This window comes from Ochotona princeps, chromosome 2, assembly GCF_030435755.1.
Source record: "Ochotona princeps isolate mOchPri1 chromosome 2, mOchPri1.hap1, whole genome shotgun sequence".
NCBI classification, from domain to species: domain Eukaryota; kingdom Metazoa; phylum Chordata; class Mammalia; order Lagomorpha; family Ochotonidae; genus Ochotona; species Ochotona princeps.
The window spans coordinates 82,213,713-82,357,891 of NC_080833.1; the positions used below are offsets into that span (position 1 = coordinate 82,213,713).

Consider the following 144,179-nt stretch of genomic DNA (forward strand, 5'->3'; position numbering starts at 1 on the left):
TTCAACATTATTTGGAAGCCTAAAGTTGGGAGAATCAAGATGGCAGAATAGGACAAGGACACATTTAAACAGATGGAGAATGATTAGCCAGGGTGAAGCAGAGAGGGCACATTCTAGAAAACAGGAGAGGACCAGCATATGGCAAAGGGGAACCTGGAGACTGATGACATGGGGCGGGGGGCAGAAGCAGATTTCAGGAGGGGGCAAGGGAAATCCCAGAGCATATGGAACTGCATCATAAAATATTAATAATAAAAGAATAAAAAAACGTAAGAGTGTAATCACTTTATTTATTTATTTATTTATTTATTTGGGTTGTAATCACTTTAGGTCAAGTCCTCATGATCTCTTTATATGGACCATCATAAAATCAGGCTCCTCTTCAGGAAATTAAATTTTATGATTCAAAAGATTAATTTTATATGCATGTTTGTGTTATAGACCTTTTAACATAATTTTTTTTAAAGATTTATTTATTTTTATTGGAAAGTCAGATATACAGAGAGGAGGAGAGACAGTGAGAAAGATCTTCCCTCCAATGATTCACTCCCCAAGTGAGCCACAACGGCCGGTGCTGCCGATCCGAAGCCAGGAGCCAGGAACTTCCTCCAGGTCTCCCACACGGGTGCAAGGGCCCAAGGCTCTGGGCCGTTCTTGACTGCTTTCCCAGGCCACAAGCAGGGAGCTGGATGGGAAGTGGAGCTGCCTGCATTAGAACCGGTGCCCATATGAGATGCTGGTGCATTCAAGGCGAGGACTTATGTTGCTAGGCCACGCGCTGGGCCGCAGTATACTTCTTGAAGTAGCCTCATAAGTTGACATAAAATTTAATATTTTATTTGCAAATCACTTGTCTTTGATTTTCACAAATCTAGCCATTTGCACAAAACTATATATATATATATATATAGTGATATGGGTTTTATAATAATTTATAAAATTATGAAGCACCCCTGCAATCACCCTGTTTTTACACATTCATTAAAGACTTCCATGAGGAAAAAAATGATGAAGCAAATGATGTTGTTTTGTATGTGGTCAACCTTTCCTTCACTTTTTAAAAAGTTTTCTGTGTATTTTTCTCTACTTTTCTTATAGCTGCTCCTACTTTAGGGCTTTATGTATGATCACTATAAAAATTGCTGATCCACTTAAACTATTGTGTTCTCCTCCAAGAATAATCTTTATTATGTGCACAGTATAAGAAGGAGAGCCAGCTATGCTGAGCTTTCTTCAGTAAACATGTAGATAAGCAGTCGCTATTGCTGAATACAAAGAAGCAATGTTTCATCTAAAACAGTCCTTTGCCCACTGCCATCTAATCCTTTTCATTTTCTTAATGTAAAATGTACTTTTATCAAAGGAAAACATGCACAAGGTTTATAAAATAAATAGCTTAAGAAGATTTATTGGGAAATAAGCAAAACCTAAAACTCTATTGTGCATCTTACTCTTTCTCATCCCTAAATACCAGGTCCTAGAAGCAAATGTTTTCAATTTTTCTCACTGAATCTCCTAGTATTTACCTCCGCACATCTGAATAATATGCTCATCTGCTATTTTGTCACCTGTCAACCCCATGTGTTATCTATTGACGGCCATTTTGGCAGATGAAAGAATTTTACAAGCCTACCATAGACACTTATGCGTACATTTGTACTTCTCTTTCACCCTCCTACAATGTTGTTTCATAATCTTAAATTTTCTTTTAAAGATTTGGCTACATATTTGAAAGCCGGAGTGAGTGGGGGAGAGGGAGAAGAGAAGGGAAGAGGGAGGAGGGGAGGGGAGGACAGGAGAGGAGAGTGGAGGGAAGGGGAGTAGAGGGGAATGAAGGAGAGATGAGAAAAAGGAGAGGGGATGGGAAGGGAAGGGAGGGGAGAAGAGGGGAGAGGAAGAGAGGGAAAGGAAGGAAAGAGGAGATGAAAACAAAGAGGAGAGAGGAAGGGAGGAGAGGACAGAAGATGAGAGAAGATTAGAGAAAGGAAAGGGGAACAGAGCAGAGCAGAGCAGAGGAGGGGGAGAAAGGAGGGGGAGAGGAGGGGAGGGGGGAGAGGATGCAGAGAAGGGGAGAGGAGTGGAGGGGGAGAGGATGCAGAACGAGAAGGGAAGGGGAGATGAGGCAAAGGAGAGGGGAGTGGAGGGAAGAGGAAGGAGGGGGAGGGTCAGAAGAGCTCCTGATACTTGGGCTATCATCTGCAGCCTTGCCAACCACATTAACAGAAAGCTGAATTGGAAGCAAAATAATGAGTACTTAAACCAGCACTCTGATATGGGTACTGGTAATACAGTGACAGCTTAGCCAAGAGTACAGCAATGCTCGTCCCCATAATCTTAATTTTATCAGTATTTGCATTACTATGACACTATGATCTTTTAAATTATTTTTCATGATATGGTTCCATAGGCACAGGGTTTCCCCCTCCAACTGTCTATCCCCTCCTCCACTGTTTTGCCCCATAGTATTAAGATTGTACAGTATTGGGCCCAGCGTGGTAGCCTAGTGGCTAAAGTCCTCACCTTGCACATGCCTGGATCCCATTTGGGCGCTGGTTCTAATCTCAGCAACCCCGCTTCCCATACAGCTTCCTGCTTGTTGCCTAGGAAAGCAGTTGAGGACGGCCCAAAGCATTGGGATGCTGTGCCCATGTGGGAGACCCTGAAGAGACTCATGGCTTCTGGCTTTGGATCAGCTCAGTTCTAGCCATTGTGGCCACTTGGGGAGTTAATCATCAGACAGAAGATCTTCCTCTCTGTCTCTCCTCCTCTCTGTATATCTGACTTTCCAATAAAAAAAACAAAAAAATTTTTAAAAATTTTTCAGTCCTTTTGAAGATGTAATTTTTTTTTTACAACCAAGCTACAGAGTGTACCATGATTATATTTCCTTCCTGATTGATTTGGAGTTAAATTAAAAAAAAAAATGTTTCCATGTGCTTTTTTTTCAAAGATTCATTTATTTCCATTAGAAAGTCAGATTTACAGAGTGAAGAAAAGACAGAAAAATCTTCTATCTGCTGGTTCACTCCCCAATTGGCCACAATGATCGGTGTTGAGCCAATCCAAAGCCAGAAGCCAGGAGTAGGGCCCCAAAGCTTTGGGCCGTCCTTCACTGCTTTCCCAGGCCACAGGCAGGGAGCTGGAAGGGAAGTAGAGCAGCCAGGATACAAACCGGCGCCCATATGGGATCCCAGGCATGCAAAGCAAGGACTTTAGCTACTAGGCTACCACATCAGGGCTCATGTATTTTTTTCTCTTTAAGACATTTATTTTATTGGAAAGGCAGATCAGATTTATGGAGAGGAGAGACAAAGAGAAAGATTTTTCAATCATTGGTTCTCTCCCAAGTAGTCACGATGGCTAGGGCTGAGCCAATCTGAAGCCAAGAGCCAGGAACTTTTTCCATGTCTCCCAAGCGGATGCGGAGTTGCCAGGTTTTGGGCCATCTGCTGCTACTGCTTTCCCAGGCTGTAAGCAAAATGCTGGATGGGAAGTGGAGCAGCTGGAACATGGACCAGTGCTTATATGCAATCTTAGCACTTGCAAGATGAGGATCTAACCATTAAGATATTGCATCAGACTCTTCCAAGTACTTTTGAGAAATCCTTCCTTGAGCTTGCTAACAGTGCTAATGGCTCTGTTCTAAATATTCAGACATTTTTCCACTCTAAGTTTATTGTTTTTCTTGCAGATATCATTTATGAATCCCTCTGATTTCAAATGTCACTAGACTCAATACTGGCTAACTAAATATTGGCTTAGGGTTTCTTTCACCAACATTGAATTGCTGTCTCCTCTTTTATATATTGGACCTCTGGTTTCCTCATGCATTCTGTCATTGGCAAATACATCTAGAAGAATCCAAAGAAAAAAATACATGGGGAACAAATGTTTGAGAATGTAGTTGGAAGCGTGTTCTATTTTCACAGCATTACTGATGGTTTGTGAAGGACTCTTTCTTCTCACTACCCAGAAGCTCTGTGCTATAGCTGCTGCACGGTGGTGACAGGCGCCACGACTGCATCTCAGCACTGTCTGACCTGCTTTTAAGAGAGTTGGGCAATTTGTACGTTTCTAATATGCTTATATCCTATTAAGATTCTGCTTACATAATTTATCCATTTTTCCATTTTTTATTGGTTTATGGGGATCTTCCACATTAGAGCAATCAGTTCCCTACCTTTTTTTCAAGATATGAATGGTATTTTTCCCTAGTGAGGGTGATTTGATAGTATTTTTTAAAATAAAAAAGACATTATATCCAGCAGTTTTACTTATAGCATTTATCCAGTATATATAAACATATATGTAGAAAATAATTTAGAAACACAGATTTTAGAACTACTCACTAAAGCTAGATTAGAGGAAATTTAAATGTTCATTAGTAAATTAAATCAGTTAAGATTTACTTAAAAGAATATTATGCAGGGTCCAGGACGATAGTGTAGTGGTTAAGGTCCTCGCCTTGAACATGCCGGGATCCCGTGTGGGCGCCGGTTCTACTCTCGGCGCTCTACTTCCCATCCAGCTCCCTGCTTGTGGCCTGGGAAAGCAGTCGAGGACAGCCCAAGGCATTTGGACCCTGGACCTGCGTGGCAGACCCGGAAAGCAGCTCCTGGCTCCTGGCTTCAGATTGGCACAGTACCAGCCGTTGCGGTTACTTGGGGAGTGAACCATTGGACAGAAGATCTTCCTCTCTGTCTCTCCTTTCTGTACATCTGCCTTTCCAATTAAAAATAAATAAATCTTTTTTTTAAAAAAGTATTATGCAGCTCTATGTAAAGAGACCATTCTAAACATACTGATAAGGAAAGATCTCTAAGATACATATTTTTAAAAATATATTTGTTTATTTTTATTTGAAAGGTAAAGTTTGCAGAGAGAGGAAAGAGACACAAGAAGGCCTTCCATCCACTGATTCACTCCCCAAATGGTTGCAATGAGCCGAAGCTCAGGACCAGGAGCCCCTTCCAGGTCTCTCATGTGGGTCCACAGACTTGGCCATCCTCTGTTAAGTAGGATGGCTTTCCCATGCCATGAGCAGGGAGCTGGACCAGGACAGGAACCAGTACCCATATAGGAAGTTGGAAACACAAGGTGGAGAATTAACTTGCTTAGCAACCATTCTAACCCCAAGATATATAATTTACGTTTTAAAAAATAATGACAACTTGAAGGACAGCCTGCATAGTAGAATAGAAAAAAAAAAGGAGTTGGGTATGTAATAATCATTATATGTACTTGGACATCTCTGAAAGAATACAAAATAAGCTAGCAAGGTGAACACAGAATTCAGTAGCTGGAAAACAGGAGTAGAAGAGTTGTGCGTCTTTTTTTTTCCATTACAGTTTCCTCCCCCCCCTTTTTTTCTTTTATTTTAATAATCTTTACACAGTTGATTAGGGCACAAAGGGTAAGGGTTACAGGAAAGTGGGCAAGACCATTGTTTCCACATTTTTGTGTGCTTGTATCTGGCATAAGGAGGGAGATAAAAGGAGAAGCCCCACCTGACCTCCCACCCGACCTCCCACCCCATCTCAGGGACCCTGACGTGGGACATGCTCTGAGGGCACTGTTCAAGTGGTTTCGACAGTTCAGCAATTCTGAATTGCTGCCAATCTTGCCATTACAAGCACGATGAAATCTCTCCAGAATTCACTGGCTGACACAGTCCACCTCAGAGTCTCCGTTTGTCCAGATCTGCACTGCCAACACATAGCTGGGACTGATGATCATTTTGTTCTGTCCTCTGTCCTCTGTTGTGGTACCAGGTGTCCTCTGCAGGCTCCAATGGACCACATTTCCTCTATGTGCACCTGGATATGCTGTCCACTGTTCCATCTGAGCCTCTGAGGAGGCTCAGCTTTGACACATGCACTCCGTGGTCAGACCATGGAACTTACAATTCTCTTCATGACTGGGGTTCTGGGATCAGCAGTTCAGTTGGAGGTACCCCCAAAGAAACTTCATCTGACGTGATCCAAGACCTGATTCTTGAATGGGAATCCCAGTACAGGGTCCAGCACAGTCTGTTGCTCCAATCAGCTTATGCACATGCTGGTGGTTGCAATTGCTGGGTCAGTTCTGTTTCCAAACCTGTCTTCCACATGAACTAGTGGGTGTTGCAGTCAAGCCTGATTCTTTCCAGCACACAATCAGCCCTCACACAAACCAGTGGGAGCTGCAGCCTAGTCAGGGTGACTCCCAATAATCCCCACCAGGCCTACCTCCTACCCTGGTTCCCATGATTGCCAGTATGTACAGCAGACTGCTCCAGTCTGTTCCCATATCCCATTCAGCTCTTATACATGTCAATGAGCATTGAAGCCTAGTTTGACATAACCAGTCCTACTTTCCAGCCCACACATGTGCTGGTGGGTGCAGTTCTGTCTAGCCAGGCCTGCCCTAGTCCTGACTTTCACGCTTTCCAGTGGGAGTGGTAACCCAAGAGGGAGGTGCCCACTTTTTCCCTACTAGGCCACTCCCACTCCCAGATCTTTCACTCTCCAGGTGGTTCTGCAGTTGAACTTGACAAAATTAGGCCCCAGTGCCAGCATCTGTGTGCTGATGCTGTGGCAAAGCCCAACCAACCCTCACCCACTCTGATTCATGCTTGCACCAGCAGGAACAGTCAGCCTAGCCTGTTTCTTTTCCTGATCCAGCTCACATGAGGTCCACAGATATTGTAGCCTCGCCAGGTCTGGTCTGCCCCTATCCCAACTCACTCTCCTGTTCCCAGCCATAGATTATGCGTGTGGCAGTGGTTGCTCTGACCCAGCTTGGCACAGCCCCTCACCTGTCTTGGTCTTTGCCTTCGATGCTGTGGCCTGGCATCCCTAGCTCATGCAAACCAGTTGGTGTAAGAGTCTAGCTTGGTATGACCTCTGCTCCATTCTGATTTCTGTTCTTGCTTGTGAGCTATGGTTTGCTCAGTCATGCCCAATCTTCCCCCTTATATGTTATGATAGTCAGCCCTTAGAACTACCATGCGCAGCTTGCCTGACTCCCAGGCCTGGATCATGTGATTATCAGTGAGAGTTGTGACCCACTAGGGCAGTTTCCCAAGTTCCCCCAGTTGACCCACTCCCAGATCCAGTTCTCATACATGCCAGTGGGTGCTAGGCTGGTGCCTGGCATAGTCTGCCCTTCCATTTTGGCCTTGTATGAGCTGGTGAACGTTGCAGCTCGGCCCACCCCACACCGTTTTAGGATGCACATTCGGGTGCTGCTGCTTTGACCTGTCCAGACTGTTGTTGGGTCCTTTACCCATGGGTGATAGTCACACCTAGCTCAGCCTATCACAATCCCAACTCTTCAGCTAACTGGCAGGACTTGTATTTCCACAGGGCTGGGCTCATACATCCCTCACAGAATCTACTCCTGGACCTGGTTCTCTTGCATGCTAGTTAGTGTCATGACCATGCCTAATGTGACCCAGCCTCTGTTCCAACACGCAGTCAGGCACCAGTACCTAGCCCTGCCAGACAGGCCCCCAGCCATAGCTTTCATGTGGACTGGTGTGTAGTAGTCAGAGATGCTCTATGCTAACAGCCCATTTCAGTACTCCCATGTGGTCTGGTGAATCAATCTGTCCCAGACAGAATTTATAGACTCTCCCCTCCAAACCACCAGGTCTCAGTCCCCACTCTTGCCAGCAGGTTCTGTGACCGTATTGCTGGGAATCACACAGGATTCATCCCTCACCTACATTCACATTGACCTTATCCATGGATGTCCCTAGGCAGCAATTACATATCCTAAAAACCGTAGAGTTCACCACGGGGTGGCCAGTAGGCAGAGCCTGGCTCCCAGTGGGTGCACTGGCTGCCCAACAGCCTAGAACTCACTCACCGTGTGGCAGCAGTGACCATGGCCTGAATCTCAAGCATTGGGTCTGGCTTGGCTCGGGCACTCCCCACAGCAGCCACGCTACAGAGGGTTCCTTTCACCCTAGCCCATGGCTAAACACTATTACAGTTTTTTAAAAACACATATATTAAGTATGTGTGATAAACATTGCTAGTACTAAGTGTTTAATTCAGTTAATTTTAGTATATATAGAGTTGTATCATCATCATCATCACAATCTAGTTTAGAAAGATGGGAATTGTAATATCCCCTATTCTTACCCTCAGTCCCAGGTAGGTAACCACTTATCTTCACTCTATATGAACGTTTTTACTAATATGAATATTTTGTATATGCTTTTCTAGCTTTTGATTTTTCTTGTATTTTGAATTTATATCATCTATTCAAAAATCAAATTTTCTAACTAATTCCATGATAATTCTCTCTTTTCATTGGTAGTATAGGAAGATAATAAGTGGGGCAAGGAATAAAATCAGAATATTATTCTATAAGAGTCTATTTTCTACTTTTATTGCCTCAACATTAGATCTAATCTTGGCTCAGTATACACTGAATTTTAAATTTAATCATTGTTCACATAAGTGTAAATTTCTGTAAAAGGTCAAAAGATTTACCATTCAGATGGGAAAGAACAAATCATTATAGTGAAAAAAAGATATGGGTGAAAATTATACAGTACAGGCACTTCAATTTTATCGCCATATTTTGTTAGGAATCCATAAACACTAATGTTATCGTGTCATATATTAGAAAGGTTGGTCATCTGCTAATGTTGAGATTAATACTTTACCTCATGGTTAACTCATAAAATCATACAAATTTAGATTTGCATGGGGCTTCAGAAATTTATCTGTGACATTTCACAAGATTTATTCTTCTCAATACCAGCCAATCTAATTACTTTAGTGACATGTTTAACCTTTATGAAAATCTCTATACAGATTTATTTATGTGAATATTATTGGTTCTTAAAATCCAACTGGCCTACTCTTTCTCAAATCAATGCTGGTAATAACAAAAATAAGAATGATGATAGCCACCTTTATTGTTTACTGTAGCCAGTAACTGAGCTAAGGAACTGTTTCACATACATAAAGGCACTCTGACGTCAAGCCATCTAGGATGGAGGCCTTCTTTCTAACCCCGTTTACAGTAAAAAGAACTTTTTCCTAGAGAAGCTAATGAACATTCTTAACATCACAGAGCTCAAATGTGAATCTAGACTTTAATTAATCTGTTTTTGTGATATTCAGGCATTTCTCTTCATTCATGGGTAAAACATGTGAAATCATGGACAGTACTAAATCCAGGATGCATTTTGCTTTTGTCCCATACATACACACACCTATAATAATATTTAGCTTGTAAATTAGGTACAGTAAGCATTGGCAACAGCTAGTAACAGTAATATAATACAACATTACACCAGTTATACTAAAAGTTATTGGAATTACATCGCTCAAAAGAGTTAATTGTAGTTTAATCTTCATTTAAAGAATAATATAGCCTCTACTTTGCATATCCAAATTGCTGGCATCAAGACTTTTGTCCTCTGTGGCCACTGTTAGGCAAAAAGGTCTAAGTGAAGAGAAGCATAGTGATACAACAGCTGCTCTTGTAACCCAGTGCTTTCCTAAGTGACTAACTGGCCAGGCAGTGATCACAGTGAAGAGGCTCTAGACAAAGAGGATGATTCAAGCCCCAGGCAGGAGAGGGTAGGACAGGTTTCACCATGCTACTTAGAACAGTGCACAATTTAAAACTTAGGGATGGTTTATTTCTGGAATCTTCTGTGCAATATTTCAGATCGTGAATGACTGCACATAACTGAAACCAGGGCAGGTAAAACCATAGATATGAGCAGACTATCACATACTATATATTGAAATTGCCTCATTCATAGTCAGTATTACATTTTATTCTCTTTAACTCTTTTTACATTTTATTTTTTTTAAAGATGTATTTATTTTTATTGGAGAGGCGGATATACAGAGGAGGAGAGACAGAGAGGAAGATCTTCTGCCCCATGGTTCACTCCCTAAGTGGCTGCAATGGCTGGAGCTGTGCCAATCCGAAGCCAAGAGCCAGGAGCTTTTCCGGGTCTCCCACGCAGGTGCAGGGTCCCACCCAAGGCTTTAGGCCGTCCTCGACTGCTTTCCCAGGCCACAAGTAGGGAGCTGGATGGGAAGCGGAGCTGTCGGGATTAGAACCGGCACCCATATGGGATCCCGGCGCGTGCAAGGATAGGACTTTTACCAGTATGCTATCATACCGGGCCCCTTACATTTTATTTTTAAAGCTAGTACTTAAGGTGCCTTGACTCATAAACTGCCTTCAATCTTCTCTAGAAAACATTGTCTTAAATAAGCAAACATATTGCCTATTGCATATTGTCTATTATTTGTTGTCTTGTATTTTATTAGAATGGGGAAAAGCAATATGTTTTGCTTATACTACTTTCTTCCTCCATCTAAAGATTTGCTCCTCACCTCCCCCATTGAACAGTTCATCTTTCCCAAGCTACAGTCAGAAATAATCAATATTTACTGTGCCAATATGGGAAACAGAGGGAATTAATGCTATAGTTCCTGACCTACAAGGGCTTACACATTCAGTTACTGAGTAAAAACACATGTTTAAAACCACAAATATGTGAAAAGTGATTGCTAATGGCATAATAGGTCCTTTGTGTATTTTAAGTCAATGGCTAACACTATAGGAAAGCACTTCGCAAAATTTGTTTTTTTTTTTAAGAGTTGATAATCTCTGAGGCAAATCAAGAATATTTAAACACTTGGAGTCTTTGGAGAGTTCTATAACAATGTATTTGAAAAGATGTTCTTTAACAATCTGTCCAATGTAAACATAATTATATTTTAAGAATTATGCAGGAACTACTACATAGCACAATGCAATCGCAATTAGTAAAGGCCTGAGGGAGGAGTGGGAACCCTCAGAGTAAGCATTCAGATGTAAGGGCTATGTTTTCAGTTAGAATCACGAATAAGCATCTGTTGGGGTGGTAAGGCAGTGTACCAGCAAGGCAGTCACCCACTGAGCAAATTTCCCAAAAGTGAGTGCTATTTCAAGTTTAGTTGAACCTCTGATTTAAAAGCAAAGACACGGTGAAGTGGCCTGGCAACTAAGGTCCTCACTTTGAATTCTCCAGAATCCCATATGAGAGCCAGTTCTAACCCTAGCATCCCCTCTTCCCATCCAGCTCCCTGCTTGTGGCCTGAGAAAGCAGTTGAGGGCAACCCAATACCTTGGGATCCTGCCTGCACCCACGTGGGAGATTCGGAGGAAGTTCCTGGCTCCTGGCTTCGGATCTGTGCAGCACTGATCGTTGTGGCCACTTGAGGAGTGAATCATTGCACAGATCGTCCTCTCTGTATATCTGCCTTTCCAATAAAAAATTAAAATTAAAAAAAAGCAAACAAACCCCAAAAGCACAAAAGAAAACTAGATGGACTCAGTGTTGGGCCCCAGCAAGGTTTGTCTCCTGGCTGCTGTACTTCCCGTGCAGCTTCCTGCTGATGCATGTGGAACGCTGTGGAGGAAGGCCACTGCCAACCATGTAAGAGATCCGAATGAAACACCTGCTTGTGGCTTCAGCGAGGCCCAGGCCCAGCCCCGGCTCTGTGGACAGTTAGGGAGTAAACCCGAGGATGGAAGACCTCAGCCTGTCTTTTCCTCTATTTCTGCCTTTCAAGAAAATAAATCTTTAGAAGAATACTTCAAAGCAAACGTCTACTATCCCATTAAAATTGACCATAGGACAGCTAGTAAAGGTAGTTTCTTTACCTCATTTCCATCTCCACTGTGTTAGACACCTTTTGTCACTACAATGAAATGGCCGAGAAAGTGAACTCCGTAAAATGTAAAGGTTTATTGAGCTCACAGTTTTGGAGGTGAAAATCAAAGACCAAGCAGCCTCACCTGCTCGGCCTCTGAAGAGAGCGGCGATAGTGAAGTCTGGAGGAACAGAGCGTCACATGGCCGGCCAGGAAGCAGAGCGAGCAGCTGGCCCAACAGCTTTTCCAACCCACCCAGGAGAGAACTGCCCTCACATGGCGCATTCCCACGAAGGGCCCATCCGAGGCTCACACATGAAACACCATAGTTGGATTGTTTCCTCTAGGTACCATTCACTTATGACTTTGCGCGAGTTTAAGAGTCAATTGCTTTCCAAACTAGAGTATCTACTTTCCTTCCCACACACCCAAACTGTAGAGCCCAGCTTCTGAAATGGAACCGCTATGACGAAAGAACATCATCACCCAGCCTTTCCTGACCTACCTCATTTAGCCCAAGATGTACTTGGGCTAAATGTACTTGTGGAAAGCAATTCACTGAATCCACAGTTCCACAGCTGGCCCCTAGTTACTTGACTAGTTATTTGACTCAAAAGGCCATTTACTTCCCCAATAGAGAAAACCTGTTGGCCAATATTGGCCCTTGAGAGGTTTGTTCAGCAGAATTCAAGGTCCAGGAAGGTAAAGACCAATGGAAGCCCACCTGGTCACACTCAATTCCTGAACGCCCACAGCAAAATCTATCAATCTAGCAAGCTCCCACGCACCACAGAACGACGAGGAACGTCGACCTGGCAGAATGCTGACTTCTGGAGCCTTGGGGAGCTCTCAGAGTTAAGCCATAGCTGCTCAGCTCCTGCTCTGCGATTTCCACCACACTGCTGTCAGAGATGGGCTTTTCTGCTCAGTTGGATGCAAGCCCAGTTGCGGGAGTCCTACAACACCTCCAACTAGCTTGGGGTGTTTTTCGACAACATAATGGGTAATCTGTTTAGTACAAACTCCTAATACCTACCCCACCCCCGGTCATGTGAGTACTTACCGCTGTTTCGCCTGAATCAAGCCAAGTGAGACTCATTTTCTTCCACCTGAGATGGTACCATAGGTTTGGAAGCAACCATCCCTGTTTCCGGACTTACGGGTTTTTTGTTTGTTTATTTATTTGCTTTGGGAAGTGATGTTTTTACCAATCACTAGCCTCGTTCAGTGTGGTAAACATTTTTGTTGAAACGTTGGACAGAGTCTCCCAATAAACGTTGGAGGCCTGGGAGGAAAGCTACACACTGTTTCTCCCTCAGCTGCAGCCAATCTGGGAATGGGATTGGCGGGCAAACTGGAGGCTGCATGGGGGCAGGACTGCAGCCCAGACGCACGGCTGGGCAGCCGGTGCGGAATATAGAGGAGCCGCACCCACACAGCCCGGCTGCAGAAACCGGGGCGCAGAGCTTTGCGGCTGCAGCGACCCAGCTCCCCTCACAGGGCGGCAGGCGGAGGGAGCCAGGCGTGCGGCGGCGCGGAGGAGGCCGCGGTGCAGGCGCCCACTCCCCCTCGTCCCCGCGCCCCGCCGCTCGCCTCCCGGTGCTGGGCGCCGGCGCGCTCGGCTCTTTCCGCCGCCGTTGCCGCGCGCTGCCCCGTGCGCTCCGGCACCTTCGGCAATTTCCGTCGGGCCCCGGCCGCCATTTTCTCGCCGCTTGTGTGGCTCGCTGGCTGCGTGGCTCAGTTCTTGTGAGCGAAGCTTTGTCCGGTTCGGCAATGGACGGGTATGTAGCCGGGCCGGTGAGGAGATGTATGTGAAAGAAGAGTTGGGCCGTCGTTGGGCCCGCTCGGGGTCGGGCAGAAACCCTCCGGCGGCCCCTCCCAGGGCTGGGCTGCCGTTACCCAACCCCCGCCCCATCGCACACACCCCTCCCTTTGCTTCCCCGGGCGGGCTGCGGTCGGGGGTGGGGAAGGGGGAAAAGAAGAAAGAAAGCGGGCTCGGAGGATGGGGGAGGCTTTGGAGGATGGCGGTGGGGACGACCCTGGCGGGCGAGCGGGCACCGGCCGGGCGGCGGGAGAAGTGGGGTGGGAACCCCACAACGTTTCGCTCGTCCTTAACCCCCTCCCCCTCGGAGCCATTTCGATCCGTTTTCGGGGACCCGAACCCTGGGCTGGCGCCGGCGGGGCGACCAGGCACCGGCCTGGGCGTGTGGGCCTTTGGGGTGAGAGAGAGGGGCGCCCGAGCCGCAGCCCGGCCATCCTCCCAGCCGCGGCCTCGCCGGGCCCGCCCTGGCCGGCAGAGATGCCTCTGGCGGGAGCTCCGGGGAAAGCCGAGCGGGAGCCGCTGGCGAGGGGGGAGGGCAGATGTCAGAGTCCTTTGTTTTCTTTCTGAGTCTGGGAGTGGAGGCGGGAGACTGAAAGAAACGCTTTTCCTTTGCGGCCTGGGAACAGCGCAGCCTTGGTGTTAGGGGACCCATTAAATTAAATAGTTTTGGCGGGGGGGAACCAACCCGTTTGTGTTTGAGGTCGACGAGACAGTCACATGGGCCAAAGCCAACAAGCTATGGCAGACGCCAGAGCCCACAGTCAAACCCAGGGCCATCTCTTTAGAGAGTTGAGCCAGTTTCTAAAACAAAAACCCAGTCCCCAAAGCCAGAAAACGGTGCCCCTTGTGTGAGCTGGAGCGAGGTGAGGCCAGGGCGCTGGGGGAGCGCCTGTGCCCTGGTGCCCCACGCTCAGCATTTAAGGTGTTGTTGGAAGGGAAGGGGGCGTTCCTTGGGGCCCCCTGGCACACACCTGAGTGTACTGCTCCTCTGGGGTTGCGAAAACGATTTCACCTAACTAGTAGTTTATTCAGCTCCTAGACCATATCTGAAGAGTCAGAAGTAAATTTATTTCGGTTAGGTATCCAGAGTTAGATGTTGGTCAAGTTGGTTGACACATCCTACTTATAGTCCTAGAAAGTTAGACGTGATTTTCCAGCCAAAACCTAGGTCCGAAGCAACTCGGGATTGCCTGAGAAAGTGAACACGGAAATCCATGGCAACATTCACCATGAAATTCATGTTTGTGTGTTAAATTGTAATAGCTTTGTAGGAATGGCATTTGGAGTGTTGAGGATTTTGTTCTTTACCATATTTTTGAAAACTTTTTTATAAAACAGTGTGTTGAGGGGTTCATCTTTTTGTGTGGAAGTTGTTTCTAGAGAACCAGGTTGACTGTGCTGCAGAAAAGTATCACCAACTGTGTACGCTTCCCATCTGTGTTGTGCCTCAAGATTAATGAATGATGAATTGCCCAAAAAAGTTTGGGTCAAACAGTGATAAAACACCAGCAAGAAGTTGAAACTATTTATTTTTATTTATTTATTTTTTACAGAATTGTCACCGAGGTTGCAGTTGGTGTGAAGGTAGGAAAAGATTCTTTCAAGTTAATAAGAAACTGGGGATTGTGAAATCTAATATAATTAATGGGAAGCTTCAGTTAGCCTTCAAAACTAATAAAGTGCAAAATGTACATTTAATTTGTAAAACTAGGTTAAGACAACCATAAGTTGGATGATTAGATAAGTTTTTCTAGAACTTGCAGCTTAAAACACTATGAAGTAAATGTGGATGGTATTCATAGAATTTAAAAATGCTTTTCATGTGTAACTTGTAGATACCAAGTACTGCAGGTTTTTTAAGGTGTGAAAATGGTTTGAAATGTATTAAGTGATTTGACCTAACTATGTAGTTTAGTAATGGTTTCAAGCATTGTATTTTTATGTTGTGAAGATGTTTTTTGTCAACAGTAGGTCTCATTAGAAACCAGTATCCTCAGCCTTGAAACTCCACACATTTAGCTTCTTATTTGTTTGGGTCAGAAGAGTTTTTTCTTCAGGGAAGATGGACCTTAACAATAGAGAAGTTTTGAGAACCTTCCTTCTTAACTTTCTCCCTAGAAAACTACTCATCCTTTAAACTTTGCTTCTGGTACCTACGTCTTGTTTCTTTGAATACTTGCACCTTTTAAAAATGTTTGATATTACCATTTTTCATTTGCTAACCTGTCTGCCCTCTTACGGCATGATCCTTCTTTCTAATTTCCCAATCCTGTCATCAGTTCTTGCCCCTTCCCAAAGGTGAGTAATCGGAAGAGGACTGTGCTTAGTCCAGTGGGATGTATAATGGTGTAATAATTTCTTAGAATGCTTGTAGAGAGAGTTCTAGATTTCTTTGCTTAATTTCTGGCCTCTCTAGTGAGCTAGATACTTCTGCGTACTCATAGTATTTGTGTTTATTTTTTGAGCTTGATTATGTAGACTGAGGAGGAGTAATGGGCTGTGTTTCTGAAGACTTATTCAGTTTTGACAGTTGTGTTGTCCTAGTTGAGGTAGTTTTAGGATTTGAAATAAGAAATCGCTCCAGACCTCAAGGTGTGGCTGTAGCTACTGTCTAAATAGATTTCTGCTGTGAATTTGGTAAAAGTGTGAATTATACAAGACTCTTGTAAAATACTAAGTAATGCAAGTCTGAATTGTCTACTTCTGGTGGAGGAAAAGAGAAGGAAATCCAGAATGAGTAGATTGCGAAAAAATGGGAAAAATCCAGAATGAGTAGATGGCAAAAAAAAAAAAAAATGGGAAGAGACTTGAATAGGATACCCAGATGAGATGTATTGCCATGCCATTTTTCTGTGTTGGTATTTGGGGGAGAAATTGTTAATGAAAGATGTTAAAAATATTACTAGCCAGTTTATTCTAAAAATGAATGAGGTCTTACATGATTTTCTAGGGTAATGGGAATTTTTGCTTGGGATCATCTATGCCTATGTAATTAAACTTTCTTTAAAATTTAAGGAATATATATTTGTAAAAGAAAATGATACTCGTACAGGAACATGTTTAAATAAAATTCAATATGAAAATACTCCTAATTTCATAGTTCTTAATTTATTAGATGTTTATCATGGTGTGAAAATTTTTTTCTTAGAATGTTATGTACTATGTAATATACAAATACCTTTATTTACAAAAATGTACTAAAGCTGCTCTAGTTTACATCTTGTCATTTTTTAAAAAGTACTTTGAGACCGAATTTGATGTAAACTTTACATAGTTCATGTATACAGTGTTTGAAATTAATGTGTGTAATTGTGAAACCACCACTCCAATCTGCATAAGTATCGATCACTCAGAAATACTGTCATGCCTGTATTTCATTATCCCTTCTCCCAAGAAACATTAGGTCTCTTCAAAAGATCAGTTTGTTTTTTAAAAGTTTAAGTAGTATTACACAATGTATATCTTCTCTTCACTGGTAACTCAGTATAATTATTTTATTGATTCACCTATATTGCGTATCCTTATTGCTGAGTATAAAACAGTGAACTGTCTGAGCAACTCACAGTGGACATTGTGTTGTTCCTAGTTTGGGACTTCTCATTTTTGTTGATGCGCCTTTTGGAATGGCTGGATTATGTGGTGGGCATTGTCAACTTTTCAACAAACTGTGATCTGTTTTCCTAAGTGGTTGTACCAATTTTTTTTTTTTTGTCATAAGTAGAATATGAGATTTCTGCCTCCTCCACATCCTTTCCAATGCCTGTTATTGTCTGATTACTGTCTAGTAGATATGATAATCTAAGTGTCTTAATTTGCATTTCTGTTACTTGACAACTTTTTGTGAAATGTTTCTTGATAAACATTTTTAAACTTTTGGAATTTAATTTTTTAAGATGTATTTATTTTTACTGGAAGGTCAGACTTAACAAGAGGAGGACATATAGAGAGATCTTCCCTCATTTGGTTCACTGTAAATGGCCGCAAAGGGCCACTGAGCCCATCCAAAGCAAGGAGCCAGGAGTTTCAAGCTTCTTCTGGGTCTCCGGCATGGATGCGGTGTCCCAAGGCTTTGGGCGGTCCTCCGCTGCAGGGAGCTGGATGGGCAGGGGAGCATGTGGAACACAAGCCGGCGCTCACATGGAATCCCAGCATGTGCAAGGCATTTAGCCACCGAGCCACCATGTGAGGGCCAACTCACCTTTTTTTCCCCCTACTGTTTATTCTTTTACTGAATTTTGAGATGACTGTAATGGTATACAGATACTTTCTGCTGCTTGTATCTTGTTCTCACAACTTTTTCTTGAAGAGCAGCAGTTAATCTCTTATGTACCACATTTTTTTTCTTTAATGGATCGTGCTTTTAAATGGCATATCTAAGACATTTATCTTAACCTAAAGTCAAAGACTTTTTTTTCCTTTATTTTCTAGTAGCATTATTTTGAGTCTCTGCCCCACTTGGAGTTAACTTTAAACTTTTTTTGGTTTTTTGTTAGAGGCAGAGACTCTTATCTGCTGCTAACTCCCCAAAGGTTTGCCATTGTCTGGAGCTGGGCCAGGTTGGGAGCCTGGAACTCAGTCCAGGTCTCCCATGTGGTAGGAACCCTAGCTTAGGAGGCCCCATTGCTACCTCTGGGGTCTGCATCAGTAGGAAATGGTGCCTCGGCTCAAAACAAGGCACTTGTGGCACAGGATGCAGGCTCATCTTCAGGCCAGATTCCTGCAGCTGGAATAGACGACAGTCTGAGTCAAGACTGATTAGTGGTCCAATTTTCCAATTTTTGTAACTGCAAAGACAACTTTTGCCATTGTATTGGCTTTGCAGCTTTGCCAAAATCAAGTATGTGTGTTTGTATTTCTGAATTCTCTTGATCTACTTTGTCTAGATGCCCCAAATGTACTCTACATTACTGTAGCTTTACATTCAGCCTTGAGATTAGATAGTCCTAGTCCTCCAACTTTGCTGTCCTTCAAAGTTGTTTGTGCTCTTCCAAGGCGTTTGGATTTTTACAGGTCACTTTTTTAAAACAAATCATTAAGGGATATTTATTGGTTTTGACTTGAATCTACAGGAATTGGGGGAAAACTTTTGAGTCTTCATATACAAAGACTTGACATTGTTAATGTTGATGCCTACATCATTTTTTAAGATTTATTTGTTTGAAAGTTATGATTAGAGGGAGAGACAGATTTTCTGTCCACTGGTTTGCTCCTCCAATGGCTGCAATGGCCAGGGCTAGGCTGAGGCAGGCCTAAGCCAAAGGACTGGAGCTTTTTCTGGATCTCCTACAAGGGTGCTAGTGACTCTAATATTGGGCTGCCTTCCACTGCTTTTCCCATTATCACAGAGCTAATCAGAAACCAGAACTAGAACTAGTGCCCATATTGCATGCTCCCAGCATTGCAAGTGGAGGATTAAGCTGCTATGCCACTGTGCAGGCTCCATTTCCCAGACCACTAGCAGGGCACTGGACTAGAAGTGGAAAGAGTCAGGACACAGCAAGCGCCTATTGGATATAAGCATCACAATACCTGCCCCAATGGCATCTTCATCTGTAGATCTGACCACTTTTTGAAATTTACAATTGAAATTTATTGGTGGTATCTAATGTTTAGAATTACATGTATTTTGATTTGTTGATCCCCACTATTTATTACGCAGTGGTATGCTTATACCTGGTAATATTTTTTATTTTGGAAACTTCCTCTGGTTTATTTTCCAAATAGCCACAGTAGTCAGACGTAGGCCTTACTGAAGCCAGGGGCCAGGATCTCATTCCCGGTCTTGCATGCAGGTGACTGCAGCCCAAGTACTTTCGTCATCCTGCACGGCTTTCCCAGGCATCTCAGGAAGAAGCTGGATTGAACTGGACCAAGCTGGGACTCAGACTACTCTGATATGGATGCTCCCATGGTGCCAGTGTCACTGGTGGCTTAATCACTTTGTGGTTTACTTGATGTATGTTTTTATCTTTCAAAAATCTGTTTATCTGTGGATTTGAAAGTATTTCTTGTAGACAGCATAAAGATGGGACATCCTTTTTAAACAAATTTGAGAAGCACAAGTAAATGAGACAGCACTTGTTAGTGCTAGAGAATGAGAATTCCCATTGAAGATTCACTTCCCAGATGGCCACAATGGCTAAAGTGGGGCCAAAACTGAGGCTGGAGGTAGGACACATTGCATGCCTTCTGTGGGTGCCAGGAACCTAGGGTTAGGAGCCAGACGTGAGTGTCTTAGTTACTAGGCTAAATGCCTCCTACCTGAAGAACTTGGCTTTTTAAATTAGTGTGAGAAGCTAAGAGAAATGCAGAGCTTCCATCCATTCACTGGTTCACTCAACAGCTGCTCAAGTGGCTGAGACTGGGCCAGTTGATGGAAATTCAGTCTTGGTCTTCCAGGAGGGTGACAGGAACTGAACTACCAGAGCCATCATCTGCTGCCTCCCAGGTCATATCAGAAAGCCGGAGTCAGAAACAGGATCTGAACTCGAACCCAAGCACCATAACAATGGAGTTTGAGCATCTCTGACTTAGATGTTACTACTTTCCCCAAAGGGGACTTGTTTTTGTTTTTGTTTTTGTTTTTTTACATATACCTCTTCTGTTTAAGACCATTTATATCCAGCATTATTATTTGAGTGGTTTTAAAACAACCACTTAACTAGTTTCTGTTTGTTGCTTTTCTGTTTTATTTTGGATTTCTTACCCATTTTGTCTTTTACTACTGGATTAGTTTTGTTTTTTTTTATTGGCTGCTTTGATATAGAACATAAATTAATAATTTATGAAAGTGTCAAGGGGTACTTATGCCAGCTTGCCATACACTGTTAATATAACTCATGTTTTGTTTTTGCCTTGGCCTTCTTGCTATTATGTATACTTGGTTATTGTATGTGTTACAGTTTTACAATGCACTGCATTGCATAGCCAGTTTTTATTTTAAAAGGTCTAAACAATGGTACAGGATTTTCTACATAACCGGTGACATAGTTGTTCACATATGCTTAATAAGAGCAACGTGTTCCTTGCAGATTCCTGGATTTCTCTGTCTGCTCTCCTCTAATCCTTTGCCATGCCTTTTTGTTGCTTTAGTCTTGAGCTCTCTGCTCTCAGTCAGAATGGTCTTAGAGTTCCATGTCTGAGATGAACTGTTGCCTGGACTCTTCCATTGTAGTAGTGTGGTAAGCTGAAGCAAACATGGACTGATCTTGTTTCTTTCCTGCCTCTTTGAGATCACTGTCCATCATTTCCTGAGGAGCAGTGCTCTGAAAACCCGTTCCATACATTTGTATGATTTTTGAGTTATGTCATTAGTACATATTTGGCTGATAGTACACTGTCCTGGCTGGACGTATGTACAAGTCCCATTCCCCCTCATATTTTTAATACTGTATTATAGTCTCAGCAGCAAACTATTCTTTGTTAATGATGATAGGGGATACTCTTGGATGCATGACAGTGAAATTATTGCAGATAGCACAACTTAATTCCTAACATTGATATACTTTGATTCCAGCTTACAGTTTTGGGATGTGGAAATAGCTAGAAGTAAAAATGCTGTGTCAAATGAAATTAATGAAAGTTACGGTTTAAAAGTTTTTGAAAACCAGGCCCAGTGCAGTAGCCTAGTGGCTAAAGTCTTAGCCTTACACTTGCTGAGATTCCATGTGGGTGTCAGTTCTAATCCAGCTCCCTGCTTGTGGCCTGGGAAGGCAGTCGAGGATAGTCCAAAGCCTTGGGACCCTGCACCCATGTGGGAGACCCGGAAGAGGAAGTTCCTGGTTTTTGCTTCAGATCGGTTCGGCCCCTGCTTTGGCAGCCACTTGGAGTGTGAGTCATCTGATGGAAGATCTTTCTTTCTGTCCTCCTCTCTGTATATCTGACTTTCCAATAAAAAAGTTTTTGAAAACCACAGTGTTAGACCATTTGCTTGTATACCTGCATGTGTTTCTGTATACTTCCAAATTCTTGATTTTATGAAAATTTAGAATATTAGCAGGATTTTAGACAAGTATTTTGTGATTCACATTTTGAAATTAATGAGATTTTTGTTATTTTTCCTGTGGACTCATTTTCCTTTTTGTATATTTGACCTATTTTGATGGTCTTTATTTTGTTTATTTGCCATGGCTCTTATTTTGAGTTTGAAGTAATTTATTTTTGTGGGGGGAAGTCTATCACCAAAGTGACAGGTTTGGTTTGTTTTGGTTTTCCAGTTTTTGGAAGTTACTCATTTTTTTTAAAGGAATTTATTTACTGGAAGAAGAGATTTATAGAACGAAGGAGAGGTGAAGAAAAAGATTCATCTGCTGGTCCACCCCCTAAGTGGCTGCCGTGGCTGGAGCTGGATTGAACCGAAGCCAGGAACTTCTGGGGCTCCTCTGTGGTTATAGGGTCCCAAGGCTTTTGGCCATCTGCTGCCTTCTCAGGTCATACACGGGAGCTAGATGGGAAGTGGAGCAGCCGGAGCACCAGCTGGTGCCCATGTGAGATGCCTCTGCTTGCAGGCGGAGGGTTAGTCGAGAGCCATTGTGCCAGGCCAGTTATTTCCCTTGTAACCAAATTTGTGAAGTTGAAACTAGCTATAGTGAGTGAAGTTGAGCCATTCTCTAATGTTACGGTTTTTCTCTCCCCTTTTTGTTAAATTTTAGTATCTTTATTCAAGATAAACAAGTGTGGGTTTCTTCCTCATACAGTCTTCTAAAAAGATAAAAATTATGTAGTAAGTTTTGTATCTTGGTGTTTTTACTTAATGATAAATACATCCTCGATGATTCCATGACTGTATGTGGAAAGTTTTCTCATTTTTTGGCAGCTACAAAGTTCGTTATAGACTATTAGATATTTGAGGTTTTCCCCAGTCTTCTACAAATTGTGCTTTATAATCAATTGTCTTTGTGCATATGCAATCTTGCTAGCATTAAAAACACGAGTGTATCTTGAATAAATTGCTGGTTCAACATATAATTATGGATGAAATTTTACTAGATATTGGTAAATTTTTAGTGCAGGTATTGTGTTTTGCTATCATATCATGAATGTATGGGTGCCTGTTTCTCCAGTAGCCTGTCCAACAGAATATATTGTCAGAAGTATGGAGTTACATGGGTTAAAGGAGATCTGACTATACTAATTTACATTTGTCTTACTGTGAGCAAGATTAACTTCTATTTCGTATACCAAGATTAGAGGACGTCTGGCCCACTAAATACTTGCTTTGGCTCTTGCAAGGCTGCTGCAGACAGGATTTGAAATTCTGTCTGCAGGCTAATTCTTAAGTTGCTAACTTTGTTTTACATGTGAACAATGTTACAGATAATCCAAAGGCCTTTGCCAAGGATAAGTTCCCCACCCTTATCCTACATTGAGTACTGAATTTCTTGCCTTTCCTTCCCTCTCCCCCCCCCTTTTTAAATAAAGATATCTTTATTACAGTTAGAGAAAAAGGTACAGAGATCTTCTGTTCATTGGTTCATTCTTCAAATGGCCACAACGTCCAGGGTTGGGTCAGGCAGCCAGTAGCTTCTATTTGGGTCTTCTGTGTCAGGACAAGGACCCAGGCATCCTCTGTTGCCTTCCTAGGTGCATTAGTAGGGAGCTGGATTGGAACTGGAGCTGTTGGGACTGGAACTGATGCCCATATGGGATGCTGGCATCACAGGTCTTTATCCACTCTGTCATAGTCCTAGCTCCTTTTGGTTGCCATCCTAGAAGATAAATTATCTTTCTAAATTCCTTTGTCTATATTTGAAGTTTAAATTTGTTTTTTCATGCAATTAGGAATTTTTAACAAGTTTTTTCAGCACTGATACAGTTACATGTTTGAATACACATTTTGGTTTATTCAGGTTCTTTATGTTTTTGTGGGTTTTTGTCTAGGTATGTATACAGAATTAATGAACTATACACTGGAAATACTTATCAATAGGGAATTAAAAACTGCTGTACATCAATGTTAGAACCAGCAGCTGTTTGATACAATTAAAGATTTTCGTGCATTAATATAACAATTTTTGTTATCAAATAAGGACAGTGCTAAGCAACTTAATCTTTGAGTATTAAATCTATATGTGAATTTGGGGTTGAATGATATGAGTCTTAAGTATAGTTAATTTTGGAGTGCAGTTCTAGGGCAGGAGAACTTCCACTTCACATTTTGAATTTTGAATTATTTGAAATATCTAATTTAAAATATCTAAAATGGCAAGTTGGGGTTTTTAGTTTAGTTTTACTTTAAGAAAATGCTACTTTGAACACTTCTTTGGCATTTATGTAAAGGGGGTGTGTCTAAGGATGTATATTACTACAGTGTAGAACATGTGAAACTTTGTAAGATACTGCTAGATTATTTTCCAGTTTCTGTTCTCACAGTGTAGACAAGTTCTTGCCATCAAAATACTTTGAGCAGTACTTGTCTGTAATTTTTGCCCATTTGGTATGTAATGTCGTCTTTGGTTTTTGTTTTCCCCTAGTTATTAAGGAGTGTGTGTTTTTACATTTATGGCCTTTGGTGCTTCTTTTATGAAATTCTTTGAAAACATTCTTTCATTTGGCAAAAAAAAATTGAGTTTGTTATTTAACTGATTTTATATACATTGTGTTATGTTTGCTAATTTCTTTTGGCTATTTGTGTTACTAATATTTCTTCTCAGGCCATCATGCCTTTTCAAGAATTTTCTTATGACCATGAATTTCTAGTTAAAAATCCTAGTTAGAAATCCTAGTTAAAATTTATTTATGTAATCCCATCCTTACCTACATGTTGAAATGTTTCACTTAGTCGTTTGGATATCTTCCACATTGATTATTCAGAATCTTCTGAAACAGGCTTAACCAACAGCTTTTAAGTTTACAACCATTGTTGTGATTTTTAAAATTTATTTATTTACTTGAAAGACAGTATTATGGCTGGGGGAGAGAATCTGTTTTCGTTGTATGCCAATTCACTGCCCAGAATGCCACAATAGGCAGGGGTAGGCCAGATTTAAGCTTGGAGCCAAGGGATTCATTCTGGTCTCTGGGTTACTGGAACCCAGATACTTGGACTGTCTTCCATTTCTTTTCCCAAGCTGTTAGGGAGCTAGATTGGAAGTGAGCATCTGGGACGCCAACCAGCACCTTTTGTGATGCAACATCAGGCAGTGGCTTTACCAGCTATGCCACAGTACCAACCCTGTAACATGGTTTCTTACATGTTTTTTTTTATCACTTTATAGTAGAATTTATTAGTGTCTTGTTATGTGTCTGGTTTTCTTGCATCTTATTTTTTATAATTTCATCTTTTATTTTGTGATACAATTCCATAGTGTGAGATTTCCCTTATGCTCTCCTCAAACTCACTCCACCCACACCGATTTTCCCCATATTTTTACAATGGTATAGTCCTTCATAAGCAGTCATAAGTCCATCATTCTGCCATTTAAATTTATCCTGACATCGTGGTTATAGATAATGACAGTCCAGCATCCTATGTCAAGATACATTTAACAGTTGCGTTGGGAGTCCATCTTTGATTTGAAAGTAGAGATGCACACTGCATTGTGTCTTCACATCTGGATATGACAGTTCTATTTCACTGTTACTATACGTTATCTTAAATGATTAGCCATAAAGTCAACAACAGGAATAAAGTTAAACATTTTATAGACACAATTAAGTTAAATAGCATGCTGCTAACTAATGTGTGCATCCTAATTTTTAAAAGTGTTTACAGGCCTACTGTCATGGCTCAGTGGCTAAATCCTTGCCTTGTCCAAGCCGGGATCCCCTGTGGGCACTGGTTCTTTTTCCAACTTCTTGCTTCCATCCAACTCCCTGCATATTGCCTGGGAAAGCAGTGGAGAATGGCCCAAAGCAGTGGGAGGTGGCATAGGAGATCCGGAAGAAGCTCCTGGCAGGGATGAACTCGGCTATTGCTATTGCGGCAACTTGGGGGCTGAACCACTCTGTCTCTCCTCTCTGTAAATCTGCCTTTCCAATAAAAATAAATCTTAAAAAAAAAAAAATTCTTATATGCCAGAGTTTGTTTTTTCATGCTCTTGTACATGACTCTTGTACATGGACGCCTTAAGTATTTTTGTACCAAAATAAACTTCAAGCAGTTCACAGAAAACAGAATTAAAAGTGAAGTATCCTTGTGTATTTTCATTTTCCATTCTAAAGTTTTTAACATTTTCTACCAGAAATTGTTTTATTTGCTAAGGATCCAGTACATTTCTTTATTGCCATTGGAGTTAATAAGGTAAAATCTAGCATTTGATTTTCTCCACCAATATTAAGGTATTGAGGTAAATAAGCTACTGCAACAAAATACAAAATATTGGGGCATAAGAAGGACTGAAGTTTGTTTTCTTAAAATTCTTTGGGTACAAATTTTATCAGTGTGCTCCATAAGGTTGGTTGTGTAACCAAGTTTCCAGTTTGTTACTTTGATTCCTAGACTTCTGCTCCTTTGCATGATGAAGTTTGGTTGATATATGCCCTCTCTCCCATAAACTGCCCTGTCTCAGACTATTCTGCCTGGAGATTTGTCCATTCTTGGCCATTTTTTTAAAAATCAGCTGTTGGTTTCACTGATACTGTTCAGTGTATCATTGCTTTATATATTTGTATTGGTTGTATCAGTTAATCTTTCCAGTTCCTAATATGTAAAATAGTACTAAGTGGATAGGTAGCACCTCTGTTTAAGGAAGCTAAAAATTGATGAGTGCCCACTTTCTCTAAGATTCTAGCTTTCCTCAGCGACTTGATATTGGTTTTCTTTGTGCCTTGCCTTTCTGATATGTTTCTCCTAAGTTGACATCTCCAGAGTAGGGAGTATTTGATCAGCTGTCAGTCCTGAGGTTGCTAAGCCCCACTCTGAGAGTTCTTACCCCATATCTACATGGATCTGAGAATATGCAATGCTAAAATGTTTCAAGGTCTCTTTGTAGTCCTTTTGAAAAGCAAATTTGTATTTCCACTATATTGGAAAGGCAGAAAGAAGTCTTGCCATCTTCTGATACACTCCTGAGATTCCTGCAACAGCCAGTGCTAGACCAGGCCTAAGCTGAGGTCTCCATGCTCAGTCTGAGTCTCCTGTGGGTGAGAGGGGTTCTTTGCTTGGGCCATCACCTGCTGCCCTCTGGGGTGGGTGTTAGTGGAAAGCTGGATTGGAAGAGGAAGAAGCTGGGCTTGAACCAGCCACTGTGTATGGGACATCAGTACCCAAACAACAACAAAATAGCTGCACAAAGTGCTTTTCACGAACATTAGCCTTAAGAGGAAGTTTTGTGAGTCTTTAAGGTGACCAGTCCTTACCATCTCATAAAACCTGGATAAACCATGCCAAACCTTCCAAACCTATACTAGAAATTAGACTTGCTTGCTAATTGATGTGCCTTGAAACTGTTTTTGTTTCTCTGTTTTTCCAAGCCTTTGAGATGGGTAGGAAATCTTTCAAAGGTCACATTCCTTAAATGTTTTAATGTATTTTGTTTTTTGTGTTTGCTGTAATGTAATTTAGGAGTTTAGACATGAGTCAGTAAATCTTGTTAGATAGATTTGAACTTTTGGAAACGCTTTACAATCACCTTTTTACTTTTTCCATTTTAATTGCTACTCAGCGTCTCTGTTTATAGTGTTAGTAATTATTCATATCCATGTATGTAAATATATATACATTCTTAAAGGACGTAAAAGAGCTAAATTAACTCGCTTAAGTATTATTTTACACATTTTTAATACAGTTTCAAGTGTTACTGATTGATTTGTGGAACTGTGTACTTCCAAAATATCAATTTATATTATATTTTCTCCAAAGGATTTTAGGATAGGATTTCATATCTTATTCACAGAAATTGCTCATTTCATAAATTTCACTTTTGCTTTTAGTGGTCTAGCTCTTGAAGTATCTACTTGTTTAGTTTGATGTCTGATTCATCAGTATGGAATTTTTCTTAAAACTGAACAGAATGAGTAAAGAGCTGTTATGATGGAACATTAACAGAATATCTTGAGAAACTATTGTTTGGGAAGTAATTGAATCTTTCTACAAGTTTTGATGATAGAATGTCATTTTTTTTTTTCTGTTACGTTTTGGGATTGAGTGAGGAAAGAAATTTCTATGTCTGCGGAGAGGAGGGAGAATAGAAGAGTTAGAGGGGTGGAGTTAATTTTTTAGTATTTAAAATGTTTCCCAATACTGTGACATTTGACATTTTTTCCAGTTACTATTTGAAAATTTTCAGATAAATTTTAAATATAAAGACATCTTATGCTAATTTGTTTAATTTTTATAGAGAGGATCTGACGAACTACTCTCAGGCAGTGTTCTCAGTAGTCCAAACTCTAATATGAGCAGCATGGTGGTTACAGGTAAGTAAATTTGTCTTAACAGTCTTACTTTCACTCTTCTGTGGAGAAGAACATTAAGTTTTATCTGTTTTAAAGAATAACTTTTATTTTTAAATGATGTGTGGAACATTTTAGAGGGAATTTTATTGGAGTATACATGAGAATGCTTAAAAAATGTAGACAGTGGAGTTAAAACCTAAACTTGTTTTGAGATAAATATTTAATGTCTATACATAAGTTTTAGTTCGTTTTCAGTAAAAATTTTGAAGATTTCTTTTTGTGTGCTGGGTTTATAAAGCCAAACTTGATTTTATGGGCAAGTGATTCTTGAAATGTGCTACGTTGATTTTTTTTTTTTTAATCACAATAGTATTTTTTTTTTTGAAGTTGATAACCGTTTCACCCCTTCATATTTATTTTTTAGTTTTTCTGTTTGTGTGTCATAGACTATAAAAGCCCCAACTACAAATAACAAGCACAGTTGAACTATGTAGTTTCCTTTCTGAGGTTTTATGCTTTTGTTTCTTTGCTATAACTGTATTTTAGTTTCTGGAGTTTACTTCCTTTATGTTAATCTACTTGATAGTTCAAGAAGGTTTAATCTTCATTGTATATGTGAAATATTGTTGATTGAAATGGTTTACTGTAACCATAGGTTGATTTTTAGACCTTATTTTTGTGGTTGGTGTACTAAATTGCAAAAATGATTATTCATGAAATAATTTGACACCTTGCATTTCATATTTACCTAAAACCCAATGTGCTGTTACTGTATGATCTTTCCAGAATTGTTTAAATGAGGATTGTATATAGTAGGCAGTAAAAGTATCCAAAAAAGCATTTTTAGTTTGCACAGCTAGCCAGTCCTTCAAGTGTATGTGTACATTGACATGTATGTGTACTCTCTGGTAGTTAACTAAGAATTCAGTGCTTGCCAAATACAACCATGGTAAGGTGAAGATGGATTGGTCACCATATGGTGTTACTGTATTACTGTAAACATTTTCATAAAAGCACTAGCAAACTAAATTGACTACTATACCAAAGATACGTCACTGTCAAATGGACTTGACCAGAGAGATGCTAGAGTGATTCAACATTTGCAAATCAGTAAGCATTGTAAGTCAACTGCATATAAAGAGTAAAAAACATTATGATTATCTCAGTACATAGAGAAAGATCAAAATTCTGAAGGCTATAAATGACAAATTAACAGGTAGTATACTGCACAGGGGAAAACAGCATACTCTTGGTCAGATCTGGAAAAAGCAAGAATGTCCACTTTGACCATTCGTATTTAATATGTCATTGGCACTATTAGCAAAATCGGGAAGGACTGAAAATTACAGGGCATTGAAACTGGAAAGTAAAAAAGCCAAATTGCCCATTTTTGCAGATGACCTGATGTATTTGGAAAACCCTAAACCACTCCACAAAAAAGCTGCTAAAACTGGTAAACTAATTCAGTGAAGGGTAAAATATCAATGTACAAAAAGCAGTGGCTCGCTGAAAGAAATCAAGAATGAATCCCATTTACCAAAAACAAAGCAAAACAAAAAAACTAGGTAACAAAATCAAAATATTCAGCTATAATTTTAACCAGAAAAGTTAAAAATGCAATGAAATTACATTGGGGCACAGTGGGTATATCAGAGCACCAGTTAAGTCCCTGCTGCTGTGACTTGGAAAGCAGCAGATGATCCACGTACCTGGCATCTTGCCACCCGTGTAGGAGACCTGGGTGCATTTCTCTGACTTTGGCCTGGCCCAAGGCCTGGCTGTTACAGCTATTTGGGGAATATGCTAGCAGATGAAAGATGTGTCTCATTCTGTCATTCTGCCTTTGTTATAAGTAAATTTTAAAATAGTGAAAGAAATTATCAAGGACACATCAAGAAAATGGAAGTTTCTCTTCATGGATTATGAAAATTAATACTGTCAAAATGTTTATACTTCAGAGGGTCGGAGCTTTCGTAGAGTAGCCTAAATCTCCACCTGTGGTGCTAGCCTTTTATATGGTCACGGGTTCGGATCCCAGCTGCTCTGCTTCCATCCAGCTCCCTGCTTATGAGCTGGAAAAGCAGTGGAGGATGGCCCAAAGCCTAGGACTCTGTACCCATGTGGGAGACCTGGATGAATCTCCATGCTCCTGCTTCAGACCGGCCTGGCTTTGGCCACTGTGGCCACTTGGAGTGTGAAGCGGCGGGTGGGAGAGCTCGCTCGCTCTCTCTCATGGTCTCTTTCTCTCTGTAACTCTGCCTTTCAAAAAAACTTTGAAAAAAAGTTTCTTTTAAACAACCTATAGATTGAATTTAAAATATATACAAATAATGCTTATGGAATATAAAATTAGAAAAGACAGTTGTATCCTTCATGTGGAATCAGAACACCTAGTGTAGCCAAAACAATCCTGAACAAAAGAATTCAAGCTGAATAGGTATTGTCTTATAAATTTGCTGTGGACTACATAAAATCTATTCTGTAATAATGAAAACAACAACAAAAGGAACTCAAGCTAGAAGCACAATTATAGCCTGATTTTAAAGAATACTGCAGTACATGCTACAAAGTGATTGCATACAAATCAACATACACGGTGGTGATATAGAATAGAGACCCCAAAATTAATCCATGCACATAATGGCCAAATGGTTTATTAACGATTTTAAAATTTTTATTGGAAAGGCAGATCAGATCTGTGGAGAAAAGAGACAAATCTTCTGTGTGCTGTTTCACTCCCCAAGCGGCCACAGTGGCTGGAGCTGAGCTGGTCCAAAGCCAGGAATTTCTTCTGGGTCTCCCACTCGGGTGCTGGGTCGCAAGGCTTTGGGCTGTACTTCCCAAGGTTTGGGCTGTCCTCCATTGCTTTCCCAGGGCACAGGCAGGGAACTGGATGGGAAGTGGAACAGCTGGGACATGAACCGCACCTATTTTGGATCCTGGTGAGGATTTGGCCAATGAGCTGTAATACTGAGCCCCAACTGATTTTTGATAAAGATGATAATAACAAATATTGGAGAGGTAAGATGACAATAACAAATATTGGAGAGGGGTAAGATGACAATAACAAATATAGGAGAGAGGTAAGATGACAGTAACAAATATTGGAGAGAGGTAATGTTTTCAATAATTAGTGTGGCAAACTGGACATGTATGTGTAGAAGAATGAAGTTAGAACCCTGCTCATGAAGTAACAGAATTCAAGGTGTATCAAAGATCTCCATATAAAACCTGGAACAATGAAATTGCTTACAAATGACATTGCTGTGGGTGACATCTTGACTCCCAAAGTGCAGCCAACAAAAGCAAAACTAGACACATGAGATTATGTTCAGTTCAGAAGCTTGTGCTCAACAAAGGAAACAGTTGAGTGAAGATATCTTAGATGAAAGAAAAAATTTGGAAGCTATTTATGTGACCAAGGTTTGATAACTAGAATATAACAACTAGGAAATCCCCACCACACACATAAAAGTACAATTAAGAAATGGACAAAGGACCAGAATAATTTCTAAAAATGAAATAAAATTGGCCAACAAATACATGAGGATTTTTAATATAACTAAGCCATTAAAGAAATGCAATTAAAAACTACAATGAGATATTACCTCAACCGTTAGAATAACTATTATTCAAAAGAGAAAGTAACAGATGCTGGAGGAGGTGTAGGAAGAGGGGAACTCCTAAATGTTCGTAGGAATAGAAGTTAGTGCAGCAGCTTTAGAAACGAGTATGGAAATTCCTGGAAAAAAAAAACTAGAAAAGGAATCACATGTGATCTAGCAATCCTGGTATTGTGTATATATTCAAAGGATGAAATTCCATCAAAGGAATAACTTACTGTGTCTTCCATGTAGCCAAAAATGGAATCAGTCCAGACGGCCGTAATCATGACTAAATAAAGAAAACATTGTGTTTAAACACAATGGAATACTATTCAGCTCTGTAAAGAGTGAAATTCTGTCATTTGTTGCAAAATGGATTAAACTGGACATTATGTTGAATCAAACAAAAATGTTAAGTTCTTACATGTGGGAGCTAAAAGTAAAATTAAAAATGTGAACACAGACTCTTGACTACTGGAGACTGGGAAGTGTGGGAGGAATAAAGTTTGAATAAATTGGAAGCAGAGTATGGTTCATTAACTGATATGCTAATGTGAGGGGTGAGTAGAGGAACTGGGAGAAGTAGGGTATACAGGAACTTGTAGTACTACCTCATGTTTTTGTTGTGTAAGTTAAGAATACGAAAGTTAACATACTTTCGGCTGCTGTTTTTTCAACTGAGTGTGGATTTAGTTCAGTTATACATTTAATACAAAAAATGTGTACTGGTACCTTTTAGGGCAAATCATGGGATATTTGTAAATTGAGTTAAGTAAAGATTTCTTAGAGAAAGACAAAAGCATTAATTATAAAGGGATAATTGTAAATTTGCCACCATCAAAAACCATTGTTGAGACAGAACAAGGCACAAACTTGTAGGGAAAACTAATATTCAAATATTAATAAATCTGGCAAAGTAAGAACTTGTATCCAAAGGGTTCATCAGTAAAAATACAGAACTCCATTTGTTACCTGGCATGTTACCGGAATAAATGGTCAGCAGGAAAACAAAAAACCATCTTGAGGTATGCTTGATTAACTGAAGTGAGTGAATTAAACTGGTGGGCAATATTGAATATTGGTTAGGATATTGAGCAAGTGCGAGTACTATATTTTTTTTTAATATTGGCTGCTTCTATAACAATGCTTTGGTTTGAGGTCTAACAAATTGCTTAGAATTAAAACTCAGTATCTTCTGGTGAAGGGGATTTCTCAGTTCTTTTTGTAACAGACAAAGATTGTTAGAGTCAGAATGTATTTGTTAAATTTTGCTGGAGAAAGTTTAAGTTGAAAGTTTAATGTAAGTGGGACTAAAATAACAAATTTGTAAATTATATGGAAGATGATTTGCTGAAGCAAAGGCCTTAGAATATAAATAATAAACAAGTAAAGGTGAGAAGGATCTTGGAATCAGAATAACTTGGGAATGCCATTAGTTTTGGGGAAGGAGTAAGCAGAGTGTTCAAAGGCAGATCTGAAATGAATGAGGGAAGTAAGAGTAGAAGTGGAAATTGATAGCGGCGCTGTGAGAAGAGAGATAGGTAAGGAAGGAAGAAGAGGGCTCACAGTTTCTCAGTGATTGATGTGATTTAGCAAACTACGCATCATCTTGGAGAGGAAGGTAAACAAGTGCAGAGCTAAGATCAGGTAGGAGGAGAATGAACTTCTACAGGTAAAGATGCTAGCTTCACAATTGAAGTCAGAAACTGGTCTTCAGATTGAAAAAGAAGTGTTTGAGTAGAAACAGCTTTTATTTTGATTTGTCATTTGTTGAATGTCCCTCCAAAAAAAGGTGAAAAAGGACAGGGTAATAGAGAAATTTCTATCACATGTGTGAGGATTACTTGATATAGTGAAAGATTACAATATGCCTTGTTCATTGAACACAGTTCTAAAATCATGTGAGTTACTATTGATTTTATATACCGAACAAAAATTCTGGATTCAGCTATTGTGTCTTCTGAAGAATCAAATCTGTAACCTATCACAGTTTAGCTTATTTTATGAATAGATAGCAGCCTAGGTATTTCATAAGTTGAAGACATAACATTTTCTCCTTTTTTGTTTTTTTTTACACTCTTAAGTGTTTTTAAATGTGAAAATAGACTGCAGTTCCCCATTTCAGTTTCATATGATCATAGTATCAGTTATTTTAAATGATTATTTTTATAGCTTTAGCAGCCACCCTCTTGTTGCTATTAGCTAAGGACAATGTGGATAAGGTACGTTTTGATAGGTAGTAGCTGGTTTGGTCTTCGGGAGAGAAGTAAAGATCTTTTTTAGATCTTCATTTCATAGGTTTCAAATTTTCTTGGCATCAGAATTTTTAAGTATGTTGATACCATGTTTTTAGCGTTTTTGATGTAGTGGTTTAGGAGTGCAGGATATAAAGCACAGCTGCTTGGTGTGGCATAGTAACCTAAGCTTCTGCCTGTCTTACTGTCATCCCGTGTGGGCATTGGTTTGTGTCCTGGTTGCTCTTCTTCCAACCCAGCTCCTTTCTAATCGCCTGGGAAAGCTGTGGAGGATGACTCAAGCTTGGGTCCCTGCACCTGCATGGGACACCTGAAAGAAGCTCCTGGTTTTGGATCAGCCCAGCTACAGCCGTTGACTTTAGGGAGTGAACCAGTGGATGAAAGGTCTCTCTGGATCCCCACCTTTCAAGTAAAAATAAATCTCTTTTAAAAGCACAGGATATGACATCATAGTCATTGAATTTTTATTCTTTACGTAGTATTTCTGTCGTTGCCACCTATTAACTGCCTGATTGTGAGTTTAACATACTTATAAATGTTGCTGGTATGTCATGATGATAGCAATTTAAAGATTGCTAATTGCATGATATGTAGTTAACTTGGACTGAATGTTACATATTTTTAGATTTTAACACTTCATCAGGAGTGTTCTACCTTCCTGTGTTACTCACCTATTTTTAATTCTGTCTACTGTCTGCTCTTCAGAAAATAACCAACATAAATCCCAAGTAATACTTGCTTTTAGGGAATTAGAGATTCAGGCAAGGATTTTGAGTTCCAAAAATCATTGGCAAATGAAAGCCGTTTTTTATATAGCTACAGTGATATGTAGTATATATTTTTTCATTCCCAGAGGGAACAGGATAGACCAGGTTAGAAGAAATTAAAATTTCTTGTTTGGAGTATCTTGCTACCATAACCTGTGCCTTTTGGGTCTCTAGATTGGATGGTGAAGTATTTGTTTTCAGACATACTAATGGGCAACAATAAAGTGGGAGGTTTGTGTAACTCAGGCTATTTTGTCAAGAAAAGGCAACATCAAAGCCTAACATCAAAAGATGTGCTTGTATTGTGGATTGTTTCTTTAATATTTTTAATAAACCCTCACTGATTTTGCTTTTTGAGGTACTGAAAGAATAGAAATGTCAGCCTCTTTGCTTTTAAGTGTAGGTGCCTGTGTATCTTATAATCTTAGGAAAATAAAAGGACATGTAGGTAATTTCCTGTGGCTTTTTACATTTCTGGAATGATAAAGAGCTGGCTGGCCTTTCTTTGCAGGGTAGTTATTTAGAACCCAGAGCTTGTTAGTCCTTGATACAAAGATAACCTAGGGGGATTTTTAAACGCATTTCCTGGCCCATTTCAAGTATATAAATTTGAGTGAAGCTATTAGAGGAAAATATAAGTGAAGTATAGCTTGACAAGTAAATTACCAAGTTAGCTCCCATATTACCTGCTGAGGGATGCCTTTTCTGATCATTAGCACCAACCTCTTCCAGTTCCTTACCTAAATCACGTTTAATCACATCATTCTGTTACCACAGGACAGCTGGTTTACCACTCTACTAGACTGTAGGTCATTGGGATGCATCTTGTTCCTGCTCTACCTCCATAGCCTTAAGTATTTCCAGACGCATCCTTGAGAGTAAATGTTTAACAATAAATGAATTTTGAAGGCATTCAAGGATCAAAATGTTTGTGCAGTTTTATATATGTATGTATACGTAAAATCTTGCTTACAAATAAGTGTTTTGGGAGGCTACATATATTGCATATACTCTCTGTATTTGTTAGCATCCTTTGTTTTAGTTAGGATCTCAAACATTAAGAACTACCAGAAGGTTAGGAATCATGAATCTGGACTAGTGGGTAGACTCCAAGTCCTTTAAGCAGGTCTGTGTAAAACTCTGCTTGTTTTACTGTAAGTTTCTTTAATAAAAATACTTCTGTGAAGCTTTGGAATGAAATAGGTAACTAGTTTTTTGATTGAAGTATTTTGGTTTGTTTTAAAGCTCAGAGTAATAGAATAAGCAGCTCATGAGTGATTCATAGGATGTTATTAGTAGGTACAAAATGCTTCAGTAGATAAAGTAAAAATGTTAAATTAGGAGAGGCTCATTGAAGATAAGCCATAGTGTGGAATGATGGAATAATGATTCTTCATAGCTTTGCCTTCTTGATACAACTTTTGAACATAACAGCTTTGGAAGTAAATGATATATAATTTCACATGTAAAATTAAATCCTCCTTTCACATTTTTTGCTCCTTTTTGCTTTTGCTGGTGTATGGTGGGAGAACAGCAGTCCATGGTTGTACTTTCTGCAATTTTAATTGCCTTACAGTTTATGAGTTTTACACTGCGTACAGTTCTGAGAAGTATGATAAAATCTTGTGTTTTGTCTTGCTTGGACTGTGACACCCTTTTGTCCAGCCTGGTAACTAAGTGCATATGAGAGACCTTTAAAAAGTTAATGGAAAATAAAGACTTGGGAAACAAATGTGTGGATTTCAAAATTGTTTTGCATCAAAATAAACGAATTTTCCATAAATGTTTTAAAGCACCCTTGTGTAGGGCTAAGTGTATCTTCTGGCATCCACTGAGTGTAATATATGGAGGACCATATACTTGCAAATACAAGGAGACATTGTTATTCTTTATTAAGGTGATCAACTTTCAGGTAATTTTGTTCTTTAGGCATTGGATAATTTCTTGATTAAATAGTATTTGGGGGCCAACATTGTGGTGCAGAGGGTTAAGCCGCAGCTTCCATTGCCAGCATCCCATGTTGGAACACCAGTTTAAGTTCTAACTGCCCTGCTTGCCACCACACTCCTGCTAATGTGCTCAGATAGCAGCAGATGACCCCAGTGCTTGTGCCCCACTGCCCATGTAGTGAATCTCGGTGGGGTTCTGGATGCCTGGCCTGGCAACGCTGGTTTGGTCGGCCCTAGGGAGTGAAGAAGTGCTTAGAAGAACTCTTTTGTCTTTTGCTCTGTTACTGCCTTTCAAATAAATGCAATTTTTAAAATTATTTTATGAAGAAACTTGTAATGATTTTGATATTCGTATAGTGTGTTATTTATATAAATGTTACTTATTTAAGAACTAATTGTTTTAAAATTGATGTAGTTTTCTTAAAAGCATGGAATTTTAGTTTTTAATATTCAAGTATATTCAGCTATAATTATAAATTCTTTTTACAAGTTTTGTATTTCCCATTAAGAAAATTATATATCTATATTTTAAAATGTTTTTCAGCCAATGGTAATGATAGTAAAAAATTTAAAGGAGAAGATAAAATGGATGGTGCTCCTTCTCGTGTACTTCATATTCGAAAATTACCTGGTGAAGTGACAGAAACAGAAGTTATTGCTTTAGGCTTACCATTTGGCAAAGTCACCAACATCCTTATGCTGAAAGGGAAAAATCAGGTAACGTTCAGGGTTTATAAAAATGTTAAGTAAATCTCAAACTAATCAATGATTTCACCCTCAAAGGATTAAAGTTGATTAAATTTCTGAGAGAACATAATTTTCACATTTTGCCTTTGGAATTCACTATAGTACTCTGTACAGTTTTAATGAGATTGTAGAAAACAGAAATGAAGGATTTCTTGTTACTGCTGTTCTCTGTGATTGCAGAAATCATTAGGAGCAGTAGTAACATCTTATGCTTTTCCTGTGGAAATATTTAGGAGCATTAGCAGAAATTAGTCATTAATTCTGGGTATGCTTTATCCTATAGGTGAGTAGTGTTAGGACCCGTTTTAGCATTACTAATGATACCATTTAAATTTATAAAATTGAACATTCTCTAGAATTTAGCTAATGTTAGCATGATGCTGTTAAATTATTCTGATTTTTAAATGAGACCTTGTATATTGCTTGGCATAGATATGCTAAAATTCTGTTGCTAGTAATGTTTACGTTTTCTTTGGTAATTTGGGGGGAAATAGATTTGTGGAGATTGATAAATGGAAGGCAGAAGCACCACACACTTAAGTTTTCTTCTGAGGTTATGTGTAATAGTGGTGTGTCAGTCCTGCTAGCTAGGACATTGGATGTAATGTGAAAGATAAATGATCTTTTAGGTCAGCTGAATAGGTTACAGAGGTACTGGAACTTTATTGAAATTACTTTATTGCATTCAGTTTTTTTTGCTATGTAAAATTTCAGGCATTTTTGGAACTGGCAACAGAAGAAGCAGCAATTACCATGGTTAATTACTATTCTGCTGTGACACCTCATCTTCGTAACCAGCCAATTTTTATCCAATACTCCAATCACAAGGAATTAAAGACAGATAATACTTTAAATCAAGTAAGTATGTTTTGTTAAAATAAAATCATCTAGAACATATTAACAGTCTCAGACGTAATAACACAAAAATGTTTATTCAGAAGATATTCTAAGTAGATTTTCTTGTTAAGGTATTTTTTGTGCATTGTGTCCCAACGTGTTAAGAACTAATGTTAATTTAGAAAAATTTGTTGCTTTCAGATTCTATCTTAATACTGTTCAGTGAAATATTTTCAAGTTCCTTTAAAGCCGTATTCAAATTTTTGTTGTTGCAAAAGAAAATCTGTTAGTGTAAATTAAAATTTTTGTGTAGGAACTGAGATATCATTTATTAGCATAAAACAAAACTTCTAGAGTTTTAGATATGAATTTCAGTGCCTTTGATTATTTGACTTTCAGAAGTCTAATTTTTTCATAGAAGTATTTTTTTTTAAATATTCTATTTACCGGACAAATCATTATTGTGGAATATATGAACAAGTATTTATGTGAAAATTTGATACAGAAGATGTTTAAAACTGATCATAGAAGCAGCATAAAAATGTCTTTAGACCAAAATACGACTGTAGTGATCTGAACAACTGGCTCTTTTAATATAGTTTTCAATCTAATTATGTTTCTGGTTCAATAAAATAGTAACTATGTGGTTCTTTATCATACCAAACATTTACAGAAAAATAATTTCTCACTTCATCAGTTCATAAAACGTTACTAGGTTTTGAATAATATGCTTACAAAACTTTGAAAGATAGGGCTAAAATATCAACTCTTGGTTTTTAGTAAAATTTTCATTTGTTTTGAAGACAACTTCTGGGGCATGTTCTGTGGCTTACTGGGTTAGCTGCCACCTGTAGTGTTAGCATTCCGCATAGGTGGGGATTCAGTACCTGGATACCCCACTTGAGATTCGGCTCCCTGCTAATGTGCCTGGGAAAGTGGAGGAAGATGATTCTAGCCTTTGGACTTTTTGCACCCAAATGGGAGGCCTGGAAGAAACCCATAGCTCCTGGCTCCTGCTAGAGCAACCCTTTTGGGGAATAAGCCAATGGATGAAGGACCTCACTTGCTCTTTTCTATTTCACTCCTGCTCACTTGCTGTCATCTCTCTGCCTTTCAAGTATTTTTTAAAAAGTATACTTCAAAAGGCTTCACAAGCTAGGAGTATAGCTTTCCCTTTGCTCTTACTATTTTTACTTAGCTTTGTTTTTATTTTCAAAATCATTTTTTTAAAACATTTTTTTATTGGAAAGGCGGATATACAGAGAGGAGGAGAGGCAGAGAGGATCTTCCCTCCAATGGTTCTCTCCCCATGCAGTCGCAACAGCCGGAACTGAGCCAATTTGAAGCCAGGAACCAGGAACTTCCTCCAGGTCTTCCATGGGGGTGCAGGAATCCAAGGCATTGGGCCGTCCTCGACTGATTTCCCAGGCCACAAGCAGGAAGCTGGATGGGAATTGGGGCTGCTGGGATTAGAACTGGTGCCCATATGGGATCTTGGTGCATGCAAGGCGAGGACTTTAACCAGTATGCTATCTTGCTGGGCCCCCAAATCATTTTTAATTGAGATAATAATTGTATGTATTTAGCAATTATAATGCAGTGTTTCTATACATATATACAATATGATAGTTGTATCAGACTAATCAGCATGAATGTCCGCCCAAACACCATACTGCTAAGAACACTTAAAATCCATACCTTTGAGTATTGAAACATTATTAATTATGATTGCTGTGCTGTGTAGTGTAACACCAAAATCTTTTCTTCCCAACTGAAACTGTGTTTTGTACCCTTTGACAAACATATTCCTTTTTTTTTTTTAAAGATGCATTTTATTTTACTTGAAAATCAGAATTGCAGAGAGAGGGACAGACAGATGTTCCATGTATTGGTTCACCCCCAAATTACCACAGTGACCAGAAGTGGGCCAGTGTCAAGCTGGTAACCAGGAGCATCTTCTAACCCCATCTTCCATGGAGGTGAAGGAGCTCAAGACCTTGTAACACATGCCTCCTTCACAAGTTCATTAACAGGAAGGTGGATTAGAAGGGAGTGTTGGGGCACAAACCAGTGCCCATATGGGATGGCAGCACTGCAGGCAGTATGAGCTTGATTGATACATTATAGTGCTAACTCCTGATTATATCTTTTCAAGAAATGAATGCAGTTGGAAACCATTATGGTCAGTGAAACAAGCTACTATCGAAAACACAAGTAATATGTTTTCTCTTATATGTGGCATTTAGGATAGAACACAAAAAAATAGCAAATAGAAAGTAGTGTAGTGCAGGCCTTCAACAGCAGTCGCAGATCCAACATTCTGCTACATAAGTGTATAAAGACGTAAGTGTAGACAATGGTAGAACATCTAGTGTTGTGTTTTTAAGCTATATTTAACTATTTCAGTGGGAGTCTTCCTTTCATGTAGGGTTAGAGACATGTACTGCAATGTGTCTCCACTTTCCAGTATGTTTATGTACATGTTTAACCATATGTCTGTTTTGTATTTTGCATGAATATTGCCTTATGTCAGTACATACTGTATTTATCCTTTCAGGATTGACTTACTGCACTGAGCATAATGGTCTACAGCTGGGACCATCCTGCTGCAAATGTTAGAAGTTACTAGTTTTGATGGCTGAGTAGTATTCCATAGAATAGATGTATCACAGTTTTTTCCATTCATCTTTTGATGGACAACTCAGTTGTTTCCATGTCTTTGCTATTGTGGATTGTGCTGCTGTAAATACAAGGTTGCAAGTCACGGTCTTATATGCGGGTTTCACTTGTTTTGTCTGTATTTCCAGGAGTGGAATAGCTGAGTTATATAGTGGCTCAACTTTCAGTAGTCTTTGCACTTTTCATACTGACTTCCATAGTTGCTTCACTAGCCTACACTCCCACCAGTAGTGGAGTAGGAGGAGGAGGAAGAGGAGGAGTACCTTTTCCCCACATCCATGGTCAGCAGGTGCTGTTAGTAGAGTTCTGAATATAGGCCATTCTCACTGGAGTTAGGTAGAACCTCAATATAGTTTTGATTTCTATTTTCCTGATAGCTAGAGAGCCTGAACAGTTTTCTTCATATGTTCGTTTAGCTGTTTGAATTTGTTCTTTGAAAAAATGGATGTTCATTTCCTTAGTCCATTTCTTCACAGGGTTGGTTTGTTTGGCTGCTGTTGAGTTTCTAAAGCACTTTTTAAAATCCTGGGTAATACTTCCTTATCTGTTGTGTAGTGTGCAAAGATGTTCTCCCATTCTTTTGGTTGCTTCTTCACTTTGTCGATCATTTTCTTTGCTGTATAGAAGCTTTTTAGTTTGATGTAGTCCCAGTGGTTTATTTTGTCTTTGACGGCCTGTGCTTTTGGTGACTTTTCTAAGAAGTCTTTACCAATGCCTATAACTTGTAGTGTATTTCCTTTGTTTTCTTCTAATAGTTTGACTCCTCGTGCAGATTTAGGTCCTTGGTCAATTTAGAGCTGATTTTTTTATAATGTGACAGGTGTAGGTCTTGCTTCTTACCTAACAGGCGGATGTCTAATTGCCCCAACAGTATTTGTTGAAGAGATCAACCTTTTTCCCTGGATTGTTTTATGTTAGCTTTTCAAAGATTAGTTGACTGAATTTCTGTTCTGTTCCATTGATCATCTTTATTTATGTACCAGTACCAGACTGTTCTGATGACCACTACACTATAGTATGTCTTGAGGTATGGAATTGAGCTTCCTCCATCTTGATTTTATTCTTTAGGATAGCTTTAACCATTTGCGGTCTCTTGTATTTCCAGATGAATTTTTGTATCATTTCTGTATTGAGAAGAATGTTGTTGGGATTGCATTGAATCTATATTTTGGTAATACGGACATTTTGATTATGTTGATTCTACAGATTCAGTAACATGGCAATTTCTCTTATGTCATTTTTTTTTAATGTTTTGTAATTTTTGTCATAGGGGTCTTCCACATCTTGACTAGGTTAATTCCAAGATATTTAAGGTTCTTTCCACAGTTTTTAAAGGAACTGTTCTGACTAGTTCTTTTTTTCAGCCATGGAGGGTTTTTTTTGTGTATGCCGGAACCATCAAGTTATGTTCATTTATTTTATACCCTGCTACACTGTCAAACTGATAAATTTTGTGAGTTCCAGTAGTCTCTTGATTGAGTTTTTTGGTTCCTCTGTCATTTTATATCATCTGCAGAAAGGGATAATTTTGATTCCTGTTTTCTGACTTGATGAATTCCTTTAATTTGTTTTTCTTGCCTAATAGCTCTGGCAAGGACTTCAGTAGTATATTGATTAGCAGTGGTGAAAATGGACACCCTTATCTAATTCCAGATTTTAGTGGAAAAGCTTGTAACATTCAGTTTTTTGTGTATTGCTTTGATTGTGTGGTAGAATGTTCCTTCTATGCCCGTCTTGTTTAGAGTTTTTAGCATGGGTGTTGGATTTTATTAAATGTGTTCTCTGCATTTATTGAGATGATCATATGACTTTTATTTTTCGGTTTGTTTATGTACTGATTTGTCCCTGGTTTGCAGGGATAAATCCCACCTGGTCCAGGTGAATGATCTGCCTGGAGTATTGCTGCATCCTGTTGGCTAGTATTCTTTGTTGGGGATTTTGGTGTCTGTGTTCATCAGAGATACGGTTCTGCATTTCACTTTCTCTGAAGTGTCTGTCTGGCTTTGGTATTAAGGTGATGTTCATAGGCAATTCCAAGGAATGGTTCTCTTGGTATTTTTTTGCATAGCTTATGGAAGATTGAGGTAAAGTTATTGAAACGTTTGATAAAATTCAGTAGTGAAGCTGTCTAGTCCAGGACTTTTCTTTGTTGCGACTGATTTAATTACTGATTTAGTCTCCTCCTTGCCATACTCTGTTTAGATTATTAATTATCTCACAATTCAGTTTTTGCAAATTGTGTATATATAGAAATCCATTTCTTCTAAATCCTGTGATTTGTTGGCATATAGTTACTTACAATTGTTCATAATTATTCTAAGTATGTCAAGTATCCATTGTTGAATTTCCTGTTTTTTTCTCTGATTCTGTTAATTTGTACCTTCTGCTTCCTGCGTTTGATTGGTTGAGCTAATGGGAATTCTATTTTTTTGATTTTCTAAAATAAGCAGCTCTTTAATTCACTGATATTATATATTCTTTTGGTCTCAATGTGGTTTATTTTCTCACTTTTGATTTCCCTTTTTCTGCAAATCCTAGGATTATTTTGCTGTTCCTTCTGACACACAGTTAGCTAATTTAGCTGGTACCTTTCTAATTTCTTGACGTAGGTACTGTTTGCAATGACCTTTACTGTTAGTACTGCCTTGACTGTATCCTACAGTTCTGATATGTTATTAATTACTTCATTTACTTGAAGCAGTTTTGTATTTTCTCTTAGGCATTCACACTAGTGGGTGTTTCTTCTTGGAGCCATTATCTAAGATCAGAGCCTGGTTCTCCATATCCATCACTTGTGCCACTCCCTGCAGCATTTTTCAGTCCTAGGTTCCCAAGCTGCCATGCTATGCTTCTGCCACAGCTTCTGCAGCCAAGGCTCCTGGGTTGCTACTCTCCACTCCCTGTGATCTTTATGTTCTTGTGTTGTAGCCCCACCATTGTCTGCTGAACTTTTCTCCTGCTTACGATGCCAGCAGTACCAGGGAATAAGGAAACACCAGCTGTGACTTTAAACTATATCACACTTTTCAGGGGCACCCAATTCTTGGATTTTTTTCTTTCCTCTTTGCAGGGACCTGTTAGCAAGTAGTTCTGGGGACAGCTCACTCTTATTGATGGAACCTGTGGGACACCAAGTTGGTATTATTTTCCTAATGGGAACAGTGCAATGCACTTAGCAGAAAGTGAAGACTCCTCTGGCATAGCATGTTACAGCCTGCTGTTGTCTCCCCAGGGGCTTTGCCGTATATCTCAAAATGGCATCAAATGTGGCACTGATGGGCGTCTGGGTCATGCAATCCACTCATTCCCACACCCATTCTACAGGGCTCTACCATTTTGCTTCTACTCAAGATCAGATACAAGGAAAAAAATAAACCAGCAGAATCTGCACTTCTTTTTATATTGACTTATTTTTATTGGAGAAGCAGATCAGTTTTATCAAGAGGATAGGGAATGATCTAACATCCCCTGGTTCACTTTCTAAATGACAGTAATCGCTGGAGCTGAGCTGATCTGAAGCAGGAGCCAGGAGTTCATTCTGGGTCTCTCATGTGGGTGCGGGATCCCAAAGCTTTTGGACATCCTCTACTCTTTTCCCAGGCCATAAGCAACAGGTTGGATGGGAAGTGGACCAGCTGGGGCATAAACCAACACCCATATGGAATCCTGGCTCTTGCGATGTGAGAATTTAGCTGTTGTGCAATCAAGCTGGGCCTGGGACCTGCATGCAGTTCTATGACTTGATTCACCTGCGAAACTGGTCATTGATCTCCCGTGATGGACGCTGGGGTATCTGTTCACTATATCTGCTGTTTCCTTCTATCCATGGGTCTCCACATGTCCCTCTACCATCATCCTGCCCCCTCCCATTTCCCAGGGTGGAGCGTTTTCTGCTTCTCTGCTATCCATCTCTGTTTTAAGTTGTTCTCCCTTTGTTCCTCCCCCTTTCTCTCCCCCAGCATGTTCTCTTTCCTCATTCATTTTCTCCTTTGCTCCCCATCTCTGGCAACCATCATCCGTTTCTACTTCTATGAGTTCAGCTTGTTTAGACTCCATATGTATGTGTATATATATATGAGATTGGATGGTACTTGTCTCTTCCTTCTTTATTAGTATCTATTAAAGTAAATAATATAATTTCTCATATTTAAAGATTTAAAGGAAAGGAATATGTAAAGAAAAAGTCCAGTTAGGGAGAGAAGAACTTGTAATTTTAAGTAAGATGACTAGTAAATGAGCATTTTTAAAGCACATTTGATAGTGGACTTCATACTAGTTTGGTTACATGCCTCTTAATCCATTCTGAATTTTGTGTGGAAGAAACAATTAGTGCACAATCTTTTTTAAAAAAAATATGAAATACTTTTGCTTTTCAAAAAATTTTAATCTTGTTTGTTCATCGTTTTTACATTGTAGTTGGTCATACCTTATGACTTTACAACTCTGAGGACATAAGGTATACTCTGAATTACTTCATTTCTTCTATGTTAGCTTTCAGTTTTTCTTTTCTCTCCATTTCTGACCCTCCTTTTTCTGTTCAAATTTCAGCATGGAAAATTAACATCTTACATGACTTAAATACATTCGTATATAGTAATCACATATCACACAAATGCCAAGGAAAAACTTACTGTAACCCCCAGTGCCACAGAGACTTATTGTTGACCAGCAATACTCATTTGAAGAATCTGATTGCTTTAAGAAAGCTGTTATTAAATGGGGAAGAGGGGGCCCGGCGGCGTGGCCTAGCGGCTAAAGTCCTCTCCTTAAATGCCCCAGGATCCCATATGGGCGCCGGTTCTACTCCCGGCAGCTCCACTTCCCATCCAGCTGCCTGCTTGTGGCCTGGGAAAGCAGTCGAGGACGGCCCCAAAGCTTTGGGACCCTGCACCCACGTGTGAGAGACCTGGAGGAGGTTCCAGGTTCCTGGCTTCGGATTGGCGAGCATCGGCCCGTTGCGGCTCACTTGGGGAGTGAATCATCAGACGGAAGATCTTCCTCTCTGTCTCTCCTCCTCTCTGTATATCTGACTTTGTAATAAAAATAAATCTTTAAAAAAAATGGGGAAGAGGCATCTGTTTCTCTAACTAGGCTTTCCTCCTTAACATTTTTTGTCTTCCTAGTGTGAGCCTTCTGATTTCTAAGGTTGCTGCCTTGACCTGGTTAGGTCTTCAGTACCCTTCTTTGATTTCACTCTGTCCATTGTCTCAGGAATAACGTTTGCCAGCTGATGATGAGCTTTCCTTTCTTGATTTTTGCATTTATTCCAACTTATACTCGTTCATAAACATTTTAATAGGGTTAGCAGAAAAGAGGCAAATCAATAAGTATGTGTGTTTGGGCATGACTTCTTGCACCAACTCCTGAGAAGTATTTCCTTAATTATTAACCTGTTTTTCTCCATGTGTTCTGCTACTTCTATTACTTGAACATATTCACCTATTAGCTGTATTACCACAACAGCACTCCTACTTATGATTGCTTTAATTTTCCTCTTAAAACTTTTTCTGTCCATTATAGGCAAGAAAGTATTTTTCTAAAATGTACAAATAAACTGTTACTCTGTTGCAGTAGATCCTTTTCATGGCTACCGTGCTTCTGTCCTCGAAGTCTTAATGAACCCTCTATCCTGATGTATGTGCATTCTTTTGGTCTGTGTCTTCTGTTGCCATTTGTCACCATGCTGTCATTTAGCCTGCCTTTGTGCCACCTTCTGCCCATTACTTCACATGTCTAGTCATACATTCTTAGTCTTCTCTTTAGCTGTTTCTTTCTCCAAGAGTCCACTACATTGAGATTGGAGCCTTTAATGCAGTTTAAAATCATGGTGAGATGCTAACATGCCATATTAGATAGACTGGAATTAAGACATAGTAAAAACAGGGCCCGGCAGCGTGGCCTAGCGGCTAAAGTACTCGCCTTGTACGCACCAGGATCCCATATGGCCGGCGGTTCTAATCCCGGCAGCTCCACTTCCCATCCAGCTCTCTGCTTGTGGCCTGGGAAAGCAGTCGAGGACGGCCCAAAGCTTTGGGACCCTGCACCCGTGTGGGAGACTCGGAAGAAGTTCTGGTTCCTGGCTTCGGATTGGCACAGCACCGGCCGTTGCGGCTCACTTCGGACGGAAGATCTTCCCCTCTGTCTTTCCTCCTCTTTGTGTATCTGACTTTGTAATAAAATAAATAAATAAATAAATCTTTAAAAAAAAGACATAGTAAAAACAAATGTTCTTTAAAGATTGATCTCATGTTGGTGAGGTGGGAATGAAAATTGGTAGGTTAAGTTTTGGCAACTTTAAGTACATAACCAAAATTAAAGATACGCATTTTTCTGTAACTTAATCCATTTCTAGTTATCTACCTGAGAAAACATACATAATTGTTTGTCAAAACAAATCTATAGCCATTATACATTGTAACAGGTAGAAATAATCCAGATGTTTAACATTTTAGTTAACATAAATCTATAGGTCAAATTATTTAACATTTAACAATAAAGCTTATCAAGATAACCATGTGGTCTCCTTAAATTCCAAGCTGTGTGACCTCTGACTGAATAATTTTTTGTAAAATGACTTTGTTAATTAAGTGTCCTAATTCTTGTGTTCTTTTCATTTGTCGTTATATGCTGTTTAACATTTAAAAAATAAATATAATGTACAATTCCTCAAACGATAAATTTAAACATTATTTGTCATTGTTAAGTTTAACAATTATTTACCTTTATATATTATAGCTTTAACTTCAGAAAAAGTGCAAATTATTTTCTTGTCAGAATCTGTCATAATTGTGAGAGAGGCATAATAGTTATAAAGACACTTTTGGAACCTTTAACCTGTCATTTGACAGATTTCCAAAAAATATTGTATGTTTCATGTTAAAAACCTTAGAACTCAAGATACATCTTAGAATGGTTCACTATATTACTAGACATAAGTAAAATAATAATCTGTTTTATAGTTGGTAGTATGTGAGGTGCCAAAAACTATATGAGAATATTCTATATATAATGTGTAGATGTTCCTAAAAACTGGTTTTGTAGTACTAGTTTCTGTTCTTGGTGTTTTTTTTTAATGTATTGGAAACAAGTTTGAGGATGATAAACCAATAGTTGCCTCATTTGGGATATTAATATTTTATGTCTTCTAGATGGTTTTTTGTTTGTTTTCAAGATTCGGTGCTTTTTTTTGGTTTTTTTGAAAAACAGTGACAGGAAGCGATTACAGATCTTCATGCTGCTTATTCAGTCTCCAGTGGTTACAGCAACTAGGGTGTGAGACTGAGTGTCCTATAGGCTGCAGAGGGCCTAAGTATTTTGGACATCTTGTATTACATTTCCCAGGTGGATTAGCAGGGAGTAAGATCAAAAGCAGAGCTTTTGGGACTTCAGTCGGCAGTCTGATATGGAATACCAGCATTCTAAGCCCTGACTTGCTGAGCTACAATACTGACCCTGCCCTGGGCATTTTGTGGCCGTTTGGGTGTGAACACGTGGATAGAGGATCCCTTCCTCTGCATGTTTTCTGTAATACTGCTTTTCAAATAAATACATCCATTTCTTTAAAAAAAAAAAAAAAACATTTTTCTGCATAAATACAGATCCTGCAAACTACATCCTAGTTGAATTAAAAATATTTCAGAATACATAGAATATTTCATTTTTCTAAAGACAGTTATTAGGTCATGGTGAACACTCAAAGGTTTGTATTTATTGAGTTAGTGTTATTCTATGTAAGTTTTGAGGAGAAAATGAAGTAACAGTGTAAGATATTACAAAATATAGGTGAAGATAGTAGTTGTTTCTAAATTCTGCATGTTTTTATTTCCAGCGTGCTCAAGCAGTTCTTCAAGCTGTGACTGCTGTTCAGACAGCAAATACTCCACTTAGTGGTGCCACAGTCAGTGAGAGTGCAGTGACTCCAGCCCAGAGTCCAGTGCTCAGAATAATTATTGACAATATGTATTACCCTGTAACACTTGATGTTCTTCACCAAGTAAGTTTGGTTTAATTTAAATACTTACCTACAACTTCAAAATATAATAATAAAGTAGATAAATAATGATTTGGTGTTAATATATTAACAGATATTTTCTAAGTTTGGTGCTGTATTGAAGATAATCACATTTACAAAGAATAACCAGTTTCAAGCTTTGCTGCAGTATGGTGATCCAGTCAATGCTCAACAAGCAAAGCTGGTAAGTCTAGAGCTTCTGTTACGGTGGTGTCGGTAAAATCAAATCAGTAATTGTGTTGTAGCAAGGTAGTACCATGTAACATTATAAATGATAAAAATTGATGTTACGATAGTTTCAGGAAATTTTATTTGTCCTAAGTATGTTAATTTTTAAGAAAAATCGAAACAATTATGTAGACTTTGGTTATTTTTTAATTTTGTCTATTGAGGTGTAAAAGTTTTGTACTCTTGAGAAAGTAGTACTGTTGTTCATGTATACATAGGTGGCATTTTAAAGTGTCAAGATATTAGTAGGGTTTTGTTTCTGCTGGGAGTTGTGAAGTAACTTTTTTTAGATAGTTTGGTTAAAATGTCAGTGTATGTATGGCTCAAATGTTGTGCCAGGCTCTGAGCTTATTTAAACCATATTCTTAAGGGTTTTTTTTTTTAATGTGGAATGTGCATGGTATACATTTCATTCTTCTCATGCTGGTTCTTGTTTGCTGTGGGTGTTCTTTGACGTTTTGTTTATATGTCTTGCATTTACCTTTTCCATCTCCAGGTTTTCTTGTTGTATTGCTTCATTATTACTCCATTGTTGAGCCATCATAAACTTATTACTAAACTATTAAGCTGAAACTATTCAACCAATTGTCTTTAACCCTTTCTTACCTTTTTCTTCCTTTTATTCTTCAAGTGAATTCTGTCCTACAATACTTCACTGCTTCCTCCAGATCAAGATTAGAGCTTTTTTTTTTGCTTATTGCATTTTCATCCTCAAAATTTGATTTTGCTGGCAAAAAAAAAAATTGGGTAGCACAAAGGCTGTTACAGTAATAGCTTAATTGTTAAAGTTTAACAAGTGGTCTAACTTAACTTTTTCTGATCACTACTGATTTGTTGTTGCAAGGGGATACTTCTAACAATTAAACAAACGACCATAATGCAGTGTCTAAGGTAGACTTTTTTCAGTTGACTTTCAGATAGTCTTTTTCCAGTATCATGCTACTTGGTGATTCTCAGACTCACACTCTAATGTAAGGCTAAGTACTGCAATTCTATGTTTCTCAAAAAATACTTTTTTCAAAGGCCTCAGCCTTTAACTTTAAAAAATTTGGATAATTTATTATATTACCAAAACCAAAGTAGTCTTCAGTTTTATCTTTGGGACAATGACAGATTTTTCATCACTTGAAATATTTAGATACTATACATTTTTCTTGATGTGGGATGTTTTCCTTGGATTTTTGTTCCAAAGGAGAAGTATTTTGTGAAGGAACAATAAAATGAAATGTGATTCAGAACTATCCTTGATTTGAGTTATAGTCCTTTTGGGGAAAATAGTTTATGTATCTTTTCTGAAAATGATTTATAATTATGTTTAGATTCATTAAAACTACCTCATTTGTGTTAACTATCTGAAATTTCCATTTAGTCTTCTATGCACAACTAAACAGGCTCTAGGTGTTTTTGAATATCTACTCAGGTCTTCCTTTCAGAGATCTGAAATTTTTATTCTAGTAAGTGTGGATAATTTAAGGGAAAAAGAGAAAGGTTTATTTGTTTGCAAAGCAGAGGAACACAAAAGAGGGAAGAGAGACAGAGATAGCCTACGTCTCTTTGGTTTACTCACCAAATGGTCACAACAGTTTTGGTCTGGGTAGGCTACAGCTGGCAGCTTCATCTTGGTCTCCCAGGTGGGTGGTAGGAGCGCAAGTGCTTAAGCCTGGCACGGTAGCATGGTGTTGGGTTGGAAGAAGTGCTGCTGGAATGGGAACTGTCCCTCCTGTTTGGGAGGTAAACATCACGGGTGACAGTACCCTTGTATCACAACACTGGCCCACTGTAGCTTTATTAGATTTATTCTGCTACCTAAACTCTAGTTCACTTTTTTCACCTCTTCAGCTTGTTTGCTTTGTCTTATATTGGACTCTTCGGTAAAATATGCACTTTCAGTGAACCCCGTTATCTGGGATGTTCAGTGAATGTTACATAATATAAATTTAACTTAAATTCGTGAACACCTTCTAAAAATAAGCCTTCTAATGTAATTGAGCAATTTCATGTTTCTTTAGTCAGCATGTTCTGTTTTTCATGTGGCTTTATCATGTTGAATTTTTCTCTTTTATGGTCTCGGCTCACTTGTTTTTCTTGTAAAATCTGCCAATAGCCATAGGTCCTTTCTCTTCTAATAGAAAGCATAGATACTTCATTAAGACTGTATTCCATCCTCTCCTATCTCTTATGAGATTTGCTGGTGCGTTATATCTCTCAAAATTTTCTCCCTATGGACTGCTTATAACCAGTATTTCGGGCATTTGTGAGCCTCATCTATTTTTTAAGTTATATCTGTTTTCCATGATACATTTTTGTAGGTACAGGGATTCCCCTGCCCCTTCCCTCTTTCCTCAGTTTCCCCTTCTACCATTTCCCTTATATTATTACAGTGGTTGGTATTGCAGTAGCATTTAAAAGATTAATAGTCTGCTGTTTAAACCCCATTCACTGTAAATGAACCTTCAACTCCAGTTCTTGCTCATCTCTGCAGGTAACTCTAAATATTTTTCCATTTGTCACCTGATCTTCCTCTTATTATGAGTCTTTACTTTTTATTTTACTTACTTGCTACACACCGTTGCCAGGACACAGAGATGTTTGATCCAGTGGTTCACTGCCCAGATGGTCACAGCAATGAGGGCTGGATCACACTAAAGCTGGGAGCCTCTTTATGGCTCCCACTGGAGTGAAGGGTGCCCAGCACTGGGCCCTCTTCTACTCCTTTTCCATACACATTAGCATGGAGCTGGATTGGGAGTGGAACAGCCAGGACACAAACCAGTGCCCTGATGGAATGCTGGTACTGCAGGGCAGTTCCTTAACTCGGTACACCACAGTGCTGGCCCCTTTAGTAACATTTTCTTATTACAAGACAAATGATGGAGAATGTTGGCAAGAGATACTTCATTTGCTGGTTAATTTCTCCAGTGCCTGCAACTGTCCAGGGCTGGGCCAGGCCTGATTTGGAGCCAGAAACAACATCTGGATCTCTTACGGGGATGACAGGAATTCACATTTGAGTCATTTTTTTCATCTACCTCTGATGAACATTATCAGAAATCTAGATTGGAAGCTGAGTAATTGGACTCAAATCAGCACACGGATGAGGAGTTCAGGTGCCCCACGCTGACTTAGCCTGTTATGTGCTATGCCCTCCGCTATAAAGGCTTCCCTTTGTAAGCCTCTGCTGTTTATGTCCTTTACTATAATTAGTCCTTTTTTTTTTTTTACTGTTTTATGACATCATCTAATAGGCACTGTGGTCTGTCTTCCCCCTCCATGATGTTCTCCCCTCCAGTCTTACAGTGGGTGACTTTTGTGAATTTTCACAAGTCCATCATGCTCCCAACAGTGTAGGAGATTTTTACCCATATTGTTGAATCCATCCTTGCACTGCACACATGAGGACATACTTCTCTGTTTCCACCTATGAGCATACTAATTTCCATTACACGTCCATTATACATCCCCTTAAGTACAGTCGGTCCATCATGGGGATAAAAAAGAAGCAATGAAAAAAAATAGTGAACCTTCATCCACATGAAGTTGATGAATGTATAACCAAGGTATCAGTGACGGTAAGGTGGTGAAAGTGTCCAGCATCTTCACGTAGGAATAAATGCCAGCGTGTGACGTGTCTCCCGTGAGGGTGGCAGGGGCCCAAACATGTGGCGCATCTACCACTGCTTTCCCAGGCCATTGGCAGTGCCCTGGATTGGAAATGGAGCAGCCAAGACACTAAACATTACATGCATAGGGTGCTGGTGTTGCAGGCAGAGTGTTCACCTGTTGTGCCACAGTGCCAGCTCATGACTTGCAAACTTAATATACTTAAGCAATTATCGAGATGCTTTATCCATACAAAATGTGTATATTTATTTAAAAATTGATTATAGGTCTCAGCTTTTATCCAACTGTACTAGAATTGGTGATTTATGTACAAATCAGAAAATAAGATAATTATAACAGCCACATAATCTTCTATAGTTTATAATGTGCTGTGACATATGTGATCCTTACTCAGTCCTTCCTTCCTTATCCTGTGAGGAAGCATGGCTGCCATTTTCCTCTATCTTTCTGATTAATGAACTGAAATTCAGATAGCGTATAGCTATGCTGAAACTGACCTAGTTGAGTTTGGTCTTTAATTGGTGACCTGACTTTGTTATTCCAGAACTTTCTTATAATGATTTGGAATTTGATAATTTCATCGAGGTGTTTGGGTTGAGGTTGAACACTGTTGGTTAAGGAAGATAAAAAAATTTTGCCTATTTCATGGAAATTGCTATTAACGCATTAATGATGTATTTGTTTTGAGGCAGCCTCATTCAATATGTAGTCAAACAGTAACTTATAAAATGACTCATTTTAATACTGCCATTTTTGTATATATTTGACTTTGATTCGAACTAGTATTTGCTAAGATTGACCTTCATAAGTTTTTTTTTAAGCTCCTTGTGTTTTTAATTAAAAATATTAAGAATGGTTAAACGATTGTATTTTAGATTTGGGTAGTGTTTTCTGTTCAAAGAATGAGGTATTTGGAAGCTGTGTGTGGTGCAAACTGCAGTAGCAGAGAATTACAAATTTTAAATCTTTTTCCCTGATACATTCGTGATGTCTTTTTTTTTTAATTTTAGTAATTTAAGATTACTGCTATTTTTAAATTTAATTTTACAGGCCCTAGATGGTCAGAATATTTATAATGCTTGCTGTACCCTGAGGATTGATTTTTCCAAGCTTGTGAATTTGAATGTAAAATACAACAATGATAAAAGTAGGGATTATACCCGACCTGATCTTCCCTCTGGGGATGGACAACCAGCACTAGACCCAGCGATTGCTGCAGCGTTTGCCAAGGAAACCTCCCTTTTAGGTATGATTTTTATTGTCTATATTGCTTTTCTTCCATTGTGCCAGGTGGGATGGTGCCTATTAAGTCTCAGTAAGTATAACGTGTCCGTCACTTTGGACTTTAACAAACGGTGTTAGATTTCCAATTTGTGTTTCTCAGGTGAGAAGTCATAAGAATACTGTAAGGAGAAAAACTTACAGTCTTCTTAATACAGTTGTATGTATTTTGTGCCTTTCAAACCACCTCACCTTTTCTTTCACACTATACTCTTAGAAGAAAACCGTTAAACAGTTATTGTTGAATTTATAATGCAATACTTACGCTTCAAACTCATGTCAGATTGTCCATGTCCAATGAGACATTTATGCTTATTCTTTGGAGCTAATTTGAGTATTTTCATTTAACAGTGTAAAGGAACTGAAATGTTAAGAGACAAAACATGTATTGAAAGTAGGTATGAGTGTTTTGAAGCATACTTATTGACCTCCTCAATATAGTTTAAGCTAGAAATAATTTTCTACAAGGTTTACTCAATGTATGTTTGTCAAAATTATGTTACCTTATTCTGCAGTGGTTTTGAGCCACTTAAAAGAGCAGCAGAGAATTTACAGCTGATAAGTATTGGCATCAGGATGAAAGTATAACAGGAGATGTCATTTTGTAAGTAAAATAAATGTTTTAAAATTATGGTGGATTTTACAGCTTTTTATTTGAAGTATTTCACAGATTATTTCTAATTCTTTTTGTATTTATAATTCTATCTTAATAGATCAGGATTTCTGTTCATATGTAACCCAGGACTGATCTGATGTTAAGCAACTTAGCTCTCACACACTGTATTCCTAAGGAAAGTATCATGATGAAGTCATTATTGGAAATCCTTACTTACCATGTATGTGTAACAGTGATGCTGTTCTTATATAATTGTGTGATACAGATGCAGAGAGACTAAAATGCAAAAGCAGGAGATACTTGAATTCTGGCGACTCTTGATTCTGTTTTCTAGTACATCTAGTCTAAGGTGTAGCTGTTTATCATGACTCGCACAGATACTTAAGATTGCTAATACTTTGACAGAATATTGCATGTAGGCCTAGTGTGTAAGCCTTAATTTCTTCAATTCAGCTTGAAAGTTAGTAACACTGTTAGTATATAGCTTTTAAAGTCAAGAATAAGACAATACTGAGTAACACATGATGCTTTCACTTAGCTCTATGAATAACTAAGCTTCATTAAGAGAAGATCAAGAAACAAACAATGATGTCTGGGTTCCTATGTGTTCTCTTAGTCATTTGGAAGGTATAGCTGACTGCATTGGGTTTTACATACAGCTTCAGAGGAGTTGATGAATTTAAATGTAACTACCCATTAAGCAACAGACATAGTACCATTATAGTCATTTCTTTGTACCCGAAGGATCTATTTATGTTTGCTTATCTGGATGTACATAAAATACATGGCAGCATAGTTAGAGATGAGTTCTTCCGAAGAGAATCCTTCTGCTTTCCTTGTGATCATGCAAAAACTTTTAAAGAGCAGTTCTTTCATTGTGAAAGATCATGAATCCTTAGGATCTGATGTCTCACTTTTTATTTTATTCTTTATTCTTAAGTGTTCTTTATTTTTGCTTTTAAAAGCCAGTTATTCTTAATGAATTGATCTAATATCTTTTTCCAATTCTGTATATATAACATTTTTGTTTCTAGCTCTCTTCCTGATAAGGAAAACATTGTTTATTGAAAATATAGTGAATTCACTTTCCTTTCTTAAATGACTCTTCTGTTACTTTAATTGTTTCATATCTTGCTAAAACTGGACTTCCTATGTAATTATTCCGAACACTTTATGCAAGTAGGTAAGCTACAATTTTAAAAATCAAATAGACTCCCAAGTATTGGTAATTCTTAAGAAATAATCAAATGCACTTTGATGTATTTGTTTTCTTCTTTCTATGTAAATTTTTTTAAAAAGTTACTTAAGCACTTTGCAAGTTTTTCTGTTAATGTTTTATTGCAGTTGTCATTTTACCTGAATTTATATGTTGATGGGCTATATAGATAAATTGAAAGCAGAGACCTAGCATTATTTTGTACTTTTTATTGGAACACCCTTTTATATAACCCTTAAATTAGTTCTTTAAGTTAAAACTAGAATTAACTGAAGACAGAAAATGCGTCAGAAGGGCTATAATGTGTCCTTTGCCCCAGCCAACATTGAGTATTATTATTTAATTCCAGAGGATATTAATTCTTTAGGGAAATACATGATTGAGAGTTTTTAAATGTTTGATATTAAAATTCTTTGGTTATTTTAGCTATCTCTATTATCAAATGACAGTAATTCATTTAAAATGTTTATAGGGCTGTTCATATTTGAAATGAGCCTCAATTTTATTCACCCGTTTTAAATTGGACAATTTTTAGATAAGTATTTTTAGAAAATGCATCTCAATTCAGTTCAGCTCAAGTCACTTAGTCTGGATAATTTAGATCTTCCTGAGTATTCCTTTGCTGTTTTGCCTTAAGTTATCTCTCAACATCGTTCACAGTGACATCCAGTTGATAGAACAACTTTTTAAAAAGCATTTTTAGTAGGTTTTGTAAGAATACAAATACATCAAATATAATATTTTCTGAATTTTGCAGGGAGGGGTTACTTTATAATTTTATTTGTATTTGACCAAATGAACAAACCTAATTGTTTCAAGGTTACAATTTTACATATATATATATACACACATATATTATTTACTTTGCATAGTAATTCTCTAATATTGTTTCTCACTTTCTTTTACTGTTAGGATCACAGTGCCTTTGAAACTGATTCATTCAAAAAGGGAGGCTGAATGCCTTATAATTAGCTTAAAATTTTATAATGTAGATACATAATCATAAGCCTGGCAGACTCAGTCACACGTTTTATTTTGGATACAGTAATCAAATATCCTTGAGATAATACATTGAGAAACCATTATAATTACTTCATCATGCTAAAATGTTTAGTTCGTTTATCAAGGGATGGATTGCCTTTAGAAAAATTGCCAAAAGTAATTTTTTTCATCATGTTGACATTTTAAAAATTAGGACAGAGATGGAGTTTTATTAAGTTTTATACATTAAATAAGGTAATAGCTGTTCTCCTGTGATCTTGATAAATGGCAAAGCAAACTACAGGAAAGCTGGTATTTAAATAGTAATGCTATGAACAGATATAACAAATTTGTTCTTAGGGATAAATACGCACCCACTGTTGAGTAGTGTTTCTCAAACTTTTGCTATACGTTGAAATCACCTGGTCCTACCCCAAACTGAAAATTCTTGGCAAGTAGATTTCAGGCTTTCATTCTTCTTGAAACATCTCAGGATGGTTTAACGTGGAGCTGAAATTATTGTTGTGGAAAATTTGTAATTCTGTATTCTAAATTTTAGCTTTTTCGCAGGTTTTCATAATTTTTGAAAGCCGTTAAGCAGTACTTTTTAATACTTTATTTATGACACTTAAATTTATCTTTGCATAATTCTGCCAATGTATTGTTTAGTTAGAACCTTTCTCTGTTTGTGATGCATAAAATTGAGATACTTCTTGGCATGATTTCTGAATGTTGTGCTTTTCTTTGAAAAAATGAATCACATGGTAAAACAGAAACCATTTGCTGTATAGTTATTGTATAGTATAGCAGTAAATTTCACAAGCCCAGTATCTTGTACCAACGATGTCCACACTTGTTTTATCTGATTTTCTTTGGTTGTATTTTAAAGCAAATCTTTGATATCAGGGTGTGTCATCTCAGATATTAGGCTGTCTAAAACTAGCAGTCATCATACTATTAAAGTTGATTTCTTGATAACTATCATACCCAGCACATATTAAACTTTGTTATCTCAAAAGATGCTTTTCAGGATTTAGTTAGTTATTTGGGTGATAGCCCAGAGAGAGGCAGACAGCTCTTCCATCTACTGAATCATTCCCTCAGTGCCTCCAGTGTGCCAGACACGCGTGGAATTTCATCAGGTATTCGACGTGGGTGGAAGGGATACAGTTGAGCCATTATCTGCTGCCTTCCCAGGCATGTTAGTAGCAAAGTGGATTAACAAGAGTAGCAGCCTGCGCTGTGAACCAGGTGCATCAGTAAAGGTTAGAAATCACTTCTCTCTTACAGATCATTGTGAGAAAAAAATAACATTTTTCAAGTTTGTTTTTTTCTTGGGTTGTCTTTCTGTTTACTCTCTTAAGTGTTTCTGTAAGGTGTGCAGTAAAAAAATATTTGTGAAATTAGTCATCAGAATAGACAAATGAAGAGGAAAGCTGCAAAGTTTAACGAAGTGGAAATTTATATTGTTGCAGTGAGATAATAGAATAGTACCAGTGTGTTTTCTCATGTAGATGATGATTAGTGCCTTGATTGTTTTTTTTAAAGATGTTTATTTAGTTATTTGAAAGTCCTGCAGGGGAGGAAGGAAAGAGGAATATCTCCCATCTGCTTGCTCACTCACGGGGGCAAGTCCCAGTCATGAGCCGTAGGTTCTGTCCAGGTCTGCATAGGTGGCAGGCGCCGACAGAGCTGCGCCATCCTCACTGCTGCAGCAGTGCTGCGAGTCGGCTGAAGCCATCACTCCACTGTGGGAGGTTGGCATCACACGGTGGGGGCTGGGCTTGCTGTGCCACAACACCGGCCCTGTATGAATGCTATTTCTAAGATTTTCACAGTTTTTGCTGAACCATTTGGTAGCCCCATAGCTTAGGAATAACAATATCATTGGTGTTTTCATTAATTAGTAGGCTACGTTCAGTTAACTGCTAACAACATAGACCATTAAATGGAAATCCCAGTGTGAAAAAGCCTTTAAAGGTAAATGTTTCTACCACTTCCTAAGAAGCAAAGTTTATTTATGGCATTGATAATGAAGGAAGTTAGTGTCAGGTTTTTTTTTTTTACTACAACTTTAGTGTCTATAAAAAAATCGGCCTTCCTTATTAAAATGCCTGGGAAGATTTCTTTAAAATAGGTTTCTACCCTAGGAATAACTGGAAACTTAGTTGAATTGCATAGAATTGTGCATGACCTTGATTTTATGGAAGTGCGTTACAAACACAACCATATGCTGCATGATGATGTTTTAGTCGGCCTAGATTGCTTGCATGGACAGCGATGGTCCCTGAATCATAAAGGAATTGGAGAATTCCTGTCACCTTTTGAATCTGAACCCGTTGTAAGTTGGTAACACTTTGAGTTACTCATGTGCTCGTGGTAATGCCAGAGTATACCTGTTATGTTATAAACCAGTTGTATAAAATGTACCAATACGGTTATATTAGATAATACTTCACATAATTGCAGTAAAACATGTGTTTGCTGAAATATTTTATGTACTTTTTGTCATTATAGTAGAGTACCTCTACTTATGAAAAAGAATGGTTTTTTCTAAAGTGTTACACCAGCAGCACACTCATGCATCTCATGTTTGTGTAAATAGTGTTTACACAGTGATAGAGTCGCTTACTGAGTTGTTTAGCAGACTGTATCTCCATGACTATACTACAGTTTATATCTGATGGATGCAAATATTAATCCTCATAATACCTTTGTAATCACATTGTTGTCTTCATTTTTTTGAAAAGGATTTATTTACATATTTCAAAGTCAGAATTTCAGAGATAAAAGAGGGGGAAAGAGTGGTCTTCCATCCACTGGTTCACTCCCCATTATGTTCACGAAGAATGGTGGTGAATTTGTGTTAAAGTTAGGACTGAACATTTAAATGTTAGAACGATGCAATGCAGAGTACTTCTTCAGAATTGTTTAGTACATCATAAAAAATCGAAAACTTTTATGTTTTTACTTGCAGTAGACAACAGTTTTAGATTATACCTAGCCATAGTTTTATGTGATGGGTAAAGTTTTAGGAAAGATTACAATGAGAGAAACTGAAAATATGCTATAGATTTTTTTCCAAGTCCAGTAAAACTTTGACTTTATATGCTGATTTAGAACTGCATAGAGACGGCATAAGTAGTTTTCCCATGCTATCACCGTAGGAGGGAAAACAGTGGTGCAGAATATGCACTGCTAATGTTGGGGCCAGTGTTGTGAAATAACGGGTAAAACCACTACTTGCAATGCCAGCATCCCATATTGGCACTGGTTCATGTCCCAGGTGTCCCACTTGTACCCCAGCTTCCTGCTAATGTTCTGGGAAAAGCAGCAAAAGATGGCCCAAGTGCTTACACCTCTACTTAACCCACGTGAGAAATCTGGGAGTTGCTCCTGGCTTAGGCCTGATTTGGCTGTGTGGCCTTCTGGAGAGTGAACCATTGAATAGGGAACTCTCCCTCTGTCTCTCCTCCTCTGCAGCTCTTGTAAATAAATACATGGTAATAAATACATGGTAATAGCATTAGATACAGATGGTAACTGTCCTTTGTCTCTTAAAGCATTCTTGTTCCATACTACAGCTGATGAACATGAAAAAGGACTTTTTGGTATGACATCTGACTTGGTAGCACAAAGGCCTATAATAAATGATAATAAATGGAGAAACGAGGAGACTGAATTGGCATTCACACAATAGTAATAACACCTCTCCACTTCCATTTTACTCTTTGGTCAGGATGTACTTGCCTCACTGAAAAGAAGCATATTACTACTTGAGGTGTTGCTTTTCTCAGTGTATGACTGAGTCTAAATTTTACTAAGGTGTAATATTATATATTAAGAATAGTGAGTTTTTAAAATCTTGGAAATTCTCTAAACTAGACTTCTCATTGTCCTTTTAGATTCATTTTAATTCTCTTCATTCTCACTGGCCACTCTTCAGTGATGCAACTGGGTGTTCTAAGTGACACAAGTGTGCAGAGTCATTCCCATTATAAACCTGGATTTTAAGAAAAATGTATTTTAAAGCAGTTGTACCTTTAATTAGTTTTTTCAAATTTTTTTTTACCACCTTGTAATTTTTTACTCACTACCTCATTTGGATTGTTTAACTGTATGTTTGCATAGTAAGCTGTGTGTGTTTGTGCTTAGATTTGAAGGCAGAGAGCAATGGTAGGATCTTCTCACAGCCTTACTCCCTATTGAAGCCTGGAGCTCAGTGCAGGTCTTCCACGTGAGTAACAACCCAGAGAACCCATTGTCTACTGCCTCACTGGGTGCTCATTAGCAAGTAACTGAAATTAGAGACAACCTAGATTTAAACTCAGGCTAGTCTGTTGTAGTATTCAAGTTTCTCAACATGGCAACTTAAGCACTGTGTCAGAGACCCACCCCAAGATATGTTTTATAGTAAATAAGTTTATTCAAAAATGGAGTCACAGACTTTTGACTTGGCATGTTTAAAAAGAGAGTGAATGTAAGTGGATTGCTAATTCAATATTGTAAACTAGTAACTTTTGTGATGTCTTCAGAGAAAAGTGAGTAATAGGTGACTTAGGAAGTATAAATAATTTATAACATGCATATATCAGTTATATATCACATAATGCAACATTTTCTGTGATGTAAGTATATGTTTTACATTCCTTAGTGTTTTGTGGGCACTGGGTATGTACAAAGAACATGTCAAGTGTGTATACCACTGGTTTACAATGTTATCTAGAGATACTTGGAAGTTCCTGTGACCCAGTCCAGGAATCTACGAAATCAGCGCTGTTTTTATGACAATACTCAACTGTGTATATGTTCTCACAAACTCTGGTTAGCATGTGATGAAGTGTCTGTTCTCTGGAGGCTCTGTGTGCTTGTATATGGTGCTCTAAAATGGCCTTGTTTTAATTTCCAATGTAAATGTCAATACCTAGAACTCAAACAAAAGCTCTTTGTGATGTGATCCTCAGTAGCTTAGAGGAATCAAAACCAAAAGCTTTTAGGATTATTTTACTGTGAAATACAAAATTAAAGATGATTCTAGTTAAAAGATATACATGACATCTAATAAAGAGGGGATGGTGGTGAAGGTCGAGATGTTTAAAAAAATGTTAGGAATTGGGGGATTTTTGAGATTAACTTTAATTCAGTTTTTCTGGAAAAGATTTTTTTCCCCGAGTTGTTGCTTGTTAGAAGTAAACATTAGACCAAATTTAAACTTGGAATTTAAATGTGGTCAAATATCTTGTGATGGGATTTTTAAGGCTTGTTGTACAAAAGGAATTTTGTACTTTTCGAACTTTTTCAATTTTGAAGTTTGTTTAATGTTGACATTATTGCAGTCAGTAGTTTTTATTTTATTCTTCCTCTCAGAAAAGTTGCTTTTCCTACTCTCTGCTACTAATTGTGTCATCAAGTTCAGTTGAATATTTTTGTTTTTAGTCAAAGCTATATAAAAATGCTGAAGAATATTGTCTTTTGAAAGTGTAGAACTGTTTCCAGAGTATGGAAGAAACTACTGTGTTAGTATACTTCTAGAAAGTAGTGATGTGTCTTATACCTGACTTGGCAACAAATGCAGGCAAGTCATTGAATGTTAGCTAGAGTTACCCTCACCAGTTAGGAGAACTGTAGAGTTTTACATAGTGAAGTTGGTAATGCAGTAGAGTAGTTAAAAAGAAAATATTCACACTGCTATAATGAACAAGGAACTGAAGATCACTGTGCCAAATAGACGTGAGAATTTCCTTTTTAGAATTATGTGTGAATGGAATGAAACATGATTGACCTTGAAGTGATGCTTATCAAATCTGAATGATGGATATGTTGATATTTTTCATTATTCTAAGTTCCTTTGCGTGTGGTGAATATATTTCAAGACCAAAATACGCAGTTTAAAAAAGTAGGACAAGAACCCCTGCTCTGGCTGGCTATAAGGAAAACAGGCAGAGCAAAGAGTGTAACAGAGCACGAGTGCTATCTTCATTTCTGGAAGAATCAGAAGAAATACAGGATTGAATTTAGTAAGAGATGGGAGGAAAAAATTGTGGAAGTCCTACTGAATTTAATTGTGAATCTTGGGGTGGATGTGTATCATAGGGCTTTTGGATTTGATACTTCCTACTGTTGAACAGTTTCCTGCTAATGCAGGCCTGTGAAACAGTGCTAAAGACTCAAGTAATTGGGTTCCTGCTAATGGCACGAAAGACTTGGATTAAGTTTTGGGCTCCCAGTTGCTGATGTGACCCTGGCTGTTCCAGCATTTTGGAAGGAACTAATGATGGGAGAGCTTGCTTTTATCTCCATCCCTATCTATACCCACCCCCCACTTCATTACTCCGCTTCTCTTTTTCTCCCCATCCTCCTCACTTATTTTTTTTTAAATAAGATTTTTTTTAAGATTATAAGCATATGAATTTTAGTGAAACCTTGATATTGCCAGTGAGACGCTCTCATGGTTTCTATAAAATAAACATCTAAAATTTAGGAGCTGGCATTGTGACATAGTGGATTAAGCCATTGTTTAACTCCAGCATGCTGCCAGTTCGAGTCCTGGCTGTTCTGCCAGTAGGACAGGGAAGAAGGCATTAGAAGGTTGCCCCACGTTCTTTACTTCTGTTGGAGGTGAATAAGCAGAAAGGCAACTGGAATAGATCTCTGCCTCTTGTGTCCCGTCTTGCCCTCCTCTCTGTGTGTCTGCTGTTATCAGTCTGCCTTTCAAATGAATGAATGAATAAATTTTAAGAACATCTAAAACTTGACTGAAAAAATAAGATCTCTAAAGCCAAAGGTAACAGGAAATCCTTGTGAAATGCACAAGAAGACAAGAGAAGAAGTAAGTTTGAACTTTATGGAACAGAAGTGCTAAGGGCCAGGTCTACCCAGGTATGTTGTAAAGTCTACTTCATTTAGATTGTGTATGTGTGTTCCTTTATCATAGGAAGACATAGAAGACTATAGTTCATTTATTTAGCAAATTCTTACTGAAGTAAGATAATATGTAAAATTAATGGGGTGAAACCTAAGATCATTGGTAATTGAATGGATAGAGGATACTGAGATAAAAGAATTCTCTGCACATAAATTGTTATTGAAGATATGGTAACTTAAGATTAACAGGGTAATAAGACTAGAAACTAGGACAGGAAAATACTAGAATAAAATAGCTATGCAGTATGTTTACTTGCTTGTTCTTCCTACTGAGAATGTGTTGTGTTTGGGAAACAATAATTAAATGTAGAAAAAAAGACCAACATTTTGCTCCAATTTTCTCAGGTCTTTGTAGTGGGCCCTTACTCCAGTGACGGAGATGCCCATGTCTCACGTCAGGGTACCTGGGGTCAGTTCCAGCTGTGACTCCTGACTCCAGCTTCCATCCAGCGCAGACCTAGGAGGCTTAGCACCATCCTCAGGAGAACTGCACGGTGGTGTCAGCTCCTGGCCTGCCCCCTGCTGGTAGTGGGAGTGAATTAATGGATTAGAGTGCACTTGGGCTCTCAAGTCTTGCTGTTTTTCTGGCTCTGTCGTTTCTCTAAAAATAATTTTAAGATACTTTATTTAGGTCATTCGTAGATGGTGTTTGATTTCTCTAGAACCTGAATGGCTTTGTATGTGATGATTGGCTGGAAATGTAAGTTTATGAGGAAAATAGCACTTGTAGAAAAATGTTGGAGTTACCATAATGTTGAAGGTAATTTATTTTACACTTGACATGTCAGTAAAACCATGGAAGTGGATTTTTCATTTCTGATTTGGGATACATTCTTTATGCTTTGTTTGCTTTTTCATAGGAAAATGGAGTATTGTATAGTTAATGTATTAACATAATACAGGTAGGTACCTTAATTCAAATAATTAATGTCTTGTTGGAATAAATTGTTTTTCTCTAAATACTACACATCAGCAAATCATTTTTCTTAACATTGTAAAAATTAACTTGCAGGAGCTGTTTGGAATGGCCAGCTGTAACCCATACAGCCATCCTCCTGGAATGGTTGTGTGTGAACGACTTGTGTGTGTTTCGTAAAATGTGCTTTATTTTAAAATTAGGGCTTCCTGTTGCAGCTGTTCCAGGAGCTCTGAGTCCTTTGGCTATTCCAAATGCTGCTGCAGCAGCTGCTGCAGCTGCTGCTGGCCGAGTGGGCATGCCTGGAGTCTCAGCTGGTGGCAACACAGTCCTGTTGGTTAGCAATTTAAATGAAGAGGTTAGTAAGATGATTTTCTAATTTCTTTTAAATCCATCTCATTCGTGAAAGTTTTTCATGTTATTTCATTTTGCACTTGCCTTTCTTTTTATGTACATTCATTAGCCAAAATATTTTTGTATGTTTTCTACTTCTAAGTAAAAGCGACATACTTGTTTAGATAATATTTTATTTTCTTAGTGTTATTTCTTTATATGTATATGTTTTTAATCTAATTCCCTATTTTTCCTAAGAAAAATATGGTGAAGTACTTTAGTTTGGCTTTTTATCCTTTTGTTGTTCTCAAAGGCAGATGTGATCTAATTTGCAAATTTAACTGTAAACAATTTTGCCCTTTGCCTTTTCTAATTATTTGCTTGTTCATTTCATGCTTATGTGTCATTGCATTATTTTAATCTTATTTTATGTGAACTACTCTAATACATTTTTCTTTAAAGGTTCTTCCAAAGATCTTGACGAGGCACTCTTCCAGTCTTTCTTAGTAATTTTTTTCTTTGCAGTTATTAGTCATTGTCTTCTAAATATTGTTTCAACTTTATCTCCCGCCCCTTGTTAAATGAAATTTGTTATTTTCCTTAGTTGTACATTTTGTGTCTGGTATGTTTTATTTTGATTGCTGTAAAAGCTGGTATGAAATGTGGGGAGCTCAATGAATCAATTTATGATGTATAATTTGAATGTTTTATTTTAATTGGCCTCTCTTAAAATGAACATTAAACTTATTGTATTGTTTAATACTATAGTCATTCAGTTTGCATGCTAAAATGTTTGAACCAGAGTGCCTTTGTTTTTTAAAACTTTTGCCTGCATTTCATAACCAGCCATGCTTATGCAGATAAAGTTCAAAGTTTAAAATTCCTATGCATGCTTTCCTTCCCTATGTTGAGATGAAATGCTGTAATTTACTCTTTGATATAGATGTACTTTACCCATATTTGTCTTGGATGACTACATTTTACTCAGTTTTTCTTGTACAGTACATAAACCAACCATTTTCTGACCAAATTCCTGCATTTCCTATGTACTGACCTATATTTTATTTTTTTTTGTTCCCCAATTCCTTATTTTTTTCTTCTGCATTGCTGTTTCCCCTCCCCATTTCATCCTTTTCCCTGTGTGTTCACCCTCCCTCTCCTTGTCTTTTCCCAAATGTCCATTCCCTTCCCTTTCTTATCCTTTATTTTCCTTGTCCTTGTCTTCACTCCCTGTCTCCATTCCCTATGTTCATGCTTTTGTGCTTGAACAAATGTTCCTCGGACCAACTTGCCCCAATTAACCGCCTTGAACCATGATCCATGACCACCTCACCATTCTGCGGGAACCACCCTTCGTTATGGATGATCTGTTCATCTCCGCTCTTCCTCGACTCTTCTCTCTTCTTGTCTTACGCTGCTTGCTCTTCTCTCCTTCTAAAGATGGTTACGCCCCAAAGTCTGTTTACCCTCTTCGGTATGTTATTGTTAGCACTATACTTTTATTATTGATTTAATTTTTGTTTCACCTTAATTCTTATTTGTAGCTAGCACTTTGGCTTAAAGTTGAATAGTAAATCTTTTGCTATTTTTCTTTGCTATTTAAAACTCTCCATAGACACAAAATTTTTTTTAATGCATGCTGATTTATTTTGCATGATCTTTAATTTAATATCATTCACATAGCTTTGAGGGTTTATCAAATTATTCTTTTCAAAATTCACTGTTCAAAATCTTGATCTTCTTTATTCATTTGTGAGAATGAGGTTGAATGGGTGATCATGTTGATGTCTGAATGTTTCATTGATATGTCAGAATTGTACCGTTTAGCTTGCCTGCATGTAAGATTAATTCCACTTTTGGATTACCTCTCTGTGACTCCACAAAAGGTGTTTATGGAGATGTGCAGCGTGTGAAGATTTTGTACAATAAGAAAGACAGCGCTCTAATACAGATGGCTGATGGAAACCAGTCACAACTGGGTAAGATTAAACTGTGATCTGTGCATTTCCATTTCTGATCTCAAAGCATAATGCAAGTTTGGGAATAAAAGTAGCCCTTTTTATATCAGGTGAATATTTGGCTAACCTTAGGAATGGAGATGATCACTTGAAAAATTCCTTTTGGAGATGCTAGTTGTTTGCAAAATTAATATCCTGCATCAATGGCAAATGTATTTGGGAATCTTAAAATGGACTTTGGTCACAATATTTTTAAATCATTACTCAGATACGTAGCTGGTGATTCTAGCTAAAAACACAAGTCTAGGGTACATCTGCAGCTCACAGACTGAGGATTTTACCGTGTTGCAGTTCTGTTCATTTAGATTCAGGGATGATAGTGCCTCAGGCTGCATTCACTGTAATTCAGAGTTTGTTTTAGATGTAAGGATGGATGGATTTTGCTATTACGTCTGTATGAGACTCCAAGATGAGCAGTATGTCTGGCGTTACTGATTTTGACTTTGGGGATCAGAAGAGTTTGAATTACAGAAATCAAACAAATTTTGAATTAAAATACATGATTTTGGACACCAGTATTTCTTAGCAGTATTTCTTGCTAGCTCAGGTGAGTTATAAAATTAATTCTCCATTTTCAATATGGTTACCTGTTTTAAATGAAAAATATCTAAAAATGCTGATCATGTATGTCATAGTATATTGCTTCTTTTTCATCTCAGGGTAGTTATTTTTGTTGTGTTAAGACTTATTTATTTATTTATTTATTTATTTGAATGACAGAGAGATCCATCCTCCAGTTAGTGATTCATCCCCCAAACACCTGCAACAATCAGGGATTATGCCAGGCCAAAACCAGGACCCAGGGTCTCTTGGAAATTATTGGAACCCAAGCACCTGGGCTGTTATTTCTACCTGCCAGGCACATTAGCAACAAAGTGGAGCAAAAATATAATGACTGGGACTTGAACTAGCCATTCTGATAGGAGTTATGGAAGTCCCATTCAGTGGCTTAATGCACTGTACCACATTGCTCACTCCAAACTTTGTTTTTATTCACTATGTAAGTCACATTTGACTGTGCTTCACAAACAAAACGTTTTAGTATTTCATTTTTTCCTTCATTTCAGGTATAAATTATAAATAAGGATGCTCAATCGGTATAGTTAAGACTTGCCTAAAGTTCAAATTGAATTCTTCTGGATATTTTTTCCTAGAGTTTGACTGCTGTAGCAGAATACCACCCTGATGTAAAAGAAAGTTACTTTCTGACAGTTTGGGAGAGTAGAAGTCCCATATGAAGTGCCCAGCAGATTGACAGTGTGGTTGGGGCGCTTGTTGTCGCTTTGATGCTAGCCGGTATCTCTGCCTTTGCCAGTTTATTCCCAGCACGAGTGTAGGAGTGATATTGCAGAGCATTAATAAATATGTGTTCATCAGGGTTGAAAGCCATGTTTATACAAAAAGGCCATAATGGTTTTATAGAGGTACAGACGTGATTGGATTTATATTTTATAAAGATCTGAATTGGATATGGAAGTATGAATTGGAGAAGAGTGGAGAGTTATGCAGCAGTAAGGCACGTGAGACAGGTTATCCAGATAAAATGTTACGCACGTGAAAAGTGGAAAAATGGGAGAGCATGAATTAGAGTATTAGGAGTAAGACTGTCTTGGGACTTTGAAGTTTATGGTATCAAGTGGAAGGTGAAAAGAAAAAGTTTCCTTCCTGGGAAACTAAGTCTGATTTCTTACCAGAATATTTGTTCTATGAAAAAAAAAAAAAAACCTGGATTTTTTTTTTTTTGCCAAAACTCCATGTCAGGAGAAATAGTCTTGTTACCAGAGATTATGACAAATTATTAATCTGCTTTAAAATCATGAGAAAATTCAGATGTGTTAAAAGCTATTAATGTGAAGCAGTTGTTTTCATTTTGTATTTTGATCCTGGTTCTTAATGGCCGTTACTTTTTATAGCCATGAATCATCTTAATGGACAGAAAATGTATGGAAAAATTATTCGTGTTACCCTGTCTAAACATCAGACTGTGCAACTACCTCGAGAGGGACTTGATGATCAAGGGCTAACAAAGGATTTTGGTAATTCCCCATTGCATCGTTTTAAGAAACCTGGATCCAAAAATTTCCAGAATATTTTTCCTCCTTCTGCAACCCTTCACCTTTCTAATATCCCGTAAGTATTTAAACTGAACGATATCAAGGAAGTAGATTATATTTTAATAAAACTGTAACCTTACTATTAATCTACTTCTTTTTTTCCTATCCAATTTTTCTAGTCCTTCAGTAGCAGAAGAGGACCTCCGGACACTGTTTGCTAACACTGGGGGCACTGTGAAAGCGTTTAAATTTTTTCAGTAAGCAAGCTTCCTTGTCTTTAAATTAATGACATGATAGAAATAAAAGTTTTTTCAAGTGATTTTTATTCTTTTTGTAGAAATGTTTGATTCTTGAATGGACAAATTTAAGTACTTAGCTGTTCCCAGTGTTTATGAAGTATCTAATTTTATCATTTTGTTTCAGAAGAGATCACAAAATGGCTCTTCTTCAGATGGCAACAGTAGAAGAAGCTATCCAGGCCTTGATTGATCTTCATAATTACAACCTTGGTGAAAACCATCATCTGAGAGTGTCTTTCTCCAAATCAACAATTTAAGAGGGGAGATTAATAGGGGGTGAATCACATTGTTTGGTGTTATCACCTATTGACTGTTTAGAGAAGTGGGGACCAGAGTTTGATTTTTTGTTGAATTTTTTTTTCTTTTTTTTTCATGCTGTTATCATTCCTTGGTTATAAAATGAAATGGCAAATGTAAAGGCAGAGTTTTTAACTGCTGTATTTCATCTGTTTGTAGGAAAGCCATTTTTATTGTCTGTTTAAAATTTTAGTTTAATTTTGCTTTTGTTTTTTTAACTTAGTTGACATACGTGCCTTAAAAAGGAATACTAGTGTTGCTATCGTGCATTTACTAGCAAAAAGGAATTGGTTGTCTAGGGCACATTGTTATATGGAAATTAAAATATGTTTAGGCAGGGGTGTGTAAAAAGGTTAAGTTTTTGTTTCTCCTGCTTGGAACTTATTTTGAATTATTATTGGCTTGTCACATTTATTTTTAATTAAATAAGGTACATAAGAGAAATAATAAAGCAGCATTTTTAGTTCTTACTACCTTACGCTTTATTGCTTTTACAAAAACATTGGCCTTTTGTATCTCACAATTCTGGTCTAGATTCAGTTATGAATGTAGGCATTAGTTAAAATTAACAAGATGCAGAGTATTAATTTCATAAGAGAACAGAGTGATTTCTGTAAGTTTGAGCCCTATGTGGAAAGCATTGTGAAATCTTAACCTTTTTGTACACACTCTTGTGGGACGTATCATATAAATGTCAGCACTAAGTAATGTCTTGTTTGTGGCTGAATATTTTTCGTAGATGTTTTTGAAGTTGACATGACTTACGTGCATTTAAATATATATTGCCATCCTTAGTTTGTAAGTAAGATTTGGAATATGGTTGTGGATTTCTGAGCATGTGCAGACTGGTCTAGCTAGTTCAGGAACTGGTGCATGTATTTTTCAAAGATAAAGAAAGTGTACTGCGAAAATTTGCAGGAAGATTAATTTTGTGGCAGTTTTTTAAAAACTGACAACCAGGTGGGACCAAAGTTTATGTGCCTTTAGTCTTAATTTACCTTGCATTGTAATATTCAGTTTTAATAAATCTTCAAAATATTTTGTATTTAGGGATAGATCTGACTTTAATAAAAACATGGCTCAGAATCTACAGGTCAAATTTATTTGAACAGTTCTTGTCAATCTGAATTGTTGATTCTGTTAAATGACCAATACTTTTTGAAATTGATGTACTTAGTTTCAAGATTCATAGATTCTGTTATCTATGTAGACAGAATGGTCATGTATATTTTCTATTAGTTGAGTTTTTACATCTTTAGAAATGTAAAATTCAGTATAGTTTGAAAGCGGCACAATTAAAATTAATTTTCTAACAAAGTTGGGAGGTTTGATGGTTGTTTAATTTCATTTTGTGTGTACTCTGCTTACCTCTGTAGCATGCTCAATAAACACTTCTGTAGCTCTGTATTCACCTTTCCTGTCTCTCTGCTGCCTCTTCTCTCTCTTCCTCTGTTTCCACTCCACTGTGCTTCTGAATTCATGTTTATTCTCTGCCAGGGTGGGAAAGGAATAATAGTACAATTCTATGGCTTTACACCATAAATAAATCTAGATGCTTTGAAAATATTCCAGCTGTTTTTATTTTAACTCAAAACATAGCAACTGCTTTTCAGGAGGACACATATTAAACATTTCCCACCCTGTTATAATCTGCTTTAAAGACATAACTTCTATTGTAGCTTGTTAATTCTTTCTATCTCTTGTTTTTTTCTGTTTTTATTCCAGTAGATTTATGCACTAATAGATCTTTTGGATTTGCCATAACTCTTGCTGTAGTTTCATCTTTCATCTTCTGTGTCTGCTCAAGATTTCCTGCTAATTTTAGATTACTTGTGAGATTTACCCAGTAGTACTTGTTTTGGGAAAGAAAGAGCCTGTCATCTGTTTTACCTTGAATGAGAGGGAAGATAAACTTCCAGGTTTTAAAAAATGTAAGGGTAATTTGCATTTAACAGATAGAAATGTTCCTCTTCTAGCCTTTTACACAACTTCTGCTTAAGTGCTATATGTATTATTCATGGTGTTTTGGTCACTTTTTTCTAAACAATTGAATATATTGGTACCAGATAATTTTATAGTTAAACATGCCCATCACATAAGTTCTGTCATAAAGTATCTCCTAATTAAGGACTACACTTGTTAGTACTGCAGAAAATAAATGAAGAAGCATAAGACGTTTGTATACACTCAGCCTACTACTGAGTCTCCGCCAAGAAATTGTAAATAGAAGTACCTTTGTTCATATTAGAGTCAACTATTTTGGAATAATTTCATGTTTTTCTTAAGATAGAACCATAGGGCCCGGCGGCGTGGCATAGCGGCTAAAGTCCTCGCCTTAAAAGCCCCGGGATCCCATATGGGCGCCGGTTCTAATCCCGGCAGCTCCACTTCCCATCCAGCTCCCTGCTTGTGGCCTGGGAAGGCAGTCGAGGACGGCCCAAAGCTTTGGGACCCTGCACCCGTGTGAGAGACCTGGAGGAAGCGGTTCCTGGTTCCCAGCATCAGATCAGCGCACACCAGCCCGTTGCGGCTCACCTGGGGAGTGAATCATGGGATGGAAGATCTTCCTCTCTGTCTCTCCTCCTCTGTGTATATCCGGCTTTCCACTAATAATAAAATCTTTTAAAAAAATAGCACCATAATAACAGAGACACTCTAGCAGCATAAGATGTAAAAAAAACTTACTTTGTTTTTATTTTGTAGCTTGGTGGTTACAATACCTGAAAGTGGATTTGGCCTCATTTTCAGGTAATTCCTTGTATGTGGAGTTGGTTTGGAGGCGAAACAAAGTCCTGAGCTAGTTGGCAACTGGAACTGCTGAAACAGGGAAGAATTCCCAAAGTCTACTGATAGGCTGGCCAGTAACCAAAATTTTTCCATCTTTTTGTGGTAGGTTTTAACATATACTCCAATAAATCCTTATTTCCAACACACCGAATTAGTAATATGGGGATTGTCACATCCTGAGCAATTCTAGCACAGGCCTTAACATAATGTGGATTGTTTTTCAAGTGTTGGGTGTAGACAACAGTGTTGCCATTACTGTTGCTGTACCATACTACAGAAGTTTATATATTACTGCAAACGTAATCACAGAAAGGGAAATACTATTTGAAATACTTGCAAGACTTACCAGCTTTGAACAGTTGGGAAGAAATCTTTTTTTTTTTTTTTAATCTCATGAGTCTTTGGCCCAGCAGGCCCTGAGACCAGCGAGGAGTGAGGCGACAATGCAGAACCACCGAAGACAAACTGGTGAGGGATGTCCGTTTATTTGGAAGAAGTTACAAGATTAGAGCAGGAGAAGAGGGCAGGCAAAAGGGTGGTCCAGACTGGACTCCCACCCAACAATAATATGATATTATGACTGCCTGGTAGGTATGTCTCTCTGGACCCTCCAGTCAAGTTAAAGGTCATGTTTTGCATGTAGGACAGGAAGCTGTGTCTGCTGAAAAACAGGATGAATGTAACATTTGGAAGTCCTAGCACAGCTTGTTCTAAGAGAAGAAGAGACTGGGGAACAGCCCACCACTCTTGCTGCATGCCCAGTGGACAGGAAAGGTTTGGGGTTTCTGTTAGCCAAGACTCCTGTCAGGGATTCCCCTGGGACATGGTGTGCTGTATGTCTAGGTCCTCCCACATGGGCTAAGCAGGTGGAGACCCATGGGCAAACTCCCATGCTAAGAGGCTTTACAACGTTAAAGTTTTGTCAGCTTTTAAAGCAGTTACTTAAAAAACTCACATGAGGCATTATAATGTATGGGTTAGTCCACTCATTATAATTTAGCTTACGCTGGTCAAGTGTTTATTGGAATTGCCATGGAGAATTTTTTTTTTTTTCAGAATACTTAGAAAAGTCATTGAACTTACTTTGGTAGAAAATTTTGAAATCTAGATATACATAAGCAATCTTCAAGAGATAGATGGAAAGATCCATATTATAGAACAAAGCAATTTTTTTCACCACAAAATTATCTCGAAAATACATTTTCCTTGAAGTTCCTTTATAACAGGTTTACAGAGAAAGGACAGGCCTCTGTCCTTTTCTGTAAAAGGAACCAGTTTTCCTGCTCACTCTAGTGTCCTGTGAGGTTCAGGTGGGAAAGCAGTGCAAACGAAATGTTAGGCTGCCACTGCCACATCAGCAGTAGTAGTTACTCAGTGATCACTGTCCTGATGTCTGTGTGATACAAGAAAGGATTTGTTACTGGTTTTTTTTTAAAGTATTTAAATGCTAATCCAGTGGAACTGAAAGATGTAAAATACAATGAAATAATGTATTCAGAGCCAAATGAAAGGACACTTTGACCTTATGTTTTCTTTTTGAGCTATTTGCTCAGTAATAATGTGTCTGCATTTTTAGTGAGAATGCACTTACAAATAGCAATTTTATTATAACATTTCAAGCCTAAGAAAGAATAGACATTCTCATTAGCGTGGAACTTTAAACAAGGATTTTCCTATTAATACATTAAAATGGAGTGTACATCTGTAACCATTTTCCATTCAGAAACTGTTTATTTTAGCTAAATACTTCTACAAATTTTGATAAGAATTCAGAAAAAATTTCTGAAAATTATGATACCAGAAATTGTGATTTTTCTAAATATATCCCTTTAAGTCCTGTTTTTGTAGTTCTAGGTTTTATACATATAAATTTTAAAGTGAAGCCTATTCACAATGAAGACCAAATAACGTGTCCAATATGCAGAAAAAAACTAAAGCACCATAATAAACATCTGTGCACCTAAAGGGTGACAGTTTTACATTTTTCCTCATGTTTAGTGTAATTTTATATATAATGAGTCACTGTGATTCAAACTACATATCTCTTCCTGATATTAGTCCTTACCTCATTTCTTTTTACAGGAAGAATCTTTACCTTGAATTTGTTTGTTTTCATTGATTTCAAGGAGGATTTCTTTTTGTTTTGTATATTGAATGTCTCTTCTCGGAAAAAATGCTGCAGGTATTAACAGTACTGCTTGAATAAAAATAGTATTTTGTTCATACTATTTTAAGATTGAGGTGGGCGGACATTGATACTCCCTTTATCAGATTTCTTAACTTGAAGTTAATTTTTAGAGATTACAAGTACTTTTTCAGTACTTAAGTTTCTCTTAAGATGAAGGTGTAAAAAATGAATTATTGTTAGTGTTTATTTTTGAAAACCAGAGGAAGTAAGAGACTTATCTGGTTGTTCACTTCCCATTTACCTGTGAAGGCCAGCCTGGACTGGTGCCAACATAATCCAGGTCTTTGCAAGGATTACAGAAACCCAATTACTGTAGCATGTTGCTGCTCACTGCAGGTTCTGGATTGGTGGGAAACGGGCATCAGAAACAGGGAAGGGAACTGAGGCACTAAGATGTGGGATGCTGGCATCTTAGTGGGCAAGCAAAATACTGCTCCTTGTTAATCTGGAAAAGCTGGAATCTGACATGGCAGCAGGCAAATACAAACAGCCGCTTGTGTTTCTTCCCTTCTGATCTTACCTTTTTCCCTTCTCTCTTTCACTTCCGTTTCACTGGACAGAAAAAAGTTGGCATCTCTGTTTTCCTCCCCTTAACCTGCTATTACTGTTACATGGGATTTGGGGGGGGGGTCAAGGAACTTACCTTTATTGGGGATATCAGACAAAAATAAGACTAACATACCTCTCCTACTTGGCCTCATTTACCAACATACAGGGACTTTTCATATAAATTATTTTAAATAACTGCAAATTTAACATTTGAAAACCCTGACTCATCTTTTTTGTGGTGTAATAAAATGATAGCATGGATTATTTTATTAAATAAACAGCTTCTCACTATGCTGCTTCAGTCTCTCCCCTCTTTGAGTGGATAGCATAGTCTTACAGTTTCAATAGTTTAGGGTTAGAACCATGTCATAAATACATGTAGCTGTGCTATCAGGAGTTATTCCCCTTACCTATTACAAAATTTAGTTCTCAATTTTGCAGCTAACAGGTTTCATTTTTTAATTCTTACTGTTTTCCTGCTTATCACCACTGTTGTCTAAATCTTACTGGTATTTTAGCTCTCCATTATCACAATACTCTTTCTTCTGTTCTCTTTGCAATAAGGTTTAATTTTGATTGAAAATAATAGTTGAATTTGGTACAAGCCTATAGAACCTGAAGTATTCATGTATTTGTTTACTGGAGTGACATTGGTCAAAGAATTGTAGTTAAAGAGCTTTAAAGAGGTTTCTAGAATTCTGAAAGTTGATTCCAGCACTTATAGTTAAATTCCCTACAATTGGTTGCAGGAAGTGCATAATATTGCCTATAAATACCTGGCATTTTATAAAGTACATACTTAAATTTATATTGTATATTGAGAAGAATCAAACACCAAGACTGCACATGTATCGGAACATTTTCTAATTTAGTAACTGTTAAGTTTTGATGGTTACATCTACTATTGTAGTTACTTTCTGTTGGTAACTTTCTCTGCCTGGCAGGGGAAATGATGACCTTCCACTAATGGCAATTTTTTCACCTTAAACCTAATTTCAACATCGGATATTCAGGAGTCATTTATTGGACACCCACTAAATGCAATGGTAGAACCACAGTAGAGTAGTTCTGTAATACTGTGCAAGTGTCCTCCAACATTTTTGATATATCAGGAAGTGATTTTAAGCATAATGTGAGTTTCATGTTTACTAGTATGTGATTTCTTTGAGAGAAACTAGATGAAAAAAGGAAACTGCCTCCCCACACACACACGTCAGACATCTGTCAACTCTGGATTCTCTGTTCAGAGCTGCATCCATCCATATCTGGTGTTCACCTCTAATTTTGGATAATCGTTCTTGTAACAGCTGTTGCAAGCAATTGCTTTGCTGCAGTTCACAGGCTCAATCTTTTCAGCACCCTCCTCAAAACTCAAAATCTTGAAAAATGTTATATATATGATTAGTGTATTTCTAAATCATTTAGCATATCTAAAATTGTGCTGCCATCTTTTAAAACAGATCCTGTTTTCTGACCCTCCCCTTTCTTCCCCTTAAGCCTATCTAGTTTTATTGTGGGATTTTGCATGGCATGACTATTTGGGGAAATATTTTGCTTTGTAGTCGGACTGACTGCTTTGAAGGAGCTGATGATTCATGTTATGATAGCTAATATATGTAGAAAGCAATATGGTTGGACATACCGCCTTTGACAAGTGGTAACTTCAGGAAGACACTTTGTTACTTGAGCTCTTTCTGTAAAATGGAGCTGATGAGAACTGGTTTTAGAGGATTATTTTGAAGTGCAATAGGAATGGGAGGTTGCAGATGAATGAATACATGGGTAAATTTTTTAGCCTTTGTTCAGGTTAGATTAGATGACCATTTTTCTGATTGAAGATAGTTTTGTTTATGTTCTCCATACCTTCGTGAGTAACACAAATAGAAAGTATGTATATTCTTGTGATTAATTTATTAGCTTTTCTGTTTTATTACAGTAATTGCACCTAATATTTATAAAAATAACTACAGGGGAGTGCTAATATTGCTTCCAAATGACATAGCACCTAAAAATCTTATTAAAATACTTGAAGTTGGTTTTAGACTTCATTTGCTAAATTTGAATTTACTGAAAACCTTTTCTATCTGTACTTCAACAAGTACACATTACCTGCTTGCAGTGTGCAACATCTTTAGATGTTCTGTGAAATATGTCAATTCCTTTCAGGCTGGTGTAAGATGAGTAAGCAAACAATTACATAGTTTGATTTTATGAAGAAATTGCATGCTATTTTGGCATGTTCAAAATAGTAGCTTTAGTAGCTGGGAGAGGATTTTCGGAGATAGCTATGTTTGAGGGTTTACCCAAGATCAGGATGGGGTTTGTGGGCACCTGGATTCATCCTGGAAGGGAGAAGCAGGGAACACGACACAGACTCCCTCACACCCATCCCCCACCAAAATACACAATAATCAGGTTCACAGCACCCCGGAGAAGCTGAGAGGTTAAATGTGACAAAGTCATCAAAATAGGGAAATGTTTGTTGACGATGTCAGATGCTAGGGCGTCTGGCCTTAGCAGTAGAGAATCTAGAGTTTTGGACACAGTCACTAATAGTAAAATGGACATAGGCAACAATACAGCTTTGTTGAGGTAGGAATGGTGAGTTTATCATGTTCAGTACTGTTCTTTTTGAATTTGGTTTTGTTTTAATCTGACAAAGAATAGGTTTTTTTTTAAGCGATCTGTAACTTCAGAAGTTTCTGAATACTGCTGAAAGGAAGACTGCTTGATCAGGCTGCATTGTCCTCTATCACTTTTTACCCTGGGACTGGGGTTCTCTTAACAGTAAAAATCATAACCATGGGACAGGCACATTTGTTTTGGATTGTCTTAATGATAATTTTTAAAAATACTGTATCATTGGGCCCGGCGGCGTGGCCTAGCGGCTAAAGTCCTCTCCTTGAATGCCCCGGGATCCCATATGGGCGCCGGTTCTAATTCCAGCAGCTCCACTTCCCATCCGGCTCCCTGCTTGTGGCCTGGGAAAGCAGTCGAGGACAGCCCAAAGCCTTGGGACCCTGCACCCCCGTGGAAGACTGAGAAGGGACTCCAGGCTCCTGCTTCGGATCGCACACAGCTCCAGCTGTTGTGGTCACTTGGGGAGTGAATGATCAGACAAAAGATCTACCTCTTTTCTCTGTATTTCTGACTTTGCAATAAAAATAAACTTTAAAAAGATATTTTTATTATAAGCGCAGCTTTAATGTGTTTCATGGATACACTTATGATAATGGTACTTCCCTTTCACTCTGTTTAAGCTGATTTTGAAGTCTCCCAATAACAGTGAATATTACTTGTCCAAATATCTATTAGCCATTATATCTTTGATATAATTGTAAATGCAGTATTTTCTTGAGTTAAAAATAAAAACATTTTGTGAGGAGACTTAAACATTTTACCACCTGTGCATATCAGTTTACTATCTACCTCTGCTTTCCACTTTCCCTAGGAAGATTGTGAATAATTGAATTCAATTAAAACAAAAAAAAAGGGATTAGGGAGATGTATATGACAGAGCAAGTTAAGCTGCTGTTCTGTGTGACATCCAAGATGGAGTAGCTGGTTCAAGGTCCTGCCACTCCATGCTGCTGATTGAGCTTCCTGCTAATGCGCATGAGAGGCAATAGGCCATCGTCTGTGTACCTGGGTACTTAGGAGATCCAGAAGGAGTTTGTGGTTCCTGGCTTCAGCCTGGGCTGGTCCCAGCTGATTGCATTGAGGAGTGAATCCATAGATTCATAGATATTTTTTCTTTTTGTCACTCTGCTTTTCAGATGTGGTTGAAAAATTAGACGGGATGTCTGGGAATATTGAGCTTTACACTTACAATTTCCAAAGCTATTTCTGGTGCTTTTGCTTTATTATTTGACTACTGAGAATGCTTAAATCCAAATTCTGAGGGAACGCTGCCAATATATTTTGTCTTCTGAAATATTTTGTTTTTATAATTCATTAGTAAAGGTAAGGAGTTTGATACCTTGGTCATATTTCAGTGTAGACTCAAAATTATTACTGAATATAATTTAGTTGTAATTAGTTTAATGTCATTAGAGCTATCCACACAGATCAAAGAACACCTTTTGTTTCACCGGACTCAGTGTTGGGAGACCTCAGTCCACTGTTGTTTTCATACACTGACCTTTTGCTGAACGGACTTATTTTTGGAAATAATTTGAACATCTACAAATCAAACCCTTTGATTTCCCAGGATTTCAGCTTCCACCGCTTATGAAACTATCTTCCATGATTAGCTGCATTCATGACTTCCATAGGCTAAAGCACATTAATAATATTCAGCATTAGGATTACTATGTACAATTTTTTAATCATTTTTTATGACAGTTTTGTAAGAATAGGGATTTTCCCTCTTTCTCCCTACTTGCCTCTCCCACCCTTTCCCCCTGTGTTATTACAGTAATGTAGTCCTTTAGTAACAGTTACAAGCTTAGCATTCTGCTGTTTACATGCATGATGGCATAAGAATAGACAAGTAGAAAACCTAGCATATTGTTGATGTATATTTTGACTGTTCCACTTGGAGTCTTAATTCCAGAGTAGAAATGGGTGCTGCATAACTTCAATTCCTGCTATGCTGGTCTCTTAAATGGCAAAACTCAAAGTCTGTCATATGTTCTCTGTTACTAGGCAACCTTGATGTAAGACATAAGATCAGTAGATACATAGGTAAGAGTGCAGTGTGTTCCTTCAAACACTTGTAAACTACACCCACTCGTGGGCCATCAGCTACAAGTTGTTTACCTTGTGCCTACACCCATATTTTTCTTTTTTATGTGCTTGCTTTTTCTGGACCAACTTCCCACTCCCCCTCTGTCTAACCTTTCCCCGCTGGTCTGTGAAATCCTCGCATCACCATGGCAAAATAAAAACACAAAAAACTTTCTTTTTTAGTGATGTTAAAATGCCTTTTCTTTTTTTTTTTTCTTTTGTATTAAGCTTGATTCTCGGTTACCTTTATGCACATCCTAGAAGTTCGTACATGCTGTCTCTCCCAGCAGTTTTCTGGGCTGTACTCCTTCACGTTTGTTCACAACTCTCACCTAGCCTTTTTTCCATCCCTTTATCATCCCAAATCTGACATCTTGGTTGTCTTTCTGTCCTGTTTTATGTGCCGGTTTATTACTTTCACATACTTAGGACCATGGTCTCCAAGAGAGTCTTGTTCTAAACTCCAGTGATCAGACCTCCACCGCACTCAACACGTATTAAATCTGCTTAGTTACTACCCATTAGCTGTCACTCCAGTATATTGGAAGTTTAAAAATTCAGCTTGTGTTCCTTTACTCCTCCTAGTTTTAAGAACTCTTGATGGGCTCAGAGTGATGGCTTAATGGCTAAATCCTCACACTGTAAGCACCAGGATCCCATATGGACACCAATTTGTGTGTCAGCTGCTTCACTTTCCCTCTGGTTCCCTGCTTATGGCGTGGGAAAGCAAGAGAGGATGACCCAGATTTCTGGGACTCTAGACCAGCATGGGAGACCTAGAAGAAGCTCCTGGCTTCTGGCTTTGGTTTGGCTTAGTTCTGCCTGTTGTGGCCACTTGGAGAGAGCCAGCCAATGGAGAATCTTTTACTGTCTCTCCTCTCCCTAAATCTGATCAACCTTTCCAATAACAATAAATAAAAAAATTTTTTAAGAAGTCTTGAGCTGATAATTGGTCATCTAAACCAGACTTTCACTAAAATCTTCATTTTCCTATGCTTTTTTTGTTGCATACTTGCCCAATCCAGGTAAGTATCAAGTCTACATTCTTTGCTTGAATAACTAACACTGAATAAAAGCTCACATCCTTGCAGATGTGCTCAACTCTGTAGTAGCATCTGTAAGTCATTTTAAGATTAAATTCGGTTGCGTTTCCTGTTTTCCTTAGCCCGTATTCCCAAGTTTCTCACCAAATATGAAACAGATCACTGAGAAGAATACTTTGTACATGTTTATCTTGCCTGTAATGTCCTCCTCTCTTTGCCGCCCTTTTACTTCATCCTCAAGATTCAATTGTAATACCAAGGGCCTTCCTTAATTTTTGTCTAGACTTAGCAATTTGCACTCTTCTTACCAACTCTATTTATAATTTATATCATGCACTTACCAAATTTGGGCATGCATATATGACAGTATAGCAAAAATAAAACAAACATGAGACAACCATTTTGGCATAGTTATAGAGATGTATGTAATTGTGCAATGTGATGAGAGCAAATGTGAAACATAACTAATGCCACAGAGGAGGTGAAATTCTGTAAAGGTATTGAAAGATAAATACGCATTTGCTGGTAGGAGACATGGGTGAGGGAGGGCATCAGGTGTAGTAAAATGCAAGTGCAGAAACTCAGTAATATCTAGGTGTGTTATGTTAAGTATTAATGGCATGTGGGGAGTGGCAAGAGATGAGGCTGCAAGAGTTGATAGGCTAGGCCTTGTGTGTCATGGTGAGAATTTTATCTTCCCTTAGGAATAATGAATATTCATATGCAGGCTTTCTATGACCAATTTTTTTTAAAGATTTATTTATTTTATTAGAAAATCAGATATACAGAGAGGAGGAGAGACAGAGAAGAAGATCTTCCGTCCAATGATTCACTCCCCAAGTGACCGCAACGGCCGGTGCTGTGCCGATCCGAAGGGAGGAGCCAGGAACCTCTTCCGGGTCTCCCACACAGTTGCAGCGTCCCAAAGCATTGGGCCATCCTTGACTGCTTTCCCAGGCCACAAGCAGGGAGCTGGATGGGAAGTGGAGCTGCCAGGATTAGAACCGGTGCCCATATGGAATACCAGCACGTTCAAGGCGAGGACTTTAGCCGCTAGGCCACGCCGCTGGACCCTATGACCAGTTTTGTATTTTTTTTTTTAAGATAGCTAGTAGGAATGTTGAGAATGAATTGTAATGAAGAGAGCCTAGTTTAGTTGAGATCAGTTGAAAAAACTGATCTCTACTAAACTTGAAGTAGTGCAAGCCAGAAATAGTAGTGTGAACTCAGGCAGTGGGAGTAGAGCAAATTTCATGAGTATTTCATAAATGAGTTAAGGGAATGACTAAGTGAGATGATGTGAAGGAAAAGGAATAGTTGATGACCAGTTTAAAATATTTATACTAGGAAAATTTTCAGGAAAAAATCATGCCAGTGAATTACAAATCAATTTAAAGAACTGTTAGAAGGCCCACTTAGATTGTAAAATATATACAAATCAGAAAAGGAGGAAGTGGAAATAATAGTTGGGGATTCTTTTGGCCACAACATACAGTGACAGTTTAAGCAGTAGGAGCTAATCTATAGAGTGCATAGATATTTCTATTTTTGTCTTTCTTATTCTGTCCATCTATTCCATCCAAATAGACTAAGGACTTATTGGAGGCTGGGATCAAATCAAATTTGATATGCCACTAAAAGCCCAGCAGCAGAAAATGACACTTTCAACCTGAATGGATATCTGCTTAAGAACTTTTACCCCTCTTTGCTTTTTTATGTTTAAAGGACTTTACTTTCTTGTGCATTCTCTGTTCAATTCAGCACAGAGAGTAATTTAGAAAGTAATTTCTGGCAAGGTGCATAATATAATGAAATTCCACTACAGGGAGAAATTTCAATGCTCTGTGGAACTTACTATATAACTCTAGACACAGTTTTTTTCTCCTTGGAGATTTTCCAAGAGCAGAGAAAGTTTTGTTGCTCTTGCTGTTTTGTTTTTCTGTGGAAAGTCATGTTGATGATATTTTTACTTCTATTGTTCTGCTTTGAGGCTTAAATACATGGTAATCAGAAAGGGTACAACATACAGATGGGCCTAGATACTGAATAGTTTTTGCCAAATATAGGAAAAAGAGCAAAATATCCCTGTTCATTCTGTGATGACATGAATTATAACATAGTATCAAAAAAAGCACACAATTCTACACAAACACATAATATATGCTGATAAGCTGCACCAACGTGTGTAGATATGTATTCAGTTTTCATTTGGCTTTTTAAAAAAATTTCCCTTCATCTCATTTAGCATCACCTCGACCCTCCTTCAAACACTCTTGTTCCATTAAAATTTCAGAGTTAAATAAGCAATTCTCTAAGATGTCTTTGTCAGGGAACATTATGAAAATTATTTGAATATCATTGCCAAGCCAGGTGAGCCATTTAAAAATGTAAATAGTTTGCAATACCATGAATTTAGTTGATGAAGAGCAACACTAATGTTGATTGATTTATTAGAGTCTTCCTGATTAGCAGTTGCTTCAGAATTTCTTTTCCATGGTTCAGTTTATCATTTTAGTTCTTAATATATAGATTTTTGACTATCACATCTATAATAAGCATTTCGTGTCCTTAGTTACCCCATATTTTTTCTCCAGTGATAGATGACAAGAACAGTACATTTCTTTCAGCTATTGACAGCTTACATTAGTTGCCTGATTGATATTATTAATGATATGATTATAAATATTTAAAAGCTGTGCCCTGATCTTATTCAGCACTATATTTTTCCCAAGGTGTTCTATTTTTAAATATGGCAACGAAACAACATTCAGGTCACAAACTTTCAGTTTTTTATCCATTCTTTAAAATTACTTGAAAAGATACATGAACATGACCTTGAAACATTTTGAATTTAAGCTTTGCTTGAAATTCACAAACATGATTGTAATTTTAAGAAGCACTGTTCTTAAGTTACTTTTTGTAATGAAACTGCTAGAAATTTTAACCTCAAATCTCAAGCAATGTCTTTCATCACAGGAAATCAGTGCTAAAATACTACTTTGCAAAGTTTGGGTTTATTCATATAGCTCCTGTGAAATGCCTTAATAGTCTATTGCCCATATATTTGTTTCTTTATATAAATTTCAAGTCATCCCTTGGGCCTCGGTGTTTAAACTTCCAGCAGCTGCCCGGCTGCTGGGGGGCCTCGGGATGGGGTGTTTCGCTTAGATCCCTGACGCCAGCCACCACATACACTTGGTGAGCTGTCCCTGGGCAGCCAGTGCTCCATTTGGCCCCAGGCTCTGCCTGCTGGCTGCCTGGCCAGGGAGCTCTGGGGTTTTGGTTCTTTGATTCGCTGCTTAGGTAGCTCCATGCTGAACCTGTGGTGCTTTGGGAATGTGAATCAATCCTAAAGATTCCCAATGACAGTAACTCTTCCTCTGAGGAACTTGTAATTACTTAACAATGCTGAGCACTGAACACCAGTTCATGCAAAAGCTAAGGCTCCGGGCTTGTCCAGCAGGATGTCCTATTACCTGATATGATGATGGATCAGCAGAGGGGTCACAGTAGGCAAGGCCTTGATATTAACTAGCACTCGAGAACCATATCCATGGGTAGATTCTGTGGGGGATGTGTGGGCCAAACCCTGTGGAAATTCTAGCCCCACTATTAGCTTAAGGGTTGGGGTGGTGATGGACTAAGCTAGGTGTGACCAAGGAGCCTGCCATCAATCACAGGTAAAGGAACCGATGGCAGTCTGGATTGGTCAAGGCAGCAGCACCCGAATGTGCATCCTGAATAGGGTGTGGGGTGGGCCGGGCTGCAACATTCACCAGCTCATACAAGGCCAAATGGAAGGCCAGACTGCAAGGCACTGGCCTAAAACCCAAGGGCATGTATGGGAACTGGGTCTGGGAGTGGATCAAGTGGAGGAACTTGGGGAAATCCCCTGGCGAGCCATAGCTCCCGCTGGTGAACATATGGTCCAGACCTGGGGGTTGGACAAGCTGGTCAAAGTAGCTCCAACGGTTGGCTAATGTGTGAATTGGTAATCGAATGGGATGTACTGGGCAGGACTAAGCAAACCTTAGCCTATAAGCGAAACTAGAAACCAGGATGGAACACAGGTCATGCCGAGCTAGGCTCTTGCACCTACTCGTCTGCGTGAGTCAGGGATGCTGAACCACAGTGTCTAAGGCAGAGGCTGGGACAGGTGAGGGGCTGAGTCAAGCTGAGTCAGAGCAACCACTGGCATGCGCGTGATCTATGGCTAGAAGCAGGCCCGGTTGGGGAGCTAAGGGGACACCCTAACTGGGTTGAGGTTCCCACCAAGGGGCGGGTGGGCTGGAATGGGGGCTGCGTTCTGATCAGGAAACAGTTGTAGTCTCCCTTGGCACAAGTGTGGACTGGGACTGGATGCACCGAGCTGGGCCAGACCCCAACACCTTCTGGTGGTGCTCTGGAGGACCAGGGTAGATGTGGGATGAACTAGGCTAGGTCTCAACCCCTACTGAACCGTGTGTGAGCCATATGTGGGTATGGACGAGCCGTGGCTGGGCTGAAACATCCAACAGCAAGAACCACCTTGGGTTGAAGGCCAGTCAGGAAAAGCCACTGTTCCTGCTAGGACAGGAGGTGAACTGAGTAGGGCTGGCTCATGGACCCCCTGGTATGCGGAAGATCTGGCAATGGGAGAGGTTCTGATGGAGGAGCCTGGGCAACTCCTCTGGCAGGACACAGACCCTGCAGGTAAGCACAAGAAGCATGATAGGAAACAGCCCAGAATAGGCCATGGAAAGTTTCCCACTGGCATACATTAGGCATGGGTCGGGGGCAGACCAGGCTGAATCAGTTCACGTCATTCACTGGCAAATCTGAGCACCAGAACAGAGTGTGGGTCGGGCAGGGTTAGGTCGCGACAAAAACCAGTCCACACTACGGAATGCCAGGGTGAGGTTGCCTGTACCAGATGTGACTGCAGCACCCATCCAGCACGTGAGAGAACCAGGAAGGGAGGGGGCAGAGCCGGCAGGGGAATAAGGGGTGGTTGGTTCCCTTTCTGGACAGCTACTCCCACTGGAGAGTGTGAGCTGGGATGGGGCGCCGAGACTAGGCAGGGCTACAACACCTGTGCACCTCATGTGGACTAGATCAGGGAAAAGCCAGGCTGGGCTGATTATTCCTACTGGTGCAAACAAAATTAGAATGGGTGAGGGTTGTTTGGGCTTAGCCGCAGCACCAACTGGCAGAAGCTGGCACTGGGGGCTAATTCTGTCAAGTCAAACCACAGAACCACCTGGAGAGTGCATAATCCTGGAGTGAGAGAGACCTGGGAAGGCAATAGTGGGCTCCTCCCTCTTGGGTTACCACTCCCATGGGAGGGCACAAAAAAACTAGGGCAGGGGCTGGGGTGGCTAGACAGAGAGGCACTCAACAACATCCATAAGGGCTGGATAGTTGAGCTGGTTAGATGGAACTAAGCTTCAATACCCATCGACATGTACAAGAGCCAAATGGGATATGGGGCAGTCTGCTACACATACTGGCAAACCAGGATAGGGGGCGGGCCTGGTGGGGGTTATTGTGGGTCGTTCTGACTGGGCTGCAGCTCCCATTGGTTTATGTGAGGGCTGAGTATGTGCTGGGCAGAACCAGGCAGGACTGCAACACCCATTGGTTCCAGTGGAAGTCGGGGCTGAAAACAGAACCAACCCAGCAACTGCAACCACCAGCTGATCGGTGCGGCGGACTGTGGTGGCCCCTGAACTTGCTAGTACATACAAGACAAATGGAGACTCTATGATGGACTATGTGAATCAGTGGGTTCTTCAACGACCTCATCGTGCTTGGAGTGGCGAGATTGGCAGCGATTCGTAACTGGTGAACTATCAAAACCACTTGAGCAAGTATCTCAGAGCATGCCCTACATCTGGGACCTGGGGTGGGTGGGAGACTGGGTGGGGCTTCTCCCTCAATATTCTCTTTGCCTCAGATATATGGAGGAAACAATATGGAAGTGGTCTTACCCACTTTCCTATAGCCCTTGTGCCTTTTTGCCCTAGTTAACTATGTAAAGATTGTCAAAAATATAATAAAAAAATTTCAAGTCAGCATTATCTGACAGTAAGTACTTTGTGCATTACTACTTTTGTAAAATGTGTATCTCATCTACTTAGCTGAAGATTCAGAAAGAAGTTTACCATGCTCTGCATGGGACAAATATTGGTTTTTTTAATGTAAGATATAAATTCAATACGTAGTAACTCAAAAGTGTGTGGTTAGAACTGATTTTCAGTCTACTTCACAGAAATAAAAGATAAACTGCTAGGCTGAAATATTTTTCACATGGAAATTAACATGGCTGAGGTTATTTGGCAGTTATGATCATCACAGCAATAATAATCTTTAATGTTGACTCCTTACTGTAGCCCTGAAAATGTTAAGGCCTATCATTTGCCGAATTATTTAAAAAAGCATATCTCTTCCATGAGGGTTCGCTGGTAGATCAAAGCCTTGCATAGTGATTCATTCCAGAAACATCCCTTCTTGAACATAGATTCCAAATTTTTTTCTCAAAACTAGTTTGTAAAACGATGCATTCATTATTAAGTGACCAATTTTGTGCTAATATATATTGGTCTTGTTTTCAAATCAAAGAATCTAAATATCCAAAAAAACCAAAACAATAATATACAGCACAGTATTGCAAATAAAACATGGTTTATCTTTATGTGTTAGGTTCAGTGTTAAATTGCTTTTACACTCAGAAGCATGTATAAGGTAGATGTTTTTAAATTCTCTTTGTTATGACATGTGGGTTAGTTCCATTCCATTTATCTTTGATTTAGAAAAAATTTATGAAGCCCAAATTATGACTTGTTTTGAAATAATAATTATTAGAGTTTATAATAAATTGTGTCATTTCTGAAGTCAGGAAAAAATGACCAACTGCAAGTATTCTTGCTGCAAGTAAAATTTGAGTAACCTTTCTCCCAGGAAAATCATAGTAAACCAAATTTTTGTTTTGATTTAAATTGATTAGTTAGGATATAGATGAGAATCACTCGTAGTCTGGTGATGTGGTACAGCGAGTTAAGCTGTTGTTTGCAACACCCACATTCCATATCAGATCACTTTTCCCAGCCCTGGTTGCTGCACTTCTAATCTGGCTTCTTTCTAATATGCCTTGAAAGGCAGTAGACTGATGGCTGCCACCCATGTGGAAGGCCAGGACGCAGTGTTTCATGACCAGCTTCAGCCTGGCTCAGGCCTTGCTGTGGGGAGGGGAAAGGGGAGTGGAATTAGCACACATTGAGATCTCTTTTTTTCTCTCCTTCTCTGTATCTCTTCTTTCTATTGCTTTCAAAGAAACATTTAAAAAGAAAAAAAAAAAAAACCTTAGCTGGAACTTTAAATAAACACTTCTTAATAAAATTGAAACTATTTTTTTTTGTAGCAAAGCCTCTGTACAACCTGAAGATTTTATCGCCTGTGATTTATGACATTTGTGGTGTTAAATTGTATGTTTTTGATCTGGAACATGTTCATCCTGGCATGAATTTTTTTTGGTTTAAAAATTAAAAATATAAACAGGAAGCTATAAATTGTCTAGGAGAGTGAGCAACTGTTAACACAGATTTAAATCTGACATAAATTAAGTATTTTAAACATTGAGTAGATAAATTTTCTTATGAATAGGTTTACTATACTATACTGCTACTTTAGAGAAAATATTTCTAATCTTTAAAGATTTATGTTTATTGGAAAGGCAGATTTACACAGAGAAGGAGATACAGAAAAAGATCTTCCATCTGCTGGCTCACTCCCCCAAGTGGCTCAATGACTGGAGCTAAGCTGACCAAAAACTAGGAGACGGGAGTTTCTTCTGAGTTTCCCACACAGGTGCAGCGTCCCAAAGCTTTGGGCCTTCCCCTACTGCTTTCCCAGGTCTGAAGCAGGGAACTGGATGGGAAGTGGAGCAGCCAAGACATGAGCCAGTGACTATGTAGGATCTGGGTGTTTGCAAGACGAGGATTTAGCCACTGAGCCATCATGCTGGGCCCAATATTTTTGTTTTCATAGGCATTTCTACTTTTTAAAAAGACATTTTCACTGGACAGTCATATTTACAGAGAAGGAGATACAAAGAGAAAGATCTTTGCTCTACTGATTCACTCCCCAAGTGACTGCAAGAGCTGGAGCTGAGCTGATCCAAACCCAGGAGCCTCCTCCAGGTCTTCCACATGGGTGCAGGATCCCAAGACTTTGGGTTGTCCTCTACTGCTTTCCCAAGCTATAAGCAAGGAGCTGGAAGGGAAATGCAGCAGCCAGGACATGAAGTGACACCCGTATGGAATCCTGGGGCATGCAAGGCAAGGACTTCAGCCACCAGCCTACTGCACTGAGCCCAGGGATTGCTACACTTTTTAAAAAGATGATAAATAATGCCTTTAATATAAATTAAATGGCTATTTAATCCTTGGAAAGAAAAAGCAGCGAAAGGAGTAAATGGAAGAAGGAAGTCATAGTACTGTTGGAATGACACTGATCTAGATTGGAGCAGCTGGCTTCGTAAAGCACGCTCACTTTAAACCAGCTTTAGAACCTTGAGCAGCATTACTCTTGAAAATTAAAGTTGTTGTGGCAGAGCACCACAGAAGTTCAAAAACCTAACATCCATGATTAAGTATGGTCAGAGGTTTAAAATGTACTACATTTGTTTTAGAGAGACAGGAAGCCATTTGTGTCCGGTAGAATCCTAATAGCAACATCTCTTCCTGAGAATTTCAGTTGCTTGATAGTGTGATAGTCAACATTGTCGATATAGTCTTGCAATCAGAATTCGCCACATGGATATCAGGGCTGTCAATGAAGATGAGCCCGAGTGAGAACTCTCATAGGTCACCTCGAATTTGGACTTTCCAGGCTTACTTGTCCCTCAACCTTCCCTATCAGCAGTTTTCACTGACCTTGGCACAATTGTTCAAACCTCCTAACATGATGATCGTGCACACATTCACCCACACTGAATATATGTGCTTCTATTCAGTAAATCATCCTATGATACTATTCCTTTGTTGTTATTCCAAACCAGGAGCTTCTTCTGGGTCTCTCACATGGGTACACGGTTCCAAGGATGTGGACCGTCCTTGACTGCTTTCCCAGGCCACAAGCAGGGAGCTGGAAGGGAAGGGGAACAGTCAGGACTTGGAACTGGTGCCTTATGGGATGCCAGCATTTGAAGGTGGAAGATAAGTCTGTTGAGCCATGGTACCAGCCCCAACATGATACAATCTTAACACCTGAAGTCCACCTGTTCTAGAGCTCTCCTGCAGTTAGTTTTGTAAATATTTAGTTCAATTATCACTTTCTTCCTTTAAAATCTGTTTGAGTAGAGATTTTTTTCTGTTGTTAAAATGTATTTTAATCCTTCATCTAGAATTTTCATTCCTTTTTTCCAAATGTTTTTATCCTTTTTTGCTGATTACCATTATTTATGTGCAGCCAGAATCTAGCAAGTTGAGCTATCAACACCAGTCAGTTTCTATTGCCCTGTAAGAAATTGCCCAAATTACAGTAGCCTAAAACAATACTTGTATTACAATTCCTCTGGGCCAGAAGGCTAGTCCGGTCTCTGCCTAGGCTCTCACACAGATACAACCATGGCAGCTGAAACGTGTTCTCATCTGCAGGCTCAACAAGTAAAGAATTTGCTTTCATGTTCTTTTTGGTAGAACTCATTCAGCAGTGTAATATGATAGAAAGTCCCAGCTTTTGTCCGGTTTTGCCTGGAGGCCTTTTGTGGATGCTAGACCCTGTTCATAGCCATTGCTGCTGATTCTGTCATGTCAGCAAAGAGATCTTTCCTTGCAGTCAGCTAAGAGCCTTTTATCAAGTAATATGGTCATGAAAATGACATGCCAAACAACATTTTTTCATACTCTTTTGGTCTTAGACTATAAAGTGCTATCCATACTCAGTGGATAGGGAATAGACAAGATGTTGATGCCAGGAAGAACAGGATCATTCCGGGTTCCCTTGTGGTCTGGCTCACATATAATTTTAATATTTTTTAAAGATTTATTTTTTTTATTGCAAAGTCAGATATACAGAGAGGAGGAGAGACAGAGAAGAAGATCTTTCATCCAATGATTCACTCCCCAAATGACTGCAACAGTCGGTGCTGTGCCAATCCGAAGCCGGGAACCAGGAACCTCTTCCAGGTCTCCCACACGGGTGTAAGGTCCCAAAGCTTTGGGCCATCCTTGACTGCTTTCCCAGGCCACAAGCAGGGAGCTGGATGGGAAGTGGAGCTTCCGGGATTAGAACCGGCACCCATATGGGATCCTGGGACGTTCAAGGCGAGGACTTTAGCCGCTAGGCCATGGCGCTGGGCCCATAATTTTAATATTTCTTATCAATAATCTTTTGCTGTGTTTTTTTGGCACCCCCCTCCTCCCTTCCAGCTGTCATTTCTTAAAGATTTATTTATTTACTTGAGTTACAGGGAGAGGAAAAGACAGAGATGGTTTTGATCTCAGATGACTGCAATTGCCAGTATTGGGCCAGACTAAAGCAGGAGGCAGGTGCTTCTTTCACATCTCATGTAGGAGGGAGAGTGGGAGGGAGGGTCCAGGCCCTTGAACCATCTTCTGTTGCTTTTCCCAGGCAAACAGGGAGTTGTGTCAGAGATGGAGCAGCTGAGACATGACGCAGCATCTGTATGGATGGCAGGATGTAGCTTTGCTAGGTCCCAGGACCTTGTCCCTTCCTATGACAATAACTGTAGGCTGTGAGAACATATCTCTGGGTTCAGGACTCTCAAGTCAATATTCTACATTTTCTAGAGCAAGTTGTAATTTTAAGGAGGATATATAAATGCAGGAAAACAAAATGATTTTCAAGAGTCTATGCCATCTTTGTTAATTATGGATAGGTTTGTCTCCCCTTCCCTCATTTTGGAGGTTTTCCAACAAGTGGGTTTTTTTGGTGGGAGCGGGGGGAAGGCTGGCTTTTGTTTTTGTCCATCCACAAGTTCAGTACACAATGGCCATAGCAGCAGGGGGCTGGACCAAGTCGCAGTTAAGACACAGGACTCCATCTGAGTCTACAACATGACTAGCACACAGGTACTTGAGCTGTCAGTGACACTTTTCCAGATACATTAGCATGGAGGTGCATCAGAAGCACAGTGGCCAGGATTTGAACTGGCACTCCAATGTGCAATGTTGGCTTGATCTATTGTGCCACATCACTTACACCTGAACATTTTTTTTTTTTTTGCTTTTTTTTTTAAAGCCTTATTCATTTTTGCTGGAAAGGCAGATTTACAGAGAAGAAGAGACAGATTTTTCTTGCACTGGTTCACTCCCCAAATGGTCGCAACAGCCAGAGTTGAGCCAGTCCAAAGCCAAGAACATCATCTCCGTCTTCTAAGTGGGTGCAGGATCCCAAGTCTGTGGGCCATCCTCTGCTGCTTTCCTAGGCTGCAATCAAGGAGCTGGATGGGAAGTGAAGCAGTTGCGATACAAACTGGTATCCATACAGGATCTCAGCACTTGCAGAAGGAAAATTAACCAATTGAGCCACCATGCCAGGCCCCTAAAACATGTTTTTAAAAGAATGCTATGGGAGTTGAGAATCTGGAGGCTGTGTTATTTAAGATTATCCATGCTCATTTCCTCTAAAACATGTCACAGCATAAGTATTCATACCCAAGCTTGAATTCCATCAGCCTAATTAAAGATCCATATGTTCTATTTGTGCTATGAAGGCACAAAGAATAATTTGTTGAAAGGAATATATTGAACCATTGAGAGATTATGATGGTTATGGTTTAAAAAGAATTGCATGTTTATAATCTTGAAAGTGGACCTTCACAACATCAGAAGCTTCTTTTTTCTAATATACTTTACCTCTTCTTCATATATTGTTATTAATACACCTGTTTCATTGTGTTTCTGATTTCACCGTCTTTTGTATGGCAGTTGAAATGATAGCATAAGTGAGAGAGTGAGAGTTGCGGACTCAGGTTATACATTCTACCTCACAGTAGGGACTCACAATTTGAGCCACCAGCCGTTGCTTCCCAGAGAACGCATTATAAGAAGCAAGAATAGAGAGCAAAGCAGGTATGCAAGCCAAGAGACTAGCATAGGATGTGGGTTTGTTTCAACTAGTAACACAGCCAATAGCCGTAACATTGACCCCTAGGCATATAAGGTCTTTGAACCAGAATTTCACATACATATATGTACAGAGTTTTTCTTTATTACATTGTAGCATAATAGCAGAAGCTTATATAATTTCAACAATAGATTTAATTATGAGTATGTGTCACAATGTGATAGAATATTAGATAACTATTAAAAATGACATGAGGCTACTTTGAAAAAGGTGGTGGAAAATGAAATTAGAAGATGAACTATATTGTACAGTTTATTGACATCTATGTATATGGGTGTCTTCACAAAGTTTGTGAAGAATATACATTGTGAAAAGTTGCATGTTTCTAAATTATTTTGCACCAAAGTAAATAGATGCTCATAAAGTTCATGGGAACTTCCATGCATTCCAGTAACATTCAGACTGCCAGTTCCCTGAAATACTTTCTAATCTAAGCTTTTCACAAATGGGAGAAAAAAAACTAGAAAAAAAAAACTTAGAAACATTGACATATTAAAATGTGTCTGCTCCATCACTCTAACATGTCTCATTCATGAACTGTTTCTCCCCCTTGGGCTCTTTTGAAGCTGGCTGTGTTAACATATTTTTAAACATATTTTTAAAATATTTTTTTTTCAGGGATTCTACTGAAACTGAGAACGCCTTCATTTCCTGAGTCCCACACGCAAATGAAGGTGTGCATTATCTCCCCACCAGGGCACTAGGCTGACATTCTATTTTAATTTCCATGAAACACCCCAGTGGGGCCTTTAATTCACCAATTTATTTTCACAAATATTCTTCAACAGAGATAGAGATGTGCTGTTCACAGGGATATGCATTGCTATATGAGTTAGATTTGAACACCTTTTATTTATATTAAAAAATTTCATGTTTCATAAGAATTCTTACTCCTAGCATGTTCTGATTCAGAGTAGTATAAAACTGTGAATTTTAATAAATCTACCACTTTATGAAACACAGATAATTAAACATGTCATTATTTTATAGTCATAATGCTATATAGCCAGTGCTGTATATTCCAATTTTAGACCCTTTGTAATAGCCACTAGACTTTCGTGGAACAAAGAGAGGGAACCACTAGTTTTTTTGGTTGTTTTCTTCTTCTTTTTTTTTTTTTTTTTTTTTTGAGTATTTATTTAAAAGAAAAAAAGAAAAAGACAAACCTCACATCTACATTAGAAAGAGTTAATTGTACTTCATAAAATCACCTTTTGGAGTTTAATTATTACTAAATGGGGGACTGCTAGCTTTTATCATACCCACTTCTAAAAAGATTTAACACAAAAGAACAATAAGTTTTGGCTATTACTTGACAATAACTCATTATGTTATTGATTTATTTATTTCATCTTTATCTTATCCTAGAAAAGTGTAAATAAAAATATATGAATACAATATACAATATATAAAAACACAAGCATGTACGAACACAATGTGTATACACATTATGAGTATTATATATAACATACGTGATAGCATAAGTTGAAGATCATAACCTCCATTTACTATTTCCATCTGTTATTCTTTTTATATTAATCCTATTGTATAAAAATGCAAAACCCCATTTCCACCTGCTCTAGGATTTAAATTTGTTTCCATATCTAAAATTGTATGACTTTTATTCACAGATTGTTGCACTGATTGCTTCAAACTAGTTTCTTCTTGGTTTTTGCTCTCATCATTCTGACACCCATCTCCGTCATTACCTTTTTCAAAATCTTCTTGCTTCCTCTTTCTAATCTGTGGCACCCTCAACCTTAGCTGATTCCTGCAATGTTCAATAATGTTTAATGTTCATTTAAGTATTTTTGATTATATATCCATTTAAATATTTTTAAAATTTTTATGCCAGGAGTTTGACCTTGGCGACTTGGGTAACAGCAGCCCTCTATAGTGGTGGTGACCTGCTTGTGGAGAGTCCCCGGGCCTGGGACTCAACCCATGAGCACCATCTCTGCACAGTGTCCAAGTCCTGGCTGCTGGGAGGCCAGTGCACTCTTAGGCACCAGGCTCTGCCTGCTGGCTGCCCGGGGGCAAATTCTAGGGTTTCTAGGCTATGTAATTGCTGCCTAGAGACGTCCAGGGATAAGGCTAGTGTGAATGTAGCTGAGAGAAGAATTCTGTGTGATTCCTAGTGATGGGGTCACTCAACTTGCTTGAAAACCTGGTACTGAGATCTGAGGGTTTGGAGGGGAGATTCCATACGTTGTGTTTGGACCAGACTGATTCACCAACCCACATGGGAATCCTGAGAGGGGCTGTTAGCGTAGAGTATCACTGACTGCCTCACATCAGTCCACACCAAAGCTATGGATGGTGGCCTTTCTGGCAGGGCTAGATACCAGTACCTGACTGAGTGGCAGAACAGAGGATGAGTCACAATTGGCAGGATCAGGACACTACCCAGCATGTGAGAGAACCAGATCCGGGGGTAGATTCTTTAGGGGAAGTGTGGGCCCAACCCTGTGGAAATACAAATCCCACAGGTTAGCTCACAAGTTGGGGCAGTTATGGGCTGAGGTAACTGTGACCATGGAACCTGCCATCACTTACAGATAAAGGAACCAAAAACAGTCTGGGCAGGTCAAGGCAGCAGCACCCCAATGTACATCCTAAATTGGGTGTGGTGTGGGATGAGCTGCAACTGGAAGGAGGCAGACCAGGCAGGACTGAGCAAACCTTAACTCACAAGGAAGAACAGAAATTAGGATGGAGCACAGGTCATACCAAGCTAGACTCTTACACCAACTGGTTTGCATGAGCTAGGGATGCCAGGCCACAGCATCGAAGGCAAAGTCTAAGACAGGTGAGGGGTTATGCCAAGTTTGGTCAAAGCAACCACTGGCATGTGTGTGATCTGTGGTTGGGAACAGGCCCAAATGGGGAGATAAGAAGACACCCTAACTGGGTTGGGGCTCCCACGGGAGAGTGCGGGGTCCTCAGTGGGGGCTGCATTCTGGTCTGGACATGGCTGCAGTCTCCCTTGGCACAAGTGTGGACTGGGACTGGATGCACCGAGCTGGGCCAGACCCCAACACCTTCTGGTGGTGCTCTGGAGGACCAGGGTAGATGTGGGATGAACTAGGCTAGGTCTCAACCCCTACTGAACTGTGTGTGAGCCGTATGTGGGTATGGACGAGCCGTGGCTGGGCTGAAATTTACAACAGTAAGGACTGGAGTGGGTTGAAGGCCAGTCAGGAAAAGCCACTGTTCCTGCTAGGCCAGGAGGTGGACTAATTAGGGCTGGCTCATGGACTCTCTGGTATGCGGAAGATCTGGCAATGGGAGAGGTTCTGATGGAGGAGCCTGGGCAACTCCTCTGGCAGGACACAGTCCCTGCAGGTGAGTACAAGAACCATGATAAGGAGCAGTCCAGACCAGGCAGGGAAAAGTACCTACCGGCACACATTTGGCATAGGTCGGGGTCAGACCAGGCTGAACCAGTTCACATCACCTGCTGGTGAATCTGAACACCAGAACAGAGTGTGGGTTGGGCTACATATGGTTGCAACACATACCAGTGCACACTACAACTGGGATTCCATGCCTGGTGGGCTGGGCTAGGCTATAACCCTCACCAGCGTTAGCTGGAATTGGGGTTGGGCCCAGCCGGGCCAGGCTACAACACCCACTGGCAAATGCCAAGGTGAGGTAGGCCATACCAGACCGGGGCTTGGAGTCCAACCAGCACACGTGAGAACCAGGGAGGGAGGGGGCAAAGCTGGTAGGGGAAATATGGAGGGCTCCCCTGCTGGACAGACACTGCCAATGGAGAGTGTGAGCTGAGATGGGGGCAGACCAGACCAGGTATGGCTACAACACCTGTGGGTCTCATGTGAGCTGGATCTGGGAAAAGCCAGGCTGGGCTGATTGTTCCTACTGGTGTAAGCATAAATTAGAGTGGGGATTGGTTGGACTTTGCCGCAGCATCAGCTGGCAGAGGCTGGCACAGGGGACTAATTCTGTTAAGTTAGACAGCAGAACCCCCTGGAGAATGCATAATCCGGGAGTGGGAGTGGCCTGGGAGGGAGATAGTGGGAACCTCCCTCTTGGGCTGCCGCTTCCATTGGAGAGCATGAAAACCAGGATTGGGGCAGGGACAGTTAGACAAAATGGCACCTGCCAGTATGTATGTGGGCTGGATAATAGGGCAAGTTGGGTTGCACTAGGCTTCAAAGTCCATTGACATGTACAAGAGCTAAATGGGATGTGGGCCAGACTGAACAAGTTTGCGGTACATACTGGCAAGCATGGGAACCAGGGTAGGGGGCCGGCCTAGTAGGGGTTATTGGGCGTCACCCTGACTAGGCTGCAGCGCCCACTGGTATGCATGAGAGGTAAGTATGAAGCGGGCAGGATTGGGCTGGACTACAACATCCATCGCTTCATGTAGAAGACAGGGCTGGAAACAGAACTGACCCAGCAATTGCAACCACTAGCATATGCATGAGTTGATTGGGGCGACGGACTGTGCTGGAGCCTGTACTGTCAATCACACACAGGAGTCAGGTCTGGGATCATCTCAGATGAAGTTTCTCTGGGGATCCTTCCAACGGAACTGCTGATCTCAGAACCCCAACCATGAAGCGACTATGTCAGCTAGTACAGAACCGATAATGTCTCTAGATGGAAACATACAGCTTTACCTTTTATGTTGCTGACGCTAGGCCATCCCTCCACAGTGATGGATACTTTGGGAGCTAGACAGAGTGAAGGGCCCTTAAATTTCTGGCCTGCCATGGTTCTAACCCAGGAGTCATTCAAAACCCAAGGCAGCTCCATTTTTAGTGGCCTGGCTCTTAATAGAGCTGACAGGGGTTTTTTGAAAGCCTTTTGTATCATGGGCAGCTGTTTGCCCCATCTCCTGGCTTCCCACTTTGTGAGTAAGTGCTACTTGAGGGTGGTCTGGCCTTTCTGGGTCTCCTTGAAAACAGGTTACTATATAAAGCCACATTAATGGACCTCCTGCTTCTTAGCTCACTATTCTTCCTCCAGGCCTCTCGTGACATTGACCACAGAGGCAGCCTATGTCAGCCAAGGGGATGCGCAGTTCCGTTCCCAAGTCCTTAATGAACTACTTAGTGAGAGGGACTAGAGGAGATGTGAAGAAAGGAGTCAGAATCACCAGATTATTTACTCTCAGTAACAGTATCAATAACAAACTATCAAATAACAACTTTAGAAAACATTTACCAAGAGGTTTGATATCTGCTATAAATCTGAGATAAGAGCACAGGTTTACAATTAACCTCAACTGCACATTAGAGAAAGCAGTGTGAACATAAGTTACTTGGTTGATTAGTAAACTTGAGCACAAGCATGTCAGTGACTTAAAAATATTTTTAAAAACAGCCTGAGATTTAAGTCATGTGAATCAAATATTTTTGTGTTGATAAATCAATCTTAGTTTAGGACATATTGAAGTCTTCATTTCTAGTATTTGCTTCGTTTTTCTTTAACACTTATATTGCCTGGCAGAATTTCTTATTTATGTCATTCAAAGATTTCTTTAGATCATGTGACTGCTTCTCTATATTTTTGAGTAATGTTACAATCATTCTTTAATTCCTTTTTAGGTGTTTCTTCAATTTATTTTCTTCATAGGCTAATGTTGAAGTTCTACTGTGTTTCTTTGGAAGTCCTTATTCACAATATTTGTATTTCTATGCTTACTTTTATGCACCTGAAGAAACACTGATATCTCCTCTGAATTGTTTGTTCATGGGAATGTGCCTCTAGGTATTCCACTGAATGCTTTCACCTATAGCACTTTCCCAGCGGTAATGCTGTGTCAGTCCATGCAGCTCTGGCTAGTATCTGTAGCTGGTACAACACTCCACGGTGACACCCATGTATGGTCGATGTCTGTAATTAGAAGGGGGAGAGAGGATGATCTCCCTGGCTGGCATGATCACTGCCTCTGCCCCTCCCTTGCCAAGGTGAACCAACTCCCTAGGGTGCCTGCACCTTGCAGCAGCATCACCCTACCCCCTCAGGTGTATAAAATACAGAAAGAAAGCTATACATTGCATAATGTGAGCACAAAGCCCTTGTTGACATCCATCCCCAACACTCAGAGAATTGTGATTTTCTGGACTCAATAATTACCCTAAGACCCAGCCACACCTCATGTCATTGTTAGCTTCCCAGCCTATGGCTCAGTCAGTGGATTTCCACAGACACAGGATACAAGACTCCCACAGTCATAGGATGCAAGGGATCCACTGTCTGCTCAGCAAGGCTAACCACCCGAAGAGGGAGCTAACCCCATCACTGGAGCCAGATACCTGCCTGACATATGTTCGTTAGTGTTGCACTTTGGCAAACCAACGTGCTTTGATGGGAAGAGGAGAAGGGAACAATGTGCCAGATTCAAAGTCAGTAGGGACCACAGATTGCTCCTTTTGACAAAATTCACATGAGGCATATGGGAAGCAGCAACCTCCACTTGCTTTCTGTGGAAAGATTGATCTCCTAACACTGGTACCTGCATGCCTTGGTGGGGAGGGATGGTCTTTCACACAATATGAAAAAGTCATTTTGGTAAAAAAGTCATTTTGGTAAAAGCACTTTTTTTTTTTAAAGATTTATTCACTTTATTACAGTCAGATATACAGAGAGGAGGAGAGACAGAGAGGAAGATCTTCCATCCGATGTTTCACTCTGCAAGTGACCCGCAAAGGCCGGTGCGCGCCGATCCGATGCCGGGAACCAGGAACCTCCTCCAGGTCTCCCACGCGGGTGTAGGGTCCCAAAGCTTTGGGCTGTCCTCGACTGCTTTCCCAGGCCACAAGCAGGGAGCTGGGTGGGAAGTGGAGCTGCCGGGATTAGAACCGGCACCCATATGGGATCCCGGGGCTTTCAAGGCGAGGACTTTAGCTGCTAGGCCACGCCGCCGGGCCCCGTAAAGGCACTTTTGAGAGCATCCTGAGGATCTGAGATAAGAACCACAAAGTCTGGAATAGGAAATGCCTGAGAGCACCTCAGATTTCACTTCATTTGGTTTATTTCTAGGATTGGGATGGCTTGTTTTCACTCTTTCCCCTCATCCAGTAAGTTATATCTTTACCAAATTTCATTGTCTTCACTAAATGCAGAGACAGACGCAGTAGACTCAATTTCCCACCAAAAATTGTTTTCCCAGCCTTGGGGGTTTTTTGGTTGCTGTTGCTTGTTTACATTTTTGTTTTTCATTTCTTTACATTCAATGGGTTACCACCAACATGTTTGATTTCCTGGTCTGTCTTTTCTTCCTTGGCAATGGAGTCATGAAAAGGTGCTTCCTGTTTTCTTTGCAGCAACTTTATGGACAATTGAAAGTCCCATTTCTTGGCAAGTTTTTTCCCCAACTCTGGACTCCCACTTTTTAAGTTTTCTATGTGTGTTTTTTTTCCCTAGAGTCTCTTCTTTGTGGACTTGTCATTGCCTCTGAAATTGTAGGCTGCATTTGGCAGACAAGTAGTCTGCTAATTCATTTGTTGGATGTTGACTCAACCTGGCTTTCAAACATCTCTTGGAACTACAGATTCTTGCCATTAAAGGAAAAGACTTTAGTTACAAACAGAAATTTATACCAAGAAGATTCTCAAAATAAGAGCCATGTCATTCATTCAGTCTGAAAATGTTCTCACATATGTTGGGAACTGCAAAGCCAAGATGCCAATCCTAAAAGAATTCATGAGATAATGGAGGAGACAAACTCAACGATCAGTGCACCAACAGTACATAGAAAGCTTATGTAAAGGCCCCCAACTAGACTGTAGATTTTAAATAGCCTGGATAGATAAAGAGATGATAAAATTTCAATCATAAAGAATCAAGGGGGCCCAGCGCCATGGCCTAGCGGCTAAAGTCCTCGCCTTGAACACACCAGGATCCCATATGGGCGCCAGTTCTAATCCTGGCAGCTCCACTTCCCATCCAGCTCCCTGCTTGTGGCCTGGGAAAGCAGTTGAGGACGGCCCAATGCATTGGGACCCTGCACCCGCGTGGGAGACCCGGAAGAGGTTCCTGGTTCCTGGCATCAGATCAGCGTGCACCGGCCGTTGCGGCTCACTTGGGGAGTGAATCATCGGACGGAAGATCTTCCTCTCTGTCTCTCCTCCTCTCTCTGTATATCTGACTTTGTAATAAAAAATAAATAAATCTTAAAAGAAAAAGAATCAAGGGTAACTGAATAAAAATTTATCTAGGAGAGTGTTATAGTTATCAGAGGTAATAATTCAAATTAAAATATTTTGGCAATTAAGTAGAAGGAACAGGCAGGATCTGCTGAATCATCGTCTTGGAGAAAAAGCAAGGGATAATAGAAATATGGGGAAGTTAGGGACATCTGTCAGATTTCTCTTGTGAGTATTTTGGAGGGTGGAGGTGCTTGTCATTGAGTCGGGGATAAAGGAAAGTGATTATGTTTGTGAAGGAGGTTGGTTTTTCACAGGTTGACTCTGCAGTACTTTAGGTCATCCAAAACATGATGTCATTCAGCTTACAGGTGTGTTTCACAGGCCTGTCAGCAGACTTGAAGTAATGAAGACACTGTCAAGCTCTAGTTTGGCAATTTCCAATTAATAGGTGGTCTGAACATATCCAGAGTAGCAGACAGCTTTCCCAAGTCCTTTGTGGACACACAAGCTTTTAAAACTGGAAGCATCCTTAGAGAACAACAGCTAGCCTTATATTGGAGATTTGTCTAAGCAACATCACAAGATTTGGGTACTATTAGAAGAAACAATTGCTACAGTTGGCAGCTGTAGGAAGAATGAATCAAACCAACAAAGGTTTCTGCTGCTGTTAACAAAGAATGCTAGGGATTATGAGACCCTTCCTTGTCCGAATCCCAAGCATGCTTTATTTGTATGTGAATGGGAATATCGAAGGCACACACTTGTATGGTGTGAACAGACAGCTTTGGGAACATAAGATCCTTCTTCCTGTTAGTGCTTTGAGTCACAAGTCCTCAGGAACCTTTTCGTTTAGTTTTCCTGCATAAAGTCTTGGAGGACTAAAATCAGTACTTGAATCCAGTCTCTATACACTCAGCTGTATGCAATAAGAAAAATTCAACATTTATTCAAAAATTTTTTTTGCAGCAATCCCTACTAAATCCATGAGTCAGGAAGAAAGAGATATGGAAAGATCCAGTCTCAACTTTCAGCTTATTTATGGGCCAGAAGCAGATATATGTACTTAAAGAAAATATTAAATCAACTCTTGACTTGCACCATTGACAATTTTTTCCCCTCAGGGTTAAGGAAGTCACAAGAGAAACCAATGCTTTCAATTTATCTGTAAGAGGCACACAGAGAAGCATCAGACTTGCATTCTTTTTTTTCTATCAGGGAAGGAATCATTCTTTGCAGAAATACTAAATTATACATTTGAAAGAGGGAATTAAGGTTTTGATGAACTTCATCCCAGATTACTCTTAAAGTTTATAAGTTCAATTCTTAACTGATGCTTAGCAATGCTGGAGAAATATGAGTCCTGAAAAGTACCCCAGTCTGAAGGTTGTCATCCTTTTGCCAAAAAGAAAAAACCTATGTTGTTTTCAACTACAAGTAAATGAGCTTAGTGACAATGCGGACAATGTTCTAGACTCCAGTCGCTTTTCAGAAAATAGAAATACTTAGAAAAGAAAGCATAATCAGCACGAATCAATCTTGTTAATTAAGAGAAAGTCATGCCAAACTCAACCCACTTCCTTCTTGATATGACCACTGCTCTGACATATCACAAAATTGCATTCAGCATCATGTATCCAATTTACTTGGGAACACCACATGTGGTTTTATAGTCACAATTTCAAAGATATTGCAATAATATTAAAAATTCTCAGAACATATCCATTTAGCCCTTACTTTAGGTGTAATTAAATTCTCATGTGTTTGCAATGTCCCGCTGCCCAATCAACTGAAAGCCATCATACAGCCCAGGAGCCTATTAGTGAGAACTCAGTGGTTACATTTTAGTTATTTATTCACTTTATCTCATGTTATACTGTCTCAACCTTTCCATTAATCTATTAGCCTTGTCTTCAGTCACTGTTTGCTCTAGGTTACTTTTCTCAGGCTCTTGAACTTGAGTAAAGAAAATGTCTATGCAATTCATCAAGGTCAAGGGAGAACTCAAGAGTCTTTACATTCCAAGCTTGATGTAACATATGCTTCTGTCCATATGTATTAACTAGGTCAAGTAGGGACCAAGCGCTTGTGAAGGTCCCTATTTTAGCTTAATTTTGGCCTGGCTGCTTTGAAAACGTCATTATGAACTTTTGGAGTATAGATTGTTTTATTTGACTCTCCAGTCTCTCTGAATGGGCTCATATCACTGCACTTTCATAGCTATAACCAGAGTATAGGCTGTGACTAAGGTTAGATTGGGCTCAAGAAAACTGCCATTTGTGGTAGCTTGGTTTTTTTTCTTAAAAAAAAAAAAGATTTATTCATTTTTATTACAAAGCCAGATATACAGAAAGGAGAGACAGAGAAGAAGATCTTACGTCCAATGATTCACTCCCCAAGTGACTGCAACGGCCGGTGCTGTGCCGATCCGAAGCCAGGAGCCAAGAGCTTCCTCCGGGTCTCCCACATGGGTGCAGGGTCCCGAGGCCCTGGGCCGTCCTCAACTGCTTTCCCAGGCCACAAGCAGAGAGCTGGATGGGAAGTGGAGCTGCCGGGATTAGAACCGGTGCCCATATGGGATCCTGGCGCGTTCAAGGCGAGGACTTTAGCCACTAGGCCATGGCGCCGGGCCCGGTAGCTTAGTTCTAAATCCTTTTATTTTTTTCACTCAAGAGAAGAACATGTTGAATTATGGGTAAATTATTGGAGTGACATTATCTTGATTCTTGTCTGTTAATGAAAAATCAATTTGTCACTAAATCTTGGCATTCATCAACATTGATGAGTTATATCTCCTAATGGATTACACAGTCCCAGTGATTCAGAACTCTAGTTCCAAGGCCAGGACTAAGGTAGTGATGATGCAGTCAATGACTTAGAACTTTAATACAAATGATTAATATATTGGAGAAAAATAGCTTGTAATGAGCTTTGTGCTTCTAATAAACAAACATGATTTAGCTATGAGTTTCACAGATTAAAATAAAAACAAATAAGTAAAATGGAAACCCATTATTTTTAAACACTTCCTGCTTTAAGTATCAATATCTTGGCTTCTCCTTTCTCTTTCAAGGCATGCACTCATCAAAAATTAACACTATTGTATAAGCCTCAGTGAATGTATTTTGTGTGTTACTACAAAGTAAAAAGTATTTCAGTTCAGTAGGTGTGGTGGTCAGTACCAATCTGATGCTAAAATCTGGGAGTAGAATGAGTTATTGCTTTTCAAAGTCATAGAAAAAGGTATGGCAAATGCAAGTGATGCGTATTCACAGTATCCTCGCTGGGTTATTGTGGACGGGCTGGTGTGCATCATGGATACTTCTTCCCTGCCATAGCCGTCCCTGCATGAGGCTCATTCTCCTGAATCATGACAGCTTCCTTTTCGAGGGTAGATATTTAGCACAGCAGATAATATCCCATTTGGGACAACTTCATTCACTGTTAGAGTGCCTGGGTTTGCATCTTGGTTCTAGATCCATTTCTAGCTTCCTGCTAATGTGTACCCCAGGAACTAACAGGTGATGACTCAGATATTTGGGACCCTTTCACCCACATGAGAGGTCTGGATTGAATTTTGGACTCCTGGCTTTGGTTTGTGGCAACCTGGACAATAGTGGGCATGTGTGGCAGGTGGAAGACATCCCCACACCTTCTCTCTCCTTTCTCCGTGTTTATGTCTTTACCTTGGACTCTTTCTGTCTCTTTTTTTCAAATAAAATAAAGAGAAATGATAAAAAAAATTTTGAAAATACCCTTCTATACAGGGAAAACAATTTGATTCTGCCTATAATTATCTTTTTAAAAAGATTTATTTTTATTAGAAAATCAGATATACATAGAGGAGGAGAGACAGAGAGGAAGAGTCTTCCATTCGATGATTTACTCCCCAAAGGTTGCAACAGCCGAAGCTGTGCCGATCCAAAGACAGGAGGTAGCAGCCTCTTCTGGGTCTCCCACATGGGTGCAGATTCCCAAGGTGCTGGGCCATCCTCGACTGCTTTCCCAGGCCGCAAGCAGAGAATTGGGTGGGAATTGGGGCCGCTGGGATTACAGCCAGTGCCCATATGGGATCCTGGGGTGTGTAAGGCGAGGACTTCAGCCACTAGGCTACCGGGCTGGGCCCATGAACTAATTCTTTCAGATGACAGTATTACAAATGGAATAGTAAAGGCAGATGTCAAAAAGAAAGGAAAAAAGAAAATCAAAGGCTTTGATTCAACTCTAATCCATACACAGTCATAAACTCTCTACTATTCTCTTATAATTCTATCTACACTCTGAGTTAGGAATGCATGTAGACAACTAATCAGGGTTTTGTTTTTAAATTAACAAATAAGACTCAGTACTGGGGAGAAAAAAATCTTCCATTGATGGATCAAAGTGCTCAGGCATTTAAATTCAGGTTAAAACAGGTTAAAACATACTACTGATTAGGTATTTGCTACACTTCAGTTTCTTTAGTTCAAAAAGTCAAATTGAGGGTAATAACCAGAACTTAAAATAAAAGGCTCTTGAAGATACCACTGTCACCGGTGCAAAGAGACAGATACAACATCGAATTACAGGGAGCAGGAACCAAACTTTCTTTTCTGGAGTGGTACCTGTTACTCAAGTCAAGAGGCTTGTGTTACTTTTAAGAAGGGGAATGAAAGCAAATTCTGGGATTATTTTGCAGCAGTGTTTTATACAAGGCAATGTAGCTTTCTTTAATATAGCTCCTGAACACTTTCCATCAGTGTGATTGCTAGGTTGAAGGCATGGTTTCTGCTCTGAAGCTTTTCGAAACATAAGTTCCTCCTCTTCCCAGACAGCCTGGCTTGCTACCAAGAAAAGGCCATGGGCTGTGGGGCTTGGAAAACAGACACTGACTTTTCATGCTCTGGAAGTTGGACGTCTGACGTCAGAGTGGCAGCGGGGTCCTGCTGCGGTGAGTGCCTTCCACATGCCCTGTAGAGCTCTGCCTTCTTGCCATCCTCACGTGACAAGGAACAGATTCTCTGGCGCTTCCTCCTCTTCTCAGCAGCCACTGATCCCAACATGAGGGTACTACCTTCTGACTGTATCTCAACCTAATTCCTTCTCTAAGCCACTAGCTCCGAATAGCATCATCTTGAGGGTTAATGTATCTGCATACAAATTTTGAAGCAACTCATGTGGTCTGTAACAATCTCCCCAGTGTCCCCTCTGCATGTTTCCCCACTCCCCTCTCACCTTAGCAACCCAACCCTGTCTACCCCAAACCACAAGTGTGTGTTTTTTGATAATTTTTGCACATTATTTCCATCAGTCAGAAATCCATTTCTCACCTTCTTTACTAGAGTATTTCTTACTCTTTCAACAACAGCCAACGTAGCCTCTCTCCTCTTGTTTGTTTTACCCCATGGCATTCATTCCTTTATGGTAGTGATTCTCTGTATGGCTCAGAAAAAGCAGAACGCTGAACATGAAGAAATCCATCCTTGACTTTTGATTTTTCAAAATTCCAGCCATCAGGAAAGGAGAAGCTTTAGATGAGAGAACGAAAAGGCATGAAAACAACTTGTTGCCATCATGGGTGAAAGTACCAGAGATGTGTTCTGTACTCCTTTATGGAAGGAGGAGTCGGAAAACATTGAAGAATGAATAAACCCAGGAATAGGGAGAGGTTTCCAGACTTGCTGAAGACTGTGGCTAGCACAGGAGGCTGTACCCTTTGGGAAGAGCAGCTCAAAATCGGACCGGTTGTGGAGCCCATCCCAGAAGATAAGGATAGGACCCTGAGTACAGGATCCTGTGGTTTCTCAGGATAGTGCCAACAAGGAAAATGCCTTAGGCTTTTAGCACCATAGATTCCCAACAGCAGCAGAAGGAAGGGAGTCACACACAGGGTCACTAGGATTGAAGTGGCCTTTCACTCCTTGTAAGGGTTGATCCTGGCATCACCTACATGGATCACTTGAGGGCGAGATGGGATGACAAACACACCACTACTGCCACCCTCCCCCCCACCAACCCCCCCCCCACATACCCCATAGGCACTAAATTCCTCGCCCCCCCCCATGTGAATGTTTACCCAAGCTGACGCATGAAGCCTCCACTGCCTGACACAATGGGCATTAACATAGAAATTGAGTTGAAGCTTTTAAAAATAAAAGGTATTACACATCAGAATTTGTAGACAAGCATTGAAACCTAGGCACGTCTTTGACACTCAGATGTGATTCCTGGGAGCCTTCTGATAATCTTCCCTGGGCCAGGTAGAAGCTTCTTCCTTATACCAAAGAGGAAAAAAGAGTTCTTTTTCACATGGTTACCAAAGGATTAATGGCAGCATGTTTGTAAAAGACTCATCAAGAATTTGTGGACTTTTCTCCTAATTTGTCTTGTTCACCTTTGTTTGCTGGGCAAAGAATAGACATGTACGTCCACTGGGCCTCACTCTGATCTATGATCTAATTACTAGAAAAGACGGTGAATGTAAAATATGAATATTTATAAATTATGTACTACTTTCCATTTGTAGAGTAGCACATAATCTATCAAAGCAGTAAAAGTAAAGAAGGGGAGAAGAGATCATTATGTTAATAATGGAACTTGTTGAATCCTGAACTTCAGAGAACAACGAAGTTTGCCTGGCCAAGAAATCATATGCCCTCTTCTGGACTATGGGTTCCTTTATCTTCAATCTCCTAGACAGCTCTGAATTTTTGGCCCTGATTCCAGCTTAAAGAATCTTCAAAAAAATTTCACTGCTTACTCCATCTCCACATGGAGTTAAATACTCATTAGATCCTTTATCTTGGTTGCATTGGGTTAAATTTAAATTTGAAAATAATACTAAGGCTGCTGAGAAATTCAGGGCTACACTGTAGTGGGGTGTGTCAGAGTCAGGAAGCACAGTTTTCTTTCCACAGGGAGGGAGGGTTGGCTGCCGATCACAGGAGGGGAGAGCTGGAAACAGTACCACTCTTGGCTTGAAGACTAGCTACAGGGATGCCTAACTAGAGCCCAGGGTATCTGGTTGGGACTGTTCGGCAGTACTAGGAAAGCGACACTAGCATCACTAATCAGACACCTGGTAAGTGTCCTTACCTGCATGAGATAGAAAATTAATTGGAGAACAGATCCACCAAAAAGGTGTGAGACAATCAGAGGGGTGACTTGGTACTTGCTGTGCCAGGCTAGGGAGTAAGACATTCTGTCAATTAATTGCCAGAGAAGAATGAAATGAAATGTGCAGTCACACCCAGCATGCCTTCCTTTCTGTTCTCCCCAACTCCTTTTTCCTCAGTCCTGCCTCATTTTTCTCTGTCCACCCAATTCCACTCCTTACTAGACATCCACCAGTGGAACAATCACAGAGCAGCCAAAATTAGAGAACTTCTTTCAAGTCACATATAAAAAAATCTAAAACCCTCAATGGCAACTGGAAGGGAAGAGGAGAAAAGACTATTTTTGCAAGAGGTCCTGTGTCTGAAAGGGTGGAAATTGAGGGACTGTTCATGAGGCTCAAGTGCTAAGGAAGAGTCGTGAATATTCAACATGATGGCATCTGTTGGCTTCCACTAGGATCAGAACTGAGATTAGCCAACAAACTGGAGTACTGGTGAGGAAGGAAGTACCAGCAAAAATGCTTCAAGTCTGTTGAAAAGCACTGAGCCCTGGGCAGTCCACATATATGAATAAAGATTCACCTTAATAGTTTACTGAGAGATTTTATTTTAATGTAATGGTGTAAAGACATTATATCAAGATGTCTCATCCAGGGCATTATTAACATTTGGAGATGAAGGGTTGTGCTAGATATTGCAGGATGTTTAGCAGCATCCCTGGCCTCCATTTACTCAATACAGGTAACACTCTCCCAAGTTGTGAGAACCAAAAATGTCTCCAGGCATTGCCAAATGTCTCCCTAGAGGCAGAATCTATTCTGGTTGAGATACACTGACTTACAGGGTAAAAAAGGTGAGCACTATTTTCTTCCCTTCCCTTCCCTTCCGTCTTCCCTTCCGTCTTCCCTTCCGTCTTCCCTTCCGTCTTCCCTTCCGTCTTCCCTTCCCTTCCCTTCCCTTCCCTTCCCTTCCCTTCCCTTCCCTTCCCTTCCCTTCCCTTCCCTTCCCTTCCCTTCCCTTCCCTTCCCTTCCCTTCCCTTCCCTTCCCTTCCCTTCCTCTCTCTCCTCTCTTGAACTCTGCCTTTCAAATAAAATATTTCTTAAAAATCTAATACTTTGAAATAAACCCAACATAAAATGGTGAACTCAGAGAAATGAACACATTTGGGGAGTAGACATAAGTACTGAGAAGTAAGTTAACCCTGAGATGGGCTCTCAGAGATAAAGCAGAAGAGGTAGGTTACCAAAGGGGGAAGCATAGAGTAGATACACCCAAACGTGGACACAGTGGATGAAGCATCCTTCAGATCTTAACTAAATGTTTGCTTTAAAAACAATATCTGCATTTGAGAGGTTAAAAAAGTTTGGACATTGTGTTCCACTCTCTTTTTTTCCACCCTGATGCTTTCAATAATCCTGACACTTTTCTGTTTTTCCCAGGGCACTTGACCCCCGATCACACAAAACTCACTGAGAGATTATTGACTAGAGCTAATGAGAGTTGGAGGATGAACTGGGATAGCTTTCAAATAGGACACAAAGGGTGGTTACCATTAGGATAGAAAGTCCTCATACAGGGATCCTGTAAGATCTGTCAGGGGATGGACCTGAACCCACCATTACTGTCCAATCTCATTCACCTTGAAAAGAGGTTAATGCAATATTGACCACATTTGCAAATAGCATGAATGTTGCACGTAAGAGAGATAAAGAAGATGACATATTACAAACCCAGCAGGATGGAGATAACTCAGGGCACTGGTTGAACAAAAGTGAGATGTGGTCTAATATAAAGACATGCAAGATAATTTATGCACCTGGGAGAAAATAACTCTCAGCACAGATTCAAATTATGGGGGTATTACTCAGGAAACTGTCATGCTGAGTAAGATTTGGGAAGGATGTTTGAAAGCAAATTGAACTGGAGTTCATAGTGCAATGCCGTGGCTCGGAAGGGCAGTGCTGTTGGGAGATGTGGAGACAATACACAGTGAACTTTGAAAATACAGGAGGGGATACATTGTCTTTTTACACGTCAGTATAATCTCACTTTGAACTTCCTGGTGTTCTGACTTTAGCAAAGAAGCAACATGATGGAAGATCTAGCGAAGATAGTCATTTGCATGGTATTCAACATGATGCACATGGGGCTTCCTAGCAGAAGCAGAATGGTCTTCTCATGCTGGGCAAACACACATTTATATTTTTAAAAAAGTCCCTTATGTGGGCCTGGCGGCGTGGCCTAGTGGCTAAGGACCTCGCCTTGAACATGCTGGGATCCCATATGGTCGCCGGTTCTAATCCCGGCAGCTCCACTTCCTCTTTGTCTCTCCTCCTGTCTGTATATCTGACTTTGTAATAAAAAAAAAAAAATCCCTTATGGTGGGGTTCTCCTGCCATTATATTTCCTTAATGGCTTTTTGACTTTCAGGAAGGGAAAACTAACTAGCGATAGAGGAAACACTACAGAGAAATAAACAACCATGTGAATTCTGTATGGGAGTAGAAAAATAAGAGTTTCGAATGTTTAGCAATAATCATTGGGTCTAAATTCCTATCAGCTAAAATATTTAACTCTACAAAGAAATTAGCATATAAGGGCAACGATGACAAAGACAATTAACTTGCAGAGTATGTACTATAAAGTTTCAAAAAGAGAGTCTTGTGAGCCTGTTGGAGAATTTTTTTAAAGAGCTCTCTCCCATTCATACAATTGAAAGATCAGTGAGATGGGAGTGGGCCGATGGCTGAATGGCGGAGAAAACTAGCTCAAGAAGGGAGAGAATGACAGACACTAAGTTAGCTAGTGGGCATGTTGGGAGTAGAAAAGAACAGGACAGGCGGGTTCGTGTGAAGGAAAAAGTATTTCTTTTGCAGGTTGAGGTATTGGAATCAGACACACTGGATTTTAATCTGGACTTTAGTATTTAGTAGGTACATACATGCAATTTATTTGCTATCTCTGACCAGATTATTTTTATCCAGTAAGTTTTAGAGCTATTCTTAGGATGACTGTTAAAATTTGAATTAGTATGAGTAGATGCCTTGGAAACTAAATCTAAACTTTTTGTGACTGCTAAGATGTTGAGACCACGGAAGGAAAACATTGAGACAGTGAGGCTTTGTTCTGGGGTGGGTTTTGGCACTGTGTTTGGAAATACAGAAAGCAAAAGGTGGAGCTTTATGATTGCTGAAGTGATAAAATGGAGTTTTCTAATGTTGAGTATAGAGAGATGATAGAACATTTTAGCCTTTAATTGATCAGAAATTGCCTTTTTCAATGTTTCGTGCACTATTATGTATGACCAGAGTCGAGTCACTAATATATACCATATTGCAAAAATTCTGGACTCGGTTTCCAACAGTTAGAAGGAAAGACTGCTAAGTGGTAGTACTTCTTTAGAAAAGATTTTGAACATTTTGATGGGCGCAAGTCAAACTGAAAAAACCTTCAGTACTAAGAAGTCTCAGTTCTTTGGACAACATGAATTCTTTCTTTTTTTTTTTTTTAAAAGATTTTATTATTATTGGAAAGCCGGATATACAGAGAGAGGAGAGACAGAGAGGAAGATCTTCCATCCGATGATTCACTCCCCAAGTGAGCTGCAATGGGCCGGTGCGCGCCGATCCGATGCCGGGAACCAGGAACCTCTTCCAGGTCTCCCACGCGGGTGTAGGGTCCCAAAGCTTTGGGCCGTCCTCAACTGCTTTCCCAGGCCACAAGCAGGGAGCTGGATGGGAAGTGGAGCTGCCGGGATTAGAACCGGCACCCATATGGGATCCCGGGGCGTTCAAGGTGAGGACTTTAGCCGCTAGGCCACGCCGCTGGGCCCGAATTATTTCTTTAATACATAAGTAAGTGCTGGGTTACCCTTGCAGGAATTACTTGTGTTCAGTTTCTAACTCACTTTTTAAAAATCTTTTTGTTATTATTATTACATTGCATTATGTGACACAGTTTCATAGGCTCTGGGATTCCCCTCTCCTCTCTCTGTGCCCTCCCCCCATGGTGGATTCCTCCATCTTGTTGCAGTATTACAGTTCAAATTAAGTTGAGATTCTTTCGTCTAACTCACTTTTAACTTCACACATATAGCTTAGACTGTTTTGTGCGGAGTCATCCAGAGTGTGGCTAGTGCAGAAGTACAACAGGCGACATGGCCAGTGCATCTGTTTGGGGTCTGTGGCACCCTGCATAAAGATATTTGTTGTCTTTTGTCTATCAGTTGTTGCTCCATTTCCCGTAGCCACAAAATAAGCCATGAATATCTGGCAAAACAGTCACTCTAGGATACTTTTCTGCATACTCATCTGTTCCATTTTGTCTTCATTCAAAAGACATTTTCATTTCTATTATTAAAATAATCACTGCTTAAGCTTAAAATAATGTACTTGCATTAAAATTTTAAATAAAATTAGCATCATAATAGCTGCAGTGTATCTAATTTTACTGACAATAAGTTCCTAATAAAGGAAAGGTTAATATTAGTTGTTAAAATCATCTTCCCAATCACCCAAATTTATTTTCACCATTTAATATTCTAAAGTAGGAATCAGCACACTGCTTCAGCAAAATAATGAGTATTTTAGGCTTATGGACCAGCAGGTAGAATCTAGGATACTATGTAGATATTTATAAAAAGAGCGAAAAATAAGTCCACACATTTTTAAAGCAATAATAATTGAATATTATTAATCAATACAACTCTGCTAATATAATGTTAACAGAACATAATTTTTGTAGTACAAGTTTACTTCTGAGTAAAACAGCATTCTTTTTGGAGAAATAACCTTGTACTTCACTATGATCTACAGGAAGTTTCTTGTCATCACAACAGAAGTGCAGCTTCCACTGGCTTAGGAAGCCTTCCCCTGTTCTCCAAAATGCAACCATCGGTACCCCCAGGAACCACCAGACTGTGTTGCCTGCAGTTTCCTTTTGATGACTGTATAATGCCTTCATAATGCTGGATCCTGTTCGATCTCAGGTGAGAGTCTCGATCTTTGAGACTCTTTAGGCCGAATCTCAGCTAAGTGAAATTCATGAGCTGTGTGATCTTTGCACTTCCGTCTTTAGTCTGCTCAACTACGAAGCAAAATAAACTACCTACTTCATAGGTAGTAAAATATTTACTTCATAAATATTAAAATGAGTTGATAAATATAAAAATTAAGAATACATGGAATATTATAGATAAATATATATTTTCATTTTTCAGAAGCTATGTAAAAATGTGAAGCTATCCTCGGCTTATGAGATTGTACCAAAAGAGAATCACTGGATTTGGCGTGTGGACTGTATTTTGCTAAAATTTTGTTTTGCCTTAAGTGATCATTATGTTCATGTTATAATCAATATGTAAGAACTAGAAGGGGCCTTAATCCATCTCTGTCAAAATAATTTTACTCATTGGACAGATAAAGAGGCTGTGGCATAATAGTCAACTAACTTGCCTTCACTGTGTATTTTATTTATGGTGGGTCCTGTATTAGAACTGAAGATTCTCACACTTAACTGCAAGCCACAAAAGGCAGCCTGAGTTAATTCTGGGAACAGCCTATCATGACTTAAGTTAGACCTGGGAGACTGGACATGTAAGTCTTGCTGAATTCTCAGGAGACCAGGAATGCATGGTCTTCCCTGCCTGAGTCATTGATGTGTGGGCTCTCGAACTGTCCCACCAGGGATTGTGATTCCAGACAGAAACATGGTTTATAAGACAAACCTTTCTGATCTGGACTGCTCACTCCCAAAGGATCTGTGAGTTTGCTTGGGATGCCTTAGCAAAGTACCGCAAGCCTAGTGGACTAACTAGCACAACTGTTTTTCTCATAGTTCTGGACAATGGAAGCCAGAGCTGAAAGTTTCTTCAGTGTCCGTTTCTACTGAGGCCTCTTTCCTGGGCTTAAGGACACTCTGTCTTCTCCCTCCTAACCTCTTCTCCTTCAAGGTCACCAGAGTTACACTGAAGTAGGGACCACCTTAAACATTTCATTTTAAATAAACTACCTATTTTCAAACTCAACCTCTAAGCAGGCTACTGGTAATATGTTGACTGAGATTTCAACATATGAGATGCAAGGTTTCATTATGCAGCACACAGCAGAATTCCAACTCTGATACCTTAGAGGGGTGTCTGGTTGCACACATCTGTCTCTACAACACTCACACCGAACACCTGGAGGAGAGACTAGACAGAAATCAGTGAGAGAAAACTTTTCCCTCCTCTCAGTGTTGAAAGTAAGATGGATTTTAATAATGAACATGCCCAGTACTTCATGTCTCAGTTTTTTGATCCATGAGACAAATAAAAATCATGTGGAGGCAGGGCAGCAGTGAATAGATGTTTTCCAGGTACCTTGGAGTCCTCAAGAAAAGTAATTCCATCTGCTCAAAGCACTCAGGTTATGTATTGCCGATTCAGAGTTATATTTTTAACCAAGTGATATTTCACAGGGATAACATAATCACCTAATGAAGTCCCCATGAATGTTAATTATGGAGAGGTATTGAAATGTACCAACATGATTTATTTTGCCTGAAATATCCTTTGCTTTTTCATAAAAGGTAATTTAGAGAGTATTATGCCTTTAGTACTCAATTCAAAGTCTCCTTAGCTCTTTTATCAACTTTTCTCCTGTTAGAGATATGAAATTAGTGCATGGTATACATGTTTCTTTACCTTACAGAGTCTGAGCATTTCTGGTTGAAAATGTGAACCAAGAAAAACTTTCTAGGAAAATTGTCTAAAAGCAAAATTTGTTATCAATTTATATTTTTCATCATTTAAGAATCCCTTAGTATTACCAAAGTACATTTACCGTCATTTGAAATGGACTGGTGATATGTCTTCTCGAAATTTAGTAATTTGCCCAAGGTCACAGTTGTACATGGTAGAGTCAAGACAGACATTGTGTAATTCTTTTCTATTTGTTTCATGATTACGTATTGCTCACTTCTGGGATTCCCTTTGACCACAAGAAGCTATTAACTAGGAGTATAAGAATGTTGGATAATGTTATTTACACACTATTTGTCTAAGTTAACTAAAATAGGTTAACAGCTCATAAATCTGGTGGAGCTAAAGTTTCCAGGAATCATGAAAACAAATTTGGAAGACAAGAGAAATGAAAACCCCAGAAGACCTGGTCAAGGATAGGCTGTAGCACCTGCCAGTGAGATTTGGGACTAGGAGCGGGCCAGGACAGGCCAGGCTGTAGCATTTGATGGCAAAGGCCAAGATGGCAGATGGGTTATGCTGAGCTGGGTCAGAGCAACCACTGGTACATGCAAAATCAGTGACTGGGAACAGGTTTGGTTGGGGAGCAAAGGGGATATCCTGGTTGGGTTGTGGTTCCCACTAGTGAGCCTAAAAGCCTGAATGGGGGCACTGATCTGGGCTGGACATGACTGCAGTGTCACTTGGCCTGGATGCGGACTGGGTCTGCAACACGCCAGACTGGGCTAGAGTCCTGCACTCACTGGTGCTCATTAGAGCAAGGGTGGGTGTAGGACAGGCTAAGCTAGGTCTCAGTACCCTCTGAATCACATGAGAGCTGTGTCTGTGTGTGGACCAGGTGTGGCTGTGCTATATCACCCAACAGTAAGAACCAGAATGGATGCAGGCCAGTTGGACTAGACCACTGTTCCTGCCAGGACAGGAGGTAGACTAAGTCAGCTTGGTCTAAGACCCATCGGTGTGTGCAAAATCTGCTACTGGGAGACCTGAGAGAGGAGCTTGGAGAATGCCATTGTCAGGATGTAGACCCTGCAGATGAGCACAAGAACCAAGGCTGGGAGCAACCCAGACCAGGCTGGGAGCAACCCAGACCAGGTTAGGTTAGAGTACCTGCCAGTACACATCTGAGTCAGGACTGGGGCAGGCCAGAATGGACTAATTCATACTAGTTTTCTTTTTTTTTTTTAGATTTTTAAATTTTTATTGTAAAGTCAAATTTATAGAGAGGATGAGAGACAGAGAGGAAGATCCTCTGTCTGAAGACTCACTCCCCAAGTGACCACAATGTCCGGTGCTGCTCCAATCCAAAGCCAAGATCCAGGAACTTCCTCCAGATATCCCACGCAGGTGCAGGGTCCCAAGACTTTGGGCCGTCCTCGACTGCTTTCCCAGGCCGCAAGCAGGGAGCTGGATGGGAAGTGGAGCTGCCGGGATTAGAACTGGCATCCATATGGGATCCCTGAACTTTCAAGGTGAGGACTTTAGCCACTAGGCCACTGTGCCGGGGTCAGTTCAAACTAGTTCTTAACACTTGCTGGCAGATCTGAGAACTAGGATGGAGTGCAGAAAATGTTGGTTTGGGCAAAACCACTGGCCAGTTCACATTAAAGACTGGACAAGGGGCTGGCTGGGCTGGACCAGGCTATAGCACCTACCAGAAAATGCCGAGGTGCCAGACTGGGTGCAGCACCTAGCAGCACATGTGAGACATAGGATGTGAGTCCGGTGGAACAGGGAGGGTCCTGCTGGGCCACTGCTCCCCCTGGTGAGCATGCGAACTGGGGCAAGGGCAGATCAGCCCAGGCAACGTTACAACAGATGTAGCCTGCATGTGAATTGGTTAGATGAAGAGCCAGACTGGGCTAACCAATTGTATTCACTGGTACATGCATAAACCAGACTAAGTGCACGCTGGTCAGGCTTTGCCACAGCATCAGTTGGCAAGGTGCTGGGACTGGGGGCAAGTCTCGTCAAGCTAGACCACAGAACCATCTGGAGAGTACAACATCTGGGCCTGGAAGTGGACCCAGTGAAGAAACTGTGGGCATCTCTTCAATGGGCTGCAATTCCTACTGTGAGCATGAGAATCAGTGCTGGAAGTAGAGCTGGATAGACAGGTGTTGGTACTCGCCAGCCTGAGTGTGGGCTGCATAGTGGGGTTGGTTGGATTGAGCTTGGCTTCAATACCCATTGATGTATATGAGAGCTGAATGGGATATGGGACAGACTGGACCAGTCTGCTGCACATACAATGACAGGAACAAGGGCTGTGGGTGGGCCTAGTGGGAGTCACCCCAACTAGGCTGCAGTTCCCACTGGTGGATGTGAGGGCTAGGTGTGTGGTGGTCAGGGTTGTGCTGGCATCCATTGATTACATAAGAGATGAGGCTGAAGACAGAACCGACTCAGCAATTTGCATACACTGAAGTGGATGACAGACAGGGCTGGATCCTGTGCTGGCAAGCATGCAGAAGAGTCAGGTCAGGGATCACTTCAGACAAGGTTTCTTTGGGTATCTCCCAACTGAGCCGTTGGACTCAGAACTCCAATCATAAGGAGAATTGCAGGTATGGCTGTGGAGTGCATGTGTCAGAACTGGCAGATCAGCCCAGGCAAGGTACAACAGATGTAGCCATCAGTCCCAGTGGCTTAGATGGAGCAGTGGACAGCATACCAAAATGCACATGGAGGCTATGGCAATCCGTTGGGGTCTGCAGAGGGCATCTGGTACCTTAGCAGAGGAAACAGGGCAGAACATGTTGGCCAAATATTTCTAGCCATTATTGACAGCAAATATTTGGATGAACAGAGACTATAAGGTAGACTATTTCATCCAGTGGACCTCAGAAGGATTTCCTCATCTTTGAGACAACGAGATTGACAGCATTTTAGAACTATCGAAACCACATGAGCAGAACTCTTGGACCATGCTCCACATTGGATACCCTGTCAGGTTACTGCTCCCTATCCCCAGGTGCCAAGGCAATTGAGTCATCCTTGATTGCTTTCCCAAGCCACAAGCAAGGAGCTAGAGGAGAGGTGGAGTGCAGGCCCCGGTCTCCCAAGGATTAACTCCACAGTTTAGCTTGCTTCTCAGAGTGTAACAGGATTGGCAATTTTGGCCTGATACGTTTAGCCACTGGCTTAACCGCAAGTTCCTGCTTCCTATTTGTCAAGTTATCTGCCAAGGGATTGGATAAAACTCAAGGGATTTAGGGTGGCCACTAGAGGATTGGATAAACACTGGGAGGAACTCAAGGGATTTAGGGTGGCCACTACTGGGAGGAACTCGAGGATTTAGGGTGGCCACTTGAGGACTGGATAAACACTGGGAGGAGCTAGGCAGAGAATAAAAGAAAGCCTGGAGGTTCAATAAAGATCAATCTGTCATCGATCGGCATTCTGTGTACTGCGTGTTGTCTTGTGTTGGCTCTCTGCGTATTGTCTTTTGTGTAACCCTAGTCCCTCCGCTCGGCTCGGGGTACGTGGCGACGAGGGCGTTGCCAACAGTGGAGCAGTTTAGACATACACTGGTGCCCATATGGGATCCTAGCACTTCCAAGATGGAAAGTTAGACACTGAACCATTGTGTCAGGCCCAAGAACATTTCATTTTGATTGGAATTAGTTCACATGCCCTTGCCTGAATCCGTGAAAATGACAGGACTAAGTTCACACCCATCAGTCCCAGTCTTTAGGGCCTTGCAGTTGATGCTAATCTCTCACTCACACTGATGAATGGTTCTGTGGAGAAACTGTAAAATGAAGATTGTGGAGTGAATTGAAATCCTGCTTCCTCCCCAAGGTCAGGTAGCACCAAGCTCTTAACTGCTCAATTTTTTCAGTATATTTGAATACATTGCAGTTTATTTGCTTCCTCAGGAGCCTATAATTTGAAAGAAGAATGAAATCTAATTAATTGACTATCAGGTAAATAATCCCTTTGCCAAAACAGCACCGTCTCTCTGAAAGAATGCCTTAACCAAGTTGAAAAAGTGCATAGCAAACACAATGGGACTCAAAGGCAGTTCTCACTGAACAGAGTCCAGTGTACCACCTCTGTAGAAAGTTTTCCTTCTCACTTGAGAGAAAAAAAAATGATAGATTTTTTAATATTATTTTTTATAATGCTTACAAAGTGTAACTTTTTTTTTAAAGATTTATTTATTTTATTACAGTCAGATATACGGAGAGGAGGAGAGACAGAGGAAGATCTTCCGTCTGATGTTTCACTCCTCAAGTGAGCCGCAACGGGTTGGTGCGCGCCAATCCGATGCCGGGAACCAGGAACCTCTTCCAGGTTTCCCACATGGGTGCAGGGTCCCAAAGCTTTGGGCCGTCCTCAACTGCTTTCCCAGGCCACAAGCAGGGAGCTGGATGGGAAGTGGAGCTGCCGGGATTAGAACCAGTGCCCATATGGGATCCCGGGGCTTTCAAGGTGAGGACTTTAGCCGCTAGGCCACACCGCCGGGCCCAACTTTTTGTTTTTAAGGCAAGTATTTACAAAGCTTTGTTGGCAGGGTACTGCAATATGCATGATAATCAGCACATTTAAAAGGATAAGAAATTTGTATAGCTGAATATTTAAGACAACTACAAAACAGTGAAATATACCATCTCTCATAATGTTTTGAGGTGTCAATTATGAGTAATGAGAAAAATATTTTAAAATAATAAAATTGGTAATGTAGCCAGATATGTTTGAAAAAGAACCTTAGGTTTGGATAGAAGCATCATTTACAAGTTATTTTTAGAATTACAGTTTTTCAGGATAGAAGATCACCTCTTTTTTTTTTTTTTTTAATAATTTATTATTTAACTTCAGTAATTACATTGTATTATGTGACACAGTTACATAGATACTTGGGTTCTCCCCACCCCTCCCCAAACCCTCCCACCATGGTGGATTCCTCCACCTTGTTGCATAACCACAGCTCAAGTTCAGTTGAGATTTCCCCATTGCAAGCGTATACCAAACATAGAGTCCAGCATCTTATTGTCCCGTCAAGTTCAACGGCTTCTTAGGTATACCCTCTCTGGTCTGATGACAGAGCCAGCAGAGTATCATCCCAGTCAATTGAAAGCTCCAACATACCATCAGCAAAAATTTACATCATTATGGAATTAATTGACATAGTAATGAGTAACCAATATGTTAAAAGTAAATGCGGGTTCCCAGCCACCTTCTGTGACCACCTCACCTATACTTCAATTTTAGTTTATACACAACATATAACATTCAAAACATAACATGTTATACATAACATCATATCATCTTAAATTAAGGCAAACATGTGGTATTTAACCTTGTGGGATTGGCTCATTTCCCTTAGCATTATGGTTTCCAGTTTGGCCCATTTGGCCACAAAGAACTGCATTTTAATTATCAAAATTCAAAGAATACTTTATAGAATTATGGTAACTAACATTTGATCTTTCTTCAGATACCAAACAACAACCTGCATTTACTGAGCATTTTTAAACAACTGGAAGCGTATCAGCTCACTTACTCTTTCTTGCAACTTTGTTCCTTAAAGAGGAAATAATTTAGGGAAGACAATGTTGCTTATAACATGGTCCAAACCTGGTCAATTCCCAACCATCACTCTTAGGATCTTTACACAAGTATCTCAAAGTCTTTCCCCATTTAGCAATCATTGCCTCCAACTTAATCCTCCTGATCCTATCCTTGTATTATTTCCCTAGTTTCATTGTCTGATTTTTCTGGGTATGAATAAGGCCAACACTTACATGATGCTTGATGGTTTACCAGGCATGACTGATTGACTGTTCAGTATTTTAAGTATGAAGTGGATTTTATTTGTATCCACATTATACATAAAAGAAAGTAGTTTTCAGAGAAACAATTTTTTTTTTTTTGTATAAAGACTTGCAGCCGTAAGGAAGTAGAGATGGGGTTGTACCCATTCTATTTTCCTCTACAATATGACGATGGATTTATTTCAGCTTCTAAACATGTTCTTCAGCAGGGAAGAGAAATGTCTTCTATCGTAAACTGAAAGGTCTGGAGGGGGCAACGCCACAAGAAATTTGAAATCAAAGGACACTTTGATTAGAAAGGGGTTTGCAACACCCTATGGCTTCATGCCCTGCATGTAGGCACACTCAGGAGCCAGGAGGAATGCTGGAGCTGGGGAGCTCCAAACTTCTTCATCAATGAGGAAAGATTCACTTTCATCTCTTTCACACATTGCGCTTTGACTGGGTATTATTGTAGACACAGTATTCCCTAGCTGAAGGGTCACTGTTAAACAAACAAAAGAAAAACAGAAGTAAAACTCCTGTTCTCTGGAAACCCCAGACAAGGTAAATAATTTTTCTCAGATCACCCAGTTCATAGCGGTACAGAACCAGCAAGGCCATAACCCAATTCTCCCAAGTGCCATCCCAGGGCTCTTTCTACCACACCATGATAAATGCTACCTTCCTAAAGAAAAAAGTCATTTAAAAGCCCATTACAGAAATGACAAACTGGGAGTCAGAAAGAAAATCTGAAGAAAGAAAGTAGGCCAAGTGCTGTATTGAGTTCTGAGAAGGCCATTTTAGCCTACTCCGGCATTGCCTCAATTTTTCATTTTGGCATGGTTTGAGCTTTCTTCTTTCTCAGGTCTAGGTATAGCTCTTTATATATATATAGAAAACTCACTAAGGACAATTACCTACTTGGCGAAATAAGTGTGATGCTTAATGGTGCTCCTTTCTGCTACTCAGAAAGATAAATTAGAATTTATATCCAAAGCATCTTACTGATAATATTAAATATAACTTAAAATTCTCATCCATGTAAAGAAAAAAAAACAAATTGAACATATAATCATGGAAAATGCAAATGATTAAAATATTGTTAAAATCATCAATTAATAATGTAATACTTAATGAAATGGGCCAGTGAATGTAAATTTTTGTTAGTTGAAACAATCAAACATGTATTTCACTCCTCACAAAAACTTTTAGTGTAATTTTATTCATTCTGAAACATAATTGAAATGTTCTTTTAAAAAGTTCTTTATTTTTTATTTGGCATGCTGGTGGGGGAGAGGGAGAGAGAGAGCGAGGGAGAGAACAGGGAGAGAGATCATCCATCTGCTGCAGTTTCACAAAATAAAGGAAACGAGTTAATGATGCTTACCTCTAACGGCTTTTTTATGCCTAAAATTTCTCCTTAAAAACTTCAATCACTTATGTCTATTTGTGAAAGACAAACTACTTGAATCTTCTTCCAAACTGCATAGTTGAAAAACCTATTAAACAGGACAGAGCCTCCTTAACAGACTTTTCAGATGGTAGATAGCAAGTTGCTGTGACTCCCGAGAAGGGGGAAACCAACGCATTTGCCTCTCCACTTGTCCTGATTTCTGCTTGGAACAACTTTCCACAGAGTGACAAAAGGCAAGTAAATGCTAGTGAGTACAGTGGGGTCACTGCACTATGGGTTCAGCAGCAGAGCTCAAGATGTCTGCTGCTGTAGAATTTTGAGGGCAGGGTACTGAGGAGGGAAGAGTTATCCAGGGTAAGAGCTCCAGGAATCTACAGAACAATCCCCTTTGTGTTTATTGGAATGCTAAGCTACAATTGCCTATGGATGAGGTCATACTAGAATAAGCAGGGAACTTCAAGCTCTGAAAGATAAATAGTTCAGACTTTAGACAGGTCTGGGAAATGTTCAAGCTCTGACTAACCTAATAGAGAAAGATCTTACAACATTTGGAGCATTCAATACATAGCCCAGAAGGATCGGTTCTAAATCACACTCATTCTAAATCAAGAATGAATACTGTTCTACACCTGCTCTCACAAAACTTCAAAACAAGCTTGAAAAGAATCAAGCTGATCTGTATGCCTGAATTGCTTATCCAACAACATTATTCCAAAATGTTTTTTTTTAAAAAGCAAAGTCCAGACATGTATCAAAGTATGCCCACTTCAAACTTACTCAAATACAAAGAAATAAAAAAAAATGGACCTGTAAGGAGAGGAGAAGATTGAGACCCCCATCTGCCGATTCTCGCTGCAGCTGCTTGTAGGGATCTGGGCTGCGCAGGCCTGAAGCGGAGAGCCAGGGCCGCGGTCCTGCATGCGTGTCAGGAACACAGTGACGCAGCACTGTGTTCAACTGTCGCCCAGGGTCGCCTTCGCAGGGAGTTGGAGTCAGAAGACAGCCACGTCTTAGACCAAAGTATTCTGATGGCTGGACACAAATATTTTAGCTGCCATTTTTATTTTTTTTTAAAGATTTATTCATTTTATTACAGTCAGTTATACACAGAGGAGGAGAGACAGAGAGGAAGATCTTCCGTCCGATGATTCACTCCCCAAGTGAGCCGCAACGGGCCGATGCTGTGCCGATCCGAAGCCAGGAACCTGGAACCTCTTCCTCCAGGTCTCCCACATGGGTGCAGTGTCCCAATGCATTGGGCCGTCCTCAACTGCTTTCCCAGGCCACAAGCAGGGAGCTGAATGGGAAGTGGAGCTGCCGGGATTAGAACCGGCGCCCATATGGGATCCTGGGGCTTTCAAGGCGAGGACTTTAGCTGCTAGGCCACGCCGCCGGGCCCTTTAGCTGCCATTTTAACAGCTAGGTTAAACATCTACCTCAAAGATTACAAAATAGATATGATTTTTAAGATGTATTTATTTTTATTAGAAAGTCGGATGTACAGAGAGAGGAAAGACAGAGAAAGATCTTCCAACCTCTAATTCACTCACGAGCAGCTGCAACAGCCAGAGCAAAGCTCATCCTAGGTCAGAACCAGGAGTTTCTTCCAGGTCTTCCACGTGGGTGCAGGGTCCCAAGGCTTTGGGCCATGCTCCACTGCCTTTCCAGGTCACACGCAGAGAGCAGGAAGGGAAGTGGAGCAGCTGGGGCACGAACCCACGCCCTTACGGGATGGCATCCCGGCGCACGCTGAGCGAGGACGTCAGCCACTAGGCTACTGCTCTGGGCCCAAAATAATAATTATTAAAACTCTTCCTGATTTAAGGGAAAATTTGAACATTAGAAGGAGAAAAATGATAGATTTTAAAACAGGAAATCCCGGGCACAACACAGTAGCCTAGTGGCTAAAGTTCTGGCCTTGTCTGTGCCAGGATCACATATGGGCACCAGTTCATGTCCTGGCTGTTCCACTTCCCATCCAGCTCCCCGCCTGTAGCCTGCGAAAGCAGTTGAGAATGGCCCAAAGTCTTTGGGTCCTGTAGTGGCATGGGAGACCTGGAAGAAGCGCCTGGCTCCTGGCTCCTGGCTTTGGATTGATTCAGCTCCAGCTGTTGCATTCACTTGGGGAATGAACCAGTGGACAAAAGATCTTTCTGTCTCTCTTTCTCTCTATGAACTTGACAGTCCAATAAAAATAAATAAATCTTAAAAATTAAAAAAAAAACTTAAAAATTAGAAACTCCTAGAAGCAAAACATGAATCTGTGATGGGAACACTTACTAGATGGACCTTACAAAACACTTCAGCATTGTAGAGTAGCAGATAAGTGGAGCTGAAGCTGTAACAATTGAAACTTCAAAACACGCAGAATACAAAGGTTGAAAACTGTGAACTGAGCCCATTGGTTTCTGGGACAACAGGAAAGCATCTAGCATCTGTGAAATACAATCCCAGAAAGAGTTGGGAATGTGCAGGAAATGTTACAGGAATAGTCAACCAAAGTTTGAAAATATGACAAAAGCTAGCAGTTCACAAATCCAAGAATCACTAATGAATCACAAATAAATTATGAAAAAAAGGCATTAGAAGACATCATGACAAAGTAACTAAAAACCAGTAAAAAAGATGAAAATGTAGGTACACATATACGGTGGAACAGATTCCATATCTCAATAATGATTGGTGGCTTTTCCTCTAGATATCATAAAAATCAAAAGACAATAAAAGATGTGATTAAAGCTTTCTGGGGAAAAAAGCATGACAACTTAAAATTGTACTCACAGTAAAAATATACATTAGAAGTGAAGGTGTAATGAAAATATTTCAAATAAACTAAATCTGAGAGAATTCAATTAATAACATCTATATTATAAAAATGTGAAGTTTTTCAATTTGAGATAAATGATATTAAATGACATCTTGGATTACAAAAAGGAGTTAACCATCTTGGAAGTAGTAAATGTTTGAAAAACATAACATAATGTAAGATTTCTTATTTCTTAAACTTAACAATTGACTACATTAAAAATTACTGTTTTGTAGGTTTTGTTTCAAAGGTAAAAGTAAAGTGTATGACAGTAGCCCAAAGAACTAAAACCACTACACACTGCGGTGTGAATATAAAATGGAGTAACCGCTTTGGAAATTTGTTTGACAGTACCTGAAAGTTAAACATATGTTTGCTATGCATCCTCGTTATGCATACAAAAGAAAATAAAACACATGCCTCACAAAGACTTTACCACAAATTGTTTGCCTAGAAAAAATGTGCATGTGGCCACAGGCTGGAAATGACCCCAAAATAATATCAACCAGTAGATGAAAAACACAAGGAAATGCTACTGAAGGCAGAAAGAATGTACTTCCATTTTGCAGCAACAAGGAGGAATCTCTGAACCATTATGCTAAAAGAATAAGGCAACACAAAAAAATAAATACTGTGAATTCTACTAGTCTGAATTTTTGGAACACACAAAACTAATCAATAATGGGAGATCACAGCGGAAAAGGTTGGAGTTTATAGAAGATTAATTGCGAACAGGGAACGGAAAAACTTTTGAAGTGATGAAAATATTACCTATATTGATTGTAGCTAAATGAGGATACACATTTGTCAACAGCCATCAGACCATATAATTAAAATGAATTCTCTTTATGTCATGCAAATTATAACCAATAAAGTTTATTTTTTGAAAGGAAGAAAGAAGTAATCATTTTCTAGTTAATGAATAATTTTCTGCAGTATAAGTTAGCATTGCAAAGTAGTTGATAAGAAACTTAACCTTTAGGTTAAATGAGAAATTCTGTGTTCCTTCAGTATGCTTGTATTTTTCATTAATTAGTTTAATGTGTAAAATGATTCATTTTTATCTAGTTGGTATATGTAAAGTTTTCTCATTTGCTTATGATTTTCTGAATTATCATGGAAAATTTAAGTTGAGGAAAATGAGAAAATAAAGCTTGATCACTCCATTTTGCCTCCTTGAAGGATACTAATTTACTCACTGGTTCATTCACTCTTTGAATGAATAAGGAATAAGACAGCACATCCTGGAATCAGCAGACTTGGGCTCTAATGCTTGCTAGTTAGAAGCTGCATGGCTTTAGACACTTCAGTCTTATGGTCTGTTAACACACTGTGTCATTTACAGGTGAGAGAATAAACAGATCAAGAATAGATCCAGCCCCTATTTTCTTTCTTATTTTTTTAAAGATTTATTTATTTTTATTGAAAAGTCAGACATACAGAGAGGAAGATCTTCTGTCGGATGATTCGCTCCCCAGGTGGCCTCAATGGCTGGAGATGAGCCAATCCAAAGCCAGGAGCTTTTTGCAGGTCTCCTATGTGGGTGCAGGGTCCCAAGGCTTTGGGCCGTCCTCGACTGCTTTCCCAGGCCACAAGCAGGGAGCTGGGTGGGAAGTGGAGCTGCTGGGATTAGAACTGGTGCCAAATGGGATCCTGGGGAGTTCAAGGCAAAGACTTTAATCGCTACGATATCGTGCTGGGCCCCCAGCCCCTGTTTTCAAGAATCTTATAAATTGATGGACAGACAGCTGTGTCATAGTGCAGCCCTTATCACGCTGCAGTGGAGGGCTGCTGAAGGGTCTCAGCAGTCTGCCAAGTTTCTGGAGGAGGTGTCAGAGAAATTCCTATCTGGTCTGAGTTTAAAAACCAGAAACTTATCTGGTTGGCAAACAGATGGAGGACCTTTTAGGAGAACAAAGTTCATATGGAAAGGTAACAAGGCTTGAATAGTGTAGTATTTTTGTACTACAGGAATACAAGATGGAAAGGTTGTGAGTGGTGATACATGAGAGATGGACCAAACACACAGCAGCTTGTTGATGGTGTTGCAGCTCATCTATTTGAACACATTGCAGCCCTGAAAACTGAAAGAGGTTGAAGGAGTGCCACTCTAACAGAAACAACATAAAGAAATGACCTGATTAAAGTGAGATGTTGGCCTGATTTGGGTATGGTGTGAGGGAAGCTCCCTTGTTACATAACCAATCACAGCCAGCTGGCTGGTTATCTGGGAGTGAAGGTGGATACAAAATTATTCATTATAAGAAATATCTCTAAATTAGTTGTAAGTGTCTGACTAGAGAAACAACCTCAGGCCAGCGGCCATCTACTTAAACTGCTTAATCAGAGATATAAGCAAGGATTGCTCTTCACTTGTTTTCTCTAGTGAGTTGTCAACTGGTGACTGCATTACTGTAACTATTATAAACTCAGCAGTTGGGCAGGGGACTGAGTACAGTAGAAAAAACCACTGTGACTAAGCATGCAAGTCCTGGGCTATGTCAGGAAGCTCATCTCTGGAAACAGACTCTCAAGTGGAGGCGACCACTCCTGCAAGCACGATTCTTTACTTTAGATCCTGCGCTTTGCCTCAGTATTTCAACTGAAGTAGTGATCTGCACAGAATTTCCAGACCAAGGCTTGAGAGTAACCCAGATTGAGGGCATTTCCCACTCATAGAGATTTTGTCTAGTTTTTGTCATCCTGATGGAGAACTGAGATTGGATTAATATTTCTTCTTTTTTTCTTTGAAATAAAGTAAGATTTTTCAGTACTAGGTAAAAAAATTGAGGCTGGAGTTATGGGTAAAGCCATGACGTGTGACGTCAACATTGCATATGTGTATTGGTTTGAGTTTCCACTGCTTTGCTTCCGGTTGACCTTTTGGGTAATGTATCTAGGAAGCAACAGAGACGGCACACGTGCTTGGGACCCTGCCATGTATGTGGGAGACCCAGAAGGAGTTCTGGGCTCCTGACTTCAGCCTGACCCAGCTCTGGTCATCACAGCCATTCAGTGAGCAAACCAGCAGATGCACAATCTCTCTCTCTCTCTCTCTCTCTCTCTCTGTGTGTGTGTCTTGGAGCCTTTTAAATAAAATAATGTTTTAAAAGGAAACTTCTTTCTGAAAAGGTGGATGGAGAAAAGTTGTCTTGTTTCCCAGAAACTGTTATCAGATTTTATTGACTGCGTTTGTTAAAATATACAGTCTGTGGGGCTGGTGCTGTGGCACAGCAGTTTAAGCTACCATCTGCAGTATTGGCATGCCATTTGGATGCCAATTCAAGTACTGGCTGGTCCACTTCCAACCCACCTCCCTGCTCATATGCCTAGGAAAGCATAGGAAGCTGGCTAAAGTCTTTAACACTCTGCACTCACATGGGATACACGGGAGACCAGGATGAAGCTCCTGGTTCCTGGATTCCGCCTGGCTCAGTCCTGGACATTGCTGTCATTTGAGAAGTGAAACAGCAGGTTGTAGATCTCTCTTGCTTTCAGTCCTTCTCTATCCACTAGGAGACAATTGGAGGTCTTTAGTGAATTCAGCAAAACTGCAGGACATAAAATCAATAATATTTGCATACAATGTTTATGATCTGGCTGAGAAATAACTTGAAAAAGCATTCTCATTCACAATAACTACAAAAATTAAAATCTCTTGGGCCCAGCAGCGTGGCCTAAGTCCTCGCCTGGAACGCCCCGGGATCCCATATGGGCACCGGTTCTAATCCCGGCAGCTCTACTTCCCATCCAGCTCCCTGCTTGTGGCCTGGGAAAACAGTCGAGGATGGCCCAAAGCCTTGGGACCCTGCTCCCGCGTGGGAGAACTGGAAGAGGTTCCTGGTTCCTGGCTTCAGATCGGCACAGCACAAGCCGTTGTGGTCACTTGGGGAGTGAATCATCAGACGGAAGATCTTCCTCTCTGTCTCTCCTCTCTGTATATCTGACTTTGTAATAAAAATAAATGAATCTTAAAAAAATTAAAATCTCTTGGGATAAATTTACCAAGGATGTGAGGAATCTCTACAATAAAAATCACCAGGGGCTGGAGTGATGGCTCAACTGGCTGATCCAGTACCTGTAAGTGCCAGCATCCTGTATGGGTGCTGATTATGTCCCAGCTGCTCCACTTTCAATCTAGTTGCCTGCTATGGCTTCAAAAGGCAGTGGAGGATGACCCAAACCCTTGGGACCCTCCACCACCATAGAAGACTCAGAGGCAGCTCCTGGCTTCTTAGTTGGGATCAGCTCAGTTCTGGTCATGGTGGCCATTTCGGGAGTGAAGCAGTAGATGAAAGATCTTTCTCACCTAATCTCTGTTTAAAAAGAAATCTGCCTTTCCAACAAAAATAAATAAATGTTTAATAGAGAAAAGAAAATTGCAAGACACAAAAGAGAGAAATAGAAGAAACGCCAAAATTGGACAACTCCTTCATGTTAATGGATTGGAAGTGATAATACCATCAAAATGTGCATAGTACCCAAAGCAAATTGTACATTCAATATGAACACAATCAAAATTACAATGCCATTCTTTACAAACAGATCCCAAACTTTATATGGAAACATAATAGACTGAGTTATCAAAGAAATCCTAAGCAAGTAAAGAATGCCTGAGGCATCATAATACAGACTTCAAGACATAATGTGGGACTGTTACAATCAAAGCAACCTGAAGTGGGCACAAAATATGGATGCAGACCAATGCATCAGAGTACAAACTGCAGGAGCTAAACCCAAATATCCAAGTCCAATTAATTTTTGACAGATGAGCTAACATCATTCCCATTGCAACACCTCTTGCAAGGGATATTGAGAACATTAGATTTCCACATGTGGAAGCTAGATATAAAACCCCTGCCTTCCACCCTATATAAAAACCAACTCACATTGGATAAAGAATCTTTAGACCTGAAACCAACAAATTATTAGAGGAAAACATAGAGGAAATTACTAGAGAGAACATTGAAATAAGATGGCCTAGCCAATAGCCAAAAGTATGTATACCACAATTGCATTATCCAGTCATAAGTTGGTGGACATCTGGGATATGCAATATCTTATCTAAATCAACCCAACTTTGCACCTCAAAAAACTACAAAAAGAACAGATGAAGGCCAAAGCTGGTAAAAGGAAGTAAATAATAAAGAGTACTATAGAAGTAAATGAAATACAACAGGAAAGGCTAAAAAAAGAAAACCCACAAAATGAGAAACAGTAGTAAAACTATTGTTTTTTTACAGGAAAGTGGGTAATACCATTGTTTCCACATGAATATCATCATTTTTCCCTGTATCTGGGGTCAGGGAAGAAACACAGAGAAAAGCCCCACCCAGCCTCCCACCCATCCTAGGTCTCCGATGTGAGGCACGCTCCAAGGGTCCTGCTCAAGCAGTTTTGATAGTTCAACAGTTCTGAATTGCTGCCAATCTCACCATTCAAATCGCGAGGAAACCTATTCAGAATCCACTGGCTGATATAGTCCCTTCATGGTTGGGGTTCTGAGATCAGCAGTTCAGCTGGAGGGATCTCCAAAGAAACTTCATCTGAGATGATCCCAAACCTGATTCTTGAGTGGGAATGCCAGTACAGGGTCCGGCACCATCCGTCGCCCCAATCAGCTTATGCACATGCTGGTTGTTGTACTTGCTGGGTCAGTTCTGTTTCCAGCCCTGTCTTCCACATGATCTGATGGGTGTTACAGTCCTGCCCAATCCTGCCTGCTTCATATCCGGTCCTCACACAAACCAGTGGGAGGTGCAGCCTAGTTGGGGCGACTCCACATAACCCCCACCATGCCTACCCCCTACCCTGGTTCCCATGCATGCCAGTATGTACTGCAGGCTTGTTGAATCTGTCCCACATCTCATTTAGCTCTCGTACTTATCAATGGGTAGTGAAGCCTAGTTCAACCCAACCAATCCAGCCCACACAGATACTGGCAGGTACCTTTCTGTCTAGCCAACCCTGCCCCAATCCTGGTTTTCGTGCTCTCCAGTGGGAGTGGTAACAAGAGGGAGGTGCCCACTATCTCCCTATTAGGCCACTCCCACTCCCAGGTTATGCACTCTCCAGGTGGTTCTGGCATTTAACTTAACAGAATTAGCCCCACAATGCCAGCCTCTGTCATCTGATGCTGTGGCAAAGCCCAACCAACCCTCACCCACTCTAATTTTTGCTTGCACCAGTCGAAACAGTCAGCTCAATCTGGCCCTTCCCTAATCTAGCTCACATGAAGCCCACAGATGTTGTAGCCCTGCCTGGTCTGGTCTGCCCCCATTCCAACTCATTCTCTCCAGTGGGAGTGGCTGTCCAGCAGTGGAGCCCACATTCCCCTGCCAGCTTTGCCTCCTCCCCTGCCAGTTCTCACGTGAACTGTTTGGGCACTGCAATCACATCTGGTACGGCTCACCTCACCTTCACATTCCATAATGTGCACTGGTATCTGTTGTGACTGAAGTTGGCCTGACCCACACTCTATGTTGGTGCTTGGATTTGCCAATGGTTGATGTGAATAGGTTCAGCCTGGTCTGCCCCCCACCTATGCCATATGTTTGATTGTGGATATCTTCCTCTGGCCTGATCTGGGTTGCTCCTTATCATGGTTTTTGTGCTTACCTGAAGGGACTGTGTTCCAACAGAGAAGTTTCCCAAGATCCTCCTTCAGAACCTCTCCCTATGCCAGGTCTTGTGCGTACTGGTGGTTCCATGGGCCAGCCTTCATTGCTGGCCTTCAATCCATTCCAGTTCTTGGTGTTGGCTTGTCCATACTCAGACACTGCTCACACATGGCTCAGTAGGGGCAGAGACACAGGCTAGTCCATCCTACATCTACCCAGGTTCTCCAGAGCACCAGATGGTGCTGGCATCTGGCCCAGCTTGGTGCACCCCAGCACCAGTCCACACTTGTGTCAAGGGAGATTGCAGTCATATCCAGACCAGAATGCAGCCCCCACTCCAGCCCCCGCACCCTCCCGTGGGAATCCCAACCCAGCAAGGGTGCACTGTCACAACTCCCCAACCGAGTCTATTCCCAGCCTTTGATTACATGCATGCCAGTGGTTGCTCTGATCCAGTTGGCTTAGCTCCTCACCTGTCTCAGCCTTTGCCTTCGATGCTGTACCGTAGTATCCCTGCCTCATGAAGACCAGTTGTGGTAAGAGCCTAGGTAGGAATAACATGTGCTCCATCCTGATTTCTTTTCTTTTTTGTGAGTTGAAGTTTCTTTGGCCCTGCCCGGTCCATCCCTTCCAGTTGCAGCTCGGCCCACCCCTCATCCTATTTTAGGATGCACCTTCGGGTGGTGCTGCATTGACCTGCCTAGATTGCCATCGGTTTCTTTACCCGTAAGTGGTGGCAAGTGCTATGGTCATTCCCAGCTTAACCCATCACCACCCCAGCTTGCGAGCTACCTGTGGGACTTGTATTTCCACAGGGTTGGGCCCACACTTCACCCACAGAGTCTATCCCCGGATCTGGTTCTCTCACATGCTGGCTAGTGTCCTGATCCTGCCAATTGTGACTCATCCTCTGTTCTGCCACTCAGTCAGGTACTGGTATCTAGCCCTGCCAGAAAGGCCCCCATCCATAGCTTTGGTGTGAACTGGTGTGTGGTAGTCAGTGACGCTTTATGCTAACAGCCCATCTCAGGATTCCTAATTGGACTAGTGAATCAGTCTGGCCCAAATAGATCTTATGGATACTCCCCTCCAAACCATCAGGTCTCAATCCCCATGCTTGCCTGAAAGTTTCATGACCCTGATACTGGGAATCACCCAAGATTCAGCTCTCGCCTGCACTAGAACTGGCCTTATTCATGGGTGTCCCTAAGCAGCTATTTCATATCATAAAAATGCCAGAGCTTGCCGCTGTGCGGCCAGGAGGCAGAGCCTGGAACCATTTGGTGTACTGGCTGCCCAAAGCCAAGGACTCATTCACTGCCTTCCAGCAGTGGCTTTGGCCTGAGTCCCCAGCATTGGGTCCTGTTAGGAGCCACAGACTTATGGACCTTAGACTTGGCCTACCTGACAGCCTGTTGCATTGCAAAGCCTGCCTTGGGCAAGCAGGGCTACAGCAAGCAGGATATTAGGCCAAAACATCCTGTGTAGAGCAAGCAGAATAGAACCTCCACCCTTGATCCTGTTTAAATAACTAGTTCCTCCCCTGTTCGGGACTGAAAACAGAACCAACCCAGCAATTGCAACCACCAGCTGATCGTGGTGATGGACTGTGCCGGGCCCTGTGCTTGCTAGAGCATACAAGAAACTAGTCTGGGAATACCTCAAAGTTTCTTTGGAGATCTCCCTAATCGAACTGCTGGACTCAGAACTCTAATCAAGAAAAGACAGAAGACAGAGCAGATCAATCATTCATCTCAGCTATATGTTGGCAGCGATATATGGGGCAAACGGAGACTTTATGATGGACCATATCAATCAATGGACGACCTCATCGAGCGAAACTGGCAGCGATTCATAACCGGAGAACTATTAACACCACTCGAGCGCATATCTCAGAGCATGCCCCACATCCGGGACTCGAGGTGGGCGGGAAACCGGGTGGGGCTTCCCCCTCAATATCCCCCTGTTTCAATATAGATGGTTAGTTCCTTCCCTGCTTCAATGAAGATAATTACTCCCAGGAAACTCCTCCCTTTCTCCCCCTACCCTAGAGAAGAAGGTATATATATGAGGAGTAAAAATAAAGAGAGAGGCACTCTTTTCCACCAAGTACGTGTGTCCGTGTGTTTCTTGGGCCAGCAGCCCGAAGCTAGCAGCCCGGCATTCCCAGTCCACCCTCAGGGTTTGCAAAGGACTATGATATACTATTATGAACAATTGTACATAACCCATGGGCATACAACATATAAATGCTGGATCATAAGATATTGCAGAATGATAGCGAATAAGGAGATGGAATCAGTAACTAAAAACACTTTCATTACAGAAAAATCCAGAACCTGAGTGTCTTACTGGTGAATTTCAACAAACCTTTAGACATGAATGTACTCTTATTTTTTAAATTATTCCCAAAATATGAAGAGCAGAATCTTTACATTTGTTTATGATGACAATGTTAGACTGATTGTAAGTTCATAAAAAGACATTACATGTAAAATAAAACCATGGTAATCTATGATGTCTATAAATGTAAGAATCCTCAATAGAGTACCAGCAAATTGAAATCACCATCACATTTGGAAATCACACACCATGATGAAGCAGTATTTATTCTGTGAATATAAAGATAATTTAACATATGTAAATCAATAAATATTATATATAACATTAATAAACCCATGTGATTATTTCAATTTGTACATAAAAGCATCTGATAAATTGCAACATCTTTTCATGATAAAACATACGTATTTAACTGTAACTGTATTTTCAGTTTTTGGTATGTTAGTCTCCTTTATACAGTTCCTCTAGATGAATGTATGTATACATGTCTACCTATATATCTATAGCTTGTATTTTGCATGAAAATCAGAGAAAACATACAATATTTGTCCTTTTGGATTGGCTCGTTCCACTGAGCATCATGGTCTCTAGTTGGTATGACTTTGTTGCAAAGGGAAGAATTTCATTCTTTTTAATGGTTAAATAGCATTCTATAGAGTAGATGTAACATAGTTTCTTCTTCTTTTATTTTTTGGTACTGGTGCCAATGTTTTTATTCTTTGTAATTGTTTGACTACATTGCCCAGGACCTAAGTAAGGGAAGTTAATATGCAATAATAATCATTAACCTTTTATTTATTTATGTCAACATATATTATTCATGTTAAGCAGTACAAATACAAGCCGTTGTTGAACACTTCTCACCAATTCTAACATTTAACCATCATCAACATCTAAGCTGGCCAGTGGGAAGGTTTATGTTACATCATGTCCATGACATAAATATAAGCAGTAATAACACTTTATAACAAAGCGTTTTGAATTCTTTATGCCCCATTTTCTCGATGTCTTCCTCAATGAACTCTGAGGTTGGCAGAGGCTTTTGTTCCTTTGTAGGAGAGTCTTCAGTAATATTCATTGGGCCTCTGTCTCCTCTTTTGCTCTGGTCATTGTACTTCTGATTAGCAGAATCTTCTTCTTGGGGCAGGTTTCTAAGCTGTGTCACACACAGGTCTACAGTTTGATTTTACTTATTCCAGATGGTATACAACACTTTGCTTACAGCCACTTGTGCCACTCCCTCCAGCGAGTTCCAGGTCTGGGTTCTTATGTTAGATTTCCACAGTGGTCTCCACAGCCCCAAATCCTGACTCACCACTCTCCACCTCCTGTGATACCGTGCTGAGGCTGCACTGTTGTCTGTACAACCTTTCTCCTACTTCTGGTTGAAGCAGGTCCCAGGATTAGGAAGACACTGGGTGTTGGTGGCACTGATCATTTTGGAACCTGTTGGCTGTTAGGTCTGAGGGCCACATGGACCAATTTTGAGCCATATAATGCCACAGTCAGTATTATTTTCTATGTGGGACCAGTGTAATGCACTGAGCTTATTGAGTTTGCTCCCAGCTTAACACATGCATAGCTCACTGTTGTTCCTGCAGTCTCAAATCCTTTACCACACTGTAAAATATGGCATCTGATGTGCCACTACTAGAGTTCTTGATCTGCTGGCTATCAGGTCTGAGGGCTACCCGGACCTGTCTTGAGTGGAACCTGTAGAATGCCACATTGCTGCAGTTCACTGAGTCAGAAATGAGTTCACTCCCAGCTCTGTGCATGCACAGTCCTGTTCCATAGCCCTTGCCTCCTTAAACAAAATGGCACCCAATTCGGCTCTAGTAGGCAGGCTGGGCTGTGAAATCCACCCTGTTCCTGCACTGCCTATCTGGGACCTGCAGCTGTCTCTGCTCCTGGTCAAATCAAACAGAGCAGCAGGACAGGCAGTTCTTAGTCTGGGTTCACCTCCAGAGCTCCCAATAAAGGTCCCTTCCCAACTTGTTGCTGGTGGAGTTCCAGCTGCTGGTGGAGTTCAGATGGCTGTTCGTTGAATGTCACTGGGGTATCAGTCACTGCAACACCACAGCGTTGTGTCGACTGCTTTCCTTAGTCTATCAGTCTCCAGGTACCCCTCTACTGTTGTCCTGTCCTCTCCTATTTCCTGGACTGTGCCCTCTCTTCTTCATGCTGGCTAATATTTCTCCATCTGTTTAAATGTGTCCTTACCCTATTCTGCCATCTTGATTATCTATCATAGTTTTTTTATCCATTCATTTTGTTTCCCTGTCTTTTCTATTGTATGTTGTGCTGCTGTAAATATAGGATTATAGGTCACTTTCTCACATGCAAATTTCATTTCTTTTGGATATAGTCCCAGAAGTGGAATAGCTGGGTGTTATGGTAAATCAATTTTCAGTTGTCTTAGCATTCTCCATATTATCGTAGTGGCTGTACTAGCCTATATTCCCACCAACAGTGAAGAAGCAATAAACACAATGGGAGGACTTATATCCAGTATTTACAAAGAGCTTCAGAAATTCAACAACAGCAAAACAAACAACCTGTAAACAAATGGGCAAAGAAAGTGAACAGTTTTCAAAGAACAAATTCAAAATGGATAATAGACAAATGAAAAAATGTTCAGGCTTCCTAGCTATCAGGGAAATACAAATAAAAACTACATTGAGATTCCTCTTAATTCCAATGAAATTTCCTAAGTTGAGAACTGTAGTAACAATACAAGCTGGTGAGGATGTGAGGAGAAATGTACTCTAATTCTATTTTCTATTCATTTTTGGAAGTATCAGCATAAGTATGCAAATAAATATCATTTAGCCTTTTAAAAATATTTATTTCTTTTTTCATTTCTTCAGCAACACATTGGTCATGTAGCATATTATTTAACTTCATTTTGTTGCAATTTTTCTATTTTCCTCCCTTGTTGAGTTTATTTTATGGCTTTTCATTTAAAGGGGTGTATACCAACTGTGTAGTAGAGACTATCACATAGAGATGTGAAGATAAAATGCGTGTGCATCTCTACTTCTAAATCAAAGATGTATTCCCAATAAACTGTTGAATGTGTCTTGACAATAGGCTCGTGAACTCTTTACTAATGTCCATGCCTACAATGTCAGGATACACTTAAGTAGCAGAATAATGGACTTATGACTGATTGTCAAGGACTATACTATTGAATTGACATGGGCGAAATTAAGCAGGGGTTGGAGGGTGCACAGATTTGAGGAGAGAGGAGGGAAATTATGAAACCTATAGAACTGTGTTTTTTTTAAAAGATTTATTATTATTGGAAAGCCGGATATACACAGAGGAGGAGAGACAGAGAGGAAGATCTTCCGTCCGATGTTTCACTCCCCAAGTGAGCCGCAACGGGCCGGTGCGTGCCGATCCGATGCCAGGAACCAGGAACCTCTTTCAGGTCTCCCACGCGGGTGCAGGGTCCCAAAGTATTGGGCCGACCTCGACTACTTTCCCAGGCCACAAGCAGGGAGCTGGATGGGAAGTGGAGCTGCCGGGATTAGAACCGGCGCCCATGTGGGATCCCGGGGCTTTCAAGGCGAGGACTTTAGCCGCTAGGCCACGCCGCTGGGCCCAGAACTGTATTTTAATAATAATACTTAAAATGTTAAGTATTATCACATAAATGATAATTGGCTTAAACATATTAACTAGCTTAATTATAATCATTTTATAATGTACACATATGCGAACATCATGTTATGCAAGATTCATATTTAAACCTTTTATCTTTCTATTATAGCTCACTAAAACTGCAGTAGTGGAGGAAGGATGCAGTCTGTGACTAGTAGATTACAAATGCATTTTTGGCTTCCTGTTGATGAAAAACTGATTCTGAACTTTCTCACCTATAAAATGAAAGTCTTTTTTACTTTCCTCACTATTAAAAAGTTTTTTTAAAGATTTATTTTTTTTTTATTGGAAGGGCAGATATATAGAGAGGAAGTTCTTCCATCCACTGTGTGACTCCCCAAGTGGCTGCAATGGTCAGAGCTGAGCTGATTCAAAGCCAACAGCCAGGAGTCTCCTCCACGTCTCCCACATTGGTGCAGGGTCCCAAGGAATTGGGCTGTTCTTGACTGGCTTCCCAGGTCATAAGTGGGGAGCTGAATGGAAAGCGGGGCTGCCGGGATTAAAAGTGGCAACCATATAGGATCCCAGTGTGTGTAAGGCCAGGACTTCAGCTGCTAGGCTCCAGCACTGGGCCTGTTTTCCTCATTGTTAACATGAATTAATTAGATATATTCTTGTGCTTATATTTTTAGGTCCCATCCTTCCCAGTGATGCGAATGAGCCTGCTGTTTAATCTGGTCTCAGATTTCTTAGATCTGTAATTTGCAAAATTGCAAAGATTTGGACTAATGTGTTAAGAGGTAATGAAGAAGTGCTATTTCTAAGTCTCTGACTTTTTTTTTAAATAAAAGATAATGAGACTTCTGAACCCTAGGACCCATGACCCTTTCTCATTTCAAGTTTCCTGACTATGACTAGAATAACATAAGGCTGTTAATCACCTACTTACCAGCCCATACTCAGAACCAGCTCAGGAAAGACAAGTGACATAACCGGGACAACATCCAATGGATCTTTAGATCTTAATGTCCCAACTTCAATGAAAAAAATTGTCTTCCTACATAACTTTTTTAGGACAGAACAAAGTGTTAACAAATATTTCTGTGGATACAGATCAATTTAAATAGTACTTACAAGAAACACTTAAGAAGAAAACGAGATCTAAACCTTGTTTCTCTGATTTTCTGGGCTTCAGCTCAGTCTCTGTGCCTATTCTTGATAGTTTTCTGAAAGTTTGTAATTAATATTTAACAAAGGACAATGGAATGATACTGAAGAAAGTTCTTAGAAGATGCTTCAATTCCTATGTACTCTATTTTGTCATGTACAACATCCATACACATATTCTGTTCTTGGCAAATATCCAAAAGACTTCAATTGTCTTGGTTTTTGCACTGATAAGCTAAACTTCTTTGGAATGAAAAGCTTCTGGAAGCTAGCATTGTTGTACAATCTGCTAGGTCTCAGATTTTGATGCAGCCATCCCACATGAGCACCAGTGAATTGCTGGCTGCTCTGCTGCTGATCAGCTGCCTCCTAACATGCCTGGGAAAACAGCATAAGATAGCACTAGTGCTTGGGCCCTTGTATCCAAATGGGACACTGAGGTTGAATTCATAGCTCCTGGATTTGACCTATTCCAACCCTGACCATGTAGTCGTCGGGGACTAAACCAGTGGATAGAAGCTTGCTCTCTTTCTGTCTCTCCTTTGCTTGCTCATACTCTCTCTCCATCTCTCCCTCTTTCTGTAACTCTATCTTTCAAACAGGCAAATGCATCTTAAAAGTATAACAAAACAAAATGAAAAACAATTCTGCTGAAGACAATATAATGGAAATGAGATGACAGTCCAAAGATTGGCAAATATCATGTGCAAAATTTACTCTACATCAGATAACACCACATGAAAGTGCTATTTATCATATGATTCTTATGATATGCCATTCTTGTAAAGAACCTGAAGGCAGTGGAAAGACCGGTGCTTGTCGGGGCCTGCCATAAATGAAGGAACAGAGAATTTTTAGGGCCAGGAAAACGTGCTGTATAGTACTATACAATATGTCATTAAACACTTCTCCAAACCTATCGTTAAGCACAACCTATACCAAAGTGAATTTTCATGTAAAGCAGATCTTAGATGATAATGCTCTGTCAATGTAAGCTCACTGATTCTAACAAATACATACTTCAGTGGGGGATGTTGAGCATTGTGGAGGGCTTGAACATCTTGGGACAATCAATCTCCCTATGTTTCTTCTCAGTTTTGCTACAAACTTAAAAACACACTAAACAATACAGCTTAAAATCCATAATGATCATGGAGTAGTTGAAATATGATTAGCATTTTGGGTAAACAGTTTATGTGGGACGACATTACCAAATGTATTATTAAAATTGAGATGGTAGCCATGTTACAGTAAATATATCACACACACACACACATCCTAAGTCACATGATAATTAGCAGCAGGGGAAACAGAGCAATTGAAATAATAATTTCACTTACCAGAACTTAGAAAAAGTATGGGCAGGCATTTAGCATAGTGGCTATTTGGGACTTTCGCACTCCATCTCAATGCTTTGCTTAAGGACCCGGCTCTTCTGGCTGCAGCTAACTCAGACCTCAGGAAGCAGGAGGTGATGGATCAAACCCTTTTCTCACATGAGAAACTAGATCACAGCTTATGGTTCCTGCTTTTGACCTGTCCCTATCATGACTGTTGAGAGTAAGTGGCAAGTAAGCTTGCAAAGGGATGACAGAGTCTCTTTGTTTCTCTGTCACTCTGTTCCTCAATGTCTGCCTTTCTAAATAAGTATTCAAAGGGATAAAAAGTAAGGAAAATGCAGACCAACCCCATATACTGGTCATATTCTGAATTTTCCAGAAAAGATAAATAAATATAGGATAAATAAAATAAATTCTGGTGGGGCTGCCACGGTGGCTTAGCAAACTAATCCTCCATCTTCAGTGCTGGCATCCACTATGGGCACCAGTTCTAAGTCTGGATGCTTCACTTTCAGTCTAGTTCCTTGCTATGGCCTGGAAAACAAGGCAGGATGGTCCAAGGCTTTGGATTCACTCATCCATCTGGGAGACTCCTGGATTCAGATTGACTAACCTCTGCCAGGAGGGGAGTACCAGTAGGTGGATCATCTCTCTATTTCTCTCTCTCTGTAACACTTACTGCAAATAATAATAATAATAATATTATTATTAAAAGCCTGAATATTTTAAAAACAGATTTGAAGAAGTAAATTAAACAGTTAATTTTGGGATCAGAGAGCTCCTCAGGGCACAATTTTGTTGTATCACTTTCTTGGCATTGGTTACATTCAGTGGCCAGGAAATCTGACTCCCTATTCTCTAGTCTAGCATTCTCTACAGTTTCTTCCAAAAAGGAAGAAGAACACTGTGAATTGTTTTTTCCCCTTAGAATTTATTTATTTGAAAGTTACACATGCACAGAGAGAGAGAGAGAGAGAGAGAGAGAGAGAGAAAATCTTCCGTCATTGGGTCTACTCGCCAAGTGGTCAAAACAACAGGATGAACAAGGCAAAACGCAGAACCAGCAGCTCCCTGATGGAGTCTGGGCCTCAAGCATTCGGACCATTTTTTCTGCTTTTTGTAGGTTATTACAAGGAGCTGGATCAGAAGTGGATCAGCTGGGACATAAATCAGTGCCCATATGGGATTCTGATGTAGGCAGCACTCACCAGTGACAACGCCACAAACAGCTAAGTGTACATGTCTGTGTCTGGATTCTTAAAGCATTTAAGTTCCCAGTGGTGCCGATATTCATAGTTCTTTGCCCTGGTTTTAGCCTGGGTGACACTTTCAATCAGTTTCAATCAATCATAAATCACTGTTCCCTAAGCGTGGAGTTCCCATGACACATAAATCCTCTTGAAACCCCTCCATTCACTTTAGAGAACTCCATTCAATTTGTTAAAAGCCATATTCTAGGGATCTCTGCTTCTCAAAACATTCTGCCCAAACTCTGTTTATCAAGCTAATTTGTTTGCTTATTTTGAGGATCAGGTCCACTTGCATGGGATTAATCTCTGCTATTTGGGACTTGCTCATCCACATTGTAAGTTGTTGTGCTTAATGGTCCTTGTCTCAGGGCAGGGATGAAGAAAAATGGATTGGGGAGAAGCAGATGGAGTTTTTTTCATTCTAATTTGCCTTTGTCATTTTACCAGTCACTGCACTGGAAATTCCAAACTGACAGGTCAAATAAGTGAGTAGATGCCTACTCCCCCTTCTTTCTTTGTTGCAAACAAGGCACATTGGGTAGAGTGGGAAGGTAAATTTAATTTGATTATTTTGAATCTAAGCCTACAACCAGGGTGGGAAGCTTTCCTTCTGCAAAGAGCTGTTTAGATACTGGCAATTTTTTCATTGTACAAAATTTTTAACTTAAAATTATCTTGCTATAGATTTAGTGTATTTTGAGTCCCACCTGTGGTTGCCTTGGCAAAACCAAGTTGAACTATTTCACAAGTGTTACTTAACCCGTTGGTTTCGTAGATTCTGTCTCCTTTCAAACAAACAACTGAAACGTGAATGCTTGGCAGTCTATTTACATTTTATTTGCCTACACATCTCACAATATGGATTACTCACACTGTAACACAAGCCATGGTATCATACATCTGCAAGTAAGTGAGGCAAAAGTGAGGCTCATGCTTGCAATGCAAGTGATTTGGGAATGCAATCAGTACTCTTCCCCAGTGCTTTAACACACATAAGAACAATTCTTTTCTTAGTTTAAAAGGCTTCATGATTAGTTTCTCCAGAAAAAGTAAGTGGTTTAAATGGAAAAACTGTATTGTATTCATTGTAAGGTATGGATTTTAAAAGCAAATTAATTTTTCTTATTTGAATATCATGTGAAGTGTTGTGCTAAGGTTTAATAGCCCTCACAAAATCATTTTCAGACTCAATTATCGTCCTCCCTCATCTCCTGGAATGAAAAAAAGAGACAAGGGCTTAGATTTATGGTTTAAAAATACAAAATATACAATTAGAGCATCTATAGAGATTATCAGAGGAAAGTCTATTTTAATAGCCCTCTCTGATTTTTCGGTGTGTGAATGTAGGGTATTTAAATTAGGTGCAAACACCTTTCCAGCTTTAAGTAGAATTGAACAAAAAAATGTTGGTTAACAGACATTTTTTCCTGTTTGGGGCTTTGAGATGTTTGCAATTGGAATTGCATTTTGGGATAGGAATGCAAGAAATCTATCTGGCAAAAAGTTAATCACAGTCATTAGGATGATTTAATCTTGGAAGAAAAACAGTCTTTTAGGTAAGCTTTTTGCATAAGTCATCCAAATGTAGTCTTATTTTGTGTAAGCCTCACAAGGAGATTTGATGCACTTTTGGTTACTTTCTTGTGTTTGTTACTTCATGGTTTTGTGATCTGTATGTTGGTGTCAATGACCAGAGAGAATTTGTTCCGTCTCTCTTTTTCTCATAGCCTGGATTGATTCATACAGATCGAGGCAGTATGTAGAAATAGTTTCATTAATTTCAGGCAAGTTCTGGATTGAGGAAGCATATAAGGTAGTAATTGAAAATACCAGGTTTTATGCTGTTTGCTTCTTAATTTCCCAGGCTAAAAACTTGCTAAGTGCTTCTATTTTGGTATATAATATAGGTTCAGTGTGTGCTTTCTTTAAAAATCAGTTGTGTGTTGGTGTATAGATGAAACATTACATTGAGGTTAGTCTTACGCCAAATCATTATAAAACACGAGGTTATGAAAATTTACTTCTTGGCCACATCTTTTATTTAGATTATTAGGTTAAAAACACAGGCCCACTTCACCTGGATGTGAGACAATTCAAAATAATGTGGCTCATAGGTCATTATACTGTTTCACAAATCTCTTAAATTTTATGAGGAGCATTGCCTATCGTGCTCCATTTCGTAGAACTATGTTCTATGGTTCTTCAAATATAAGATTGGAAAAGAGGATGCTTTTTTGTCAAGTGGCTGTCATATCCATGGAGTTATGACCTGATGAATCTATTTGAAAGACAAGTGTTTCAATTGTATAGAGGCTGGTGTTGTGGCGCAGAGTTCAATAGTTGCATGCAATGACAGCATCCTTTATGAAAAATAGTTTGAGTTCCAGCTGCTTCACTTCTAATCTAGCTCCGCGCTAATGCACCTGGGAGGACAGCAGAAGATGGCTCAAGTATTTGGGCTCCAGTCATACACGTAGTAAAGACCCAGATGCAGTTCCAGTGTCCTGACTTCGGTACAGTCCAGGCCTGGCCATTGTGATTGACTAGGTAGTAAATCAGATAGTGGAAGTCTTCTCTTTGTTTCCCTTTGCTTTTGTCACTTTCCTTTTCAAATAAATTAAATGAATATTTAAAAGATTTTATAAACATAACAAATTGTTATCAAGATATTTTACATTTTTAAAACAAATCTTCTATGTCTTAGAATGTGTTCTGTTTTAACTAGCCACATTTCAAACCTCTTGTTGTTACTTGTGGTTATAATGTGGGATATTGTGCAGTCTCAACTATTACAACTCAGAGAAAGGAGGCTACCAACAATCTGTTTATATTCATGAATTACATGCAATTTGCTGCTGTGTCTGAACTGCTGAAAGTAGAAGCAAGACAATTTTCTGTTGATAGCTCCTTTGTAAGGTTTAAGCAGAGTAAAATTCCAGTTCTGTACCCCCTGTTACAATCTGGCTCCCTGTTAATGTGCCTGGAAGACAATAGAAGATGGCCCAAGTACTTGGACCCCTACCACTCATGTGGG

General features: G+C 39.9%; 1 protein-coding gene across 6 annotated transcripts; it reads left to right on the top strand.

Moving 5' to 3' along the window:
* The first annotated feature begins 9,601 nt into the window (after positions 1 to 9,601).
* On the top strand, positions 9,602 to 70,770 carry PTBP2 (polypyrimidine tract binding protein 2). 6 transcript variants are annotated; one of them, XM_058659439.1, is made up of 14 exons: positions 9,602 to 9,711; positions 15,039 to 15,069; positions 27,765 to 27,840; positions 36,940 to 37,112; positions 37,857 to 38,000; positions 48,487 to 48,651; positions 48,743 to 48,853; positions 53,569 to 53,764; positions 64,656 to 64,810; positions 66,226 to 66,259; positions 66,672 to 66,764; positions 68,717 to 68,933; positions 69,037 to 69,114; positions 69,281 to 70,770. In XM_058659439.1, exons 3-14 carry the CDS (start codon positions 27,819 to 27,821, stop codon positions 69,411 to 69,413), a joined length of 1,521 nt encoding a protein of 506 aa, XP_058515422.1. In that variant the 5' UTR covers positions 9,602 to 9,711; positions 15,039 to 15,069; positions 27,765 to 27,818; the 3' UTR covers positions 69,414 to 70,770. The 6 variants fall into 6 exon arrangements, with proteins under 6 accessions (XP_058515422.1, XP_004582083.1, XP_004582084.1 ...); XM_004582026.4 differs by lacking the exon at positions 9,602 to 9,711 and adding an exon at positions 13,245 to 13,444 and having other exon boundaries at positions 64,671 to 64,810; XM_004582027.4 differs by lacking the exon at positions 9,602 to 9,711 and adding an exon at positions 13,245 to 13,444 and having other exon boundaries at positions 64,671 to 64,810; positions 69,284 to 70,770.
* The last annotated feature ends 73,409 nt before the right edge of the window (positions 70,771 to 144,179 follow it).

Coding starts and splice junctions, on each gene's coding strand:
- PTBP2 (XM_004582024.4), top strand. Junction 27,841..36,939: donor GAGCAGCATGGTGGTTACAG/GTAAGTAAATTT, acceptor AATGTTTTTCAG/CCAATGGTAATGATAGTAAA. Junction 48,854..53,568: donor ATGCTCAACAAGCAAAGCTG/GTAAGTCTAGAG, acceptor TTAATTTTACAG/GCCCTAGATGGTCAGAATAT.